This window comes from Myxocyprinus asiaticus, chromosome 16 (genome assembly GCF_019703515.2).
Source record: "Myxocyprinus asiaticus isolate MX2 ecotype Aquarium Trade chromosome 16, UBuf_Myxa_2, whole genome shotgun sequence".
Taxonomy (NCBI): Eukaryota; Metazoa; Chordata; class Actinopteri; order Cypriniformes; family Catostomidae; genus Myxocyprinus; species Myxocyprinus asiaticus.
The window spans coordinates 39521020-39665198 of record NC_059359.1 but is presented as its reverse complement, the minus strand read 5'-3'; the positions used below and the strand labels follow the sequence as shown (position 1 = coordinate 39665198).

The 144179-nt window shown below is 37.8% G+C and overlaps 1 protein-coding gene across 1 annotated transcript; it reads left to right on the top strand.

Moving 5' to 3' along the window:
• The first annotated feature begins 51116 nt into the window (after positions 1-51116).
• LOC127454389 (lysophosphatidylcholine acyltransferase 1-like) lies at positions 51117-132873 on the top strand. The gene is made up of 14 exons (XM_051721569.1): positions 51117-51426; positions 73967-74106; positions 77818-78032; positions 100989-101101; positions 101446-101506; positions 101963-102021; positions 105631-105665; positions 106186-106240; positions 109998-110080; positions 117628-117753; positions 122093-122246; positions 122936-123034; positions 123248-123389; positions 127730-132873. Exons 1-14 carry the CDS (start codon positions 51313-51315, stop codon positions 127906-127908), a joined length of 1575 nt encoding a protein of 524 aa, XP_051577529.1. The 5' UTR covers positions 51117-51312; the 3' UTR covers positions 127909-132873.
• The last annotated feature ends 11306 nt before the right edge of the window (positions 132874-144179 follow it).

Here is a 144179-nt window from a genome sequence, read left to right as displayed (position 1 = left end):
TACAATAGCTCAACTGATAAGGGTGTTGCACTTGTGATATAAAGGATCGGGGTATGAGTCCTGAAGAGCACATGATTTGACATGTGAGCCAAAAGTGTCATAGAATCATCAAAAATGAAGTGGTTGTTTCAGCAATTGCATTTTTTCATCTCACATTTGCTTGTTATGACACTATTAAAAAAAATTGTTTTATAGTTAAGGTTTAGGGTAGGGAGGTAGGTTTTCCGGATTTAAAACTCGATAGAGCATTACCCTTAAAAACCTCATCTGTTTGGGAGAAAATTTAACTCGCTTATAGTGCCACACAGTGGACATTTCACCTTGGTACTGCTACAACACTCATATTGAACCACGTAATATCATTCTGCAAAAATGACACCACAGTCATGTAACTTTCATGAGCTCAGGCTGGAAATTTCACCTTTGGGTGAACCATTCCTTTGAAACTAACCCTAAAATCTGATTGGTTGATAGGAATGTTGTTCCAGAATCAACAAGGATGTTAATCCTGGAACATTTCCTGCTTGGTGAAATCCCGGTAACTGTGTCAGCAGTAGCTGAGTCCAACTATTTTAATCCACATTTTGAAATTGCACACAAGAAATCCTGAATGGAAATGCTTGGCATGCGAATAAACTCAAAATTAGTTTCAAATGTAATGCGCTAGGAGGAGGTGTATTTTAATTCATGCATTAGTTCAAATGCATATTAAGGTGACGGAAACATTTTATCTGCAAAGCGATGACGTGTTTTGACCATTCGTGCACGTGTTATGAGTGTGTGATGGCTTGATGTGATTGGCCCAGTGAAAGTTCTGACCTTGGTGCAGATTCATCGAAACATAGCCCTTGACATTCGGAAGTGTTTAACCCACAGATGGTCATTAAAGTGGATCCTCACAATCCACCAGAACAGTTTTGAGCACGGGCGCTCCTGGGTTTGCGGAGGCTGGTGGCGTGTGGGCATCGCAGCAGTTTCAGATAATAGTTTTGTTCTGTCCCCTTTGGTTGATTTATATTTATCATTTAGTTTTTTGTTTGGTTGTTTCTCTTTTTGGCGGGGTTGAGAGTGTAAATTGTACTTTCATGTTACGTTATCTGTCATTTGTGTCAGTGCTGCCTTCTTGGCTTGTAAAAGAGATTTGATCTCAATGAGTTATCCTTGTTAAACAAAGGTTACTACTACTATATCAGTGTGGCGGGGCAGGCAGGGCGGAGCGATGACAGCGTGGAGCGAAGCCGAGATGTACACCTGGGGTGAATTATCTCGCCCAGCTGTTAGTGATTGCGGCGATGGCGGGCGAGGGATAAAGCCGCAACCAGAGCTGCAGTCGAGAGAGAGACACTGGGAGAGAGAGAAACAACAATGCTATGTATGTGCGTCAATTTTTTATATCTGTGCTTTGTTTAATAAATGTCAAACTTTGGATGTGCACCCGACTCCCGCTTCTTTCTTACCCAGATGAACAGAGTTCCGTTACACTGGTGCCGAAACCCGGGAAGGAGGAAGAGCACACTGTCCTGGGATTACTCGCCGCTGCTGTCAACCTGGGGGCAGAAGAGCCCGCTGCCATCTGCCAGGAGATGGAGGAGCCGTTGCCGTCCGCCAGGGGAAGGAGGAGCCGCTGCCATCCACTGGGAGGCAGAGGAACCGCTGCCGTTCGCCAGGGGGTGGAGAAGCTGCTGCCAGCTGCCAGGAGGCGGAGAAGCCCACTGCCGTCCGCCAGGGGGCAGTGCAACGGCTGAGAACTGGGTGAGCAGCATGCCTGGGAGCCGAGGAGTGTTGTTTTGTCTCGCTTGAAACGCGCAACAATTCGTATTTGCAACAAATCAAATTTTTAGAAATGCGCTTAAAAAATGCAAAACATTTAGATGGAAAGCTAGCTAGTGTCTGCTCTTTGTTGTCTCCAGTTAGGCAGTTTGCTGGAAGAGACTCGTCAGTGTTTTTCACTAAACTGCATTCAGACTATAGCACTGGATTCAACTGGATTTTAAAAAGTGCTGCTCACTGAAAACATTCTTTCATAGTGTATTTGTGGGGAAACTATGGCCACTGGGGACAGTGTTTTGAATTTTGGTAAATTTTGTAGATACACTCCTGATGCAAAGACTGTTCCAAAAGGTAGGCAGCATGATTATATCGCCTTCTTAGATAAATTTTGGTCAAATTGCATAATCACGAATATTCTCTGCGAAGAAGGCAAGCTATATAAAAAAAAAAATACAAAATTAAGATGGCTGATGACTCGAGAGACATGTGAATTATATTGCTGCCTTCATGTGCCATCGGAATTATCATAAATACGAGTTTCACTTTAATGACAACAAAGCAAAGTACGTCACTTGAACGTGACGTACTCGTAATTACCACTTCAGAAGTGGGAAGTAGGATAATTCCGACAGCACATGAAGGCAGCATAAATATAGGCTACTTATAATTCATTAAATACTGAAAAGTATTGTTTGAATATTATTAAAACTGACTATTTTACACAATATATGTGTTTGCTATGTTTATGCTTATTAAAGTATTGTGTAATTAGCTTAGCAATATGCTTATGCCAAACTCTATTAGAATCAATTGTGAGTCAAGTCTCCTGTGCGCTTAATGTGAAGAGCTACTTTTATGATGACTGCCTATGTAGAGTGTTTAAAAACTTATGAAACTCAAGTATGAGGTTCATTAGGTTTTGGAGCAAAGGTTTGACATCAGTGATGAGACACATACAGTAAGAACTAGGGGTGTAACGATACACTCATCTCAAGATTCGGTTCAGTTCATGATACTGAACTCACGGTTCGGTTCATGATTCTTTAAACTAAGCTTACACATTTTCAATGATTACTGTCAGTGATTACACCTGTGGCTGCTAATATGCAATCGTATTTTAGAGATCCTTGTGTCCAATGATCTCTAAATGATTTCCATTTGTATGCTCATGTTACATAGGTGTAGGACGTCACGAGTATTGGATAGAACAGTTGCAAAAATAATTAAAAAAAAAATAATAAAAACTGTCCCATCAGCACATTTTTTAACACGATGTATCATGCCATGATAAACTGTTACACATCTAGTAAGAACCAAAGATTTTTTTTTTTATGTACTTGACATTCAGCCTTGCACAACATGTCTTGAAGCAACATATTTGAATATATATGCTAATGCGATTTGAGATTGAAAGTTACAGTTGAGGGGAGGATTTTCAGTAAATAACTATTAACATTGTTATTCTTGCACACCCCTATTGACAACATCCATCCCCATGAAATGAAATCATTTGGAAAAAGTAACCAACACATTTTTTAAAACATCTCTTTTTATGTTCCACACAATAATAAATAAAAAAGTCATATGGTGTTGAAATTACATGATCCTGCGTCCTCCACATTTTCAATAGTGTTTAAACTTCTACTCTGCACAAGTAAAAGTAAATTAGCCCCATTTGAGTTATAAAGGCTTGTTTCCTGACACTTTGTTTCAGGCCTCAGTGACACTCCCAAGTGAAATTTTTAAAGTTGTCCAAGTGGAAAATGTGTTTTGGTCCTTTATTTATTGTCTGGAGAGTGACTAATGTTGTCTCTAGAAATGCTAATGCATTAAAAAGCAAATGCACTGGTGCACACCCAATATATAGACTTGCATTCCTGAGTGTTGATGTGCATATGACATTTAAGCAAATTCTTACCTTATGAGACTATTATTGGTGATTATTTGCTAAGGCTTGCATCCAATTTACTATTGTGGATTTGAACAAACCCCTAGCTCTAAGTATTAAACTTCAGTGCGTACTGTAATTCATAAATGTACATGAATGACACCTCAAATCATATATGCTTATTGAGAAGAGGTGTGCTATCACTTTATAAGTAATTATTCTTAAGTTTTTTGTTAAAATGGGAGAACAAATTAAATATACTTATATTGAAGGGGGAACCCGATTCATATCTAGGAGACCAGAATATCATTGACTTGGGGAGAGCTCTTTTGTGGCAGTATCTACCGTCCAGAATACCTTCCAACCCCATAGAAATATGTTAAAACCTTTACAGAGTACCTAAGCAGCCACTAATGTTTCCATATAAAAGTGTGTTGGCCGTCTGTAAGCCTGTGGGATGATGTTTTCAACATGCTAATGATGTTGACTCCTCTGCTTCCAGTTCCCAGGTCTGATTTATTCACAGTATCAAAACTACATCAAAGAAACAGTATTGGAGAACAAGGATAGGAGTTGTCTGTGACCGGAGCAAAGGATCGATGCTGATTAAAAGATCAATAGTAGGTTCTGCCAAGTGCTTGTTGTTCAAACTTCCCGATCTATAGTGTCACTTCTCACGGCTACTGAGTGAGCCTGCATTTGTTGGAGCCAGTTTGAGGATATGGGGGACCTGAATCAAACATCTATGAGAATGAATGTCTCACTGGGACCGATATAGAAGTTTAAAGCTGAAGTATATAATTTTTAAGGCTGTTTATTTAACATGTAATTCAGTGCGATTAATTATATGAAAAAAATAATGCAATTAATCATGCCCCTGGGCTGTAGCAAGGAACTTTCTTACCATCAGAACAAGTACCACCTTTATGTTTTAACAAATCCCAGTCAGCAGGGGGCAGTTAGTGCAACTCCAGCTGTGCATGCAACAAACCACGCTTACTGATAGCAGACAGCACAAGATGTGTATTCCAACAGAGCTGTTTTTTCTAAGACTAAACACAGACATTAGACAACAGATAATTGGAAAAAGTGTTATGGATCTTAACCCCACTGAGCTTTTGTGGGATCAGCTAGACTGTAAGGTGCGTGAGAAGTGCCCGACAATACAGCCACAACTATGGCAAGTGCTGCAGGAAGCGTGGGATGAAATTTCACCTGTGTATTTGGACAAACTGACAGCTAGTATGCCAAGGATCTGCAAAGCTGTCATTGCTGCACGTGGAGGATGTTTTGATGAGAACTCTTTGAAGTAGTTTATGAAAAATTCAAATTGTAATAGTAATTTTTCACATTATTAATGTTCTGACTACTTTGCCGCCACTTTGGTGAATTTAAGTACCAATTTCTTTCCATAAGAGCAAAATCTGTAAATTATTACAAACTTTTGGCCGCCAGTGTGTATATATATATATATATATATATATGAGCCAAAACATTATGACCACTCGAATAATGTTGATCATCTCCTAACAATTCCATATGTCAAGGTCTGGGTAGATTAGATGGTAAGCAAACAATCAGTTCTCGTAGTCAACGTGTTGAATGCAGGAGAAATGGGCAAGAGTAAAACCCTGATTGACTTTGACAAGGGCCAAATGGTTATGGCCAGACGACTGGGTCAGATCATCTCTCAAACGGCAAGGCTTGTGGGGTGTTCCCGGTCAGCAGTGGTGAGTACCTACTGACAGTGGTCTGAGGAGGGACAAACCACAAACCGACGACAGGGTGCTGGGCGCCCAAGGATCATCGATGCATGAGAGCTACAAAGGCTATCCCGTCTGGTCCGAACCGACAGAAGGTCGACTGTGGCACAAGTCACAGAAAATTTGAATGATGGTTACGGGAGGAATGTGTCTCAACACACAGTGCATTGTACCCTGCTGAGTATGGGACTGCATAGCCACAGATCAGTCAGAGTGCCCATGATGACCCCTGTCCACCGTCAAAATTGCCAACAATGGGCATGTGAGTGTAGGAACTGGACCTTGGAGCAGTGGAAGAAGGTCACCAGGTCCGATGTGTCCCGTTTTCATTTACATCACATGGACGGTCGTGTACGTGTGCGCCTTTTACTTTGGGAAGTGATGGCACCATTGATGAACTGTGGGAAGACAACAAGCCGGTGGAGGGAGTGTTCTGCTGTGAAACCCTGGGTCCAGCTATTCATGTGGACATCAGTTTGACACATGCCACCTACCTAAACATCGTTGCAGACCAGGTACACCCCTTCATGGCAATGGTATTTCCTGATGGAAGTGGCCTCTTTCAGCAGGATAATGCGCACTGCCACACTGCACACATTGCTCGGGAATAGTTTGAGGAACATGATGAAGAGTTCAGGGTGTTGCCCTGGCCTCCAAATTCCCCAGATCTCAATCCGATTGAGCATCTGTGGGATGTTCTGGACCAACAAATCCGATCCACTGAGGATCCACCTCACAAATTACAGGACTTGAAGGATCTGCTGCTAATGTCTTGGTGCCAGATACCACAGGACACTTTCAGTGGTCTTGTAGATTTTACATTCCTTGCCGGATCTGCACTGTTTTGGCGGCATGCGGAGGACCAACAGCATATTAGGAAGGTGGTCATAATGTTTTGGCTCATCAGTGTATGTACAGTCACCTACCACTTTATTAGGTACACCTGTTCACCTACTTGTTCATGCAATTATCAAATCAGCCAATCATGTGGCAGCAGTGCATTGCATAAAATCATGCAGATATAGATCAGGAGCTTCAGTTAATGTTCACATCAACCATCAGAATGGGGAAAAAATGTGATCTCAGTGATTTTGACCGTGGCATGATTGTTGGTGCCAGATGGCTGGTTTGAGTATTTCTGTAACTGCTGATATCCTGGGGATTTTCACGTACAACAGTCTCTACAGTTTACTCAGAATGGTGCCAAAAAAACAAACAAACAAAAAAACATCCAGTGAGCGGGAGTTCTGTGGACGTAAAAAAAATTTTGATGAGAGAGGTCAACGGAGAATGACCAGACTGGTTCGAGCTGACAGAAAGGCTACGGTAACTCAGATAACCACTCTGTACAATTGAAGTGAGCAGCATAACATCTCAGAATGCACAACATGTCAAACCTTGAGGCGGATGGGCTACAACAGCAGAAGACCACGTTGGGTTTCACTTCTGTCAGCCATGAACAGAAAGCTGAGGCTGCAGTAGACAGAGGCTCACCAAAACTGGACAGCTAAAGACTGGAAAACATCGCCTGGTCTGATGAATTTTTATTTCTGCTGAGGTACACAGATTGTAGGCCCACTGAAGCCTCAGCTTTCTGTTCTTGGCTGACAGAAGTGGAACCCGATGTGGTCTTCTTTGCTGCAGCCCATCCGCCTCAAGGTTCGACAAGTTGACCATTCTGAGATGCTATTCTGCTCACTACAATTATACAGAGGGGACTATCTGTCTGTCCGAGTGCAATTCAGTTTGGTGAGGTTAATGGCATAGAAATTACATACCTTAGCTTTTAAATGTGATCAAAAGTGGCCTTTGAAATCATTTAAACCAATGGTTCCCTCAATTTTGTGACCCAAAAATGGGTCGCAGATCTAGGGTTGTGGACAGCAAGTAGGGTTGCCACCTGTCCTGGATTTTCCAGGATTGTCCCAGTTTTTGGCCATCTGTCCTGGAAAAATAAAATTCCATTCCGGGACGCAAAATGTCCAGGAATTTCAAGATTTTCCCTATGCGTGTAAAATGAATCTGACAAGCCCTTTGGCTCATGGCCATGAACACAGGGTAATGTTCCTTCTGCGCTGCATGCTACTCACAAAGCTGCACTCAAGAGCCGCAAACTTCAATTTGATGCTCTGTACACAAAAACAAGAGCAGCAGAAACTGAGTCGATCAAATAAAACACAAGATATTCTGTTTGGCTGCAAGTCTGTGAGTACTGTGTCTAGATGCTTGATTTAGAGAGAACGAATGTTGATTGGTGAGCTTTAAAACACTGAATTCAACATGTTTTAGAGAACTAGATGTGTTCCTAATAGGATATTCATATTAGTGGTGGACAGAAAAGGGGTTTCAGTGGTTTATTAAAATGGTTAGATTTATTGTATTAGTGTTTACTACAAAGCAAGAAAAAAAAAGTTTGTTTGAGTTTTAACAATGGCTATAATTTATCTTAACATGAATATTGATAGTAATAAAATAATGTCATTATATATAAAAATGTGTTATGGATATGGGATTGTTTATTTTGCACTCCCTTGTTTTGATTGCTTTACTTGTAAAACATTAAACAATTAAGAAAGGAAGTTTCAAAGTTTGTTAATTTGCTCAATGCTAAAGGTTAGTCTTGGTTGGATTTTTTTATTTTACACATTTCAATTTCATAACATAATTCCATCAAATTGAATGTAGTAATCCTTAACAATATATATATATATATATATATATATATATATATATATATATATATATATATATATATATATATATAATATTTTAAGTTTAATTAATTTAGTTAAAAATTACACAATTAATTTAGATGGAATTTTGTTATGTAATTCAAATCTGTATCTTAAAAATATGATAAAAATATAAGTGTATTGATGTTATTCTTTGATTGAAATAAATGCAATACATATGGTAGTTTCCATATCAAACAAGGAGTAAACAATCATAAATAATATGTTTTATTTCTTGTATGATGGCCAGCAATATGTTTTTCAGTCATTGGTCAACCCTACCAGCAACCCTAACAGCAAGGGAAAACAATGCTAAATGCAAAAAATAAAAAGCTAAATATACAATTGTGCATTGTTAAGATAACAAAATAAATAGGCTTATTAACTTTTAAAAGAGAGGAGAAATCGCTTCCCATATCTTTTGTTGTTGACTTCACAGGCTGTGCTTCCAAACTCCACAGTATTTTGTACTAAATTCATCTGTCATTTTGTAGAAGCTTGCCAGATTGGTAGAAGGTAGATGCCAACATGGACAGGTTGCGTGACATGCCCTGATCTTTGAACAAAACTATGTTATGTAAAAAAAACAACTCAAACTTCATTACATCCAGTTTCATTTGCAACAGAATAAATATGGTTTGTGACAACCACTATGTATTTTGCACATTGAATTACTGGCTGCTAAGAACATAAATCCATTGAAATTAAGTTATATTTACAAATTAAAGACCCATATTATAAACACCATAAACCACTTTTGCTGTCATTTATGCATTTACACAATTGTGAATTTTGCTGTTCAGCATCATGTTAATTATTTTGCATATTGTTTTGCCTATGCAACTCATGGTTATATTAATATATATTAACCCTGGGTCCAGCTATTCATGTGGACATCAGTTTGACACATGCCACCTACCTAAACATCGTTGCAGACCAGGTACACCCCTTCATGGCAATGGTATTTCCTGATGGAAGTGGCCTCTTTCAGCAGGATAATGCGCACTGCCACACTGCACACATTGCTCGGGAATAGTTTGAGGAACATGATGAAGAGTTCAGGGTGTTGCCAGATCTCAATCCAATTGAGCATTTTGTACAGTTTTGTTAACTGTACAAAAGTAAAAAAAAAAAAATATATATATATATATATATATATATATATTTTTTATTTTTTTTATTTTTACTTTTGTACAGTTAACAAGTCTGGTACACTGTTAAGTCAACACTTGATGTCCAACGTAAAATCTGGGACCTGAAGCAAAACCATTTAGAACCACTAATTTAAATCACCCGTCCTGCCCAAAACAACCCTTTCTCAGATCTATAAAAAAAAACTGTCCTATTCTGTTTTATCGTTTCATCACAGGAGTGTTCTACCCTCACAAAATAATTTTCTGTTAAAATAATGGATTAAATGATCTGTGACACAGGTTTTGTTAGACCAGTCCTAATCCCCATGTGGGACTGAAGTATTGGAGGAAAACACATTCAGACCCTGATAAGGAATGAGACCATTCTGTGTCATTCCATACAAAGAGAGCAAGCGATCTTTGGAGAGGCCCTATCAGCTTTTAAACAGAGACGTTATATGCACATGAGATTGATGATTAGCATTTGTGGCCTTGGGAAAGCAGGCCGCCTGCACCAGCGATAACCAGGAAAAGAGAGAGGAGAGCGGAGAAGAGATAGGCTCACCCTTACCAGCATGTAATTATTTTCTCCCTCCTTTTTGGCAAACAAATACATAGTAGAAGCTTGTATGCCATTGTCTTGCAGTCTGTGTAATCTGTAAAAAGTGGACAACAGGGAATCCCTTGAGTCACAGCCTTAGACTTGTATGAGCAAGATACAAGCTAGTTTAACACGTATCATGGAAAGGATAAATAAAGTGTTTAGTGTGTGTGCTATTAAGTTCAATAACACAAACATGATAAGCATGCATGGCATGTATGATTCATTTGTTTCATAAGTAGGGCATTCCAGTAGGTATGATGTTGATGATGATAATGATGCATATAATCTATGCACCCAATTACACACAGAAACACGAAAAGAAATGTATAATCAGTTGTCCATTCAGATAAATTATTCTAGTCGACATTTAAAACATTAAAAATGTCATGCATACAATGACATTAATATACATTTTCTATGAGGACAATTGTCCGGAGATTGTAATAAAGAAAAAAAAAATTTTTTTATTGAAATGTTGAATCTTTTTAAGTAGTTTGTCTTTGCCTTTTGTATTATTTTATTATTGTTCTAATATTATTTTATTTAATTTTTATTTCTATACAAATTGTCTTATTTAAAACTTACCATTTAAAATATTAATATTACATAGATTGGGTATAACCAACATACTCAGGAAAAACATTTTTGTCGTCACAAATAACAATAATAAAAATAATAATAATAATAATAATAATAATAATAAAAATAAATAAATAAAAATGGGAAATGGTATAACAGAAGTCTCTCTGTAATCATTTACAGATTTTTCTTTTTTTTTTTTATACAAATTAATCATATTAGTGATTAAAAAATTCTGGATATTTGTAAAAAAAAAAAAAAAAAAAAAAAAGTACCCTGAAAACCATGTTGATTAAAAATTTGTGCACACACATGTATTTAGTATGTAAGGACAATATGTTATTTTACTGGATTATTATATTAATGTGATATTTTAGAGCCATTAAATAAAAACTTTTGTTGAAAATTTTATAAAAAGTTATTTTTTAACATAAAAAATATCACACTTCTTATAACTTAGCACTTTTGTTTTAAACTAAATGTTTCGTTTTAATCATCTTGGACATGCCTTTTTTCCATTACAGGTGCTCCCTAAAACAAACAATAAGTATTTCCCTAAATAAGTATTAGCTAAATGTATGTATACAGTGCAAGAAAGTTAAAGTGACAGTTAACTCATTTCCCACCATAATATTGTTTCTTTCCTCAAAATACAGCAATTAGTTTAAACTAATCAAATGAGCTTCTTGTGATGAATGTTCTCCGATGAATGACAAAATATGGCAGACTACTACACTGCTTTGGTAATTAACGGGTTTTGAATTTCCTCAGAAGCCTAACTGCTGTCTCAACCATGAGGTGAAAAGGTTTGACGTGATGCCTGAATTATATCTTCTGTCTTTCGCTCTCTCCATCTGTGGCTTTCTTTCTCTCTTACCAACACGATAGAAAAAACATCACTAGAGCTCCTCCATTTGGTGTCTATCAGTACTGCAACAATTGGACATTTGGCTACTTTAGCTTCTGTCAACAGATATTCAGACCAGGAACATTTTGCTTATAAAATTGACTTGTTTCATCAGTATGCCTTCAAGACAAAGCTATGTGACGTTTTCAAGTTTTCTGACTAAATTTGTTCTTAATGTAACTGACAGGTCTTAAGCAGTATAGCTACAACCACCGCTAATACCTTACCAAAGACAAGCTACATCCTGTAACCACTATGTCAGTGGTTCTTTACTGGTAAGTAGCAACTTATAATTGGGCTACAAGTCTGGGCCCGTATTTACAAAGATTTTTATCTTACCACTTACCACTTCTCCAAAGAGTTCCTAGCTAGGAGTTTATGCTCAAACCCTATTCACAAAACTGCTAAGAGCAAGTTTTAGTAAAGAAATCTTATGATAAGAGTAAGGCGGAGTTGACCTCGTTGCTATGGATGACGTCATGTTTTATTAGCGTGCTCTTTTAAATCACCCACAGTGATTGGTATATACATACATTTGATAGACAGACAGATAGACAGATAGAGATAGATGGATAGATAGATAGATGAGGGCATATTATATATAGTTTGATAGATTATTCTGCTGATGGATGGCAGAAATTCGCAATTCATCCGTGCTTCATAATTTTATTTGATGTGGCCAGGGAGCGCAGAGTTGCCAAAACTTTTATCTCCGGTGTAATAAGGTTGTTTCGGTTTGTGGGAGAGGTAACTGCATCTTTATCTAAGTTTACAATAATAAAAAACACCCTCGCGATTCAGAAGATACCATTTTAAAGGTCAGTGTCAACATTTATAATATTACAATATTATATTATTAAAATACATCAACTCAATTGTGATTCAGGCGATGCCTTTTTAAATGGTCAATATCATAATAATATTCTAATATATTTTGTTTTTAATGTGGATTAAGGACAGCAGCCATGCTTTGGATTATTTGTGAGTAACTCTTAGGAAGTTAGAAGGCCTCAGGAGGACTTCTAAGCTGTCGTGGGTTTAGGAGCTACTTTTAGTGTTAAAATGCTTCATGAATTACTCTTAGATGAAAATTTTACGAGTCCTAAAATTAGGAGTGACAAGCCCCTAATTTGTAAGAGTTGCTCCTAAACATCTGCGTTAGGAGCTACTTTTAGCCTTTAGATTTTTTGTGAATATGGGCCCTGTTCTGATTGGGTCACAGACAGTAGGGAAAAACGATGCTAAATGTACTCAAATCCACCTAACCAACTAATCATACAAAGTTAGACTAGCAAAGTTTGCAACTTTCCAAAGAGTGGAGAAAAAACTTTCCATATCTTTTGTCACTTAGTAATATGGCTAATACTAATACAACATTTGTCCCAGTAGCCTGTTATGTTAACTGTCATCATATTGCATATTTAGGTTTGCACATTGTTGGGCCTTGCTGTTTGGAAAATCTTTTAACCTTTTTCATTATATTATGAAAATGTTGTTTACATTTTGTATGATAAACAAATCTGGTACTGTGTTGCTAATACCTTGAAAGATACATAAAAATACCCCTTTATTATTTACTGGTCATTTTGTTTATGTTTACAAGCATAAAGCAAATTTTGTGGTTTAGTATTTTTGAGTACAGCTGAGTACAATTCAAAGTAATACCCCCTTATATGAATGACCCTTGTATGTTTACCTTTCAGGAATCATTATCCAAATTACAAAAATGTTTGAGGTTTGGCCAACATTTGAAAAGCTTTTTGTGACTGATCTTTACCCAAACACACTGGTCTGAGGGGCTGAGAGAAGAAAGTGAACAGCCCTCGAGAGCCAAATAAAAGTTTTTTTTTTTCTTTTTTGAGATATTTGAGCCCGCAGGAGGAAATGCGGTAGGAATTTCATCACTTTGATACAGCACTCATCACGACAGATGCTTTCCGCATTAGACCAAACAGCATCTGCCTCTTGGCTGCATTCTTTGTGTGAGATAATTTCCGCCAGGGCACATTTGTCGCCATGTTGACGGACGAAGTGATGGTAAAGGGCACCTTTCCTCACTTCCTGGAAACATAAAAAGGAACAAATAGGGCAGTCAGGCCCACTCACCCAATCAAAGGCAGTCATTTTGTTGTTGCCGCTGTCTTTTTGATCTAGCTTGTCGAGCAAGCATTTGTGGTTGTTCCGACTTTTTTCTGCCTTGTTTGACATTGGGGTGTCTGTTGACAAATGAGGCCGTTAGCCTTTGATGCGGGGGTTTAATTATGGTAAAGCTGCCCGCACTGACTGATTCTGTTACTTGTGGTGTTGTTAATTGTGCTTGTAGTTGCAGGAGCTCTGTAGATTTGAGCTCTGGTAAATCACTGCATAACGTTCGTATCAAATCGTCCTGCAGCGAGCAATTGAAACAATTAGCCAAACACCACATTAAGATGATAACTTAATTAGAACTAGATTATTTCAAAAGCTTTGTTTCTGAACTGTTCTAATCTTTGAAAGCCAATTAAATACTTAAGTCACCATCATAAGATAAGGCACCATACAAAACAAGTGCTGTTTTGACCATTTCAAAAGGGTAGATGACTGCAGGATGTAGACAAACTCAAGCCATGGATGGTGAGAGATGAGGGGACGTGTTCTAGTCAAGGACTAAAACTCCTGATAACCTTAAAATAACAAATGCTGCTCGGGTCAATTGCCTAGACTCTTATCGGATTTTAGGATGAGGTGAAGATCTGTGCTCAATGTCAGCTAACACATGGCCCTGTCGATACCTTGTGAGTGTTAAACATTTGCACTAGATCATCCATTTGCATTCTGCATCCGTTAGCCAATGCACTCAAATCAGAGCTGCTCTATCGCAACATTTTAGAGCAGCTTTTTAAAGAATGACCACACAATGTATTTTTTTTTATGTTACAGCCATGGTTGTGATTTGCTACTTGCTACTGCTATTCAAAAGTAGGTGCTAGAGTACAACAGTCTGGTTACAGAAGTAAAAATCCCATTCATTTTCTCCATAGGCGAATTCATTTTTAACGATAACAAATAAACCTTTAAAGACAGCCCTACCGTGAGCTCTGAGGTTGTTAATTGATGGTATATGCTTCCCTTGAAGCCATCATTGTGTACAATTTCAGCTTTGTTTTAAAAATTGTGTTTAATAGCTGAATTTCTGGTGAAGAAATACACTACTATCAAAAACAAAAAACTCGCACACTTACAGGTTCTGAAGAAGACTCTTTACACGATTCGAAATTTTAACCACATGGTTTTGGATTAAAATTATTGTTGGAGCAGTAAGTGTGTGAGTTTTTTGTTTTGATAGTATCGTTTATTTTTTTTACTCGGCACCTTACAAAGTTTGTTTTTGGTGTGCGTGTGTCCTTACAAATGTTGAAGAAATACACTACCCATGATCCTGATGAGAAACGCTTCACCAATCAGAGAATCGTGACCATTAAAGTTTACCATTAAGCTCTGTAGCGAACAGCCATTCACATGACGTACTGTGAATTACGCCTTCAGTTTTAAAACTACTTATATATTTGCAAATACAGTGGCAAGAAAAAGTATATGAACCCTTTGAAATTAGCTGGTTTTCTGCATTAAATGGTCATAAAATGTGATCTCATCTTCATCAAAGTCACAAGTTTAGACAAACATGATGGTGCACTAACAACACACAAAAAATTATGAACTTTCATGTCTTTATCGGACATATCCCATTAAACATTCACAGTGCTGTGGAAAAATTGAGTGGACCCTCAGAGTTAATAACTGGTTGATCCTTCTTTGGCAGCAATAACCTCAACCAAGCGTTTCCGGTAGCAGTGGATTAGACCTGCACAACGTTCATAAGGAATTTCATCTATTGGGTTAAGATCTGAGCTCTGAATGGGCCATTCCAAAAGGAAGATTTTTTTTTTTTTGAAGTTATTCTGTAGTGAATTTACTTCAGTGTTTAGGGTCTTTGTCCTGCTGCATCACCCAACTTCTGCTGAGCTTCAGCTGGCACACAGCCACCCTGGCAGCATCCTGTAGGATATCTTGATAAACTTTCAAAATAAATTTCCCTCGATTATGGCAAGTGGTCCAGCAAAGCATCCAAAAATCATGATGCACCCTCCGCCGTATTTCACCATTGGGATGATGTTTTCATGTTGGTATGTGGTGCCCTTTTTACGGCACACGTAGTGCTGCGTGTTCTTCCCAAACAATTCAACCTTAGTTTCATCGGTCCACAAACAATTTTCCCAGTAGCGTTGTGGAGTGTCAAGGTGGTCTTTGGCAAACTTCAGGCGACCAGCAATGTTTTTGTTGGAAAGCAGTGACTTCCTTCGTGGTGTCCTGCCATGGACACCATGCCTGTTTAATGTTTTCCGTATAGTAGACTCATGAACAGAGATGTGGACCAGTTCCTATGATTCCTTCAAGTCTTTAGCTGTCACTCTAGGGTTCTTTTTTACCTCACTGAGCATTCTGCGGTGTGCCCTTTGAGTCATCTTGGCTGGACGGCCACTTCTAGGGAGAGTAGCCACAGTACTAAATCATCTCCATTTATAGACACTTTGTCTAACTGTGGACAGATGAATATCTAAGCTCTTCGAGATAACTTTTTAACCCTTTCCAGCTTTATGCAAAGCAACAATTCTTGATCGAAGGTCTTCTGAGATCTCTTTTTTTGTGAGGCATGGTCCATGCAGCAGATGCTTCCTGTGAATAGCAAACTCAAAATATTTGAGTTCTTTTTATAGGTCAAAGTAGCTCTAACCCACACCTCCAATCTCGTTTCATTAAGTGGATGCCAGGTTTTCTAACTAGCTTTTGTTGGTGTCAATAGCCTAGGGGTTCACATACTTTTTCCAACCTACGATGTGAATTTTTGAATTATGTATTCAACATGTAAAAGTTATTAGTTAAAATAGATTGTGTTTGTTCATTATTATAACTAAGATGAAGTTCAAACCAGATTTTAAGACTGATTTTATACATAAATTCAGGTAATTCCACATCCTTTTGCTTGCCACATGTTTTTGGTCCATTTCCCGGAGCAGAAACACTTACATTTTAAATGTGCAGTGTTGGGCAAGCTACTCAAAACATGTAGCTAGCTAAGATACCAACTACTCAACAGAAAAAATAGTTAAGCTGATCTAAAAGCTAAACTTCATAGAAAGTATCAAGTTATACTACAAGCTAAACGCCAAAAGTAGCTTTCTACATTTAAGCTACTTAATTTGTTTTTCAACCAGATGCATGGAGCATACTGTCATAGACAAAACATCTAAAAGACATATTCACATGATGTTTACCAAAGCTATGACCCCAGGGGCGGACTTGCCATCAGGAGAACCGAGACTTTTCCCGAAGGGCCGGCCACAAAACGGGGCCGAATGGGCCACGATAAGCTGAAATGGGCTGTCGCGTTATGCAGAACGGGCCACAAAATGGAGCCGCGATATGCCGAAAGGGGACAAAATGACATCTCAACTTTTGGGCCAGTTTCTATGTAAAATCCCAGGCTGATTTCTCTTCCCAGTCCACCCCTGCATGACACTCTATAGTACAGTATAGGCCTAGTACAATACAGTATACAAGTGTACAGTATGTTGCAATATAAAGTGTATGTGCAAAGAAACATGTAAATTCATATTTATGCTGCCTATACAAACCCATGTGTTCAATATGCAAAATCACGATTCTTACATTTTTATTTTTCATATTTATACTACTACCTGTACAAACCCATTTAAACATAATTTCCTTTGCACATTCCTGTATATAACAACTCTACATATACTGTTCATCTTATCCTGTAATTCTGTGTCTAGCTGTTGTATTTATGTATACTCTGGAAGCTTCTGTTCCGAGGCCAGATTCTTTCTGTGTGAGCACATCTGGTCAATAACACCCCAATATTTGATGATATCAGATGGTAATACCATGTTACTTTGATATACAACTGCCATATTTATGAACAATTCTTTATGGTTATTCAGAGTACTTCAAATAATACCATGGTACTACCATGGATCGTATATCGTATATAGGATCACGGCTCCTAACCACATCCTCCACAGTTTTAGAAATAAATGCATTGAGTTAATATGCGTTATTAATAAAAATTGTATATCCTTTCTTATATGCTAAAATGAGAACTTTCATGACCCATGACTTATAACAATACATAATTTATATGTTAACAATATATTTATTTTAATTTTTTTCGATTATTTGTCTTCTTTACCTTATTTATGTATACATTTTGGATGGTTTATACATATTTTAAAAATTTTCTTTTTTTCCTTCACCTGTACTTGTCTTTATGACTGTATTCATACATTGTTTGATCTTATTGAACATTTATATAGAAAAAACTCCACAGTTTACCACCATTTGTGGACTTTTCAGACGGTCCCTTACCACACCCTCCATAGTATTAGCACGTTTTAGCACAATGTGTGGAATTTTCAGACTGTCCCTTACCAACCATAGGCACATTTTCCAACTAATATCAACGTTAAATTGGCGATGTGGAACGATTTCACCGTGACGCCATCTGACCAGCTTAAATACGGGACAAAATATGATCCCGTATTTTATGGGATGATCCCATATTTTACGGAATGGGTGGCAACCCTATGAGTAACCGCTGAAAGTGATTCAGGAGCCATTCAGCAGATTTATTTGCGAATCGATTCAGAACGTTTTGCTATCACATGTGCCCAATTCATTGTAAAGAGCCGACTCAAATGAGCAATTCATTTGTGAATTGGACATATTTATTTCTGATTAAAAACTGGCCATAGTAAACACAGGGTACATGGCATGATGTAGTGGTGTAGCTTTTGACAGTGCTGAAAAGCTACTTGATTTAAAAACTAGCAAAGGTACAACCTCTCTACTGAGAAATGTAGTTTAGCCAAAAACTTTGTAGGGAAGCTACTGCCATCACTGCATATACAGTATATCTGCTAAAAGTTAATTTATTAATCTTTTAAGAGAACACTAGCATATAGACAGGGTTAGGAGGGTTACTTTTAAAATGTATTCCACTACAGATTACAGAATACATGTGTAAAATGTAATTTGTAACGTATTCTGTTCTTCTTTAGCACTGGTAGATTTTTTCACTTGTTTGAGTGACTATAAAAACTCTGCCAGAACATGGCACGTGTTAAAAATACATTCTCTGAAAAACCTAAATATCTTATACAGTGTTGTTTCTAAAACAAGATCAATCAAATTGATCTTGTTTTAGATATTTTACAGGTAAACAATACAAAAATTATTATCAGGAATACGATTTTTGCCCTAATATCAAAGGTCTTACTAGAAAAAAGAAATTATGATCCAATGTGTATTTAAATTTTTTTTTCTCTCTCTCCCCTTTTCTCCCCAATTTGGAATGCCCAATTCCCAATGCGCTCTAAATCCTTGTGGTGGCATAGTGACTCAATCCGGGTGGCGGAGGACGAATCTCAGTTGCCTCCGCGTCTGAGACTGTCAGTCTGCGCAACTTATCACGTGGCTTGTTGTGCGCGTTACCACTGAGACGTAGCGCATGTGGAGGCTTTACGCTATTCTCCGCGACATCCATGCACAACTCACCCCGTGCCCCATCGAGAGTGAGAACCACATTATCGCGACCACGAGGAGGTTACCCCTTGTGGCTCTACCCACCCTAGCAACTGGGCCAATTTGGTTGCTTAGGAGACATGGCTGGAGTCACTCAGCACACCCTGGATTCAAACTCACGACTCCAGGTGTGGTAGTCAGCATCTTTACTCGCTGAGCTACCCAGGCCCCCCAGCGTGAATTTACTTGATCAAAAAATATGATCGTGCCTGGTAACATGCATGTAAAATGGCTAGAAATAGCATTTTAGCTTAGCGTAAAGCTGACAATTTACTCAAGGATTATTTCTATTTCTTCTGCTCCAAACTTACTTCAAACTTACTTCTCTGTCTGCTCGTGTGAATGTAACACATCATAAGAAAATGTTTCACCGCTGTTCAAATGCTCTTTGGATCACATCATTTATATGTATAAATGTTTTCCATCTGAAAGGACTAAATATTAAATGAAACAAATGACAATAATATGCAAAGTAATCTCTTCAGTAATCAAAATACTTTTTGAATGTAACTGTATTCTAATTACCAATGATTTAAATTGTAACTGTAGTGGAATATAGTTACTTATATTTTGTATTTTAAGTACGTAATCCTGTTACATGTATTCCTTTACTCCCCAACCCTGCATAGAGATGACCTCAAAGCTAACAGACATTGACTAAAATCCCCAAAACTCCTATTTTTTTATTTCGTGGGACCGTTAAGAGCTATTAAATAAAATGTGAGTGGTGCTTGTTCATGCAAAACTCGCCACCATGATACATTGTTAGGTGGTTAGTAGGGTGTTCTGAGTGGTTTTTAGGGCAATGCTAGGTGGTTACTTACTGACCCAAGTCAGCAGATCTGTCACGAAAGTCACCATGATATTCTGCATTATAGACCCGTTTACTCCTGATATTAAGATGCATCTCGGGTAATGCGTCAACAAGTTTTGCGTTCCCTCACAATAGTTTGCGTTCCCTCACAATAAGTTTTGTGTGCCCTCACAATAGTTTTGCGTTCCATCGCAATAAATTTACCATGGTTTTACTACAATAACCATATTTTAACCATGAAATTCGTAGTGAAACCATAGTGATAATACAGGAAAACAAAAACTATGGTAAAAACAAAATGTGGGTATTATGGTTTTACTATGCAAATACCATAGTTTAACTATGGTTTTATTATAGTAATATCATGGTAACACTTTAAAATAAGGTTACATTTGTTAACATTAGTTACAAACAAATGAGTTATTAACAAAGATGAATAAATACTGTAAAATATTCTGTTCATTGTTAGTTTATGATACCTAATGCATTTACTAATGTTAACAAATTTAAACTTATAATAAAGTACTATCAATATTGTACACTGTAGTAACCATAGTCTTTGGCGGAAAACATGTTTTTTCTATAGTAATATTATAATAACCATGATTTTTGTAGCTAGCCATTTTTTTTTCTTTTTTTCTTTTTTTCTTTTTTTTTTTTTTACTCAAACAATGGTTTTACTATGGTAATATTATAGTAATATTGTAGTAACTAAGAAAAGATAAGCAATCATGTTTTTATTTTTTTTTTATTTTTTACAGAAACCTTGGTTTTAATACAGTATACTGTATCCATATAGTAACCATGGTTTTACTATATATCAGTGTTTCACAAACTGGGGTACGCGTACCCCTGGGGGTATATGAGCTGACAATGGGGGTATGCAAATAAAATTCTGAGATTTACCGTTCTTTTAATTTCATCACAGTCTAAAATAATATTCAAACCCAGTACATGTATTTCTCACTGGCAAAAATAATTTTGTGTGCCCCTTAGTGTAGAAACACCAAAATGGTTGTGTCATAAAGGTCAGATAAATATGCAATGAAATAACCCTATCTTTTGCGGTTAAAAAATGTATCTACTCATGCATTGTGCATCACACAAGTATCTTTTTTTGCCTGCCCAGCACACTGCTAGGCGACGTAGCTTAGTGATAGCAAGTAAAATTGATACTTCACTGATTTGCCAGACTCGCACATGTCAGTCATCCATGATTTTAGTTTGTCTGTTTGTTCGCAGTTTAAAACTTAATTTGTATTTAAGGTTAGATGCATAGGGAGTTTTGATTCTGATGGTACAAGTTCATAAGCTTTGATGACAGGTGTCAGACATCCGGTGCGGCCAAATAATTTTCCACATTCACACACAGTAATTTTCACTTACATTTGCTCGCACGCTAGAGACCTGTTTTTCCATTATTGCATGATTTTTTTTCAGCAAATGAGCTCAAACTTGCTAATAGTGTCAAATGTGACACAAATAAGCACCTTGAGCTGAACGCGCAATTGCACAGATACTTGCAATGCTCGAAGTTGGCCGGCAATGCCGTACCTGCAATGATGTGCAATTCCAGGCACAGAACCGAACGCTTATAGACACAGCACAGTCTCTGTGTGTGTGCGTAGCTCTCTCTGCTTTACTGGCATCTGGCTCGCTCCTACATCCGTCTCCAACTCTCACTGCAATGACAAACAGCTGTTAGAGACAATCATTGCCAGGTGATAATCCTAACCATTCTCATCTCCCGATCTTGCTCTCCATTCACAAGCTGGCGCTCAACCACGCTCCTACCACCACATACCCCCACTGCCCAACTCAGGCCAGGGAGCCATTCTGCCTGCCCAGTACTCCCACCCCTCCATTTCTGGAGAGGAAGCCCGCAACAGTCATCTGCACCATGGACCACCTTCAACTTAAAAGGATGAAGAGCCAGATAGCCAGACACTCCTTCTCAATGGTTCTGTACCTCGACTCTCTCACCGAAAGCTTCCGGCTGATGTACAGCACCCTCGACCACCTGGGACATCACAGTCTGTACAACAAAAGGGAGAGCAAAAACATGAGTATGTAACAATGGCCCGCCACAAAGCGCAGCTTTTATCTGCATAAAATTATGTTGGCACGGCTCTGACCACTGGGCCGGGACTGGGGCTACCTTTTTAGTGAGATCGGTCAGTGCTGAAACGTAGCTGTGGCCCCAAACAAACTGAATGGAAGGGTCACGAATTGGTGTAAGCCAAACGGTATGGAGAAGGCCATTTTCTCACGGGACATTGGTGCTAAGGGGATCTGCCAATAACCTTTTGTTAAATCCAATGTCAAATAAAAGCGATCAAGCACTGAAGCAAATTCTCCTGCAATAGTTGTCCCAATGTGTGGAGTTTTGCTCTCAGGTCAAGAACGTATTGAATTTAGTTTTTGCTGTTTGAAAGTCCCTCCTCCTAATTTTCCCTCCCAATGTCTAAGACACAGTGAGGCTTACGCCCATACAACAATTAAAATGGGGAGAACCCCGTGAAGGCTTGTGTGATCTCTCGAACTGCGAATAAGCAGGGGTTCAAGCCACTTATCCCAATTCAGAGCATCTTCGTGCACGAACTTACAAATCATGTTTTTCAGGGTTTGATTAAACTGTTTGTAACAACTTCACAGCAGAAGGGAAGGAGAACACAGGGAAGCAGGTTTTCCAGACACAGGTAAGACTTTTAATCGGCCACTTCAGTGCTTTACAACTTCACAAACTCATCAGCTTTACAGGCACGTAGTTACTTAAACAAATTAACTTTCATAGGCACGTGGTTACTTAAACACATCAGCTTCACAAATACAACAGAATGAACGTAACAGCTTCAGGAGCACCATGGCCTTCCTTGTGCCAAACTCTCTCTCCTCTGCTGGTGGCGTGGCTGCTTATATGCCGCTCTCCCCATGCTCACTGGAATTAGAGACAGGTCTTACACATAATCTAGCTCAGGTGCAAGCGCCCTTACCACTTTCTATCTCTCCAGACGGACGCTTGACCATGCCCCCGCTGCCACACCATTCAACCATGCCATCCGTTTGCGGGTGGTACACGCTTGTCCGAATCGATTTAATACTCAATCAATCATACAGCTCGCGTAGTGTATGTGACATGATGGTAATGCCTTGATCAGTGAGGATTGCTTTCGGAATCCGCACTCGGGAGATAATTCTGAAGATTGCCTCCGCAACACTACATGCTGAAATGTTGCGTAGAGGCACTGCTTCCAGATATCGCGTTGCGTAGTCCACCAGAACCAACACAAAGTCATGACCGTGTGCCGTCCACTCTAATGGCCCGACGAGGTCCATACCAATTTTTATGAAGGGGACCTCGATCAAAGGAAGTGGGCAAAAAGGCGCTCTTGGGGTGGCCGGCAGATTCACCAGCTGACATTCACGGCATGCTGCACACCATCTGTGAACATCCCTATGAATGCCCAGCCAATTGAAACGGGCCATTAGATGGTTCAGTGTCTTTTCCTACCCTAAGTGACCTATGGAATAACATTTCCTGGTGGCTCTTCGGTATCAACAACTGTGTTGTATCTTCTTTTGTCTGAGCATCCTGCATCACTCGATACAACCGGTCATTTATAATAGAAAAGTACGGATATGCGAGTGCAGTGTCTGGCTGAAGATGTTGACCATCATTCACTCTCACTTGGCATGCCTAAGAGTCTCATCTCACGTCTGCTTCAGAGGGAAATCCCTGGAGGGGAATCCTCTAAGGGCAGGGGAAGCCGAGACTTCCCCCTCCTTTACGTCATCCTGACGCGGAGCTGACGTTGATGGCCCCAGCTCTGCCTCCCCAGCCAGCGCATCACAAATCCCACACCGAGATGCTCTGTTACAGGACCCATCCACACAAATTTCCCTTAATAAAATGGAAAACGTCGGCCAATTCGTGCCCAAACTTAACGGATGGGTGAGGCGGGAACTAACCGCAGCCTCGACACTATGCTTTTGTCCCCGAAATTGAATCGTCACAGTCACTACAGGATAATCGTGGATAGCCCCATGCACATACCTTACCTTCACCTTGTGACTAGCACCCAAATCCTCGTCTTGAACCAGGCATTGATGGATGGAGGTTTGGCTGCAACCCGAATCCACCAAGCCCTGGTATGTACCCCCCTTAATACTCACGGGTATGCGGTATGTCCCAGCTTGATCGGGGGCGGCCTGTGGCACGTTGGGACCCGAACCAATGTCCCCACCTCCATCTCCTCGCAGCTCCAACAGACTGGCCCAGACTCCACGCCCGCACCCGTGGCAGTGGGTCCACCAACCTGGGAGTGAGAACAGAGAGGGGCAGGGGAAAATGGTGGGTAGTGCAGTCCCTGGAGCCGGTTTGGGAGGGGGCACTCCCTGTTTCAGGGGAGGATGAATAGGACGGAAAGAAGGGGAAGGAGGGGAGACGAGAGAGAGCGAGAAGGATCTCGGGGCTCGCTGGCTCCCGAATACACATGGCCATGTGGTCCTTTGCCAGCTGGATGGCCGTTTGGAGCGACACACCTGCCGGTCCTCCGCTTGGGTCTGGAGGAGCGCAATAAACCACTGCTCCTGTTCGGTGCGTAGCTCGAGGAGGGCCTGATGTTATGTCTGGTGGATGCTGGTGAGGGTCTTGAAAACGTCCTCCAGAGGTGAGGCATCCATGGCAATGTTCTTCCTCCCTTAAATCCCGGGTTATTACTAGTGTAAAAGGTCTCTTCTTAATGGAAAGGAGGAAGCGGGAGTTGGTGAATTCAACACAAACTATATTTATTTTTATAAACAAACAAACTTGCTTTTCAGTGTAATCTTAAAGGGGCTCATAGGCACAGCACAGTCTCCGGGTGTGTGCGTAGCTCTCTCTGCTTTACTGGCATCTGTCTCGCTCCTAAATCCGCCTCCAACTCTCACTGCAGTAACAAACAGCTGTTAGTGACAATCATTGCCAGGTGATGATCCTTACCAATCTCATCTCCTGATCTTGCTCTCCATTCACAAGCCGGCACTCAACACGCCCCTTCCACCGCAAACATGTGTAATATAAGGGAGTTTTTTTTTTTACAACGATAACTGTGTTAAATATACATATTTTCAAAATACATTGTGTGAATGTTATCTATGCGTTAGAGAGGGGGTACGCAAAAGGTTGTGGAATGTTTGGAGGGGTACGGCACTGTAAAAGGTTTGGGAACCACTGCTATATATTAACCATGGTTAATCTAGTGCTTACTGTAGTGTAGTAAAATCAAAATAACCACAAAATTATAATTTTTATTGCCTTAGCTTTTGTTTACCTGTATTATTGCCATAGTTTTACTATGAATATCAAGGAAAAAATATGCTTATTTTAGTAAAACAATAGTAAATTTATTGCGAGGACACACAAAGCTATTTCAGAAAAAAATAAAATCCCGCCCTGTCCTCTCAGGTGCTCCATACTTTTTAAATGCTTTTTGTGTGTAGATTTGACTGTTTTAGCCTTGTTCCAACACAGACTTTCAAAATTAAACTATGAGAATACAGTATAAAATACAAACTATTAAAGTATGATCATCTAAACAAAGTGTTAAATAAATATAAACCATTTCTATATTTATTATGAAAATAAATTATTTCTATCAATTTTTCTAAGATATATAGTTTTTTCTTTCCAAAAGTTTGTTAACCAAGTTAACAATAGTGTCAAACCCCAGGGATAACATATCATAAAATCTAACCATGAACCTATAGGGCCTCAAACACAACACACAGCTGACCTCAGAGGAGTTCTCCTGCTGTGATGTTCCTCAGTGACACCTGTGAGGACTAACAGAGAGACCTCTTGCCCCTTTTATCTGTCAGACTAGTTTTGCCATTTCTAAGCAGTTTAAAATTACACAGCACAGGTGTTTTTGAGGCAGGATTGGGCAGACAGACAGGTATGTCAGAGCACAGCCAACCACTTGTATTCACCACAAAGATCTTTCTTGTCTAACAACAACCTTTCCACTGTAACATCATGGCTTTGGTTACTGATCTGCCCCTCCATTACACACATCTGAGTGCCGCCGGGTGAGTTTCAAAGCGTGTAGCTTTTTAGGAGGTCCTGTTTGAAACACAGAGCACCTGTCATTGACAAGACCCAACACTTGGATTTCTGGCCAACAGCCTTAAAGGGGCTGCAGATAAATGTTTAAACAGTCCTATCCTCTGTAGCATCCTCAGAAGTTTTTCTATGAAATGGAGAGGGTGATTGTGATAGAATATCTTGTTTGTCCCTCCCACAGGAGTCAAAAAGAAGACAAGGTATTTCTTTGCATTGAACTGAAATATATTTCTTTTATTGCATTTTCTACAATGTAAGGGGTCAAATTTACTCAAACTGACATATAATTTCTAGAACAGGTACATTAATGCATTGATTCAGTCACATTTCTGAGTGCATGCCTTCCTTGTGGTAAAACAAAGGATTCAACTTCAAAAACATCTGCCAGCTGGATTTTGATTAGGTTTGAGAAACATATTCAAATAATCTGAATTTTGAAACTACAGTACTACTATTATTAATATTCTGTTATTATTATGCTAACACATACATTCACTGTTTGTTTTCATATTTTTCCAACATCAACATTACAGTGTGAGAAAATTTTTTTAAATGTGTTTTCTGTAAAAACACATGCCCTTCAAGCAAGCACCCTTGAGGCTTCATTTCATGCAGCTAATGCATGTTCATATTTGTGTTTGGATATGGTTGGAACATGGCCACGTTTGATTGACACCCAGCTGTGGTTGGTAAAACACATTCTACTGTGAAACAACCACAGTCAGTCTGTCAGTAGCCCTTCATTGTGACCTGGGTGTTCAGCATTATGCAGCTAAAGCATGAACTTCTACAGTGCAAAAATATATCTACAAATCCATCTAATATTCTCAAACATCCTGATAGTGTGGGAATTGCTGTTTTTAGGCATTTCTTTTATCAAAAGAGGAATTAGATAACTGTGTATAAAACCAACAAACTTAACAAAACAGTACCAAAGAGTACTATTGGCAATACCAAGTGTTTTTGGACATGTAGGGTGAAGTATGGTATTCTGGGATATTTTGTTGCAACTTTCGATTGCTATGATGCCATCACCACACTTAAGACCAACAAATGACTTAAATCTCTCAGGAATTATAAAGATTTTTCGCCATTTAAAAATCAATCGATCGATCAATAAACATAACTAAATAAATGACACTCATTTACAGAAGGCTGCATCACCCTAATTCATGCCGGCTGAGCAATTTTGACCAAATGTCAGAGCAAGTAAATGACTGAGTGAGAGAATAGTAGAGAGAGGCAGATGGAGGGAGATTTTAAATGTAAAATTACATATTAGTTTATTTGAGTTTAGTAATAGTAATGCTTGAACATTGCAATGATATAAACAAGAAATAATATAACAAATCTGCTGATAATTACATTCGCTGAGCACTGTAATAGGAACACCTGTACACCTACTTATTAATGCAATTATCTAATCAGCCAATCATGTGGCAGCATTATAATGCATAAAGTCAGGCAGATACAGGTGAGGAGTTTCAGTTAATGTTCACATCAGCCATCAGAAGGGGGGAAAAATGTGATCTCACATTTGTGAACAGCAGAGGACCACATAGGGCACTTTATTAGGACCATAGTGTTCCCAGTAAAGTGCTCAATGAGTGTATGAATCTTCAGTATTGAATTTTTAAATAGCAAAACCATACTGCTCCACTTTTAATAGGGAATGTGATCATGTGGGACAACTGACAAATATTAAATGTATTTTCAGAATGTTAATCTGTATTTTATTGCATGTGCAGTATATTTCACAAAAATTATTGAATAAAAGTTTGAAACATTGTTTTCTTTATTGCAATTTTTTTGTCCTTAAAGCTCATATGTGTAGCTTTTTTGATGTTAACTAAGCCATTTGTAGGTTGATTTCCCTGAAAAGTGTAAACACTGTGGCTCTGTGCCATCAAGCATCCAACCATGGGTATGTTTCTTGTACAACAACATGACTCACTGCTTAACTACCACAGTATGATGCATCATTGGAGAAATTAACTAGCATGTCACAACTTTTTCCCGAAACCGTAGTAACTATGTTGCACAGCCATCATTCGAACTATATAGGTTAAACAATATAGAGCTGTCGTTAATGACTTTACGTAAGGGTGGAGTAATAACTTCAGCAGAGATTGATTGTATGTAAAATTATAGCACGTTTACATGGAAATGAGCAAGCTGCTTGAGACATGAGCGTTCGTGTTTGTATGCACTTTGTAATCGCCGTTCTCTTTACCCCATATACAGTACATGCAGCTATAGGTAAGTTTCCCTTCTAACATCATACTCCGGGGTTCCCCCAGCGCATACGAACATGCGCACGCTTCAAAAACATATAAGAACACTGCTATCTGTTTACATGGCCACATAAGCCTCGTTTTCCGACAGAAATATAGGGGTTTTTAATTGCTTTCTCTGAATCCCTTTATTGGCATACGGAAACCGGCCGCGGATGACATTTTAGAACGCCGCTTTCTGCAAAAACCTCTGAATAAGACGTTTCCTTAAGTGCACTGTCATGAGGTCTTACGACTTACAGAATTATATATACAGTATACAGTATACACCATAAACAAATATGAAACTAAGCTTCTAACCACGGGTGGAGAACTGTAGTTTCAACCTCACAACTTTGTGACACTATTTGCAAATATTCATTGGAACTACTGTTTTGGGAAACACCAAATCATTGAACTATGTTGATAGCGAATGAACTTGCAACTATAGTTGGCTAACAATGCTTTTTGGAAAAACGCCCTTGCCCGACACAACAAACTTAGCTCAACCAAGCAAGGGCATAGATTTTGTTTGAACATTCATTTGAACAATGAAGTGTGAAGCATTTTAGGGGAGGTTCCTCTATGTACAGGTATATACATACAGTATATACCTATATATGTATATATATATATATATATATATATATATATATATATATATATATATATATATAATGAGAGAGAATTTACTGAAGACAAAGTTCTCCACATTTCCAATGGCGTGAGACAGAAACACAAAATGAGCTGAGTATCTAACTGAGTATCTAACCTAACCTTGTTTCTCAGATTAAAGAAACAACAGTAATTATAAGCATATACAAATGAACTGACATCATCTTTACAGTTGTACAGGCTTTTAGTGAACAGAACAGATCATTCTAGAAATGTCCAAACATGCTCTATGCAGATGTTATTTAGAGACATAACATTCATTATTCTGAAACACTAAGTCTCAGTTGGTCATCAAATAAGGGTCAGAGGTGAATCGTAGATTGAGAAGGCTCTTTTCCTTTTAGATACCCTTGGCATTCAGTTCCTCTGACTTAGTCACATGCCTCAAAACTCCAAACAATTCCTACAATGAAACCATTAGACAGAACAAAACATTGGCTATCTTCCCCCCCAAGGTTGAGTCAGGCCTCACTGGAACACAGGCCTTACACAGTTGGAACAAACATGACGAGAAAACAAACGTCCAAATGCAACAGAGCAAGGCATGCTAAGAATGCATTTGTGTCAGTAAATACATGTGGTACAATAATGAACTAAAACTTAAAGAGCACCTATTATGGTTTTTCAAATATTACCTTTCATGTAGTGTGTTATATAGCTGTTTGTGAATGTAAAAAAAAGTGCACGACAAATGGAGTTATTGACTCCCAAAAGAAAGAACCGATTTTGAACACCTGAAACGAGTCATTAGTAATTCCAGACTTACTTCCTGTACTAACCTACCTAATTTGGTAACAGAAAACCCACCTCTGGTCTTGATTGGCTGCTCGCGAACAGCTTTGACCCACCCTCAAACACTACGCTAAGCGGTAGACCAATCACAACAGACTGGGACATCTGACCAATCAGAGCAGAGTAGGCTCTCTGAAAGGAGGAGTTTAGAATGAACCCTTTAGGACGGATCATTGAACAAGTTGTTTTTGACACTGGGAAAATAAGGTATTGCTGCAATTTAAATTATGAGCAAATTAAAGTGTTTTTTGACCTTGGATGCATGTAAATCTATGTATGAGACCTTTAAAAAGAAAATTAGGCACGTTTAAAAACCATAATAGATGCTCTTTAAACACAATAAAACTCTTGCTTAATTTGATCAATGATCCATGAATTTATTACAGCTCACATGTATATTTGTTCTCCGGGAGCCAGGCTAAATAAGCAAACACAGTTACTGCATTCCTGACATGGGTCAGACCCTCAGACACACCTCAGAGGTCAAATACATGAATGATCTGAACCATTCATAATTATAACATAACCTGAATAAATGCACATTATTAAAAACACTTTGATTACCTTTTGATTATAACAATCAAAAGGTTACTTTGGAAGCCTGGCCGGTGTCACTCAGCACACCCTGGATTCAAACTCGTGATTCCAGGGGTGGTAGCCATTATCTAACAACTAATCATTTCTATGGACACCTTTAATATCTCCATTGAACACATCACCTGTTTTATGCATAGGCTACATCACAGCATGCTCAGATTCACAAACAAATATCAATGCAAGCTTAATTATCATGATGAATCATTACACTGAAATATTCAAAGAATTAATATAACCAAACAATGATGTAAATAATATGAATCTTACTTATTCTTTTACTCATACACTGTCCATATAAACTTGAGCAATCATGAACACAAGTTTATAGCATTAATGTAGTGCAAATGCACCACCGCTACACCTATTCACCAACTACTCAGTTTGCTCCACAACTCATATTGTGTACCACTCACTGCTGAGCTATTCTTATTCACGTTACTCTGCAATTGCGCTAAACTTAAAGAATTCTGAGAACTTAAAGTCGTTAACAAATACCAATTCATAACAAATTCAATTTAATTATACATATACAGGTGCATCTCAATAAATTAGAATGTCATGGAAAAGTTCATTTATTTCAGTAATTCAACTCAAATTGTGAAACTCATGTATTAAATAAATTCAATGCACATAGACTGAAGTAGTTTAAGTCTTTGGTTCTTTTAATTGTGATGATTTTGGCTCACATTTAATAAAAACCCACCAATTCACTATCTCAAAAAATTAGAATATGGTGACATGCCAATCAGCTAATCAACTCAAAACACCTGCAAAGGTTTCCTGAGCCTTCAAAATGGTCTCTCAGTTTGGTTCACTAGGCTACACAATCATGGGGAAGACTGCTGATCTGACAGTTGTCCAGAAGACAATCATTGACACCCTTCACAAGGAGGGTAAGCCACAAACATTCATTGCCAAAGAAGCTGGCTGTTCACAGAGTGCTGTATCCAAGCATGTTAACAGAAAGTTGAGTGGAAGGAAAAAGTGTGGAAGAAAAAGATGCACAACCAACCGAGAGAACCGCAGCCTTATGAGGATTGTCAAGCAAAATCGATTCAAGAATTTGGGTGAACTTCACAAGGAATGGACTGAGGCTGGGGTCAAGGCATCAAGAGCCACCACACACAGACGTGTCAAGGAATTTGGCTACAGTTGTCATATTCCTCTTGTTAAGCCACTCCTGAACCACAGACAACGTCAGAGGCATCTTACCTGGGCTAAGGAGAAGAAGAACTGGACTGTTGCCCAGTGGTCCAAAGTCCTCTTTTCAGATGAGAGCAAGTTTTGTATTTCATTTGGAAACCAAGGTCCTAGAGTCTGGAGGAAGGGTGGAGAAGCTCATAGCCCAAGTTGCTTGAAGTCCAGTGTTAAGTTTCCACAGTCTGTGATGATTTGAGGTGCAATGTCATCTGCTGGTGTTGGTCCATTGTGTTTTTTGAAAACCAAAGTCACTGCACCCATTTACCAAGAACTTTTGGAGCACTTCATGCTTCCTTCTGCTGACCAGCTTTTTAAAGATGCTGATTTCATTTTCCAGCAGGATTTGGCACCTGCCCACACTGCCAAAAGCACCAAAAGTTGGTTAAATGACCATGGTGTTGGTGTGCTTGACTGGCCAGCAAACTCACCAGACCTGAACCCCATAGAGAATCTATGGGGTATTGTCAAGAGGAAAATGAGAAACAAGAGACCAAAAAATGCAGATGAGCTGAAGGCCACTGTCAAAGAAACCTGGGCTTCCATACCACCTCAGCAGTGCCACAAACTGATCAACTCCATGCCACGCTGAATTGAGGCAGTAATTAAAGCAAAAGGAGCCCCTACCAAGTATTGAGTACATATACAGTAAATGAACATACTTTCCAGAAGGCCAACAATTCACTAAAAATGTTTTTTTTTATTGCTCTTATGATGTATTCTAATTTGTTGAGATAGTGAATTGGTGGGTTTTTGTTAAATGTGAGCCAAAATCATCACAATTAAAAGAACCAAAGACTTAAACTACTTCAGTCTGTGTGCATTGAATTTATTTAATACACGAGTTTCACAATTTGAGTTGAATTACTGAAATAAATGAACTTTTCCACGACATTCTAATTTATTGAGATGCACCTGTATTTCCATTTATCATGGTATCAATATTAGGGGGTTGTACTTGCTTGTTTTTATTATATTATATTTGTCAATATTTTGTCCATAATTCATGGAAGTTTCAACCCCTTTATTCTAAATTGTGCTTGCCCTTATGAAAGTTTACCATTGTTCTTCCATTATTTAACAGTGGCATTTGTAATGATAAGGCCATATCCACAAGTAAGACCATGGATGATGGCTCCTCATTACTGTGGTTAGGTTATGTTGATAGTCTTTTCTAAAAAAAAAAAAAACTAAATATAATATTTGTTATTAAAAATAATAACAATAATAGCCTAAAACACATTTAGAACTCTTGAGTTACAACTTTCACTGTTGTAATAAAAATAAAGTCTAATAAATTCACTCTATACAAGTTACTAGTTTGTGCTACTGCAGAAGTAAAATATATATTTTAATATGGATGATGATGTGTATTTAAAAAACGTTCATGTATATTATATGTTTTCATCTTTACCTCATCAGTGCTGTTTACACTGAAGGGGCTGTCTAGCAGTTTGAGTTCTATTCCTCCATACATAACTTTATACTAGAATGTTCTCTGTAGAATTCAAATGGGTCACATAAGCTCATGGTCTCCGCAGGCCGCCCTGATATGGAGCTAAGCTGACTGAATCACGCAAGTTTCGCTCTGCGCTGTCCCAGAGCTCTGGCAATCTTATCCCTAGAGCATGCTGACCATTCATGTCCACTGGAGTGCCCACTGTTTTCAATTCACTCTGATAAAATCCACCTCGCGAGAGTGGCGCTCAGCTCCCATTGGAATTAATTAAAAACCCTCACTTTGCATCGCTTACCACGTGCCAGTGGACACCCAGCATAATGTGCGCTGTGGTGGCTCACGCGATAGCTTGCTTCTTTCTCCCACACAGATGCGTCTGTAAGTTATGAGAGGCATGAATACCATTAAATTTGCTTTGGCAGTGGCTCTGAGTCACCTGTCATTCTTAGAATTTTCAGTGCAGGAAAACCCTGAAAAGGTAATTCGCCAAAGTGTTCCCGCCACTGCCGATTTTTATCCTCATTTGGAGGGTTGGTGGGTGTTAATTTCAAACTCTGAATGTAAGAAATTACTTTTAAAAGTAGCGTTTCCCAACTCTGTGAATTATCAAATAGAACTTACCTGTTTTGCCAGACTCGCAAATTATTACAAATATGATTTTTAATAACTGAAAATGTTGGATATATCGAGATAGCGAAATTACACATACAATTATAAAATTTAAATACCAATAGCTACACATTATGCTGAGACTTTTATATCAGGATATGTGTTTTATTTATTTTTATTTTAACAGACAAGTCTAATAACAATAATAATAATAATTATTATTATTATTATTATTATTATTATTATTATACTGTAATTATAATAATAATGAAATGCATAAAATATATAGTCTAAATGGATGAATAGATTAATTAGTAAGCAAATAAAGTTATTTGTGTGGACTAGTTGGACATGTTGGTAACAACAAAGTTGTGGCATGATTGATGCAGACAACTGTATAAATTAATATTAGAAAGAGAAGAAAAAAGTCATTAACTTGCTGCTGTGCATGAAAACCATCTGTATATATCGGCTTATCATCCTATATTTACATTTATTTATTTGGCAGATGCTTTTATCCTCACCTCCTCTTCCTCTCTGACACCCAAGGGCTCTCTCGCCAGCAATACAAGTTGTGTAGCACCACACATGCAGAATTACTGTCACCGACTCACTGTTATCACTTTAGGGAGTAAAGAGCAGACCTCCGCTTTATTGGTTAATGTCCCTAAAGCCTATCTTCTAAACGTCTCCTTATTTTGCGCTCCGTGATAACACAGAATAATATTCAATGAATGCTTGTGATTAGCAGGATCATACACAGGGACTCCACTGTCTTCACTAATCCTGAAAGCTTTTAAATCGAGAGGAATTTGTAAAAACTAAGTATTACAAATGCACACCAGATTATGGAAGCAGATTGTGTAAAAGAAAAAGATTGTTCTGCACAAAATTGTTGTAAAAAAAAAATATATATGTAAATATGCAGTAAATTAAGTAGCACTTAAAGCACATCCTCGCACGTTCGTGTGAAGTGCAGTTACAAAAAAAAATAACAAACATTCGTAAAATTGCTTGTAGAAAACGCTCTTAACGCTAAGATCGATCGTTATTTGGAAACACAGCCCAGGTCTATTAATCGGATGATATTTAGTGACATTGAGACTATTAGCATCGGCCAGTTCTTGTTTGATTACCTGAAGTGTTGTTAGCCAGAAATTATTTAGCAAAGATGGGCCACTTCTATTAAAATGAATGGGAGAAATTGGAACGCCTAACGGCAGACAACAGTCAACGGATGTAGAACAGAAGTCCTGCCTTACTGGTAAAAGAGCCAATCTCCTTTTAGATTCAGATATCGCCTGTCAATCAACTCGACAATGTGCCTGCGCATTAGCTATACAAGCCAAGATTTTCTTTTTTTTTTTTTTGCATAATCTGAGGTAAAGAAGCACAATTTATGATACCGGTGTTATCAGATTTTACTGATGATTTGAAATATGTCCTTTGATCGTAATTTTGACCAACCGTTTAGGAGATTTCTGTCTTTTCTCATTCAAGTAGACAGGAGCTGCACTGGCATGACTGGAAATAGCCTCCCGAGAGCATTTCAAAGATGGCTGACAGTGGACTGACTTGCTAGAAAGACTTTCTGTTTGCTCCCATTGGAGCTGTTCCAAATTGTACCAACAGCCTTGTCAATTGATAAGGTACACTTTCTGTTATAAATACTTTTCAAATACTTTTTTGTGTGATTTTTTTGACATTTTTTGCAAACAAATATTTTTTCTTACAATTTTTAAAACATTCAGTCTCTCGAAGGACCTCTCGGCAGCCTCAAAGGTGGTAAAATGAACAAATCCATACACTCTGCAGGACAGAATGTCCCTGAAGACAGAATAAGTTATAAAGGGCTTCGCTGTCAATGTCATCTGCCAGTCCCCTGAAGTGGAATCGTGGTGGGTCAACAGCAGTGTCATGGGCTTGCCCAAGAGGGGCTCAAACATCATCCTAGCCAGTGCACGCTCAGCATTTGGCATTGTGTACAAAGTTGACAAACCTGTACCCCAAAGATCAGTTGGTCACTCCGTCTCTGCACAGCCGCACAGAGCAGATGAGACCAAACGAGATGAAGGTGTACAGAAGCTCTTCCATCATCTCTGGGTGGAGGTCTCCCATAAACAAAGATCCTGTCTGGTCATTGGTCAACCAGAACTACCTCTAGAACACTCCTCACAGGCCATTGTTGCTGTTAGTGTACAAAGATGCTAAACTGATGCGGTTGATAAGGCCAGTACATGGTCAGATGAAGCAAATGACTGAAGGTCACTGAACGGTTCTGCTCCTTTTAAAGGCCACAAACATTTTTAAGTCAACATTCTACATTGTGATCAGGGTATGAAATTAGAACCTGCTACACGCCAAAGGCGGGATGCCAACAATGAAGGGGGAGGGTGGGGGACAGGTGCTTTAACTGTGATCCAAAAGATCCAAGATACGCTGGCATGCAGTATACCACAAATATTACATATTTAATATAACGCTTCTTGTGTTTAACACGTTTTATTTGCGAGTGCATGAAAATACCACGTGTTACACACAAGCTTTTTTTTCTTTTTTTTTTGCAGACAATACATTTTACTTTAAAAGAGAGACTTTAGGACATTCTTTCTTAAAGGGAAATAGAAGCGCAGCAGTATATGAAAAACTGCGTTTCATTCTCTGAAATGTCATAGGGATTGATTCTCTTCCTGCATTACCATTCTAATCAGTGGTGTAGAACCACGTGTACAAGAAACACACCGAGCCCTGGGCTATGAAGAAATTGGACAAGGTCTGGGAAATTGTGTCTGTGCTTGAAACAAGTGTTATGTGATTGTTTACTTCATGTCTTTAAATTGCATTTCTTCCGTTTTAATTCCTACGGCATTGGGGGGAGGTGGGAGGTCTTTTTTTCACAGCAGTCCACTCACGACATTAACGTAGCCTCTCCAATGCTTACCAAATGCAAATGTCATGACCCAGTACAGGCAGCCCAAGGGTGGGGTTGACAGCACTGTCACCATGAAATTCAAGGCAAAGTTGAGGGACACCACATAGCAGGTGACTGCTTTTGACACCTGCAATTACAAACATGGGCTCTGGAACATGAAGGCAGAGCTCTGAGAAAATGAGTTGTGTGCGAGCGGGCGAGAACATTTTGTAGTATGACATTATAACCCAATATACTATCGTGTTTTCCAGTTCAGCAACAGAGAACATGGGTTTAGCAAGGCTGTCCGATCAGCTCCTCATTTACAAGAGTTAAGAAAAATGTTTCGCAGTAATATTTTCATTGTTCAAAGACGTGCCCATCACCGCAATCACTGCGGCACTTTCACAAAATTCCCAGCTTCAGGAGTAAATGTCTAAAGTTGAGATTGCTCATTGTATTAAGTTGTCTGAATTAAGTCCTCAAATAGTTATATAGTTGTTTTATCATTACTCCACTCAACAGTTCAAGTTGAAAAATAACAGCTTATAGTTTCTCCAAAGTCGTGATGTAACATAACAAGGAGCACTGAGGTACCACAGTGACCATGCAAGGAACCAAAGTAAACAAATGCTATAGGGAATACTAATTGTAAAATAAAATAAATATAGAGGAATCCATTACATGGGTAGTTGCTAAGTGTTCACTTCGGCAGTATGAGAACATATATTAGCTGCAGAGGAACAAAGAACAAGGATATTGTCAGCAGGTAAACAAATACTCAACTTTTGTTTTGAAATATCAAAAATATGAAAGATTTAGGGACTTCATAAATGTAACTACTACAGCTCAAAACCAAATATGAAGGGGATTTGGGCAGGGGTGTAGCAAGCATATTAAAAGTGGGAGGCACAGCGGTCAATGTGCATGCATGGCTCTCAAAGACCCAGCACTTCATGCCTTGGTATACCTGTTTTTTCTGCATTCGACACATGCACGCGACAACTGCTTTGTGATACTCTTAGTAGTCAACGGCTGGCATGTGCACCAATGATGTGCACAGATGGGGACTGTGCGCATGTCAAGAAAATCTGGCCTACAGTCCAACAGTCTGTTCTGATGAAATTTGCACCACGCATACTGTGCTCGGAGCGATCAGCAACGCAGACAACCGAAGTATGCTTTGGGCTTCACAGTACAGCATTAACTTTTTTTGCACGAGTTTCTCCTGTACTGACGGATTCCGTGAGTTCTTTAATGCTAGCTGTAATTTAGAAAAAAAAAAAACCTTACCATACACTTCACAGCAGATGCACTGGATGACAGATCACTGAAGATCAGATTATATATTATTGAAGGATACTGTATTAGTTGAGCCAAATTTAAGGGTGCAGAATAAGGTGAACAGGCTGGTCATGATTAAGTTACTAGGATAGATAGATCATACGGAGGCTGGTTGACTTTCCAATTACCCTTCAAAGGGCCTTTTACTTCCCACAAAGCAGGGGCATCGTGTGTGCTAAAGAAAAAACCAACCAACATGGTATAGCAATTATCCATAAGGTGTAAATTATAAACAATAAATGTCAAATATAAACAGGAATTTATTTCACGAAAGTGCAATACAAATTAATAAATTAATTTGTAATGGCGATCACCACATCACACCATCTGAACTAACAAATTCGATCACAATGGCCATTATTTAGGTAAACAAATCAATCCAATAACAACTATCACCAAGAAATACTACAATTGCGATAAGTCACGACATCAAACAATGAATGAAATCAAAGCAGGAATCACACCCAATAAAATGGGCAATTCACACATTAGCATGCTATCGCTATAACTAGGAAACCCAACACTACAAGTGAACAAATACATCTGTGACGAGGCAGGCGAGGAATGAGGATCTAAATGCAGCTTTAATGAAAACAAAAGATGAACAAAGTAACTCAGAATAAAACTAAACAAAACCACGGGAAACCAGGCACAGAACATGACAACACAGGAAAACTGACAAAGAAAACAGGGAAAACAAGGGCTTAAATACACAGGGTCAAACAAGGGAATGAGCAACACCTGAAACTACAAAGGACTACAAAACTAACAGGAAACAGGAACTAAACAAGAATTTCAATACAAAAGTCTAAGCAAAAAAACAGGGAATACATGACAACATCAACGCAGTGCATGTCATAAAGATCAAGTGTATTTCTCAATTAATGAATTAATAGAGAAATATATCCTTCATGGACTATCGGAAAAAAAAAACATGGAAAGACAAAACAAATTTCGCAAAAGACGCACACAAAGGAAAAGGAAGAAATGGCTTCCACGCTGTGCAGCGAATTCCATTAAAATGAGCTTGCCCGTGAACAGGTGCGCTCCCCTCTACTATGTCTGTAAAGCACCAAGCCCAGAGAATGCGCACATAATCACACGACCCGTAGTATGACTGAATCTACTTGACATATACTTTAGAATAAAACTTAATGTGTTAAATCACACATCGTCTTTTATAAACCCAAAATATATTTATAGAATTTAAAGTGTCTTTTGGCAATTATCAAACATATAATGTGGTTTTTAGGTGTTTATAATGATTGATTATAATAGATAAGATGCAAATGCGCTTGCTGGCTATGCGCGCCGCCATATTGTTTACATTGCAATGCAGCATGGGATTCTGAGTTCGTCATAGAAGCATAGAAGTTTCTAAAAAACTAGCCCTTCCGCTTTCCCAGCACCAGAAGTTGTTTAGAATGAATGATGTACGGAATGGGAGAAGGCTCGAGTGGACTGACTAGTTTGTATATTCTTTTTTGACGTCAGAAAACATGGCCGCATCGCTGCATCAAAACAGTGCGCTCCGATGGTAATGACTAAACTTTTATTTAGTGATAGTTTGAATGTTTGTAACATATAAAATAAAGATATTGTGATGTTGAAAAGACTAATTGAGCAGCTGGTTCATTATGATAGCCGCTTTAGTTCCTCTTTTGCTGGTAAACAGCAGCATGAATGCAGATTGCATGGGTTTGATCATACACCTCTAAGCCCAGCTTATTGTAATCACACCAGTTTGATCTAATGTGCGAAACTGTTAATACTTATTGTATTTTTTGGACAAAGTTTAATAAGTTAGCCATTTACAGAGTCTAAAGAAACATGGAGAGCTTTCTTGAAAAATCTTCAAAACATCATAACTTTTAAAAATCATAATTTTTAAGGACTTTTGAAACATTTTTAGCTTAAACTTACTAAATATTTTTATGAAAACACAGGGATGAATTGCAAACTCATAGAGGGCATAAAAAGGTGAGACAATCACAGGTATATGAGCATGTTATTGCAGGATATGTTTTCAAAAGAATAATCTAAAAGCACCCATTTTAAGCGATTTTAAATATTCAAGTACAGCAAATTCATTGCACAGTTTGCATAATTAGCTGCAAATATAAAAATCCAGCCTTTTACAATCGGTGTGGATTTCACTTAAAATCATGGCAAAGTACCAGAAAAAGTGTGGGGGACATGTCACCCTTGGAATTGGGCAAATTTATGTCATTACTTCGACAGCACTGAACCACAGCATGAGCAGATCTCTGCACCCTTAAGCCCAAAATATACTTCGATTTTGATGCGAACGCTTAGCATCTACGTACAGTCGAACACTAGCCTTTCAAAATCTACTTCACTTGACTGTGTGCACATACACAGACGGTTGGCGCATGTGAGCTACGACTGCTATGAGATACTGGACTATTTATCTTCAAGAGTTTTGACACATAAATTTGTCTTTATATTCCATCAGACTGGAAATACAGGTACTGTATCTCCAGACCTCCTCACACATGCACTCTAGACGTGCACATCCACTGTTGTTTCCACATTCGCCTCCTGTTGTTTACCGGCGATAACATCTTCTTCTAGCACTTCTTTGTGAAAGCAACTGCTCCATTGTGAGTGTTGCCACCTTGTGGATCCATTTATTAGTGCAAATAACTCCAGGCGCATGCACATACTGCACGTTCAGAGTATGCACAGATAGAAAAATTGGGCCACACGCGTTTAGTGTTCGAGCACTCTGTTGATGACGAATTTGCATTACCCATCCTGTACGCAGTCACCTAGTGTTCGCGTCTGACCGAAGTGTACTTTGGGACACTTTTTTTTTTACTGCAAGTTACTTCAAAGAATACTATGGATTTACCATGTCCAAAATATTAGAACATGTTAGAAAATGTTATCAGTAGACCAGTCATGCTGTCTAATGATTTGCTGATCCATGTATTTATCCACTGACTAACAAAATTCCTGGAGGACCAACAATGTAGGGATGAAGTTATCAAATTATTTTTGTGAAATATTTATTTGAGCTGGTCATAAATAATGACTTTTTATCAAAACAGTAAAATAACCTAATCCTTAACCTAATAATTGTATTCATTTTTTCCACTTTGTGACTTCACAACAAGGACATCTGTGCAGTGCACCCCCACTACCCGAAACTGTCCTCAACAAAGTGACGGCTGTACTGCCACCCAATTCCATTACAACATTTGTTAGTCCTCTGTTAGCATTAGGCTTATTTGTTTCCTATTATTGTGAGAGAATTTAGACACATTCATGAACATTTTTAACTTAAAATTTATAATAAATGTCTCTCAACATGTATGGTCACATATCCGTCTGTTTAAATGTACATTATGAGGACTCTGGAGGCCTGTGTGCAGAGTTGGTAAATGTGTTCCTACTAAATGACTTCCCTGCCTTTTGATTTTATCACTGAATAATTATTTTCTTTTTCACAGTGCTGAAAATAAGAAATTGACCTGAATTGAAAGAGTATCAACTAATTAAAAAGCATGCACAGTTTAGCACTCACACAGCACAAGAAGCAAATTGGCGCCCTCTTGCGGCTGATATTATTGCAATATGTTATTGTTATTGCTTATAATCTGCCACCAGAGGGCGCCAAAGCCTATAAAAACAACATCACTTGTACCGTAGCTCTCGTAGCTCAAAGGTTTCTATTATCCTCGCAGGCTGCCAAGCAAAAATTAACTTGATCAGCTGATCATCGTATTCTAACTTGTTATGGATCTTGTGATGGACCGTCAATGATTGACGTGCACTGTCATATTGTGTGTGTGTGTGTGTGTGTGTGTGTGTGTGTGCGCGTGCGTGTGAGTGCGTGTATATTGTCCAATGGTGCAGACTCGGCTAAATGATCAAGATAGAGGGATACTGCACCCAAAAATTAACATTTTGTCATCATTTACTCACACTCATGTTATTCTAAACCCATATGACGTTCTTTTTTCCCCCGTGGAACACAAAAGGAGATGTTAAGAAGAATATTAGCCTCAGCCACCATTCACTTTGTTGGTTGGTTTGAAACCCTATTAAGTACGCCTAAATAATAAATACAACAGTAGAAAATGAGTAACGGCAAGATCTATTCTCAAGAACAGTAACTATTTTGCAGTGATATAAACATCATCAAGTAGTACTGTTGAATATAAATAAAGGGCATTCTAATCCACTATAAAGAGGCAAACTAATCAGAGTAGATACTAAACATCACTGAATAACAAGGTTAAACATTTGTTTAATAAGAGGCTGTATTTGTATTTAGAGTACAGTCTAATAAATTTCTCTTCGTTCAAGACACCAGCAGCACTCGACTGCCTCAGAAAGTTCAAGCATGGTTGGACCTTCAGATAACTAATGTGAGGTCAACATGAGGTCTCTTCCACTTTAACACATGCTTTCATTATTATAAGACAGTGATTCATATCAATAACAGATTCTGCTGCAGACAGAAATGTAACTTTACCAAGGAACGCCCACAGAGACCTGAGGTGCTTTACAAATCTTCCCCCTATGTCTGAAAATAACACTCATAACAACCCTCAACTCCCACCACCACAAAGCAAGATATGAGCTAAACATAGGGCCTGCCCATTCCTGTCAAGTTAAAGTTTCCACAACAGACAACTGCTGCAAACAGAAAGAGAGAGACGTCTTTAGGTATGATGAGAACAGCTTCAAAGAAGACTACTGTATGCTGTTTGTCACAAACTAATAGGTATCTACAGTACCAGTAGATTTTGTGTTACATGGTGCCTTAAGCATGAAGTTGTTAAAGGTTGCAAAAGCCCAAGTGAACTTAAAGATTTTGTGGAGAAGTAAATATAGCAGAAACGATTAAGTACTTTCTACATTGAATTAGTTGGTTTAAGCATGAACTTATAATTATTAAATAAATTCTCCATTTTTACTTAATTCAAACATGTAAAAATTTATGCTCTAGCTTATAAGTAAATATTATTTATAGGATTGTTTGTTATTTTTACAATGTGTCATCATGTATCAATCCTAAAATAGAAAACCTTGTCATATTTATTCGCTAATTTGAGTAAATTTTACTGGTGAATGAAAAAAGTTAAATTTATTCAGCTTTTCGAAGCTGGTGTCCCAGCATGCACCGTGCGTGCACAGGTTTTGATGTTAATTCTGTTTCCAGTAATGCAAGATGACACTGTCTAATAGATTACATAACATGCTTGAAGCTTCCCTGTGGAAGGCTTCTGTATGTCAAGTGGTACATGATTGAACTTGTGTTTATAAGTAATGTTCAAAATGTGAAATGTTCCAGTAAAATTTAAATGTTACTATTGTTTTTAAGTATCATGTACATCAGTTTTGTAAGTGAAAGTTACTGTTTTAACAAAATTAAGTTACATTTTCTCACTTTAATCAATATTATGTCGTGAAGTTAATTCGATTTTACTTAATTTGATACCATTGAAAGTTACTAAAAATGTGAGCAAAACCTATCCATCCATCCATTCACCCATCTACTGTATCTGTACTGCTGCATTCCAATTTGCATTGTCCCTACGCAGTGCTTACTGCTGCCTACTTACTAAGCATGATACATCTGTTGAAGTTCACTTCACTTAAGAAAGTGCGTGCCAATCAGCCAATAGTGTCTTGCAAAATGGACTTCACACAGTATTCAGCCATTTTATGTGAGATTCCAGTCCGAAGGGAGCGTACATGTTCAGTTGGAGGGGCACTCCAAATAGCATAAGGAATAAGTGTAGACTGATATATCACTTCATAGGATGTGAAGAGGGAATATTAACCACCAATCATTGCGAACCATCAGAGTACTGACATAGTTTGAGACGCTGGCATTTTTACTTAGCTTAATTGACCTCTATGCAGTTGTGCGTGAATGTAAAGCATACGAGATGTGACCATTACATACATTTTCATGACAATAGGTCCTATAACGGATAAGAAGACACACATATTATAAATAACCAAACACATTTATTTTCCCCGTCTGTATTAATTGAACAAACAGAGTGTCCCGCCCACAACTCATGGCATTGGTTGAGTCAATGTTATTGTCTAGAGCAAGATGGGTCACAAACAGAGGAATTTTCATAGCGCCACAGAGACAGTGTTTACAGTTTTTGAGAAAATTAACCTACAAATGGCTTACTTATATTTGTCATTGCATATTACGCTGGGATAAGAGAAAGTAATTTGACACAGAAACAGTTATACTCTTAGAAGAAAATGTTCCATATAGAACCCTAAATGGTTCTATCGCTCACTTCATATTTGGAACCCCTAAAAAGTTCTACAGTATACAGAACACTTTTAATGGTTCTATCAAAAGAATGTCCCATTGCTCGTCACAGCTGCTTAACGTAGAAAACATAACTTTTATTGCATGTCGTTTGCTGTCTAAGTAAGACACAGTGTGACTGTAGCTACCTTCTGCTCCATCTCTCTGTTTGATGGAGGACTCCACTGAAATGCATCGATTCTTCCACTACAAACTCTTCAGACATGTTTGTAAGTTCTGTTCTCTGTGTGCAGCTATGTACTGGTTTTTGTTGTTAATATCGCTGATGGTCCTGTTGAAGCGAAACAAAATGAGTTTTCGCTTGAACGCCTCATCTCACGTGCTGTGTAACTACTGTTGATCTTGTGAAAAGAGCTCTAAAGCTCGCGTGCAGACTCATGAACATGCACAGGAGAATAACGCTCAGTGAACATTTTCACTAAATAATACATTAGATTTTTCGCACCAAACCTTATGGTAAACTTTCTTAACAATCATGAGTCTCATGGAATAATTTATTAGACTTCTGTATTATAATTTTGTGTCCAGTTGAAGCTTGAAGAGGTGGTCACAATAAACTGCCATTGTATGACATCACTGAGCACAAATTTTTTTCACAATTCCTCCCTTTGTGTTACGAAAAAGAAAGAATGTCATATAGGGTAATAACATCACAGAGGTGAGTAAATAATTACTGAATTTTCATTTTTGGGTGAACTAATCCTTTAAAATTTGAAATAGGATGCTTGCGTGTTTTGATCACTCGCTCGAGTTAAGGTGGATTTACAAGGGACGCGGTGGGCGGCAGGCTTTGCTTATGATCTTGCCGTATTTTGCGTTTTCTATTCGCATGAGAAGCGGTGCGAAACACGCCAGTAGAAGTGCAATAATGGCACACACTGCTTCAGCTCAGTTACTGCGTCTATGAGGCGATTACTGTAAATATTGTATAAGTTTTCATGTAAGTGATTGCACTTAAATAAAATGGCATTTATTTTTTCATAAAATGTTTTATAACTATAAATATTGTAATAAGCTATTTTTTATATTAAACGTGCAATATGTAACAATGTTCATATAATATTCGCCTTTTTCTTTGCCAGTGTTTGTAAAGCAACTTAAAAAAATGAGCCCTTCCTGGACTTCCTAGGTTGCCTATTAAAGCCTGTAGACTGATTTTCATGCGAAGGGAGCGGGTTGCTTTTGCTGGGAAAATCCAAAGGATGTGACGTTTATGCGCGCTCCCGATAGCCTTGCCTCATTGCATCTCTTCTGCTATTCAACAACAACAACAAACCGCAACACTAAGTAAGGTTATCTTAGAGATGGAATCCAGCAAACATCCGGCTCCCAGCACAACACCGACTCCTACACAAACTCAGAGTAAGCCAAAAAAAAATAAAAAAATTATCTACTGAATCCCGTCTGGCTAAGCGGAAACGTGATAGTGGTCAAGCGAAAACTAGAGTGAACATCAGCAGGGCATTTGATTCCTGGAGAGACCTTCGTTCGGTTTTGGGGATCAAAACCGACCCTGGATTGGTATTCTTCTTATTGGACAGGTAAGCTTACATAAATGCAAGCATGTGAAATATAGTGCCTTAAGGACTGATCTGTGTAATTTTAGCTAACTTGATCTTGCCTGCACAGTAACTGTCATAAACAATGTTAATCTGTAATTATTCAGCAAGGTAAACTACAATAACACATGAAATGAATGCTAGACAATGTTCAAGATAATGCAAAAAGACCTATTCATTAGTGTAACGTAACTTGGTTATACAGAAAATATATACATTCTATTGTTATAAAACAATAGCGCATCGATATATCAAAATGACAGTTGTGATGGAATCACATCAATACTGAATTGTGTCAACATATTTATAATGTACAGTCTATTTTATAAACAGTCATTATCCACCAAATTTAGTTAAGCTATTAATAAAGCTGGCTAGCTAGCTAATGCTGACATAGGCTATCGTATAAATGCAGTCAATGTATCATGCAAAGAAAAGTGATTACTTCAAACTACAGTCTCGTCAGACCTATATACACACTTTGTTTTAGCCCTGTCCCAGCACTGGAAAGTCAAATATAATATACAGTCTCAAAGTTTGTAGTAAAACAATCATAACTGTGTAATTTTAATTATGCTACCTCATCTGTCAGTGTGTGCATGAGAGCGAGCACGAGCTACAGGTAGCTGGCTGCAGTTCACTTAACGGCCACAGGTGTCATTAATAAAAAGGGTTTCTGAAACTTACACACTGCAACTTTAAGGCAAAATTATAATATCAAGGCTAAACAATGTACAGTAATTATAAATATTGATGGCATCTTGCCACCTTCTCCACATTTGATGAGTTCCGCATTTTTTTTAATGACTAAAGAAACAGACTGTATGTTACTTCATATTTTTATTAGCAAATTGGTATAGCATAAATAACATCACATCAATAATTAAAATGGGAGGGCTACAAATGAACATTCAAAATCCACAAAACACCCTGCCAATAACCCGCCTGGGCAATTGTATTTTCTGTTTATCTAAAGTTGATGTTTCAGACACCTGCTGCAGAAGAGAAAATTAAGGTAGGCCTATACGGTCCATGGCTCATTTGTATAGGCCTACATTGCACAGTCGTCTGTTTTCCAAATATAAGCTATACATGTTTCCATAGTCTAATTTCACCTGGTACACCGACTAGTCCACTCACAGCTTATTTTTTGGCTGGGGGAGAGCGTGCTCTACATTGGGGCCCAAGCTGTTGAGATGCTGAAGCAGTAAGTCTCTGTACTGGCATAACAGAGCCTCTGATTGTGCCAGTAATAGCCAATCATCGAGGTAGTTCATGATGCATACGCCGCTCAGTCTCAGAGGGGCGAGAACCGCATCGATGCACTTCGTGAATGTGCGAGGAGCCAGAGACATTCCGGAGGGCAGGACTTTGAATTGATACGCTGTTCCCTCGAACGTGAATCTCAAAAACATCCTGTGATGTCGTACAATTTGGATATGAAAGCACACATCCTTCAGATCTATCGACGCAAACCAATCGTGTGGGCATACATGCGATAAGATCAATTTCTGAGTAATCACTTTGAATGGGCGCTTTATAAGTGCGCGATTTAAATGTCTCAGATCCAGGATTGGCTGAAGTCCGCCGTCTTTCTTTGGGACAAGAAAATAACGGCTGTAAAACCCCTTTTGCGCTTGACAATTTGGCACAATCTCTATCGCGATTTTCACGATGAGATTGTGTATTTCGGCTCGTAACACAGGCACATCTTCGGACGAAACTGTGGAAGACAGAACGCTGTTGAAACAGGGTGGCCGGCATTCAAATTTGATTTTTTTTTCGCTTTAGCGTTGCGCCTGTCAGGATCGCTTCCGCTGCGCAGGGGGGTTCCTCCCTTCGGCGCGAGGTGGGCACTGGTATGGCTGCTTCCTTCTGTGCCACAGCTTGCGTGGCCTCACTGGTGGCTCGGCGGGGGCAGGTGCTGGCGCTGAGTTATCGGGCATGGGTCTTTTAGCTGGGCGCTGGCTTGAGACAGAGTGGGGGCGAGCCGTCTGCGCTATGCTCTGTTTGGGCATAAAATGTTTTATAGCTTGCGACTGCTGCTGAGTCACGATGTAATGCTCAGCAAACTTACTGCGCCGCCAAAGAGACCGGCTGGAGACACTGGTGCATTCAACAGAGATGCTTTCTCTCTGTCACTCATCTCCATGAGGGTCAGCCATATATGCCACTCCAGAATGACCAGGTTGCCCATGAACTTACCGATGGCCTGCGCCGTGACTTTCGTGGCGTGCAGCGCTAAGTCTGTAGAGGCCTGTAGCTCTTTGAAAGTCTCCCGATCAATACGGAATAACTGGAGCACTGCCACTGTGTGGAGTGCTGATCCAGCTTGTCCTGCTGCCAAGTAGGCTTTTCCCGCCAGTGTGGATGCCATCTACACGGCATAGAAGAATGTATGGTGCGTGATTTCCACACCCTGTTACTCATAGTGCACAGATGTGCCGCTACTGCCTCCTCCACAGGGGGTAGTTGGGCATAGTCGTTCTTTTCCGCATGGTCCACTTTCGTGAGAACGGCGTTACTGCGCATGCACGCTGAGAAGGGCACGTACCAGGACTTAGATAGTTCGCTTTGCACTTCGGGGAAAAACGGGGCAGATCTGTGGGACGTGGCCGCTTGATGCCGTCCGGGCTGCAAGAACCACTCATCAAGGCGAGACTGCCCAGATTCCTCTGGGGGAGACCACTCGAGGTTGAGTTGTTCTACCGCCCTTGCAAGGACGCGAAGCATCTCCCTGTCAGTGGCGCATACACGGTCCTCGCCCTCCCTGGGGGGAGGGGCGGTAGCATCATCCACTGACCACTCGCCTGATGCAGCAAGAGACATGACATAGTCATTATCATCCTTACCATCCTGAGCGTCAGATCCACCAAACAAGACAAGGCCGTATGCTCCTTCAGAGGGCCGGAGCTCGTCTCGCACATAGCGTATTGGGAAACATGCGCTTCGTGGAAATTGAGGGGCTCATGGGGCTTGTGCTGGCACGAAATCCACCTCAAATTCATCCTGCTCGACCTCGCGGCCCCACCGTGCCTCCTCGTGTGAATACTTGGATATCACAGAAGAGGCGGGTGAGAGGGCGCGAGAGGCTGAATCGTTCCTCAGAACGAGGGCGATTCGTGAGCGAAGCGACTTGAGACTCATGTCCTCACAGTGAGGACAGTCTGTCTCTATAAGAGCTGACTCTGCGAAGGCGCGGCCCAGACAGAAAACGCAGCTCTCATGCTTGTCTGATGACAGGAAGTGGCTCTTTTAGATATATATAAATATATAAATATATTTATATTTATATAATTTATATTTATATCACACAAAGTACAATTGTTTTTAAAAGGATACTCTACACCTACCGACGTGCTGCGGAGAATCAGGATGCTGAGGCCCGTTCACCAGCGAAGCGTCAAGCGGCAAGGCGGAGAGATGTTTGCCGGAGCACTGCAGGGGAGCGGAGAGTCTTCTCGCTGCCGTGAAGATTCCTTCTGCTGACTCGTGTGTATCGACGGTGAAGGGTAGAGGGCTTCGAGACAAGAGATGATCGCTGTCTTGAAGGAAGAAATTCTGAGGAAATGGTGTCTGTGCACCTGTTTTTATAGCGGTCAGTTTCGTGCCAAAACAGGCGGGGTTCAAACACCATAGCCAATATTAGAATATTGGCATTATTGTAGAGAGGTTTCAAATAGGTTGTGTATGAAGGCACTCCCCATATGCATAACTAAGCAATGTCTAGTGTACTGAGTCGTAAGGGAACAGCGCTACATGCTCAAGTTGTTTGCTGTTTATGATAAACACATTTTTTGCATCTTTTGTTGAATTATGAGTCAAGAATAGACTATACCACATACTTTATATTAATACTAAGATAAACCATGTCGTCTAAAAGAGAAAGAACATTGGATCTGATCATCTGTCATGTAGCCTTTACTAATCAAACCCAAAGCTGTAGAAGTACATTGTAAAAGTTTTATTTTTCTGCAGTATGAAATGCAAATGCAAAAATAATGTAGTGTGTTCAAAACTATTTATAAATAAAACTTTCAATAGTTTAATTTATGCATAAATATACATACATACATACATTAAGCAATTGTCAACCTGAAGAACCATTTAGTGCAAAAAGGGTTATTTTACCTGCAAATCTTTGTAAATAGAACCTTTTTGGCATAAAGGGATCTGTGGAGCTGAGTAAAGAACACTAGAGTTCTATATAGAACCCCAAAGAACCTTTTTTTAAGAAGTGTACACTTCAGCTTTAAACAGCACATAAAGTAGACAGTATTTTCATGTGAATCATTGTTCTTTTCTCATCGTTGGTCGGGATGGAACAATCACAGTCACCTCGACCTAAAATCACAAAAATATTAACATAAGTTTAAAAAGATTGCTGGTGTGAATTTCCATGGCAGGTACCAATTCTTGGAATTAATACTCTTTAGTGTCCAAATGTATCCAGTAAGACAAAAACATCTTGTGATTTGAATGTGTCTCAATAGATGACTCAGCTTTCTGAGCCTTGTACCCCTTTTAGGAAGACTTTTTTTTTTCTCTCTCTCTTAGGGAATTGTAAACTAGCAAAATGAAAGCAAGTGACAACATATCAACAATTCTTTCACAGCATACTTACAAATATTTTCTAGGAGGTTATGTTTGATTGGCTGGAGACAAAGTTTCTCTCATTACCTGTCATTTAGGTTATAAGAAGTCAGTTTTTTTTTTGTTCATGTAATATTGCTTATTTTATTAATTTGATTCTTTTTTAATTTTAAATATAAATATGTGAAGAAAAAAATAAATGTAGTTTTAATTTCAGCATTATGAGATTAAAAGTCATAATTATTAGATTTAAAGTCATATTTATACTAAATTATTTTATGGCATATAAAGTCAAAATTATAAGACTAAAGGCAATATTTATTAGATACTAAATCATAATTATGACATAAATAATCAAAGTATGACATAGTAAGTCATAATTGAAATTAAAATATATGTATTTGATAAAAAAATCACAATTTTAAGATACTAATCTAATAATTGTGAATTTGTATTTCATAATTATGATTTACTATCTCATAATTTTTATGTTTAATCTCATAATTATGACTGTCTACAAATATTTGGGGGAAAATGAACTTTTTTAATCTCATATATATGACTTAGTATCTCATAATTATGATTTACCAAAGCACATTTTTATGAGGTGGAAAAGGGCTTCCATAGATTGCTATTATACATGTACAATATTTGTTATAAAGAAGAAGAAAAAAGAAAAAAAAGAAAAGAAAAGACAACGTTTGTCGCCCAATGTAGCGGATGAGGAGCATCTGCGCATGTGCATTCCTCACACAGCGGAGCATTTTATGGCGTGAGCGGATGGAGGAGCGGGGCTGCGCATGCGCACTGCGGGCAAGATTCAGCCCACTCCATGACATCCAGCGGGACTGACTGCTTCTGTTGCGCACACGGACAGAGGAGCGATCGTCAAATACATGATCCGCTTAATCCCTCAACCCTCCCCAACAGCCAGGACTGCAAGATAATTGCGTGTTAAAGTGGAATCAACAGGCCGAACGGACGCAGAGACGGATATATCGGTGATTTTGTGTCTTTAACGATCGGAATTTGTCGAGGATGAGGTTGATCAAGAGCACACATGCGGATGGAGGCGAGAAGCACGAGCTGGCTCCTCCTTTCAGAAACCCGTTCGTGCATGATTTAAGATTCACAACACTTCAAAAGCTGCAGGTACAGTATGCGTTGCGTGTTTGTGTCATGCATGATGTGGATGCATGATGTAGGCCATGATCAGTGAGTGATGCTGCCTTGCCTGTGTGCTATCAGTTCCTCTTTGGCCTGGTCAAATGAGAGTTTGCTTCCTGTGATACATGTTGCTCACAGTTTCAAACAGCCTAACAGGACTTCGCAATGGTAAATATTTAGCGATTGCGCTATTATAGCAGCTGTAGGGTCATCAACACATGCTTGTATGTGAAACTACAACGTGGCTTTTGTCTTTTGTGCAGATCTGCACCATGAGCTGCTGTTTGAAACATGCCAATGTGTTGCATACCAAACATGTGTGAGATAACATGGGTGGCCTGGTAAATGGTGTTTGAATGTACGTTAGGTTGGTTTCTGCAGAGAGATGGCAGGTGCTGGTCAGATAATCAGCTTTAAAGGGTGAGGATGAACACATGTCTGTGCCTTCATGGAGGTCCATATCAGTAAACATTCTAGTTTTTTCTTTACAAAACCGGTGCTGTTTCAAGAAATGATTCTTCTTCTTTTTTTTTTTTTTTATCTTACTAATTAACAACACCCTGCCAGAATATGGCCAATGTAATGCAAAAGGTATTTGGACCCCAAATGTCTGATACCACTGGTGAAAATGTTTGTTTTGTATTTTTCTAATTTAATACATACGTTTTCATTTTATAATTTAATAATTTGGCGCACGAGCTAGCAAGCATACCATAACTTGGTGAAAACTTGTTGAAACGGATAGTCCCGTCCAAATTTTACACTTTTGGTTGAGGCAATGTTGCCTTATCAGGCTGGACAGGTTTTTTGATAGTGCCACAGAGACACTTTGTCACACTTGTGGATAGTGTTGTCACAATACCAAAATCTCAGTTGTCGGTACCAGTACCATTAAAATTTGCAGAGCATCACAGTATAAATGAAAACATTAAAAAATCTTTTATTCAATACAACAGCACTCTTATTTTAGATCCTTAAACATTAGTATTATTATTATTGTGAATATTACATTTTACTATACAGTATTAACTTATTTCTGTTGCAAGTTGAATCAAGCTTTTATTTTGACATGAAGGCTTTTCAGTATTTTTGATGCTAGCTTCACACCTCTGGATAAGGAGTTGTTTAAATGGCCCGGTGTGATTATTCAAGGTATAGTTCACCCAAAAATGAAAATTATCTCATCATTTACTTACCCTCATACCATCCCAGATGTGTATGACTTTCTTTCTTCTGCAGAACACAAAGATTTTTAGAAAAAGAACTCCGCTCTGTAGGTCCATACAATGCAAGTGAACATGGACTGAAACTATGAAGCTCAAATAGCATATAAAGGCAGCATAAAAGTAATCCATATGACTCCAGTGGTTAAATCCATATCTTCAGAAGTGAAATAAGTGTGGGTAAGAAACAGATCAATATTTAAGTCACTTTTTGCTGTAAATCTCCAGTTTCACTTTCACTTTCAAAATGTGGAAGAATGTCAAAGTGAAAGTGGTGATTTATTGTAAAAAGTGACTTAAATAGTGATCTGTTTCTCACCCACACCTATAATATCACTTCTGAAGATATGGATTTAACCACTGGAGTCTTATGGATTATGTTTATGCTGCCTTTATGTGCTTTTTGGAGCTTTAAAGTGCTGGTCACCATTCATTGCATTGTAACCACTAACAGAGCAGAGACATTATTCTACAAAATCTTTGTTTGTGTTCAGCAGAAGAAAGAAAGTCATAAACATCTGGGATGGCATGAGTGTGAGTAAATGATGAGAGAATTTTCATTTTTGGGTGAACTATTCCTTTAAAGGTGCACTCAGTAAATGTTTTTTTTTTTTTTTTTTTGTTAGTTTCAGTTTGACTTGACACCTAGCGGCTTGGATGCAGCATCATTCAAAATCAATAGTTTTCAGTTTCAGATGCCATTGTAGAAATTCACAATTCACAGTCATCCATGATTACTTTAATCCATGAGTGAAAGTGTCCAATAACTGGACGATTACTGAGATTAAGCGAGTAGTATTTGGCTGGTCATGTGATCATAACATGGCAGCCCCCATTAGGGGACTCTCTCCATGTAGATTTAAACAGGTTTTATCAGGTTACTGATATGACTACAGTCCTCATCTCTTGCAAGTATTCATGATTTTATACATATGTTTCAAATTAATAATTATTTTTTTATTTTTTTTGAGTAAACGTTTAATGAGGTAAAATGACTGAGTGTGCCTTTAAAGCAAAAAATTGCTGCGATTTAATTATCACTACGTGCTTCACAGTGAATAAGCCTTCTGTTCTGTCATCTATTACAACACACACAGCGTTATGCTCTAATGTGGTGATTTTAGCATATGAGTGGGTTCACACATTCACTGTGTTCACTTTGGGTGAACAACAAAATATAAACTCCAGCAACATTCCTTGTGTCCAGCTCCCATCTTGGTCCGTCCCATTCAGCGGCAGATGTGCTGAATAGTTGTAGGAAGAGGGTGGGTTCTCTTTCTAGAAAGCATTTGATTGGACAAGGTTTCTCAACCTCTGTAACATCATTGATTTTTCTGAATCTTTTTAGCTGAAAGAGAGAGACTGCAGATTTTAAAATGTTATATCTTCTGTAAACATAATGTGTCAACATTTAGAAGTACCCTAGCATATACAGGTGCATCTCAATAAATTAGAATGTCGTGGAAAAGTTCATTTATTTCAGTAATTCAACTCAAATTGTGAAACTCGTGTATTAAATAAATTCAATGCACACAGACTGAAGTAGTTTAAGTCTTTGGTTCTTTTAATTGTGATGATTTTGGCTCACATTTAACAAAAACCCACCAATTCTCTATCTCAACAAATTAGAATATGGTGACATGCCAATCAGCTAATCAACTCAAAACACCTGCAAAGGTTTCCTGAGCCTTCAAAATGGTCTCTCAGTTTGGTTCACTAGGCTACACAATCATGGAGAAGACTGCTGATCTGACAGTTGTCCAGAAGACAAACATTGACACCCTTCACAAGGAGGGTAAGCCACAAACATTCATTGCCAAAGAAGCTGGCTGTTCACAGAGTGCTGTATCCAAGCATGTTAACAGAAAGTTGAGTGGAAGGAAAAAGTGTGGAAGAAAAAGATGCACAACCAACCGAGAGAACCGCAGCCTTATGAGGATTGTCAAGCAAAATCGATTCAAGAATTTGGGTGAACTTCACAAGGAATGGACTGAGGCTGGGGTCAAGGCATCAAGAGCCACCACACACAGACGTGTCAAGGAATTTGGCTACAGTTGTCATATTCCTCTTGTTAAGCCACTCCTGAACCACAGACAACGTCAGAGGCATCTTACCTGGGCTAAGGAGAAGAAGAACTGGACTGTTGCCCAGTGGTCCAAAGTCCTCTTTTCAGATGAGAGCAAGTTTTGTATTTCATTTGGAAACCAAGGTCCTAGAGTCTGGAGGAAGGGTGGAGAAGCTCATAGCCCAAGTTGCTTGAAGTCCAGTGTTAAGTTTCCACAGTCTGTGATGATTTGGGGTGCAGTGTCATCTGCTGGTGTTGGTCCATTGTGTTTTTTGAAAACCAAAGTCACTGCACCTGTTTACCAAGAAATTTTGGAGCACTTCATGCTTCCTTCTGCTGACCAGCTTTTTAAAGATGCTGATTTCATTTTCCAGCAGGATTTGGCACCTGCCCACACTGCCAAAAGCACCAAAAGTTGGTTAAATGACCATGGTGTTGGTGTGCTTGACTGGCCAGCAAACTCACCAGACCTGAACCCCATAGAGAATCTATGGGGTATTGTCAAGAGGAAAATGAGAAACAAGAGACCAAAAAATGCAGATGAGCTGAAGGCCACTGTCAAAGAAACCTGGGCTTCCATACCACCTCAGCAGTACCACAAACTGATCACCTCCATGCCACGCCGAATTGAGGCAGTAATTAAAGCAAAAGGAGCCCCTACCAAGTACTGAGTACATATACAGTAAATGAACATACTTTCCAGAAGGCCAACAATTCACTAAAAATGTTTTTTTTTATTGGTCTTATGATGTATTCTAATTTTTTGAGATAGTGAACTGGTGGGTTTTTGTTAAATGTGAGCCAAAATCATCACAATTAAAAGAACCAAAGACTTAAACTACTTCAGTCTGTGTGCATTGAATTTATTTAATACATGAGTTTCACAATTTGAGTTGAATTACTGAAATAAATGAACTTTTCCACAACATTCTAATTTATTGAGATGCACCTGTAGATGACTTTAAAGCTAATAGATGTGGGCTAAAAACAGCAAAACTTACATTTTGATTTCACATGGCCTTTAACAGACAAAATTACATACGTCAGCTTTAACATGGTCAGGGGCACAAGTTTGCTTACATTTGAGAAACAACCTGAAAATAGTGCAATATATATATATATATATATATATATATATATATATATATATATATATATATATATATATATATTTTTATTATTATTTTTTTTAAAATCTGATAACTATTTATTTCCAAGTATAAACAACAACAAAATCCCAGATTTTAAGTTTGGTCTCACACTTTTTGGACCCCACGGTCTGTATACAGTATATACAATAGTTATACATGTGATATAGCCTATCCAGACCCAAATGGGAAATCTGCAGAATTCTGCGGAAGGGATTTAAACATAGTAAAATGTGTTAGATGTAGCTGAGAATAGTACACTATTATTGGTAGCTGGAAGCATCATGAAATTAGCCAAAATATGCAAGGGGTGGAGAATGCATAAAACTTATGAATGACAGATGTCGCAATTCTTCAGAAATCTGCAGAGTTTTCTGTGGAGTTCAGTGCATAACGATTCCATCTGGGCCTGGATATATCTAATGATGACAAATTAGAAATTAACAAAATGTACACAATCTATTCACTTAAAATTAGGCCTGGGAAATGTTAATTGCTGCAATTAATAGTTGACTATTAACACTTTCAAAAAAGTAATTATTTTTTATTTCCTGGAACTTTCATTAATGTTTTTCCCCACTTCCTGTGGCTGAAATTGGCATACATACATTTTCAGAAGGTATGCGCCCAACTCAACTGCACATCCTTGCGCAAAATCTGATTGTTTCAAGCAGTGCATGGTAGGGCTGTCAAATTAAAATTTTAATATTCTTTGAATTTAAGAACAAAATGCACATTCAAATGCTAAAACTGTGCATTCAAATTTTTGATGTGTGCTAAGCACTGACGATGACTTCAGATCGATCGCATTCTTGCGCTATAAAAGGCTAGACACAGCACAACAAATACAGTTTAACAGAAATCAGGTGTCTTGAGATGCTTTTTAAAGTTCTTTTTAATTAGACACATCATCTAAATAAACAGCGCTCCTGCACAAGATGCTGATTAAACAAAAAGCGAAACAAAGACTTTCGTCTAGCGAGCTTTTACATAGAAAAACAAATGGATGATTGCAAAAGCGTCCGGTGTGAACAGCCCCTTACAGTATGTGTAGGTCTTTGGCCGTTGTGTCTTGCTCTCTTATAAGTTTTTCTCAGATTAAAAAGATGTTCAACTTGGAAATTTGTGTCTCAAGATCCTCACATTCGGTTCCTGTCTGTTATGTTCTGTCTGTTTGAACAGCACCTGGCCTGGGCTCATAGTCTGAGCCGCTGCACCACCGAGTTCAGCCGAATACCACTGCTATCTGGGAATATTGCTACTCTACATACAATTGTAATGAATAATGCATTTTCCAAAATGCATCAGGCTTGTTTAGATGTTCATTTGCAAACTTCTGATGCTGAAATTTGTGGTGAGGATGCAGGAAAGGTTTTCTTCTCATGACCCTTCCATGAAGGTCATATCTGTGCAGGTGTCGCTGCACAGTTGAACAGTGCACCACTACTCCAGAGTCTGCTAAATCTTCCTTAAGGTCTTTTGCAGTCAAACAGGGGTTTTGATTTGCCTTTCTAGCAAACCTATGAGGAGTTCTTTCTGAAAGTTTTCTTGGTCTTCCAGACTCAACTTGAACTCCACCATTCCTGTTAACTGCCATTTCTTAATTACATTACGAACTGAGGAAACAGCTACCTGAAAACGCTTTGCTATCTTTTTATAGCCTTCTGCTTTGTGGGCATCAATTATTTTATCAATATATTTTCAGAGTGCTAGGCAGCTGCTTAGAGGAGCCCATGGCTGCTGATTGTTGGGACAAGATTTGAGAAGTCAGAGTATGTATAAAGCTTTGAAATTTGCATCACCTGGCCTTTCCAAATGATGATTGTGAACAAGCCATAGCCCTAACAAGCTAATTAAGGTCTGAGACCTTGGTAAAAGTCATCTGAGAGCTGAGAGAATGTTTCATCTTTAACTTTATGCATTTTGGAGATTAGTTCATCATCTACTCACTTAACTATTCACAGCAACAGAAATTATGACCAGGGGTGCCCAAACTCTTGCATGCCACTGTAGAGTGACCCTGCAGAATTGCATTCACAATGAACTGCTCTGTGGAAATGAAGCGAACCGAACTCAAAGCACCTCATGAGCTGAAATGGTCATTTGCAGCATTCTCATAGATGATACTATTCTTGCAAATAAATTTCAGAAGACTGAAACAACAAAAGAGTGAGAACCCTTTACATACGCGTGTTCCACGAGACTGCACGCCTCCGAACAAACAGTGCGTCAGACATGCGCATAGATGGCTTTTCTGTCATCTGTTCTTAAAAATATAATGAAGTGTGTTTCTTCGAGCGCGTGTCTGTGTGTCTAACAGCATTTCTTGTGTCATTCTGAATCCGAGACATCTTGCAGTGACCCACCATGCACATTATTTTCGCTACCTGCAATTAAACGTCTTCTGTCAGTGTGCGTACTCTGCCTGTGTAATTTGATATGTTGGTAAAGAACATCTGGCTTTCATTGCGTTATTTAGGTTCATTTATCATGGGTCGCAAACTCTTCATCAGGCAACTATTCTTTATTTAAGGCTATTCTAATCGTTAGGCTATTGTATTGATATATTCGAAGTTCCATTCATAATGTGTCCACCGGTATAAAATTTTACACCGAGTATTGTACAGAGTCAAACCGGTAACACCGTACACCGTGGCAACCCTAGCGTATACCAGAGATTTATACCTTTAAAACTAAATAACTCTGAACTAAAACAAAAAACATTTTAACATGTAAATATTTAAATAAATATTAAAAAAAATAAATAATAAATAACCAATTACTTGCAAGTTCTTTGAGAAAAAGTGTAAGCTAAATATATTTGACTATATTTTAATGCTTGTTTAAAATTATTGATCGCGATTAATCACATAAAACTTTGCGATTAATTAGTTAAAAATTGTTAAGCAATTCACAGCCATATATATATATATATATATATATATATATATATATATATATATATATATATATATATATACACACTATATTGCCAAAAGTATTCGCTCACCCATCCAAATAATTGAATTCAGGTGTTCCAATCACTTCCATGGCCACTGGTGTACAAAATGAAGCACCTAGGCATGCAGACTACTTCTACAAACATTTGTGAAAGAATGGGCCGCTCTCAGGAGCTCAATGAATTCCAGCGTAGTACTGTGATAGGATGCCACCTGTGCAACAAGTCCAGTCGTGAAATTTCCTCGCTACTAAATATTCCACAGTCAACTGTCAGTGGTATTATAACAAAGTGGAAGCGATTGGGAATGACAGCAACTCAGCCACGAAGTGGTAGGCCACGTAAAATGACAGAGCGGGGTCAGCGGATGCTGAGGCGCATAGTGCGCAGAGGTCGCCAACTTTCTGCAGAGTCAATCGCTACAGACATCCAAAGTTCATGTGGCCTTCAGATTAGCTCAAGAACAGTGCGTAGAGAGCTTCATGGAATGGGTTTCCATGGCCGAGCAGCTGCATCCAAGCCATACATCACCAAGTGCAATGCAAAGCGTCGGATGCAGTGGTGTAAAGCACGCCGCCACTGGACTCTAGAGCAGTGGAGATGCGTTCTCTGGAGTGACGAATCACACTTCTCCATCTGGCAATCTGATGGACGAGTCTGGGTTTGGCGGTTGCCAGGAGAACGGTACTTGTCTGACTGCATTGTGCCAACTGTGAAGTTTGGTGGAGGGGGGGATTATGGTGTGGGGTTGTTTTTCAGGAGCTGGGCTTGGCCCCTTAGTTCCAGTGAAAGGAACTCGAACTTGAATGCTTCAGCATACCAAGAGATTTTGGACAATTCCATGCTCCCAACTTTGTGGGAACAGTTTGGGGATGGCCCCTTCCTGTTCCAACATGACTGCGCACCAGTGCACAAAGCAAGGTCCATAAAGACATGGATGAGCTAGTTTGGTGTGGAAGAACTTGACTGGCCTGCACAGAGTCCTGACCTCAACCCGATAGAGCACCTTTGGGATGAATTAGAGCAAAGACTGCGAGCCAGGCCTTCTCGTCCAACATCAGTGTCTGACCTCACAAATGCGCTTCTGGAAGAATGGTCAAAAATTCCCATAAACACACTCCTAAACCTTGTGGAAAGCCTTCCCAGAAGAGTTGAAGCTGTTATAGCTGCAAAGGGTGGGCTGACGTCATATTAAACCCTATGGATTAAGAATGGGATGTCACTTAAGTTCATATGCGTCTAAAGGCAGATGAGCGAATACTTTTGGCAATATAGTGTATACACTATCCATCGACAAGGGTGTTGGTAGATTTTGGAACTAACATAGAGGAATGACCAAATATTGGCAGATACCGAAAGTTGGCCAAATTTACATTTACATTTATGCATTTGGCAGATGCTTTTATCCAAAGCGAAGTCCGTTCAAGGTATTCATTTTTATCCTTTGTTTTTTTTTTTTTTTTGGGTGTGTTTGATTGTGTGTGTACCCTGGGAATCGAACCCATGACCTTGGCATTGTTAACGCCATACTCTACCAGTTCAGCTACAGGAAAAACAAATATAGTCTGTTTAATCCTCCTGGCTAATATGTATTGTATGTCTAAGTTTTCTTATGAAATCAGGTAAAAATGTAGCTAAATACACAATGTTTTTACCCATCTTGCCACAATACAATGAATAGGACCTATTTTTTTATAATATGAGCATTTTTGCAATTATACGGCAAAAAAAGATGTTATCTACTGTATGTAAATTTCATGAACCCTATGTCTCACTAACTTCTCATATTCACATGTAAATCTGTGAGTTAAATTGCCCTGTTTGCATTATTTCAGTGCATAAGTTAGGTGTGTGACCAGCAGTCTTTTCAAGGACTGCCAAACAATTAGCATAGACTCAATTGACCTCAGGGAACCTTTAGCATCACAATGTCAAAGGCTTCGGTTCTCGGTACCATGCCTCTGGAATCTCCCAGCTCTCTAATTAAAAGATAGATCATAAAGCCTCAGGTAATGACCCATTGAAAACAAAATGTGCTTGTTTGCCAGACACCTAGACATGACCTCTTGGCTAGTCTGCTGTTTTGTTTTTTGTCACACCGCATTTGGACAATGTCCTAACATGACCCTGTTAATCATTCCAAGGTTTCCCTGTCTTGTAATGTGTCATGCCCACTTGTAACCACAGATTAATGTGCTTTCAGACCCATTTGACTCTTAAAAGCTATTTTATGATTAAAAAGAAGATATCCTCTGGGTCTTATGTTTTATGCATAAATATAAAAGTAATCAACACAACATCTCAAGTTGCCAAGTATAGGACTACAGTTATTGCTTTATGGAATGATAATTTTGTAAGGACAATAAGTTCAAAAGGTGTGATCACAGTGTTTTCTCAAAAGGATTTAAAATGAACTGTTTTTGGGGCCATTAGTAGCACAAACACAGCAGTTTTGTCCAAGCTGGGACTAATTATTTGCATTTGTACACTGTAAGAAAAAAAAGAAATCCGTAGAAAAACGGACAGTGTCCTGGCAGAAAATTACCAGTAATCACCATTTCAAATCAAATACTCTAGACATTTTCAGCAATGCACTAAAAATTGTGTCCCAAATTATCAAATTGTCTTAGCAGCAAAACTAAAAAGTTAGCTGGGGTTAGAAAATATGTTAATATGATACAACAGACTACAAACTCATGATAAGAATGCAGGGGGTTCTTGGGATGCTCAGTCCAGCAGCAGTTGAGTCCTGTTGTTGGAAAAGAAAACATCAAAGAAACACTATGAATGTCATGAACTTTGTTTCCAATGTAAACTGTGTTTCCCATACACATACTTGCATCATAAATGACTAGTAAGAATTAAATTTGTTACTAGTAACTACAATAAGCCTAAACATTGCAAGCTCAATTTGCACAACAAGATATTAGTCTGGAGAGGATCCACTGAGAATCGATTGTGCCCAGCAGATATTCAGTCAGAACACTCAGCAAACTAATGGGGAGGAAGCAGGTAAAGAAAGGACCAGAGGTAGCAGCTAGGCATCAGCCTGATCTCACATAAAAATCGGCCGATGTTTGCCGATTTCTCTTTAACTGAAATCGGTATACGTTGACCGAATTTGAAAACACTGCCTCCAGAGGCTAAAGCTGTAAGTGTTTCAGAGCATATAAACAAGTGTGACATCCATCTATATCTAGGAGAGGATGCCAGAAGCCAGTTGTAGAAAAAAAAAAAAAAGTATATATATATAATTTTTTTTTTTTTTCAGCTGAACAGAGTGTATAACAGTGAAGAGAAATGCTTATTTGATTTCATCTACCCCAAAAACCAAAATCTAACCCTAGCCATTAGTAGAGACAAAATGCAATGTTAGGGACAAAAATGCAGCAACCTTATCATGCTCGTGATTGTTTATACAAATGTGACTACCTCCTGGTTTGACAGTGGATTGAACTGAGGTCTCCCATGCAACTGACGCAACGCGCTACCAGTCGAGCCACGAGGGAAAGTAATTGTTGTTGAGCCGTTCCAAATATGTCCAATGGGAGATAGGGCATGTCAGTGAGTCGGCATATTGTTGCCGATCCTAGGGTACTGGAACTTTTCGGAAACAGCATGCCAACTTCCTGTGTGATCTTGTTGTAAGCATAGATCATAGTGGTAATGTTAAAAGTAAGGAAACTGTCCTGGTCAGGAAACAAACAAAAGAAGTGGGATTTTACTGATTTCTTTGATTCTTGGTTTCAGGGAGAGATGGGTTAACAAGGTGAAAGAGACCGTAGAGAGCACCAGCAGTGCAAAGTGGATCAAATATGAAAATGTGACAAATATTAGCCAAAAGGTAGCCAGTAGCCCATACATAAAGTTTATTTTTTTATTTTTCAGTTAATGGAAATGAATCAAGTTTTACTTTCTTCCCATGTGTGAATAGAGCAGGTCATTGTTCGGAGAATTCACAGCGAGCGAGTGGGTGTTTTAATGATGTTAATGACGTTGTGTAGCTGCTTCGTACTCCTTTCTGCTTGCCTGTATATTGCTTTCCATCTCCTGTCCAAGATCCAAGAGAATTAGCCACCTCAAAAGCGTCTTGGAAAAAGCATCACCTTTAAAGAATCTGGGTCTGACGCAAACATGGCATTAGATCTAATGACATGCCCATTAGTGAAATCACAGAGTGTACCATATTCAACAAGAAGAGTGTTAAAATTTTGCTGAGCTGCACTGCCCTCTTTTAGCATTGCTCTGAGGCTTTCCAGTACTGGAATGCAATGATAGTGCCTCTTATGCCCTCTGTCATTGTACCCGAGTGTGACTTCAACAGGCTGAATATAGTTATAATGCGTCTTGTAATATTGCTTTCGATGGTGCGTAGTTAAAGGACCATTTGCATGTAATGCCTCATGCATAGGTCTCTGCTCATATGCACTCTTCCCAAGACATCTTAATGTCTCTGTTGGAACACCATACTGTTCAAGTTCTCGAGATAGCTCATCTATCGTATACTCCTGTTTAATATCCTGAAGAGTTTATTTCATTTGCTATATCTGTAGTTGTGGAGGCTGGGACTAAATACTTTGCCTGCAAACCCAAGTAAAACAGAGCTAGATTCTCTGTTTTGGCATCTTGCCCTTTATCACTCCTAAAGTTTGCATACCCTGGCAGAAATTGTGAAATTTTGGCATTGATTTTGAAAATATGACTGAACATGCAAAAAAAAAAAAAAAAAAACTGTCTTTTATTTAAGGATAGTGATCATATGAAGCCATTTATTATCACATAGTTGTTTGGCTCCTTTTTAAATAATAATGATAACAGAAATCACCCAAATGGCCCTGATCAAAAGTTTACATACCCTTGAATGTTTGGCCTTGTTACAGACACACAAGGTGACACACACAGGTTTAAATGGAAATTAAAGGTTAATTTCCCACACCTGTGGCTTTTTAAATTGCAATTAGTGTCTGTGTATAAATAGTCTATGAGTTTGTTAGCTCTCACGTGGATGCACTGAGCAGGCTAGATACTGAGCCATGAGGAGCAGAAAAGAACTGTCAAAAGACCTGTGTAACAAGGTAATGGAACTTTATAAAGATGGAAAAGGATATAAAAAGATATCCAAAGCCTTGAAAATGCCAGTCAGTACTGTTCAATCACTTATTAAGAAGTGGAAAATTCGGGGATCTCTTGATACCAAGCCAAGGTCAGGTAGACCAAGAAAGATTTCAGCCACAACTGCCAGAAGAATTGTTCGGGATACAAAGAAAAACCCAGAGGTAACCTCAGGAGAAATACAGGCTGCTCTGGAAAAAGACGGTGTGGTTGTTTCAAGGAGCACAATACTTGTTGACCCCTCTCCAAACATAGAGCTTATAGTTGTGACCATAAAGCTCTATTTTGGTCTCGTCACTCCAAATTACAGTGTGCCAGAAGCTGTGAGGCATGTCAAGGTGTTGTCGGGCATATTGTAACCAGGCTTTTTTGTGGCATTGTCTTCTTTCTGGCAAGTCGACCATGCAGCAGAGCATTACATCACCGTTTTAATTGATGAAAAGTTCTATTCAGTACAACAGTATATTGTGAGATATTGCTTAAATTTAATTATTATTATTTTTATTGTTATTTGTTACAACATTCTAGTCAAATTGAGCTTTTATTTTGGCAGAAAGCCAAATTAAGTCAATTGAGTTTGAATGTTTTTGACGACAGCTTCACATCTCCGGATAAGCAGTTCGCTATATGACTTAAATGTTCTTATTAAACCACAAAAGGCTGCAATTTAATTACATAAATATGTAGTCTGCATGTGCTGCACGCTTCAAGCTTAATGTGTGCTCTGCTGTCTGTAATCTATTACAAACAGAGCGCACATGATTATGATACGATGTTATCAGTGTATGAGTGGCTGGCTTCACACATTCCCATTGAAGCACGCAGCACACATGGACTGTATATTTAAAGGTGCACTCAGTATTTTTTCCTCATTAAAAAAGTTTAACTCAAAGACATGAATTGTAATTTTGCAGTATATGTAGGAAATCATGACCACTCACATCAAAATGAAGACTGCAGTCATATCAGTAACCTTATAAAAGCTGTTTTATTCTACATGGAGAGGGTCCGCACATGGGGGCTGCCATGTTAGAATCACATGACCAGCCGAATACTACTCGCTTAATCTCAGTAACCGTCCTGTAATTTGACACCTTCACTCACTGATTAAAGTAATCATGGCTGACTGTGAATACTACATTTCTACAATGGCATCTGAAACTGAAAACTATTGATTTTAAATGGTGCTGCATCCAAGGCGCTAGGTGTCAGTGTAAGTCCAATATGAAACGTAGACAAAAGTTACTGAGTGCACCTTTAATTAAATCTCAGCCTTTTGTGATTTAATCATCACATGAGGACATATCACAGTTTTAATGTGATTAAGCATTAATACTTGAATTTTATCCCAAAAAGGTGAAATTCTGTGATATTATGCGTTTAATAGTTAATTCCATGTTTATGACTGGATTCCGCCATTCTGTCCTTGTTTTACACATTGCCAAATTCATAGGACCCTTCAGTACCAGTAAAATTTCATGATTCTCGATACCAATTTCAGTAACACCAAAAAATAGGTATTATGCCATTGAACACTCCTTTTAGCTTATTAAACAGGGTTAAATGTATCAATGTAAATAATACATTTACATCAGTTGCATGTTTCCTTAAAATGTTTCTCAGTTAAGGAAACTGTGCTTCAAGTTTTTTTTTTCTTTCTAAATTTCTCTTTATATGTTATTGCTTGGTTCTGTGATTCGAAAATACAACATATATTTCCATTGCTATGCAGATGACCTACAGTTCTATTTGTCGTTGAATCCCAATGATCTGACTAATTTAAATGTTCTTCTAGATTGTATTGCAGAAAAAAGAAATGGATGGCATATAATTCTCTTCAGTTAAATATTGATAAAACAGAGGTTGTTATAATTTGTTCATGGTTTTAAAAGTCAGATTGAGACAACACTTAATCAGGTGGTCCCAAATATTTAGCAGGTGGTGAGAAATGTGGGTGTCTATTTTGACTCAATATTTTTTTTTTGAATATCACGTCAGGAAATTAGTTCAGTCTTGTTTTATCAGTTAAAGAACATTTCCAAGGTGAGACATGTTTTAAGTTTCAAGGAAATGGAGAAGCCAATACATGTTTTTATTTCGTCTCACCTTGATTGTTAATGCCGTGTTTTCTACTTTAACACACTTTAGCATGGCTGCAATCAGTGCAAAATGCTGCAGATAGACTTTTGACACAAACTCTGTCTTCTAATCATAATACTCCAGTTTTAGTTTCCTTACATTGGCTGCCAATTCATTTTAGGGTTGATTTTATTAATTACATATATTGCACTACTTGGATTGACGGCAGAATATTTAGCAAAACTTTTGAGAACTTATGAAACAGTTAGACCTCTTAGATCTTCTTGTCGTGAACTGTTGGCTGTTCCAAGATTCAGATGCACAACAAAAGGTGATAGAGCTTTTGTAGTGAAGGCCCCACGACTATGGAACAGCCTGCCCTAGGAGATTAGATCTGCTGAATCTAAGTCTTGTTTAAAAACTCATTTGTACAGACTTGTTTTTACTACTTTGTGAATTTTAGTTTTTACCTTGTGTTTTACTGAGTATGCTTTGAGTTTATATTTTTTGAAGCACTTTGTGCTAAATTGCTAAAAGAGAGTTTTAAAATAAAGTTATTATTGAAAGCTATTGTTACAGTGAGTAGTTTCACACCTCCAGATAAGACGTTGGCCAAGTGCGATTATTAAATCTTAAATTTGGTGTATGCAGTAGTGTTGTCACGACACCAAAATTTCAGTAGTCGGTACCAATACCAATACAATTTCACAATTATCGATACCAATTTCGATACCACAGAACACATAGATAATGCTATTGAACACACTCCTTTAGCCTATTAAATTGTAAAATGTAAATAAACAATAAACAAGAACATTTTTCTCAGTTGAGTAAACATTGTTTTAAGATTTAAGTAGGACCCTGTGAAATGAGTAAAAAAAAAAAAAAAAAAAAAATTCTATTGATTTTTCCCCAAAGTCCATGTTTTCACATTTTTAGTTTTTCTAAATTCCATGTTTTAAAGTTTAATTAAATTTCCTCATCAAAATGTGTCTAGTAAAATTAATCTAAACTTGAAGTGTAAAGTATGAAAACTTTTCAACAGAATTTTTTTTTACAATTTTTTTTTTATATGAAGCGCTTTATTAAAGATCCTCACAACATAATCTAAACCAACATTGGTCTTGTTTTATGTCAGATAAAGTGCTGCACAACAAAGCATCACATTATAAATGGAAACATTGATGAAAACTTGCTAGTGTGATATAGATTAAACAAAACAACCATAATAATCATACATTTTACTAAACACCAGTTATACTGTTTTTCTGTTGCAATTTCTCAGATTTTGCTCATCAAGCTTTTATTTTGAATCAAACTTTTATTTTGAAGTGAAGTCAGTAGTTTCACACACATAAGACGTTGGTTATATGACCCAGTGTGATTATTGAAGCGCAAAATCCTGTGATTTAATTACATAAATGTATATAGTCTGCAGGTGCTCCGCTCATCACAGTAAATGAGCGCACTCTTCTGTCATCTATTACAGTAAGCTTAGTGTGCGCTGCTCATAAAATGTGGAGTTTTCAGCATATGAGCAGCTTCACACATTCATTTTGCAGCAGCTTCACATGCAGACTGTATGTTTATGTAATTAATAACTAATTAACAATCTAATAACTTGGCTTAGACAAAACTATTAAGACCTAGGCTATATCAGATGTAAAAAAAAAAATAAATAAAAAAATAATAATAATCATAGACCCACATTTTGAATTTCATGGGTATTATTGTCAATTCGTTTAATTTTTTTCCCCCTGAGCCCCCCTTAAATTCTGATCGTGTAGCAGACCTATAGTTACTGTAGTTTTGTGATTACTATGGTTTTACTACAGATAACATGGTAACTAGTAAAACCATGGTTATTTTTATTTAGGGATGGATAAAGCAGTTGCGAGGGAACACAAAACCTATTGTTAAGGAGCGCAAAACTATTTCAGGAAATAAATTATCTTCCTGTCCTCTAAGGTGTGCCGTGGAATCGTCAAACACTTTTGTTGTATGAAAAAGGGCTTCACAACTCCATCTTGTGCGCAGAGTAACAGATGTGCTCCGAGTTCGGTTTTGTTTGCTTGCGGTGAGCGCATTTTATTAAAAGAGCTCCACATTCACTTTAATTTCACTTTTGCGGAATTCTGAAAATGTTTGGCCGCTACAAGTTAATATACAAATACAATAATAAACCACATGGCACTGGGTATTTGTGGACAGAGGAGATGTTAAAATGAGGAGCAAACAGCTGTTGTAAATGTGAACTCAACTAAGTAAACGCTGACTCTTTCTGCATATGTTGCCAAAATATAATCTTGACCATTTAGAACTCTTTGGTTTAAGTGGACCGCATGGCAATGCCCTGTGCAAGTTAAGATTTCATTACAGAAATGCATTACTATTGTATAATAATCAATATAAAATTAAATAAAATAATATTCAAGTTGACTGGGTTCCAAAAAGATAATGATGATGAATACTGGGCTGACATCCAATCTCAAAGTGGACAAAAACAGGTTCTCAGTGGAATACGAAGACAGTTGTTTATTTATTTATTTATTTATTCTCCTCGTTTTACTAATTTATTTTTTTATTTGCTTGTTTGTGGCTAAAAAGTTCCGATTTTGGTTATTTTTTAAGAGGACTCAAGTGTGAACCCTCAAAGAGTAACCTAACCTAAAACACTACCAAAGTTTGGTCAAAAGGGACTTTTTTTTTTTTTTTGTCATATTGCAGTTTAAATCGCAATATTTTTTCAAAATAATAGCAATATAACTTTTTTTTGTTTTTTGCCTGAATCTCCTTTTGTGTCCCATGGAGAAAAAAGTCATATGGGTTTGAAACAACATGAGAATTTGTAAATGATAAATCTTCATTTTTTTAAAGGACTTTAATGACCTTTAATTAGCATTATTTTGGCTAAATTAATGATTTTTTTTTAATTATTTGTTGTAATGTTTTCCTGCACGAACCTGGTAAAAGCAGCAGAATCAATCGTCCTCCTGGCCCTTGACTCCTGTACTCTTAGATGGAGAGCAATTGTATTTTTAGAGCGCGCTCATCCCATGCCTCTGCGCATTGAAATGGGATTTGGCATTCTGTTGGTCTGCGATCGACTCCATTCGATCGGCTCAGTGAAAACCATTAGGCATCTTGAGCTCTTCCAAGCCACACTTTGCCAGTGTTGTTAATTGGTCACTTTGAAAGCTATCAGTGCGCAAATATGGCCTAGTGCTGATAAGAGCAAGACAAATATTGACATTAGATATCCTCCATGCCCGTAACAGCAGTCTGCAGATAAGATTTGCTTCTGTTTAAGCATGCTTTTTGAATCAAAGGATGGAATTTTTAAATGATGCTTTGGGGTAAGGAAAGCTAATATTTTGGGGTGCACCGATCGAAATCGGCCGATATTCATCTTAAATGCATGTTCAGCTGATCGTGCCTAGAATCAGGGCTGATCTTTTTTGCAGCACGCAGGGAATCACACATACACTGCTACTCTAATGAATGAGCACTTGCTCAGCCCTTGAAGCATGACAGAGTGGCCTTTGGAGGTGAATTGGTGGCAATTCTAAGCATTCACGACTTAAAACTTTCAGACATGATGTAATTTACATGAATATGCTGTTTTGTTTTAAAAATGTTTAAGAATTAAATGTGTATGAATATTAAGTTGCCCATTTTCTAGAGTCATTACGGCTCATTGCACAGTGAGCATGAAGAGGATAAAGAGGCTGCTAATGGGTATAAAAATGAATTAAACATGCAAATACAAATCCGAGTACATGTGATGTAACGCGAGTCGTGACAATCAGACGGTGTGTGGAGCAATAGAGACTGTTTGAGTGAACATGAGTGCTCTTAGCTTTAACATGAGCACTCTGCAGGTGCTCTCAATATCTCATCATCAGTCACTCATCTCAGTGCTATTCTGTGAGGATCCCAATTTAAATCAGATTAATGTTGGTCACAATACCACTAATAACAGATGTGACTGTTTAACCTTCAGTAACGGCACAGCGTCTTCACGCATTTGCTTAATAAATAGTGATTTGTGTTACAACAAGACGCCAAAGACTGTAAACAAGTCATAGATATTAATGATTTCTCACTGGAGCAGTTTTACAGCTTGTAATGGATATATTTTTCTTAGTTTTGAAAGTATCTCTGCTGTGTGTGATGCTCTCATGGACTTTTTGATATTGGCAACAAAACTATTCATTACTGTTTTCAATACAATTAAATGTTAGCAATTCACAATTAATGTAATTTTAATGTAATTCTGGTAACACTTCATAAAAAGGTTTCATTTCTTTAACATTAATTAATGAATTAGGTATCATGAACAAACGATGAACAATATATTTTTACAGCATTTATTAATCATTGTTAGTTAATAAAAATACAATTGTTCATTGTTAGTTCATAGTGCATTAATGTGCATTAACTAATAACTTTTGATTTAAAAAATGTTGTAACTAACATTTAAGTTCATTAGTTCATGTTAACTACAGTAATGTTGTTAAATAATGTTAATAAATGCAACCTTTTTGTAAAATGTTCCCGTAAATTTACTGTGTGGGGCATAAACATATAACTGCAGCATATAACTTACAAAAATTTGCAGAGGGCTCTTTAAGAAAAAATCTGTATCCGTATCGGCCGATCTTAGTGTTAAAAAATCGGAGATTGATATCAGCCTCAAATTTCCTGATGGGTGCACCACTACTAATATTTACATGGTTTTATTGCGTTCTAAGCTGTTGACGTGCTTCCCATGTCACACCTGCCATTTTCAAGAGCCCCAGCTCAGGTTACTGATATTTCACTCAAATGCACAGCCTTTTCTAGACTTGTTTTATTCAAGTTATCTAGTTATAGTGAGTTTTATGTTTCATAAATCGAGTAAATAGTTGTACTGTGGTTGGGGATCAACAACTACATCGTTATACAGTTCACATCATGATGCATATATGGCACTTATCTCAACATCACTATCCTTCACTTTTAGGGATGCACGATATATCGGCGGCTGATATATTATTGGCCGACAACCTGGAAAATCCAAATATTATTATTGCGACATTAATGAAATGACCACCGATATTTTGCAGATAATTTGTTTTGGTTTATTTGCATGCGGCGTCTTTCCTTCAGGCAGAGACTCGGACAGCAGCATAAAAGCCGAGCTCATGTCGCTCTGTGTGTATTATTTCAACATCTCTGCACCTTGTTACGTTGTTTTGGGTCTGGTTTTAATTTGGGATCATCTGCTGTAATTAATGACATGGCATTTCCCATATTCTGTTTATGTATCATGAGGCATTAATAATGCTATCATAAATATTACACCATGTATACAGAGATTAGGGTTTGCATTGTGTGTTTTGTTTAATTTTCGTTACATTATGTTTATCACCACATTTTGGTTTAAAGCATTATCACAGCTGTTTGAAGTTCATTATTCTCTCTCTGTGAGTGAATTATCAGGATCACCATAAACACTTATAGAAATGGGCACCATATAATTTATGCAACTGTTTTTTCATTTATTTGTCATTCAAATCAGCATTCGTGTGTAATAAAGGCACATTTCTGGTTCATGTTACATCTGGCAAACGTTAAATAGCAGCGAGTACAAATTTCAAGCTTTTAAATGACACATATTTTTCAAATGAGAAGCTTTTAATGAATTAGCTAACAATTCCAGTTTAAAGGATTAAAAATTTAAATTTTTTTTTTTTTTTAAATATCGGGTATCAGTATCGGCCGCAATGAGCTGTGAATTATCAGTATCGGACCAGAAATTCCATATCGGTGCATCCCTAATCACTTTATCTAGGCTATTAGTACTGACTCTGAAATTACGTCCCGATGCGGAGAGAGCTCTGTCTTTTTTGTGAGAGTGAGTCTTTGGGATTGGTGTTAATCCATCTTTCACTTTTGTCCTGTACAGTGCCTCGAGCATTATGATCATTATTGCTTATTCTTTGAGTTGGTGGTTCTCTAAACCCCTAACCCTAAGTGTTTCGGAAACCCACAGTGTTTGTGCTATAGACAAGAATGAAATCATGTTGTTTGTTGAAGAGAGGTTTTATATTACTTTTTAAAGTGACTTATGATGTTCTATCGATCTATCTATCTATCTATCTATATGTATATGTGTGTGTACAGGGACCAAGCCATATACAGGTGCATCTCAATAAATTAGAATGTCGTGGAAAAGTTCATTTATTTCAGTAATTCAACTCAAATTGTGAAACTCGTGTATTAAATAAATTCAATGCACACAGACTGAAGTAGTTTAAGTCTTTGGTTCTTTTAATTGTGATGATTTTGGCTCACATTTAACAAAAACCCACCAATTCACTATCTCAACAAATTAGAATATGGTGACATGCCAATCAGCTAATCAACTCAAAACACCTGCAAAGGTTTCCTGAGCCTTCAAAATGGTCTCTCAGTTTGGTTCACTAGGCTACACAATCATGGGGAAGACTGCTGATCTGACAGTTGTCCAGAAGACAATCATTGACACCCTTCACAAGGAGTGTAAGCCACAAACATTCATTGCCAAAGAAGCTGGCTGTTCACAGAGTGCTGTATCCAAGCATGTTAACAGAAAGTTGAGTGGAAGGAAAAAGTGTGGAAGAAAAAGATGCACAACCAACCGAGAGAACCGCAGCCTTATGAGGATTGTCAAGCAAAATCGATTCAAGAATTTGGGTGAACTTCACAAGGAATGGACTGAGGCTGGGGTCAAGGCCACCACACACAGACGTGTCAAGGAATTTGGCTACAGTTGTCGTATTCCTCTTGTTAAGCCACTCCTGAACCACAGACAACGTCAGAGGCGTCTTACCTGGGCTAAGGAGAAGAAGAACTGGACTGTTGCCCAGTGTTCCAAAGTCCTCTTTTCAGATGAGAGCAAGTTTTGTAGTTCATTTTGAAACCAAGGTCCTAGAGTCTGGAGGAAGGGTGGAGAAGCTCATAGCCCAAGTTGCTTGAAGTCCAGTGTTACGTTTCCACAGTCTGTAATGATTTGGGGTGCAATGTCATCTGCTGGTGTTGGTCCATTGTTTACCAAGAAATTTTGGAGCACTTCATGCTTCCTTCTGCTGACCAGCTTTTTAAAGATGCTGATTTCATTTTCCAGCAGGATTTGGCACCTGCCCACACTGCCAAAAGCACCAAAAGTTGGTTAAATGACCATGGTGTTGGTGTGCTTGACTGGCCAGCAAACTCACCAGACCTGAACCCCATAGAGAATCTATGGGGTATTTGTCAAGAGGAAAATGAGAAACAAGAGACCAAAAAATGCAGATGAGCTGAAGACCGTTGTCAAAGAAACCTGGGCTTCCATCCCACCTCAGCAGTGCCACAAACTGATCACCTCCATGCCACACCGAATTGAGGCAGTAATTAAAGCAAAAGGAGCCCCTACCAAGTATTGAGTACATATACAGTAAATGAACGTACTTTCCAGAAGGCCAACAATTCACTAAAAATGTTTTTTTTATTGGTCTTATGATGTATTCTAATTTGTTGAGATAGTGAATTGGTGGGTTTTTGTTAAATGTGAGCCAAAATCATCACAATTAAAAGAACCAAAGACTTAAACTACTTCAGTCTGTGTGCATTGAATTTATTTAATACACGAGTTTCACAATTTGAGTTGAATTACTGAAATAAATGAACTTTTCCACGACATTCTAATTTATTGAGATGCACCTGTATATAGGGACCAGAATATCATAAAAACTGGGGCTAAGCTTTTTTTTACTTGGGTCAGTGAGTAACCAAGTGAAACAAAAATCTAGATTTGTACTTGTCATTTTCTGTGATTTTAGGTTATTGTTTTGACATGTAGCTTGCTGAAGTCTTATTATCATAATCTAAATATGATATCATAATAATTGTTTTCCCCATGTCATTTCTTCTTTAGATTGGCTTGATGACGTTGACGCTCTTCCCCATCCGCCTCTTCATCGCTGCGTTCATGATGCTGTTGGCCTGGCCATTTGCCTTCATCGCTACCATTGGCCGCTCAGAGTCGGCAGTGGAGCATCAGTGCTTATGGAGAAAGTAATCCCTCTTTGAATATACACTAAATAGATAAAATGCATGAATGGGCATTAGGGCTGAACGATATGGAGAAAAAATCGAATTGTGATTATTTTTGAAAAATATTGTAATTGTGATTTTATATATTAACATAAAATGAAAAATAGTAAGTGGTCCTGTTTGACCAAAACCAAGTCATGGGCAAACATGCGCAACTGCCAATAGAAATATTGTAGGAGGGTGCTCACACTTGAGACATCTTAGAAAGAACCAAACTACATATATTAAAAGTGAAACACAGAAGACAAATTCACTTCAGATTCACATTGTACCTCTACACTGTGTACCACTTTATTATAAGATCTCTTAATGATTAGTGGTCGACCGAAAAGGGTTTTTCAATGGCCGATACCGGTATCTAGAGAGCAGGATGGTCGATATAAATGAAAAAACAAAACAAACATAAGTTTAACAGCAAATCAGCAGCACGTACAGACTGTTTATCTGTTTATACTTAATTAAAACGCAATAAACATACAAGGTCATATCGCAATATAAGTTTTATTTCAATTAATCGTTCAGCCCTATATTACATGACTTTAATCTAATTAACACTATTGGAAAAAGACATTGCATAGACTTTCAATCTTCTTTCAAAACGTCTCTTTTTCTAAACATGCTACAATGTTTATGGTTTGTTTGTGGTTGTATTTCAGTTCACATCCGCTATTTCTTAAATGAGGAAGTTGATGGGTAGAATTCATTTGCAACATATGGGTGATATTTGCACATTTGTAAACATCACAGTGCTTGCTGTAGGCATGTGAGAAATTACATCTTTTTTAATTCTAAACATGCATATCTTTTGGGTGGCCTGAATAACTGGTCGACATATTGGTCTTAGTGAATCATTAAATAATTAGGCTCCTTTCAGTTTTACCTGACCCGGGGATGTTTTACATAAGACATAAGACATTTTTGCATTTGAAAACAAGACGAAGCACAAAGCAATGGAACAAAATACAGATGTCTAAATCTAAAGATGCAACATTTCCAAGGGGGTTTTGGAAACTGTCTAACAGCTAAAGCACAGCTCGCTGTCAGCACGTTAATTAAAGGAATGGTTCACCCAAAAATTATAGTTGTCTCATATACTCCCCATTATGCCGTCTCTTTTCTTTCTTCTGCGGAACACAGACGAAGATATTCTGAAGGAGGAATGAGTTGTTTTTTTTCCATACAATGGTTGGGGTCCAACCAACCTATATACTGTGTGTGTGTGTGTGTGTGTGTGTGTGTGTATATATATATATATATATATATATATATAAACTGAGTATAGTAGAATATAACATATATATAGACTATATATTTATAAAAGCATATAATACAATAATACTATAATAATCATAAAGGAAAATTGCAACACACACATACAGTGCTGTGCAAACATTTTAGGCACTTGTGAAAAATGTTGCATAGTGAGGATGTCTTCCAAAAATAATGAAATAAATATTTTTCATTTATTAGTTAATGTCATACAAAGTCCAGTAAACATAAAAAAGCTAAATCAATATTTGGTGTGACCACCTTTGCCTTTAAAACAGCCCCAATTCTCCTAGATACACCTGCACACAGTTTTTCTTGGTTGTTGGCAGATAGGATGTTCCAAGCTTCTTGGAGAATTCACAACAGTTCTTCTATCTATTTAGGCTGTCTCAATTGCTTCTGTCTCTTTATGTAATCTCAGATTGACACGATGTTCAGTGGGGGGCTTTGTGGGGGCCATGACATCTGTTGCAGGGCTCCCTGTTCTTCTATTCTAATCTTTTCTATTTGCAAAAGTAATGTTTGGGAGTCTAACATTTATATTTCCTATTGACACACTAAAGCTGAAGATATAAATAACCATCTTAAGACAAATGCTTTTGTGAAACATCTTGTACTTTTAAGACTTGTAAGACTTTTGCACAGTACTGTAGATGCTAGAGTAAAGACAAACACAGAAGAGGGACTTCATGTTCAAGCACCATTTCTGAGGCTGTACTGAATTAATATGAGTACACGATAATTCACCTGAAGTCCCAGTGTTCGCTGCATGCCCTTTGCTTTGTACAGTAAAATATACAGCTACAAATACCTAGAATTATTGGAATGATAATGTCAAAATACAGTGAACCTGAGAGTTGCGTTCATGATGCATCTAAAACATGAACTGTTCTGTGGAAATAAAGCATACTAAACTCAGAGCACCTCCGGAGATGGTTGGAGATAATTTGCTTCGACAGCTTTTATTTAGTCTGTTCTTAAATACAATCAGGTGTGTTTCTTCAAGCGCGATTCTATGTGTCTGAAGGCATTTCTTGTCATATGTCACTCCGAGACCTCTTACAGTTCATCCTACACACTGGAGGGCAGATGACTAAATTATTATTTATTTATTTTTTACATATTATATTCAGATTATTGCTAAACAGCTAATTTCATACTCTGGGTTCAGACTCCAATGGATCAATCCATGTCTTATGAAACAATACGATCTGTTTTGGGTGAGAAACAAACCAAAATGTAGCCTAACTTCTTTTTTCACTTTAAATCTTGATATCTGCAGTCTCATTGGCTCAGTTATGATTTGAAGCTCGATTACACTTCCTCGTGCTTGATCCAAACGGATCACATCATTAAACATGGATTTAACCACTCAAGTCATATGGATTACCTTTTTGTTGCCTTCTTTTTTGGAGCTTGAAAGTGTTGGACCCCATTGACTTGCATTGTAAAGACAAAAACACCTCAGAACTCTATCAAAATATCTTCAGTTGAACTATTCCTTTAAAGCACCACTGCTAAAAATATGCAAGGAAAAAAAAAACAGCCAACCTCACTGTTTGACTAGTTGGTTAATGGACAACAAGTCATCTATGTTGACCCATCACTTTCTTTAAGCAAAGCATTTTTACCTGTTAATATGTTAAAAGCAATTAAAACTACTCTCATTATTTTTTATAGCATTTGTTAGAGGTGAGTTGGGTGATTCAGCCGGCTGTCAATGATTACAGTATGTAGTGAAATGTGACTCACGCTAGAGAGATGACAGTCACACTAATCTGACAACACATGAGTCTTAATGACGCACACTCATGCTGTTGTCTTTGTGATGACTATTTCAAGATCCCCACTAGGAAACTGTCTGTATTTCCAGCCTCAAATTAAACACTTTACAAAGACGCAAATTAAGCCCAGTAATGTTAATAACTAGTAATAACCTTGCATGACCCCTAATTAATGCAGTAATTGCCTTCTTTTCAGATGTAAAATTGGAAAGCCACTTTCCAGTTTGCCCAACTTCCCAGTCAGAACTCTAGCAAAGAACCCGATACCAAGTGGAAAAACACCATGTGATCCTGACTATTTCCGAAAATTATCGGGACACGTGTGATTACATCTCATTTGTAGTGTAAACACATGCATTCTGATGTGTGTGCACAAGACTTCACAGAACATTTTCGGCATGTCTGACATCAACATGCAGTGACACAATGACATACTAAGCGATTTAACTACAAACCATACTATTGTTCACATGAACTGAATGGGCACAAGTGTGGCACCTCTGTGCATGTGAGGTTAGAAGACAACTTTCACACTGAACAAACTAAGGTCTACACTAAAACTGTCTGAAAGATACCCAAGAATGTAAGTCGATCTCTCTAACTCAAGCTTCTTCTGTAGGGTAGTGGACCTGGTGCTAAAGACCATCATGCGGGTCATGTGGTTTGCAGGCGGGTTTCACTGGATCAGCATTAAAGGCAGACAGGCTCTGCCAGCGGAGGCGCCCATCCTCACCCTCGCCCCACACTCGTCATACTTTGACGCCATGCCTGTCACCATGACGATGGCATCCATAGTGATGAAAGCTGAGAGCAAGGACATCCCTGTCTGGGGAAGTAAGTATTCCTTTCTTGGCTTGATTTGTTTGTTTTTTTCATTAGTCATATCATGTATCATATCATATATCATTTCATATCATAAGGAATCCCATTTCCCTTGGTCTTTTGAGATTAAAGAGTTCATTGTACTACGAAAGCATACTATAACCTCCCCGAAAAAGACATTTGAAACTAAGCTGCAAAAAGGTCTCAACTTCCATAACTTACTGACACAAGTCAGATGAGTACTTGTACACGTGACCGCCTGTGTCAGAAATGAATTTTCCCATTAAGGGGCAATATTTGCCACCTGGATTTGATTTTCAGGGGCATTATTTACATTTATGAGGGCTAGAGCTGGGTATTGATACAGATTTCCTGATTCAATTCCGATTCACAAGCTCTCGGATTTGATTGCGATTTTGATTCAATATCGATTCATGTGGGTATATGTCCCTTTTGCATATATAAAATACATTTTCTCCCAGCAAATGCTGTTAATTATACAGGGGGCCACATGGTGACATGGTGTAATATTTATGATTGCAGCCAGACTGCATGTGCATGCATGGTTTGTGTTGTATGTGTGCTTATACACGTCTCTTTCATAGATGCTTACTACATCTGTGACAGTTCCACTGTATAACTTATGAAATGTGAACACAACAATCATAATGGAATAGGTAATATCATACAGATCGAATAGTAATGAGCAGTGATTAATTTGTAAATGAAGAATTGCCGGATCAAAAACAATGATTAACATGCTGAACAAACGACCTCAGCTTTCCCGGATCACACAATGATGTCACTAAACAATGACCTATGGACTGCTTAGGGATGCCGTAGTGTGAGTTTTTGACTGTTAGATTACTGGTTGAGAAAACAAATCACAGTTAAATGGTTTACGATTATCATTCTTATTATGCAACAGAACAATTAATTTCATATCACAATTAAACGTGTTAGTGGACACATTTCTAAGGGATATATGGACTCTTAAGTGCAGCCATACAATAGGAAAACTGATAAATACACAATATAAATAGGAGGTATGCAATTATTAATAATAGTCTCTCCAATATTGGGCACAACATTGCTTATCTGCATCCCGGGCAAGCTTGAACTTTACAAGTTGCATCTCTCAGTTCATCCCTTTTAAAGCACCACAGCAAAAAAAAAAAAAAAAAATTAAACTCACTAGTTTGTTGTTGGACGACTTGTGAATCATCCTGTCCCATTGTTGTAACTTTATATGAATTCAGTCCTCTCACTTCTTGACATCCGCTGTCTTCAATAACCCTTGGTCATTCAGATGCTCCCAAACAGATGATTAAAGTCGCTTTTTTGGTGAATGAGTCTGGTAGATCAAATTAATTTGTCATATTTTTAAAGTTTGTGTGTTTAAACCCCAGTTTCATGTGAATTGAAAGTTTCTCCTGATTAGCATTATTAGCAGCATTGTCCAGGGGTGCAGTTTCATTTTCTCGTGAACTCTTTTGATCAGGATCACTATCAGCTTTATTTGTGGTTTTAAATAATGATTATAAGCTTGATTGTTTTTTTTTTGACATTTTCGCTGACATAAGAAAATATCGCCAGTTAGACTGGCGATATTTGTGCTCAGAGCACATGCAACTACAAGCATCAACCAATGAGACAGATTTTGCTCTAATAAAGAAAGCAGGCACACCTGCAGTCTCTCTCTCTCTCTCTCTCTCAAACACACATACACACACAGACACAGACTGTTGCAATTTGACAATGCTATGGTTAATGCCGGATTGTCTAAAACAACTACCAGGATGCAAATATCCCAAATCTTACATTTTCCGGAACAGAATCTGGCAGGATCTGGCTCAAATCAAGCACTGGTCATGAGTCATAATGTTAGAAAAGTCGTAAAATACAACAAGCAGATTCATTTCACTCAAAAACTATTGTTTTTAGCCATCTTGAGTTACTCTGTGAAAATTTTTCTATGAACCGTGTTAGGTTATTTTGGGGATTGTTTTAATCGCAGTGCTCTGCTGCAAGCAATGATGTGCAATTTCCCACATTCTGTTTATGTTTCATGAAGTAATAAGCGAAAATGATCGCCCCAAAGTTGGTCAGTTAGGATCACTACTTTATTTTAAGAATGTGAAATGTCAAAATAATAGTAGAGGGAATGATTTGTTTCAATTTGTTTCATCACATTCCTAGTGGGTCAGAAGTTTACATACACTTTGGGGCAGCTGTGGCTCAGGTGGTAGAGCAGGTTGTCCACTAATCGCAGGGTTGGTGGTTCAATTCCCGGCCTACATGACTCCCATGCCAAAGTGTCATGGGCAAGACACTGAACCCCAAGTTGCTCCCAACGGCAGGCTAGCACCTTGCATGGCAGCTCTGCCATCATTGGTGTGTGTGTGTGAATGAGTCACAGGGTAAAGTGCTTTGAAAACCTATATAAGTGCAGACCATTTACCATTACACTGTTAGTATTTAGTAGCATTGCCTTTAAATTGTTTAACTTGGGTCAAACATTTTGGGTCATTTGTCCCCATGTGCAGTTGCAAACTGTAGTCTGGCTTTTTTTTTATGGTGGTGGTGGTATGGTGGTATGACAAAGCAGTGGCTTCTTCCTTGCTAAGCAGCCTTTTTATTTAAATATAGGACTCGTTTTACTGTGGATATGGATACTTGTCTACCTGTTTCCTCCAGATTTTCACAAGCTCCCTGTTGTTCTGGGATTGATATGCACTGTTCGTACTAAACTACGTTCATCTCTAGGAGACCGAATGCATCTCCTTCCTGAGTGGTAAGATGGCTGCCTGGTCCCATGGTGTATATACTTGCATACTATTGTTTGTACAGATGAATGTGGTACCTTCAGGAATTTGAAAATTGCTCCCAAGGATGAACCAGACTTGTGGAGGTCCAAAAAAAAAAATAATTCTTAGGTCTTGGCTGATTTCTTTTGATTTTCCCATGATGTCAAGCAAAGAGGCACTGAGTTTGAAGGTAGGTGGAATGGTAATATTAGTCAATTAAAAGCAAAACATTCTGTCTGTAAAGAATTGTTGGAAAAATTACTTGTCATGCACAAAGTAGATGTCCTAAAAGACTTGCCAAAACCATAGTTTGCTAATATTAAATCTGTGGAGTGGTTACAAATTTTTTTTAATGACTTCAACTTAAGTGTATGTAAACTTCTGACTTCAACTGTACATACATGTTTTTGTCACGTTTTCATTTATTGCCTCATGAAACATAACTGGAATGTGGGAAATGGCATGTCGTTACAGCAGATAATCCCAAATTAAAACCAGACCCAAAAACAATGTAACAAGGTGCAGAGATGTTGAAATAATCCACACAGAGCAACATGAGCTTGGCTTTCATTCATACAGACACGTTTTGTGTGCGCTCACGCACTGTCGTTTGCAGCTGTCCGAGTCTCTGCCTGAAGGAAAAACGCTGCACGCAGTCAAAGATTCTCAGCCGCAAGCAAATAAACCAAAACAAATTATCTGCAAAAATATTGGAGGTAATTCCATTATCGGCACGACAATAATATTTTGATTTTACAGGTTAACGCGCCGATATATCTTGCATCCCTATTTACAAGTATGTACATTGATTTGTTGATTTGCTAAGACCGGTACTGTCTCTTTAGCAAACCCAGCATTTCTGTAAAGAGCATCGGTAAATGAGCACATGTTAATGAGAGAAGACTCTAATGGCTTTATCTTATTTGTGCCATGCATGATTAGAATTAAATATATTTTTATTTTATTTTTTTATTTATAACAACTGACTGTAGAGAACAGAAAATGTATTAAGAGACATTATTCAATGACAAATGGCTTGCGTGGATCTTGTCTTTGGGCACGCATTACACAGAACAACTTTTATTTTCAACACGCAGTGAAAGGATCTTGCTGCTGAATTCTCCACCACTATACTACAAATTACTATTGAGAGAAATGTAAACATTTACCAGCCAGCCACAGTGAGGTAATGAAGAGGAAATTGGAGAGAGACTATTATTCAACTTTCATACTATTATAATGTCTCGGTTACGTAGACATTATAATAACGTAGACAAGACATTGCGTCAGGAAGCTGACACTATGGGGAGTTTCCTTCTATATGACCTAGTTGAAACCTTTCAACAATAACGTTAATTTTAAAATTGGCTATGATGTGCCCCGCCCTTTTAGGCGAAGCTGTCTGGTATAAAAGCGGGTGCACAAACACCGTTCCTTCGAATTTTCTGACTGAGGGACCAGAGTGCAACAATTGTTTACAGACAGATTGTTCACTTTTAATTAACTATATCACAATTCCAGTGTGTCAGAAGTTTACATACACTAAGTTAACTGTGCCTTTAAGCAGCTTGGAAAATTTTAGAAAATGATGTCAAGCCTTTAGGCAATTAGCCAATTAGCTTCTGATAGGAGGTGTACTGAATTGGAGGTGTACCTGTGGATGTATTTTAAGGCCTACCTTCAAACTCAGTGCCTCTTTGCTTGACATCATGAGAAAATCAAAGGAAATCAGCCAAGACCTCAGAAAAACAAATTCTGGTTCATCCTTGGGAGCAATTTCCAAACATCTGAAGGTACCTCGTTCATCTGTACAAGCAATAGTGTGCAAGTATAAACACCATGGTACCACGTAGCCATCATACCGCTCAGGAAGGAGACGCATTCTGTCTCCTAGAGATGTAGGGCAGTAGGTTGGTGTGAAAAGTGCAAATCAATCCCAGAACAACAGCAAAGGACCTTGTAAAGATGCTGGAGGAAACAGGTAGACAAGTATCTATATCCACAGTAAAACAAGTCCTATATCAACATAACCTGAGCCACTGCTCCAAAACCACCATAAAAAGCCAGACTACAGTTTGCAAGTGCACATGAGGACAATTATCTCACTTTTTGGAGAAATGTCCTCTAGTCTAATGAAACAAAAATTGAACTGTTTGGCCATAATGACCATTATTATGTCCGGAGGAAAAAGGCTGAGGCTTGCAAGCCGAAAAACACCATCCCAACTGTGAAGCATGGGGGTGGCAGCATGTTGTGGGGTTGCTTTGATGCAGGAGGGACTGGTGCACTTCACAAAATAGTTTGCATCATGAAGAAAATTATGTGGATATATTGAAGCAACATCTCTAGACATCAGCCAGGAAGTTAAAGCTTGGTCACAATTGGGTCTTCTAAATGGACAATGACCCCAAGCATACCTCCAAAGTTGTGGCAAAATGGGTTAAGGACAACAAAGTCAAGGTATTGGAGTGACCATCACAAAGCCCTGACCTCAATCCAATAGAAAATTTTTGGGCAGAACTGAAAAGGTGTGTGTGAGCAAGGGGGCCTACAAACGTGACTCAGTTAAACCAGTTCTGTCTGGAGGAATGGGCCAAACTCCCAGCAACTTATTGTGAGAAGCTTGTGAAAGGCTACCCAAATCATTTGACCCAAGTTAAACAATTTAAAGGCAATGCTACCAAATACTAACGAAGTGTATGTAAACTTCGGACCCACTGGGAATGTGATGAAAGAAATAAAAGCTGAAATAAATCATTCTCTCTACTATTATTCTGACATTACACATTCTTAAAATAAATTAGTGATCCTAACTGACCTAAGACAAGGTATGTTTTCTACGATTAATTGTCAGGAATTTTGAAAAACTGAGTTTAAATGTATTTGACTAAGGTGTATGTTAATGTCTGACTTCAACTGTACGTAACCGAGATGTTCCCTTACGACTCGGTACACTTGACATTGCGTCAAGAAGCTTACACTATGGGGAACAGATTCCCATTACGTCGCACTACATGACATAACCTTCCGAGAGAGGAAACATGAGGCTGCAGTCGGCCACCTACATGAGTATGCCGCAAGTGAATGACCCCTCAGAATGTGTGTGTGTGTGAACCACCTGCGCTCTGAAGGGTGTGGTTAGAACCTTAGACACATAGCCTTTTCTGGGTTTGACAGTTGTTTTTTTTAAAGACACAGACTTTAAAAAAAACTCCAAACTCCAGACATGAATTGTCAACTGACAGTGCTTACAAATCACCGACCGGTTTTACTGAGGCCAAAGCCAGCAGTAATGCGGTCTTAACAGAAAGTGCATGCAATTCAACATATTCCCGAGGCTCGAAGGGAGGCCACACGAGCAAGTTAGGTCCCAAGTTGGGACTGTAGCCGGGCGAGGGGGATTTAGCCGCCCCACCCCCTTAAAGAATTATGATTAAATCATGTTTGCCTATAGAGGTGCCGGCTTCAGGTGTGAGATACGCAGATATAGTCGCCACATACACTTTGAGCGTTGATGGAGTGAGCCCTGTGTCCAATCGCTCTTAAAGAAATGTACGAATTTCAGGTATGGGGCAGTTTGCTGGGTCTTTGCCATGTGAAAAGCACCAATTATTGAACACATTCCATTTCAGTGTGTAAAGGCGTCTCGTGGACTGTGCTCTAGACTGTAAAATGGTGTTCATCCACTGTGCTCCGTTCAAAGGCCACATGTATAGGCTTTACAGCTCTGGCTTGGGATGCCAAATCGTGCCTTGTGTTTGAGAGTGAAGGTCTCTCTTCAGCTGTATTTCCCATGGAGGCCCGTCCAGTATTTCTACCATCTTCTGAAACCAGGACTGATTGGGCCATTTCGGCGCAATTAAAAGAAATGTTTCCAAGTCCACTTGGACTTTGCTGATGACAGAATGGAGGCGCACCGGGAGAAACGCATACTTGCGTATCCTGGCGACTAATATACGCCACTACTGTTGTGTTGTCTGAACGAATCAGAATGGGGTGATTCACGATGTCAGAATGAAAAGCTCTCAAAGCGAGAAAGACAGCCAGTAGCTCAAGGCAGTTGACATGCCACGCCCATTTTGCACCTGTCCAGGTGTTGAAAGTCGGGCTTCCGTCACACACTGCGCCCCAACCTGTGTTGGATGCATCTGTGGTCAGCACTCTCCTTCTGAAAATTTGTCCCAGCATAACACCCTGTCGGTAGAAGGCTGGCGCTGTCCATTGTGCTAAAGCAGCCAGACAGTGGCGATTCACCATGATGCGCTTGCACCCGAGGCTCCAGGCACAACGTGGAACATCGCTTGAGTCAGTACTGGAGAGGTATCGTGTAACAGACCTAATGGTATGACGGCAGACGCTGCAGCCATAAAACCCAGCATTCTCTGAAATGACTTCAGTGGTAATGTTTTTCCAGTTTGAACTGAGACCAAAGAATGGTCTGTACGCGCTCATTCGTGAGGTTTGCACACATGCTCACGGAGTCGAGACAAACTCCTTATAAGGAGATTACTGGCTGGGGAAAAGTGTGCATTTCGCCACATTAGACCAGATTTCCTATATGGCAAAGCAGCAAGTCTCTGTTTTCGCTCAGTAGTGCCTCTGATTGGCTAGTAAAAACTGAGGTAATTCAAAACACGCACACACTGTTCATTTTCAGTGGGGCGAGCGCCATATCGATACATTTCGTGAATCTGTGGGGAGTCAGAGACAGACTGAAATGAAGGACTTGGATTGAAACGTTGTTCCCTTGAAGGTGAATCTAAAAAGCCGCCTGTAAGGCGGTGCAATTGGTACATGAAGTACTTGTCCTTCAGATCTATTGACGCAAACCAGTCCTGAGGATGGATGTGCAATAAGAACTGTTTCTGAGTTAACATTTTGAATGGGTGTGTCGCGAGTGCATGATTGAAGCGTCTCAGAACTAAAATGGGCCGAAGCCCGCCGTCCTTCTCCAGAATGAGGAAATAATGGCTGTAAGTTCCTCTGTGTGTGTCGTAGTCTGGGGCAGTCTCTATTGCGTTTTTTTTGCGAGGAGACTGTGAAACTCTGCGCACAACGCTAGCACATCCTGTGGTTGGACCACAGATTACAAAGCGCCGGTGAAGCGAGGTGGCTGGCGTACAAACTGAATCGTATGACTGTGCTCAATTTGTTTTAAACAACCAGTTCTGACACAACCGTGAGGAACACGAAGCGGGACAGCAGGCTTATTAATTCATCTGAAACAACTTCTATCGTGTTCTTTGTGAAAAGATTGTGTATTTCGGCTCTTAATACTGTCTCGTCTACGGACAGAACCTTGGAATATAGAATACCATTGAAATAGGGTGGCCAATGTGCAAATTGGATCGTATCACCATATGCTATCATTTTGAGCACCCAGTCGGAAATGCCCATAAGGGCTCCCCCCTCGTCCGCATAACGGGACAGAGGGCTGGTTTGTTCATTGTATGATATAATGTACTGCTCACCATTGGGAAGCGGTTGTGCATAATGTGTAGGATTTGAAGTGGGAAAGATCTTTATTTGAAAAAGTGTGAGCATCAGCCAGAGCATCGGTGGCTTTTTCCGTGTCACACATTTCCGTGAGAGTCAGCCAGATGTGATGATCCAAAACCACCACGTTGCTCATTGACTTGTCAATAGCCTGTGCAGTGACTTTTGTTTCTCGCAGCGCAAAGTCCGTAGCGGTGCGGAGCTCTTTGAACGTCTCTGGATCATAGCCTTGCTCGTCCATTTGCTTGAGGAGCTTAGCTTGGAAAACTTGGAGCACTGCCATCATGTGGAGTGCTGAACCAGCTTGGCCTGCTGCTGAGTATGCTTTTCCAGCCAGTGTGGATGTCAGTCGACATGGCTTGGAAGGATGAATGGGGTGTGATTTCCACGCCCTGCTACTTGCCAGGCAGAGATGTGCCACTACACCTCTTCCACAGGGGGTAGTTGTGCATAACCTCTTCCCTGTGGTCCACTTTAGTGAGAAGAATGGAATCACTGTTTGAGCGAGCTGAATAGGGTGCGTGCCAGGAATTTGTCAGTTCTTTATGAACACTCCGGGAAGAACAGGACAGATCTGCGGAACACAGTCGCTTGACAGCGTCCAGACTGCAAGAACCATTCATCAAGGTGAGATTTTTCAGGTTCCTCTGGAGGAGACCACTCGAGACCAAGCTCTTCGACTGCCCTAGAAAGGACGCGAAGCATCTCCTTGTCAGTGTACGCTCGTCGTCCTCGCTGGGGGAAGGGGCGGCAACGTCCTACACTGACCATTCGCCAGATACTGGGAGAGACATATCATCTCCAGCGACAGAACCGCCGAACGTGACGAGGCAATGCGCTTCTGCAGAGGGCCGAAGCTCGTGATGCACATACTGTATCGGCAAAGAGGCAATATATGGAGATTGAAGTGCTCGTGGGGCGTGTGCCGGCACAAAGTCCACCTCAAATTCATCCTGCTCGACCTCGCGGCCCTACCATGCCTCCTCGTGATCCCTCGGGAGTCACAGAAGAGGCGGGTGGGAGGAAGCAGGAGGCTGAATTGTCCCTCAGAACGAGAGCAAAGCATCTGCAGAGTCATGCCCTCACAGTGAGGGCAGTCTGTCTCAATGGGAGCTGTCTCTTCGTGGGCGCGACCCAGACAGTGAATGCAGCTCTCATGCTAATCTGATGGCGGGATGTGTCCCTCGCATAAGAAACACTTACGGAACGACATCTTTAAAAAGACTTTTCTAGTTTTATATAGTATAGTCAGGATTTACTGATGTAAAAAACAGCACCTATTTGAAATAAAGGCTTTTTTTTTATTTTATTTTTTTTATTGATTGACAATTTTTTGATTCATATGTTAACCACAGTAAAACAAAACATACAGTACTGTGCTAAAGTCTTAGGCACATAAGATGTTTCACAAAAGCATTTGTCTTAAGATGGTTATTTATATTTTCAGCTTTAGTGTGTCAATAGGAAATATAAATGTTAGACTCCCAAATATTGCTTTGCAAATAGAAAACATTAGAATAGAAGAACAGGGAGCCCTGCAACAGATGTCATGGCATCCACAAAGCCCCCCCACTGAACATCGTGTCTGTCTGAGATTACATATAGAGATTATAGAGCAATTAAGACAGCCTAAATAGATAGAAGAACTGTGGCAAATTCTCCAAGAAGCTTGGAACATCCTATCTGCCAACAACAAAGAAAAACTGTGTCCAGGTGTATCTAGGAGAATTGGTGCTGTTTTAAAGGCAAAGGTGGTCACACCGAATATTGATTTAGCTTTCTTATGTTTACTGGACTTTGTATGACATTAAGTGATAAATGAAAACTATTTATGTCATTATTTTTGAAGACATCCTCACTATGCAACATTTTTCACAAGTGCCTAAAACTTTGCACAGTACTGTATATACACTTATACCACGGGTGTGTTGAATGCTTGATTCTGATTGGTTGATGGACGTTCTAAAGTGTGCAATTATTTTTCAAGGAAACGCACAGCTAAGAAGTAGTTCCAGGTCTTGACCGTATAACGGTTCCATATCACTCCGCCAAGTTAACTGAAATAACGGAAAAGTTATAGGCTAGCCTACAGTCCACCACAGCATACAGATCAAACAATAAACAAAAAGATAAAACATCAAACAAAATGACAGACAATTTCGATTTTGCAGAAATAACTTTTAATATTTATGGAAAGCATGAGAATTTCAACAACTGGGCGGCAGCTGAATTGGACAGTCCAGATGAAAAACGTTACAAACGAAAGAGAACATCAGAGGGAACCGGCAACAGCAAACGACATAAAACAATCAGTGATGAAAAGCTAGACAGGCTTGAGGGTGAAAAACACGAAGTAAACACCAAAACAATCAACAGCTTGGTCAGTAAATGTTTTTAATGATTGGCTTAAAGCCAAAAATACTTCTGTGGAAGAGGTAGAGAGAGAGGGGGCAAATGCCCTAAATACCCAGCTGCGAGCTTTCTATGCCACAGTCAGAAGCGCAGCGGGCACAGAGTATTCAGTGTCAAGTTTTCTTTCCCTAAGAGCTGGACTGAACTGTTATATTTCTAAATATAACATAATTGGGCAAACAGAATTCAGATAATCTAACAATGTATTCAGGGCCGTCCTCAAATTTTTTTGCAAGGCTGGAAAAACGTCAGCTCTCATCATCCTCCAATCTCCACTGCTGAAATAGAGCGCATTCGTAACTCTCCATATATGTCACCAGACACACACCGCAACTGGGCTGGTGCGCAAAGTCTTGTTTGACATTCAGCTGAACCTGGCGAGGAGGGGACGTGAAGGAAATCGAGAGTTAAGAAAACATTCATTCACCATTTAAAAAGACAAAGATAGTGTTGAATATGTTTGCTTGTCTCATAATGCAGAAATGAAAAACCACAAAAAGCCTAGTGATCCCAACAAAGACAGCTACCGAGGATTCAGGTTTTCTAATCCAGGTGACCCTCTTTGTCCAGTTAAAAGTTTCAAAAGGTACATCACAAAATGTCCACCTGATGTCAAACTTTACAATTAATGGAAACGTGCAGTTTAAATAAACCATTGCCAAATCAAATAAAGAAATATATAAATTAAATAGAATGAACAGAATAATTAAATAGAAATGGTAATAAATAAATAAACCCTAAAAGCCTACTTGTTCTTGAATGAATAAATAAATATTGTCTTGCCTACTTGTTCACGGGCTTTTTCGTTATTTATAACTGCAGATAATAGAAAAATAAAACAAATAAATACTGATACTTGCTCACAGACTTTTCTGTTTCATTTATTATTGTAGATAACAGGAAAATAGACACACACACACACACAATATAGCTTGTTTCTCCAATAAGTGCTTAAAAGCAGCACATCCTCCGTTGCTAGTTCTAAAGTGACGTTTTCGAATTAGAAATGAAGGCTTGAGCTGTATCAAAGCAGATACACTTGACCAATACAACAGTTCCTATTATTATCTGAAATATCTGTGTGAAAAACCCTCACGTTCCTCTCTCTCTCTCTCACACACACACACACACACACACACACACACACACACACACACTCGTGGACACACAGACATTATATGCATAACGCACACACTTAAGGCCCAAACATACTCGTGAGAGAACAACAGAGTCATCATGTCAGCGCACTCCTGCATCTCAGTGGGGTTGAAAAAAAGTTGTTAAGGTTTATAAAGGGAATATGGCGACACGCATCTTGGCGATTTTGAAATGTTACTTCTGATGAGAGCTGCAACAAAAAAGGTAATCCCAGAAGCGATCTCTCTCATTTTCTGAGTTTCTCTCTTTCAATCCCTCAAAAACAAACTCACACACCCATGCACAAACGCACTACCTTATTACTCCAGTACGTCCTCGAGTAAAGCAGCGCATCCTTCATTGCTAGTTCTAACGTGACGTTTTCGAATTAGCAACAAAGGCTCTGACTGTATTAAAGCAAGACACTGAATCCATGGTGGAAGAAAGTAGTTCCACTCACAGGAGCGTTTTAGGGACAAAAACCAGAAAATGTCTTGAGATAAAACCCTGAACGATGTCTTAAGGTGTGGTAACCGTGGTATAAGCAGAATAATTGACTCCAGCCTGTTGAATTGTTTAAAAATAATGCACACCCTCCACTGCACGTCATGACCGCATTACCACCTCGGGTTTTTAAACAATTCAACGGTCCATCGTCAATTATTCCTTACAGAATCAATATTTATCTCCCCCCCAATCCACCAACCCCACCCTCACCCTGGCCCTCAACAACATCCCAGTGGTCGTACATGATTATGGACATGCACAAAAAACAAAAAACTATATATATATATATATATATATATATATATATGCTGGAATGAAAACACGTTTTCTATGTGGATTGTGCACTGATTTTGTACCATATGACTATGCAAAGTTACTCAGAAGGCTGCTTTCTTAAACAAATATTTTTTTATCAAAGAACATTTGACATTATTATTATACATTGTCAACAAATTCTAGAAATGAATTTAGAATTTAGAATCTAGAAATTTCTGAGAAAATAAATAAAAATACAATAAATAGCTACATAAAAATCAGTACTGTATGTTTAGTATCAGTCAATTGCTGACCATTAAAATAAAGAATAAATTCAAATAAAATAAATAGCTTAACATCAGTACTGTTTAGTATCAGTCAGTGGCTGACCATTTAATTAAATAATAAATTAAAATGAAATAAAGAGCTAAATAAACATCAGCGGCCAGTTGCACCAGCTATATGTACGTTACAACTTAGCCTAGTTGTGGAGTAAATGGGCACTAAATCACAATTTGTGCTCTAATAAATATTTGAGCATTGCACCATTAAATTTATGTAGGACGTAACCCTACATATAAACTAAATATGTACGGCAGCATCCGACCAGGAGTAACTGATGGAATAAAAAAGCAGACTCATTTTATGACATCAATGAGCTCATGTTTTGGTTGACAGGCTTCAGTCCTTTCGACATATATGATGGTGTTGGCATTTACACTCATTTACATTTACGAGAGAGAGAAAAAAAAACGTACTTTTAAGCGACTCTTCAGTATGAAACCGATCTAACGGTGCCGTTTTTAGGGTGCGTCGCCCGGTGTCAAGTTTCAACATATTCAAAATATATATATAGGTATGTATATAGATGTATATATGTATGTATGTATGTATATATCTATATCTATATCTATATCTATATCTATATATATATATATATATATATATATATATATATATATATATATATATAGATGTACAACTAAACAAGAGGATAAGTACATCAGAGTCTCTAGTTTGAGAAATAGACACCTCGCATGTCCTCAGCTGACAGCTTCATTGAATTCTACCCGCTCAACACCAGTTTCATGTACAGCAGTAAAGAGAAGACTCAGGGGTGCAGGCCTTATGGGAAGAATCACAAAGAAATAGCCACTTTTGAAACAGAAAAACATAAAGAAAATGTTAGAGTGGGCAAAGAAACAGACATTGGTCAACAGATAATTGGAAAAGAGTGTTATGGATCTTAACCCCATTGAGCTTTTGTGGGATCAGCTAGACTGTAAGGTGCGTGAGAAGTGCCCGACAGGTCAGCCACATCTATGGCAAGTGCTACAGGAACTGTGGGGTGAAATGTCACCTGAGTATCTGGACAAACTGACAGCTAGAATGCCAAGGATCTGCAAAGCTGTCAATGCTGCACGTGGAGGATTTTTTGATGAGAGCTCTGGAGTAGTTTAAGAAGTTCTGAATTTTTTTTTTCAATTTGTAATAGTAATTTTTCACGTTATTAATGTCCTGACTATAAATTGTGATCAGCTGAATGCCACTTTGGTGAATAAAAGTACCAATTTCTTAACAAGAGCACAATCTGTATATTATTCCAAACTTTTGGCTGTGTGTGTGTGTTGTGTGTGTGTATACACACACTACCGGTCAACTTTTGAAACGCTTGACTGAAATGTTTCTCATGATCTTAAAAATCTTTTGATCTGAAGGTGTATGCTTAAATGTTTGAAATTAGTTTTGTAGACAAAAATATAACTGTGCCACCATATTAATTTATTTCTTTATAAAACAAAAATTTAATAATAAAAAAAAGGTTTTTGAAATTGATGACTTGGACCAAATAATAAAGAAAAGCAGCCAATAAGTGCCCAACATAGATGGGAACTCCTTCAATACTGTTTAAAAGCATCCCAGGGTGATACCTCAAGAAGTTGGTTGAGAAAATGTCAAGAGTACATGTCTGCAAATTCTAGGCAAAGGGTGACTACTATGAAGATGCTAAAATATAACACAGTTTTGATTTATTTTGGATTTTGTTTAGTCACAACATAATTCCCATAGTTCCATTTATGTTATTCCAGAGTTTTAATGACTTTACTATTATTCTAAAATGTGAAAAAAAATTATGATAAAGAATAAGTGTTTCAAAACTTTTGACTGGTAGTGTGTGTGTGTGTGTGTACACACTACCAGTCAAAAGTTTTGAAACACTTATTCTTTATCATAATTTTTTTTCACATTTTAGAATAATATAAGGACTTATAAGGATACAAAACTCCTGCTGAAGCGCTGCGGTGAATCAGGATGCTGAAGTGGCCCGTTCATCAGTGAAGTGTCAAGGCGGAGTAAATGTTTGGCTATTATTTATTGTAGTTATTGTAGAAAGGTTTCAACTAGGTTGTATAGAAGGACAGTCCCCATAGCATCAGCCCCTGACGCAATGTCAAGTGTACCGAGTCGTAAGAGAACACTAGAAATAGGTATTTATTTAGGATTTATTTCTGCTGGTCTTGTCGGGCCAGTATTTCAGATTTTACTATCAGTGCTATATTTTTTTGTTATTTATGTTATTTAATGACGGATATAATTTCATTAATGCACTTGCTGAATAACTATAGCATAAGATGAGAACATTACCTCATCTATGTCAAGTCAACTAGGAAATATTACCATGGTGACAAGTTTACATTTATTGGTCTCAAAATTCACAACAACAATGTCCAAACTATTGCAAAAATCAATTGTTTACAGGGTGTAAAAACACATGAGCAGGATCAAAAAAGCTAAGACATGGTGACAACGCAGCAATAGCCCAATAGGTCAAGTGACAGTTCCGTCAGCAGCCCATCCTTATTGTTGAGCCCCTGTAATAGTTTTTTTTCATGCATGCAGACACCTTTGTTAAAGCCTGCATTATTATCACTATGTTATCATCATGGGCATTTAAGTTTATTGACTTGTCTGTTTTCTCCTTGTGACAGTGCTACCATTTTTAAAACCGCTGTTGTAAAAAGAATCAACGCTGACCTGTGCTCCACTTATTCCTATATTGCGATCATCTCATCTGTTTGGATTTTAAATCAATAGTTAGTCGGCAGGCCAGCTGTCTAATGACATTCAAGGCCCGTGTTGAGGACCCTGTGGAGCTCAGCAGACAAATAGAGAAAGAATTGAGCCAACTGTGATGGATTGCATCAGTAATGCACCAGTGCAGGCTGCACAATCACTGCTACACAGGTGTCTTTCTCTTCTAAAATGGATCCAGTTATGCCACAAATGATCGCAAATATACTCACTCACTGCTAGGTACTATGGGGAAAGAGGCATATAGGAAGGCAATTCTATTTTTCTTTTTTGAATTTAAAAAAGCTGTGCTAAATACAGAGTGTATTAGTCTGGTTGACAAGCAGCATGTGTTTACATGACGGCCTAGGACTAGAGGAGCAATTGATGAAGTGCTAGTTTAACTTTGTGGCACTCTTACCATTTTGAAGTACTGTATGTTGACCGCTATATACAGCTTACAGGGAGGTGCTGAGCTTATGCTAGTCTCAACCTCAGATGGCACTCTGGACTGTCTGATGCACAGTGTGTTTAAGCTGGCTAAAATTGGCAGGTCCCGTCTGATTGACTGGCCTCTGAGTAACTTCCAGGATTTCACTGCGCACAGGTTAATATCCGTCCACAAGAATACAAAGTTGCAAAAGTTCCCAGCCTGCTGCAGTGAACAAGGAACAAGTTGTTGGAATCATTGGCCATAGTTCGTGAAGTTTGCATTGAATCTTTAAAAGATATGCAATATTATTGTTTTAGGCAGCACAACAGTATATTCCACTTTGTTTTCCAAGTTAAAGCTGTGAAACAATCAATGCTAATTACTCTAATGTAAATAAATTAAAAAAGCACAGTCCACATTTTCTACCACATTTTCAAATCATTTTTAGTGGTTGATAAAAGTTTTTCCAATGACATACAGATAACGCCATTATTTGAATGAGCTACAGAAATTAACACCTGCCAAACCTCAAATATGGTTACAAGTCTATTTAGCAAGTGAATTTCACAATGTCACTCTGGCGGGTGCAAAAAACAGTTAAACATTGTCAGGTTTCAGTTTTGTCCTCAAGGGGGCTCTGTTGGTCTACAGTCAAAGTTGCAGGTGTTTAGGTAGAACAACTCTTAGCTAGTTTCCTGCTGTTCATCAATGGCCTCAGTTATGTCTAGTGTATATCTCAACTCAAGCTCATCTCCTTTGATTTTTTTGAGTTGGCGACTGGTCTGCGACGAGAAGTCTCAGATCTCAGGTGTGTGCACTGTCCCAACGAGTGGGAGACCGACAATGAACCAAAGCCATTGAAATATAGAAGGAGTGCAAGACAAGAGCAAGGTATTGGGAAGCAGGAGATAAAAATGATTAGAATATACATATTAACATCACCCTGTATCTCCTTACCTGCTGCCTTTTTTGCCATTTTTCTTTTTTCCTTTGCAAACCCTAAGTGCGAAAAGCGAGGCATTCTTTCATGTTTTTTGACATGTTATCAATAAACTGTGCGAGTTTGTGAATACAATTTGGTATCGTAATTTTAAGATGCATTTAGGGGATCAGTTTGAAAAGTGACGATGCTGAAGAAAGCTATAACGGCTATTTACTTTTTTGCCTATGTGTGGATTTAAAGGGATCTTTTTCTTTTACTATTTTGTGCTTTATTCATTAATACACAGACTTAATGATTGATGTATGTCTTTATGAAATCATAGACTGTCCCCTCAAATTCCAAACACAAGTGGTCAAAAGAGCCGAACAGGTGTAACAGTGATGTGTCTCGCTTGTACACTTGTAATTGGATCACATAAAATGCATTAATACCAAGTGTACACGGGCCTCATTCGGGGACGAATGGTCGTTTAGTTGATACACCCAATCTGTGATCAGTCTTGTAGTGTGCGCGCACCAGCACAATGGAAAACAAGACTGTGAGTCGCAGGGCGCCGACTGCAAGTCCCGTAGTGTGCATTTGGCTTTAGCTGTAATTCTAGAAGCATGAATATAGCTGCAAGCAGCGATGATGGGCCCAAGCACCATGGGTCCATTTCCACCCGTTGGCTTTCGGAAACAATGCAAGGTGGACACATGCATTTGGCGTTTTAAATTATTCTAAACAATTTTGAAGCAATTTGGGTAAATAAAAACCGTCTGTCTCTTGGTAGAGCCACACTTCCTGCTGCCAGGTGGTGGCGCTATGACCTTGACCCAAAATAGTCACATCCATGTAATTTAGCCCATACATTTCAATTTTGATTTAAATCACAAATTGCACACAGAAGATATGAGACACTTCCTGTTTCCCATTTTTCACCATTAATTTAATGCCTCGCCATGGCAACACCATTCGATATGTCAAAAATCTGTTCACAATTTAGCATATTCAATGTCTTTGCATAATGTTGTCTAAATGTGGTGACGGTCTCATTAATCCCCTTGGAGGAGCATTTAAACATTTAGAGACTGCAATATTAAAAAAAAAAATCCAAAATGGCTGACTTCCTGTTGGGCAGAGCTAATAATTATGACAGTTGTCTTGCTTGAAGAGAACAATATATGTACCAATTTTGGTGACTGTGAGTGAAAATGGGGGTGCTACAGAGGCCGTCTTACACAATCATTTTAAAGGGGACACTACAGAGCTCCCCTACATGCCCATGTGTGAACTTTTGCCTAACCCTAATGGCCAACGACTCTGATGTGTGTGCAAAATTTCATGAAATTAAGCATGCCAAGTGCTTCAAAAACACCCAAATATAGGAAGAAAGGAATAACAATGTGTTGCCATGCCAAAACTATTTAAGATATCAAATATCCCTTGATTGTTTTATATCAGCAGTGTCTTGACATTATTTTAAAGAATTTTGAAGCAATTAATGTAAACACAAGAGGGCTATTTAAAAGTCTGTTTAAAGTGCCATACTTTCTGCTGCCAGTTGGTGGCGCTATGGCCGTGACCTATAATAGCCACATCAATGTGATCAGCCCCCATTACCAAAATACAGCTGAATTTTCTTCAAAATCACACAATGCACACAGAAGATATAAGACACTTCCTGTTTCCCATTTTTGCCATAAATTTTATGCTTCGCCTTGGCGACACCATTCAAAATATCAAAAATCCATTCGCAATTTAGTATCTACAATGTCTTGGCATGATGTTGCACAAATTTGGTCCAAGCCACATGAATCCCTTAGGAGTTCAGAGCTTGCGATTTTGCAGAAAATCCTAAATATCTGACTTCCTGTTGGGCGGAGCAAATGACTGTGAGTATGAAAGTTGGGTAGTGTCTAGAAGGGAACCCTCTTTCCTCAATCTTGCGAGATTCTACAATTCTACAGATAATACACGGCATTTTAAGTCACACAGGAACGATGAGCGCTAGTAAAATATTATTTTAATCTGACAATTTATCAAAACAGACATTCTTGATGATCAGTTCAAGCTCTAAAATAAATATTTCACATAATAAATTTGATAACATTATCTCTGTGTGCTACTGTCGGTCATGAGATATTGTAAATCAGTGGAGAAGTATATCAATCAGTGCCAGTAGTAGGAGTCTGACTAGGTGGTCTAGTGGTAACTAATTCGCCCCATGCATAAGAGGTTTAGGGTTCTGATCCACCCATATGCAACTTGATATTTTAATTAACAAAGATTGCATCAGCACCTCAGTGGATGTATATCTTGAGTGGGAACACATTTGTTTGCATTTTTCTATGGGATTCGACTGGAAAAGAGCACAAGCTGCAGAACTCGCAGCAACAAGGAGTGCTCGCCGCCCATTCTCGATTCCTCAAGTGCATCACTGTGGCATGTATGTTGCTATTTTCTTAATACAATATAATTAATGCTTATATTGTTTATGAGCATGCTGTTGCTATTTTGCTAGCCATCTTTAACTGATCTTTAACTTTATATGTCGTTCTTTTGATAAACATAGTTAACTGATGAACGTAGTTACACAAACTTAGACTATACATAACAGACTGCACGTGTGCGAGAAGTTGACGAAAGAGGGATCCCTTCTAGACACGACCCCAATGTTCGGCTTGATGAGAAAAACATATGTACCAATTTTGGTAACTGTTAGTGAAAATGGGGGTGCTACAGAGCCCCACTTACATGCCCATTTTCAAGGGGGCACTACAGACTATTTAAAATGGAGCAGACGAAATGCAAGAAGACGTCCTGTTAGAACAGGACAGATTGAAAAATCTGAATTGGAAAATGGATTGCTGTCTGCTGTAGGCTTTCTATCATGTCCGTCAAATCAATTTGTGAAATGTAAAAGAAAAAAAGGTAATTTGACTGCTTGGATTTTTTTGTTTGTTTTTTTTTTCCTTTCAACTTCAGCTGGTTGGCTAAAAATATAATTTCACACCCTGATGCTAGTGTATTTTTGTGGTACCATTGATTTCAAATAATTGCATGCTCATACTTGCATTCAGAGTATGCGCGGTAAAAAAAAAACAAATTCGAAAATCGAGCTGTACACATTTAGTGCTCGAGCACTCTTCTGATGACGAAATTTGCGCCATGTGTCCTGAAATTTGCACTATGCGTTTACTTGCCATAGTCCAAAATATCCCTATTTTTAGATGAAGCACATACTAACCATGAAGTTCCCAAGCACTTTGGCCAAAGCAAACCGGAGCATTGGATCTGTACTCAGGCAATTACACCAAGCACAAGCTAGTTAGTGCATGCTAATTTTGGTGAAGCTTCTCCAGAGAAGGTGTTAAGTCCCTGATCAGTCAGGGTAGCATTGAGCTGCACACTGCAGTTTAATCCCTGCACAGTGGACAACTACATCTATCTCCACTCTCCCACTCAGCAGTGACCTGTCTTCATCTAAATCATCAGCCCCTCCTCCATACACCACCAGAGCATTGAGGGCTGTGCTGATGGATCATACCCCAGGGACAGTGACTCATTCCAGCCTGCAGTACATGCTCTCGTTCCCTATGGCTCTGGTGCACAGTGATTGGATGTTCAGTACAGCATGGTTTGAAGGACAGGTGGAACTGAAGGATGCACAGAGCCTGAAGTGTGATGAGTTTCAGCAGTAACTGTAGGGAAGCGAAAGAGGAAGTTTCTTTATTGTGACACTATGAAGTGTCAAATTAACTGATTAGTAGAGAGAGAAAGCTTGAATTTGTTTTCCATAGTAGCTTTTAATTTCACACTATCCTCAAGTGTCATTGAATCAGCTCCTGCAATCAAGCAGCTCATTAAGGTCTTGATACTAAGAATAACTCGCCTTTAGTAAACCTCGTTTGCATAACCATGACAGCAGAGCACATGGATGTTCACAACTTTGTGTACTGTGCTTCAAATTACTCATGTCTTAAGGGAGTCCTTATGCACTCACATCCCACATAATAAAATCCAATTAATAATTAAGTAAATTAAAAAGAAAACTTACATTACAATAAGGTTCCATTAATTAACAACATTAGTTAACATGAACTAACAATGAACAATATTTTTACAGCATTTATTAATCTTGGTTAATCTTCATTTCAACATCTACTAATACATTTTTAATTTATACAAGTTGTATATGTTAACATTAGTTAATGGACTGTGAACTGACATGAACTAACAATAAACAATTGTATTTTTATTAACTGAGATTAACAAAGATGAATAAAAAATTTAAAAAAATATATTGTTCATTGTTAGTTCATGATAGCTAATGCATTAACTAATGTTAACGAATGGAACCTTTTTGTAAAGTGTTACCAAACATACATATGAATTGTATTGCACAATCATTTAAAAGTCAATAATACTTTCCTACTTTTAACAATAATAACAAATGGCTATGGGGTTCGTTAACAACTTCCTTTCTATAGAGCTGTTCATAACACTTTGTTTCTGATGTTTTTAAAGAGAAACAACAAGTAGCCTGTAAACAAGTTAAAACACAGATTTCTGTACATATTTAAACAGTTTGTCAAAAAATGAAAATTCTGTCATTTACTCATCTCCATGATTTTCCAAACCCTTATGACTTCCGAGAAACACAAAAAAAGGTTAATTTTCAAAAAGTCTTCACTTATGCTGGGCATTGATACAGATTTCTCAGATCCAAATTTAGTTCGGATTCACAAGCTCTTATGCTCTTGATTTGTTTTGATTAAGATTTTGATATGATTTGATTCAACTCTGATTCTTTTGGGTACATTTTAATTATAATGTCTGTTTACCATAGCCTATGTAGCTTTACATATGAAAGAAATATTGTTAAAATGTCAAATATTTGCCCAAACTATGCCATTCAGTTGCTGTTTATTTTACAGACATAGTAATCAGCACAAAAGTAAACTTTAAAGTAAAAGTAAAAGATTGATCTTGGGATTTTAAAGGTGCACTCAGTAGTTTCTTTGTTTTTTTTTTACCATTAAAAAAAGTTTAACTCCTAAATACATTTTAAATCGATGCTGCATCCAAGCCGCTAGGTGTCAGTGTAAGTCCAAGATGACTCAAAGACAAAAGTTACTGAGTGCACCTTTAAGAATCAGTATTGGGAGAGTTCAAATGAAGATCGTGATTAATCAGAAAATCAATATTTTTGCCCAGTCCTGGTCTTTCACAGGGTTTATTTGCCATATAATGAAAGTAAATACTCTGTCTGTCATTCTTGAAAAAACAAAAAAACAAAAAAAAAACACATAAAACCACAGTAAAAGTAATCCGTATGACTCATGCACTGTATTCCAAGTCTTCTGAAGCGATATGATCACTTTGTGCAATGAACAGAATCAAATGTAAGTTATTCATTCTCAAATCAAATCATTAATCAAGTGCTGGAATCAAATATGGCGGCTATGTCGATGACATCAGACCTTGTTTTTCATCGTATCTGGTGTGTAAATGAGGTTGGACTTTATTGACCATATTTGATTCCAGTACATTTTAATGATTTGTTGCTTTATTAAGGAGTAATTTTGATTACTTTTACTGCTTTATTTATTTATTTTAAGAGCTTGATAGACCACTATTCACTTTCATTATATGGCAAATAAACCCTGTGAAGACTTTTTACAATTTCTTATTTTGTGTTCCATGGAATAGTCATATGTGTTTGGAACAACATGAGGGTGAGTAAATAATGACAGAACTATTCCTTTAATTCGTGAAATTTATCATCTTTCTGACTGCTTAAAGCAAGTTGACTTTGTTATTATTATCTTCATTACAAAAATATCTCTGCCAACATTTTTGAGCACTAATTGTGTGAGCTTGTAAAGCAGCACATGTGATGGTAATATCTTCATATCCTCCAGCTCTGATCAAATACATCCGACCAGTGTTTGTGTCACGGTCGGACCAGGACTCCAGACGGAAGACCGTGGAGGAGATCAAGAGAAGAGCTCATTCAGGAGGGGAGTGGCCTCAGGTACAGTACAGTCACACATACAGTCTATAAAACAGCCTGTGACTGAATGATTTGAATGTGTCTTTGTACACGCATCACGTTTATCAATATTCCCATAGTTTCATGGAGTCAGCAGTCTTAACTGTAAAGCAAGCACTTTTTCTTAGAACTCAGAGTATATTCTCATTCCTTTCTAAACGATTCCTCATGTGGACCTGTGTTTTTTCTTTTTTTTTTTTTTCTCTCCGTTTCTCCTTCCCTAGGGTGATTTGTCACGTCAGTCCTTTGTTTAACAGCATTATTTAAAGATTTTACACTCTGTGAACAGATTAAACTCATTAGCCTGATATCTCTCTGCTTTCTAGATAATGATATTCCCAGAGGGGACGTGCACCAATAGATCCTGTCTGATCACGTTCAAACCAGGTTTGTATGTCTTTATACACTTGCTGCTTAATGTGCCAAAGTACATGTTTTCAAAATTGTCTAGTCGGTCTTAAGGAAGCCCTGTATAATTAGGCTAGTTTAGGGTCACAGATGAGATGAGTTTTTAAGGAATACATGGATGCTAAGGACTATACCACTTTTATTGTACAAAGCTATCATAGTTTTCACAAACATATGGGAGACCTGCAGATATGCATAATAATGGGAACATTGCACACAGCAGGTAATCTGAAGTCTGACTGTAATTGACTTGAAATTTATTGGTGAAGGCAGTAAATTTGTTATAAAAGTGTATATTTATTTATTTTTAATAATATCACATTGAAAAAAAAACCCGTAATGGTCGAAAACAAAATAATTTGTGCATTAATGAAAAAAAATGAAATGTGTGTTTAAAATGTTTTAAATTAATATTTTTTTAATTATTTTTTTAAGGAGCATTCATTCCTGCTGTACCTGTACAGCCTGTAGTAATTCGCTACCCCAACCAACTGGTGAGACATTTGCATTCTTGTCAAATCTGAGTCTCTTTTTTTATTTTTTTATAGAAATGTAGTTGTGATTTAAAGCAATATCACCGGCAGTTATCTACTTTTTTTAATTTTATTGTATTTTAATTTTAATTAAGAAAATGTTCAAGGGATAGTTCACATAAAAATAAAAATTCTGACAACATTAACTCACTGTTATATTGTTCCAAACCCACATTTTGGGACACAAAATGAGTTTCGTTTGCTGGTTATTGTACAATGGCAGTGGGTAGTGTCTTACTTTTAAAGCTTTAAAAAGTTTCAGAAGTATTCAATGTGAATCGTACATCATATTCTAAGTCTTCTGAAGGCATACAAAAGTTTTTGGTGAGAAACAACATGGAATTTGTTATTTTTCAGTAAAAATCTTGACTTCTGCCATTGACACAAGAAGCAGCTATAACAGAAGGCAAGATTTTATGACACTTTTTTTTTTTTTTTGCTTTAAAGTGGGTCACTATAAACTGCCATTTGATTTGAAATCAGGGAACAGGACACCCTTAAAAGTTCTCCTATTGTGTTCCACTGAAGAATGTACAGTGGCGGCCAAAAGTTTGGAATAATGTTCAGATTTTGCTCTTATGGAAAGAAATTGGTACTTTTATTCACCAGAGTGGCATTCAGCTGATCACAATGTATAGTCAGGACTAGGGCTGCAACAACTAATCGATAATTATTGATAATGGAAATCATCGACAACGAATTTCATTATCGATTAAAGTTGGATATTTGCAGTAAGCACGGAGAAGCCGTCACTTCATAGCCAAGTGAAAAATGTGTTGCATGATAACTCGTTTGAAAAACAGCGGAGACAAGTTGGAGCGGAAAAAATAGAACCCAAGTTGTCCAGCGCACGAGAGCACTTTATAAACACCTTAAAGAGGATCATAATAATCATACTGATTAATGTGGAGCAGTTGCTGCATCAGGTGCGTTTACAGAGTGCTTGTGCTGTTTGATGTGCGAGAGTTGTTTCTCTCCAGCGCATCACGTACATTTTACTTTTATTTTCTATGTTTTATAATGTAAAAATGTTATGAGTTCAAAATCAGCTGCGAGTCTCCGTTAAACTTTAATGAGCAAGCGAGTGCGTGCATCCGCGTCAATCAAACCGATCGCAATGGAGAAAGGGAGCGCAATCATTTTGATTGAACTCGTGCAACATCATACCACGATTTCAGTTTCAATGTAATCAGTTGTGCAGCTTTCATGGATATCAGACTGAAGTCTCAGCAGTCAAGGTGTGCCGGTTTTTAAAGTGTTTTCTCCTGCCCATGTAAGCGCATGTAATACAGTGTAATACAGATGAGTCTTTTCAAGCACGAGAGTAATTTTGCGCAGGGTTTACAGATGATTGTACTATGTTAAACTGTATGTAATGCTGAATATAATGTATAATAATTCAAAAGTTTCTGATATTTGAAAGTCCTCCTGATAATGCCACATCTTGTAATGTCTGATTTCACTAGTACATTTATACTATGGCAAACATTATTTTACTGGATAAGCCATACACATTTTTTTTTTTTTTTTTTAAAGTATAGTTTAGAAACATGTAATCAGTGAAAATACTATTTTAAAAACTATAATATTAAAATACTTGTATGTAATCAGTGTGTACAAGCATATGTATCTAACATAATTATGTATTTTTCAGCTGGGGAGAATTATTAATATTTCTATTCTGGTGTCACTATTGACCTCTGCTGGGCTGATTTTTTTTGTACCACTCCATGCCCTATGGATCATTTTATTCTTTAATGATGAGCACTTTTTGTTAATTTTTACAAGTAAAGGAACTGTTTCCAATAATAATACAGAATCCAAACTTAACTTTTCATGATTCAGGCTTTGTTCAAAGTTTTGTGAGTGTATAGAATCATGAATTAATTAATGTAAATCAAACCAAATCCTTAAGTCCTTTATCATATCAGTTTCTTGAAAAATCACATTTTAATAAAATATAGGAAATAAAATGTCAGTTTCTATCAGATGAATCGAATAATCGAAGATTAATCGGTTATCAAAATAATCGTTAGTTGCAGCCCTAGTCAGGACATTAATAACATGAAAAATTACTATTACAATTTGAATTTTTTTAACTACTTCAAAGAGAAATCCTCCACGTGCAGCAATGACAGCTTTGCAGATCCTTGGCATTCTAGCTGTCAGTTTGTCCAGATACTCAGGTGACATTTCACCCCACACTTCCTGTAGCACTTGCCATAGATGTGACTGTCTTGTCGGGCACTTCTCACGCACCTTACAGTCTAGCTGATCCCACAAAAGCTCAATGAGGTTAAGATCCATAACACTCTTTTCCAATTATCTGTTGTCCAATGTCTGTGTTTCTTTGCCCACTCTAACCTTTTCTTTTTGATTTTCTGTTTCAAAAGTGGCTTTTTCTTTGCAATTCTTCCCATAAGGCCTGAACCCCTGAGTCTTCTCTTTACTGTTGTACATGAAACTGGTGTTGAGTGGGTAGAATTCAATGAAGCTGTCAGCTGAGGACATGTGAGGCATCTATTTCTCAAACTAGAGACTCTGATGAACTTATCCTCTTGTTTAGTTGTACATCTGGCCTTCCACATCTCTTTCTGTCCTTGTTAGAGCCAGTTGTCCTTTGTCTTTGAAGACTGTTTAAAGTTGTTCACCTTTGTATGAAATCTTCCGTTTTTTTTGTTTTTTGTTTTTTTTTGGCAGTTTCAAGCATTGCATAGCCTTCATTCCTCAAAACAATGATTGACTGATGAGTTTCTAGAGGATGCTGTTTCTTTTTTGCCATTTTTGACCTAATATTGACCTTAAGACATGCCAGTCTATTGCATACTGTGGCAGCTCAAAAACAAACGCAAAGACCATGTTAAGCTTCATTTAACAAACCAAATTTCTTTCAACTGTGTTTGATATAATGGCAAGTGATTTTCTAGTACCAAATGATCAATTTAGCATGATGACTCAAGGATAAGGTGTTGGAGTGATGGCTGCTGGAAATGGGGCCTGTCTAGATTTTATAAAAAAAACAAAATTCAAATAGTGATGTTGCTGTTTTGTTTACATCAGTAATGTCCTGACTATACTTTGTGATCAGTTGAATGCCACTTTGGTGAATTAAAGTACCAATTTCCTTCTGAAACCACAAAATCTGTACATTATTCCAAACTTTTGGCCGTCATATATATATATATATATATATATATATATGCTGTATATAAAGGTATGCTGTAAGTAAAGTGGCAAAAACAATGTCTTATAAATAAACATTCCTAAAAACAAACCACATATTTTTTTAAGTGGTTAAAAGACATTACAAGTCAAGCTTGTAGAACGGAAGTTTATTCAAATGCATGGAATACAATGGAAATTCAAACAAATTTTGATTGTGTTATAAGGCTTTATCCACTTTACGGTATAACTATGAATAGATTAAGTATTTTAACTGTAGTTACAATTATGGGCTTCATAGAAAGTGTTACCTTTTCATTTTTTGGTGATCTATTTTTTGGTGATCTATCCCTTTAAAATCAGAGTTTCGAGTGCTAATGGATTAATGACTTTATTGCCTTGTGATAGGACACCATCACCTGGACGTGGCAGGGACCTGGGGCGTGAGTACCATATTTCACATAGGCTTTTTTTTTTTTTATAGCTTGAAGGCTTTGTTTTATTGCTTGAAAGAAATCTTTTTGTGTTACTTTTAATCAATTTAAGGTGTATATTTATGGGTCACACTTCATATTAGGTGGCCTTAACTACTATGTACTAACATTAAATACATACAAGACTATGTATTCACTGTGTAACTACATGTTGTTCTGCAAAATATCCACATTTGCTGCTAGTGAGGTTGAGGTTTGGGTAGGTTTAGGAGTAAAGGTAGGGTTAGGGTTGGGTTTTGGGGTAAGCGTTGGGTTAGGGGTAAATTAATTGTGTAACTTCAAGTACTTTAAATGTAATTACAATGCAACAACATGTATGTACATAATAAGTACATTGTATCAAATGGTTAAGTACATAGTTATGGCCACATAGTATAAAGTTGGTCCTTTTTTGTCAAAGAGCAAAGCCAGACTGAAAATTCAGAAATCCAAAATTTGAACACTGACTGTAATTTTTTATTTTTTGCAGCTTTAAGATCCTGTGGTTGACTTTGTGCCAGCTTCACAATGAATTTGTGATTGAGGTGAGTCTCTCTGTCACAAAAACATCAAAACCCATCTTGGTTTTGTTCCTTTTATTTTGAGTTGGCCTAGTGCCTGGAATGTCACCTGGATTTATGACAATAAGACTATTTTTTTTATTTTTTATTTATTTATTTTTTTCTGAAGAAAATGTGTTGTGTTTGCCTGTGTATACATTGAGTAGTCTGACCTTTGACTAATTTGCAACAGGTCTGGTCCATATTGCAGCTTATTCTGGTTAAAAACCACCTTTGTGTAGTCAATAGGCATTCGACTGTGTGGATCACAACCAATTATGTGTAGCATTAGTACATAGACCAAGAGGTAGTCTTTCGAACAGAACAAGGGGGTACTGCATGGTTCAAAATTGTAAAAGGTGTGCGGCAGTGTTGTATCATTTTACCTTACTTATTCAGTCTGTATGCTGAACAAATAATCCCAAAAGCTGGATGGTATGAAGACGAACACTGAATCAGGTTTGGAGGAAGATTCATTTACATCCTGCGATATTCAGATGACAACCTTGTTTACCAAAAATGAAGATGACTTTAAGCCTTTACTGATGAAGATAAAAGACTACAGCCTCAAGAATGGACTACACCTGAATGTTAATATGACAAAAATACTCATATACTCATACTCAATACAACTGGACTAATAAATAACATCACGATAAAAGAAGAAAAAATCGTTAAGTTGTCAACGATTTCATTTTACTTGGATCAACAATTAATGTCCACGGAAGCAGCAGTCAAGAAATCAAATGACGTATTGTATTAAGGACACGATATACTTCCGGAGAAGTTCTTCTGCGTTCTTTGTACAAGAGTAAAAAAGAAGTAAAATGGTGTACTGTTTGCGAACATTCAGACACCCGCCACACCGCTGTGGGAGGCGTTTAGAAGTACATTTAAATATGAGAACGCTACATGTAAAACCTTAAAAATGTGTTATTAATGACTTTTTGCCTCATTCTTTGAGTAGAATTCACATGAGGTTAGTAAAAGATGCTGTTTAAACCACTTGATGATTTAATATATATACACTAGAAAATGTTTAATTTGGCTTGTCTACATTATGAATGCTAATGTGCTAACACACTATACGCTATAACGTGCACCGATTACACTCTGTTAATGTAATTTAAGATGACATTGATACTACTGCAAAGATGGGTATATAAAGAGTAAAAGTGTGCAGAATACAGACAAAAGATACGGTTGCATAAAGCACCTTAAGTGTAATTTTCCCTTGAGATCACCCTAATGTTTCCCTTAAACTTAAGGGTGTTGCAGGAAATAACCCTTAAGTGTTAATTAAGGGTTGTTATGGGTAAAACATCACAATCTCTTACGATTTTCCTAAAGTATTTATTTTTTACTTACTTGCCCATAAAAAACGTTAAGTGTTGCATAAAGCCCCTTAACTGCCATTTCCCTAATATTTCCTAAGGTAAGGAAAACTTCACTTTAAGTATAGGTTAAAAGTTTCAAGGTTTATAAAAATGAATAAATAGCTACGTTTATACAACCAATTGAAGAGTATAGTGTGCCAAGGCAGATTTTTCACGATAGGGAGAACCCAGTTTAGACCATTTAAGCGATGAAAATCTGTTGCAGTTGTTGCAGGAGTACAGATTTGACGGTCACGCAATATGAGAAATCGCTAACAAGCTGGAGGGCAATCTAATAGGAACACACACAAACCAGAAGTGTACCCAGTATTATCTGCTCTCTGTATCTTTATAACTGTACAAATGGATGAATTAAAGTCATACCACAAGTTCATTTGCGATATATCGCACATTTTTATATATATCGTACACCCCTACTGACCACCACTAATATTCTTAATTTGGGATGGCAGTCAGTTCTCTGTACAGTTATAAACGAATCTTAACATCTTGCACCTCTAATCCAACTCTTACCGGGCAGTCTTTCAAAGGTGTCTTTCTCAAAAGGCCGTAAAAGCAGAATCCTCCATTAATTGGTCTGCATATGAAAATCAGAACATTAACACAGGAAAATGTGTACACAAAAAGTGTTTGAATTGATTACATTCGAGAATTGTATCTCGGATACAAATGGAAATCTACCTATGTATCCTCCAGAAAATGAGTTTGAAAAAATATTTATGCAGTAATCGTAAACTACTGTGATTGGTGCATACTGATAAGTATTGTGAAAGCTAACAGGTGACATGCGACAATGCCGTTTACCTGCTGCTTCAGAAGAGGTCGGACAAAAATGTACACATGAATTATGATACAGAGAAACTTTAATAGTCATTAATATTAAAATAAAATCATAGTGTGAAGTTAAAGTATTTTCAATGTGGTAAAATTGCCCAAGTGTTGGTCGAGACATTTCCGATCTTCTGAAAGTTTGCAGAGACATGCTGTGTCCATGGTAACAGTACAGTTTTATTACGGTAAAACCTTGCTCACCTGTAGTAAATCCCCTAACGGTACCCCTTACCCAAGAGAAGTGTATAAGGGATCAAATGCAACACCCTCAAGTCATTTCCTCAGGTAAGGGGAAATCACGCTTTAAGTGTTATACTTAGGGAAAAGCTTGAGATGTTTTATGCAACCGGGCTCTGGGCCTTTAGGCAAATCTGATGCAAAAGACCTCTTCAAAGCTTTCAAAAGCAAAGATGTTACCTTGAAGATGAAGGTGCGTTTGACCCAAGTCATGGTCTTTTCAATCTCCTCATATGCTTGCGAAATTTGGACATTGAAACAGGAAGACAGAAGAAGAATTTATGCATTTTAACTGTGGTGTTGGCGAAAAATATTGAACATACCAATATACAAATCATTCTCAGAAGAAATAGGATCAGAATGATCCTTAGAAGCAAGAATGGCAAGACTTCAACTCTCAAACTTTGGACACGTCACCGATTGCTATAAAAGGACATCATGTTTGGTAAAGTCGAGGGTCAATGAAAACTTGGGATAACCTCAATGCAGTGGATTGACACAGTAACAGCAACAATGGACGCAAACATAACGACAAATACTAAGATGGTGCAGAACCAAGCACATTTTGTTGTTATACATTGGGTCGCCATGACTCGCAGACAACTTGACAGCAATTAACACCAACAAAAAGACAGGAAGAGCCATCTAACTGACAAATAAAGCGATCAATCACACTTCGAAAATATCTTTCAGAAATGTATTGTCACTAACCTGGCAAACTTGCTGAATCCACCCAATATATAGTTTTGCACATCCTTATTCTAATCCTCCTTCATTTTCATACACGTGTACTGCATTGGTAGTTGTTCGTATTCTGGAATGGTTTCTGAGCAGCTGGCTTTGGCTTTTCATGTCAGAATGCAAATGGTGAATTGAGTCTTGCAAATTCTCCAGACTCATACTTTTCATTAGGAATCCATTAACCGAGATGAATTATGAGCGGTAAAGAGGGACAAGGTGCTGCGTGTAGATCCTGCTGCTGTCATTATTAAAGTGAAGCGAACACTCAGCAGTGTCAGACTGTGACCTCATTTACCCACTCGCTGAAGATGAGCACAGTGGTCTTGGGGAGCTTCATTTGGCCTACATTTGCTAAAAGTAATGCGTGTAATGACAGTGAAGTATGAAAGTACTGTGGGTTTGTTTAGGCTGCGTTACTGTGTTTGGACTTTGCTTGAACTGGATTTACAAAGATGTATTTTCTAAAGATACTAGTGAGGCAGCCCGCTCAGAGTGTGAAGAGAACTGCTGACTGTTTCTCTGTCTCTTTGTCACAGTATCTGCCCATCTACACTCCCTCAGAGGAGGAGAAGAAGAATCCAGTGCTCTTCGCTCACAATGTGCGCCGTTTGATGGCAAAGTAAGTTCTGATGAAAACTAAACTCTCTGCACTGCCTGAATGTAATCTTTGTGTCTATTACTTTCAGATTCAGAAATATTTCTAGTCTGTAAACATACTGTGTATATAGTTTTGGTGTAAAAACTTAGTGAATTTGTTAGTTCTGTCAGACTTGATTCACCATAAAATGACTTTTACAGGGGAATCTAATGAAGCCTGTCAAGAACATGTTCAGATCACATTTCAACCTAAAATCAAAAGATAAAAATGAAATTATAGTTTGCAAATTAACCCTTTCATATGTACCGTCACACATATGTGACAGTTAATAACTGGGCCCCGCAGAGTAGCGTCACACATGTGTTTCTGCAACAGCCAGTTACGTTACAAGCTGCCAGTTTCAAATCGGCTTTCGCGCCGACACATGCTGCACTTGTCAAGCGTCTATAATTTATATTCGCTCAAACAGTTACTCATACAGTCTTTTAAACCACAGGACAAGTTTATTTTATATACACACATCCAGCTCGTCACCATAGTACCAAGATAAAAAGTTTACAGCTCTTATACGCACAGTCAATACATCAAATGCGATCATCCTCCGATGTATGCTGCCATTTATTTACATTAGTAGTGGTTGACATTAGTCAAACAAACAGATACTCAAAGAGTCTTTTCAAGCTCATAATATGTTTATTTTATGTAACAGCCTAATTGTCACTAAAGTACCACGATAAAAGTTCATAGCTTGTATATGCACAGCCATCATATCTAAACATGATCTTCCCATGCACACAGCCATGTCTACTTATTAGGTGCAGATGCGGTTTTCATTCACACAAACAGCAACTTGAGCAGTCTTTTTGGGCATATAATATTTTTGTTTTCTGAAATAGATCAAACTATCACAAAAGCACCACGGCAACAGTTTAAAACTCGTATACTCAAAGTGAAAAAATGCTGATTGAGCGTGATTATCCGATGCACACAGCCAAGTCTGTTTACATTAGCGCTTGTCACAAACACACACACACACACACACACACCACACACACACACACACACACACACACACACAATGTCTGAGATGTAGTGACGACAAACCGGCATACAGGCAAACCAGACTGCTGATATTTGTTCATTTGTTTTGTTTTTTCAACTATAAAAACTAAATAAATAAAACCAATAGAGTATAGCAGACATAACCCATTTGTTTACATGTTTATTATATACAGTATTTTTATTTTTATTTTTTTTATGACAAGAAAAAAAAAATACTCCTACACTCTGCTCACCTCTACCGGCTGTGCAGTGTCACATGCAAAAATACCTCACTCCAAGGTGCACTGCAGGGGAATTTAGACCCTACTCATGAAAAGGTTAAAGAAAATAAAGCATATTTTGAACTATTAAGCTTTTTTTTTTTTTTTTTCATGGTAGTTTAGGACAAAAATCTCATTCACATTGCTGTAATGTGGAAAAAACAAACAAACAAAAAAACAAAACATGGAAATACTTAAGTATAGATCTCTGCTGTACAATAATGGGCATTTCCCAATCTGTGGGCATTTTCAAACTGGGATGGGCATTTTTCAACTATCCAATGAAAGTAAGGAATCTCAATGTAGTAGGCAAAATGCGTAAAGTGGTTAAAAGCCCATCCCAGTTTGAAAATGCCCACTGATTGGGAAATGCCCACTTTTGATCAGGAGGCTTTATTTTATTTATGTAATCAAATGCGTCTTTCACTGTCAGGCAAAATGAGGCAGGCGATTTGAATTGTAATATGATAAACGTCATCTAATATTTCTGCGCTGCTCAGCTTGTGCCGTGCACACACGCTAGAGGGCACAACTCGATCACGCATAGCTGACTGAAGTGCTGAATTCAGACTGTGTGAGTCTTTTACAGTTTTGTAATCATGCAAGGCCATATGTAATAGTATCGCACTACTTAATCTGTGTTTCTGACATAGATAGGGCAGAAATCTAGGTCTAACGACTCGTGTTATAAGCGGGATAATCCACTGCTTCTTTGCCTCCACATCACCCATTAAAATTGTTTAACGCAAACCTAGCCATAGATCATCTCTTATATGAACAGTGGCAAGAAAAAGTAAGTGGACCCTTTGGTATTAGCTGGTTTTCTGCATTAATTGCTAATAAAATGTGATCTCATCTTCATTAAAGTCACAAGTATAGATAAAATACAATGTGCTTAAACTGACAAAAAATAAATATATATATATATATATATATATATATATATATATATATATATATATATATATATATATATATATATATATATATATATATAATCTTTCATGTCTTTAACAGTGCTGTGGAAAAAGTAAGTAAATGCTTAGGCTAAAGACAACAAAAAAATTAGAGACAGGAGTAGGCAAACCTGGCATCCAAGTAATGAAGCGTGGGTTAGAGCTACCTTTACTTATAAAAAGCACTCAAACATTTTGAGTTTGCTCAAAGAAGCATCTGCTGACGTGGAACATGCCTTGCAAAAAGAGATTTCAGAAGACCTGTGATCAAGAATTGTTGCTTTGCATAAAGCTGGAAAGGGTTACAAAGTTATCTTGAAGAGCTTATATATTCATCTGTCCACAGTTGGACAAATTTCCTATAAATGGAGATGATTTAGTACAGCCATGATGACTCAAAGGGCACACCGCAGAATGCTCAATGAGGTAAAAAAGAACCCTAGAGTGACTGACAGTTAAAGACTTGAAGGAATAATTGGAACTGGTTAACATCTCTGTTCATGATTCTACTATACGGAAAACATTAAACAGGCATGGTGTCCATTTCAGGACACCCCGAAGGAAGCTGCTGCTTTCCAACAAAAACATTGCTGCGCGTCTGAAGTTTGCCAAAGACCACTGTGACACTCCACGCTACTGAGAAAATATTTTGTGGACTGATGAAACTACGGTTGAATTGTTTGGGAAGAACACGCAACACTATGTATGGTGTAAAAAGGGTGCTGCATACCAACATCAGAACATCATCCCAACAGTAAAGTACAGTGGAGGGAGCATCATGATTTGGGGTTGCTTTGCTGCTTCGGGGCCTGGACCGCTTGCCATCATCGAGGGAAAAATTAATACCCAAGTTCATCAAGATATCCTACAGGATAATGCCAGGGTTGCTGTGTGCCAGCTAAAGCTCAGTAGAAGTTAGGTGATGCAGCAGGACAATGACCCTGAGCATTGAAGTAAATCCACTACAGAATGCTTTTGAAACAGAATTGGAACGTTTCCGGTGAGAGGACGCTGTGCACACCTAGCTGCCACTTCTCGCCGGTACTCGTGTTTGTGTTTGTTCTGCGTGTTTGAATGTTTGGACTCCCTCATTTGCTTGATCTGCACATCTTCTCTTACCTACCTTGGACTATACCCTGGATTATCTACGTACTTTATCCGCTGGATTCACCATCTGGATTTATGTGGCTCTTGCCATTAACTGTGCATCTCTCTGCCACCGGCCGCCAACCTCTGCAATTCTCTGCTGTACCTCCCCGCATAGTTGGTGAATGAGTCTTCATTTTTTTGTTTAACTGTTTTGGACAGTATTTGGGTGGTGGGCTACCTCCCGCTTCACGAATCACTGGTAAGGTCTCTGTGTTTTGCTGGTGTTGTACAAATGGCAACAGAGCGTATCGACGCCGGTGCACAGTAGCAATTACGTTGCGCAACCCTTAATGATGTCGTGCTTCCCCTGCTGTTCATTGTTGATCTAACTATGCACATCTTCAGACTCAAAACATTCGCCCCTGGCCTGCTTAGAGTAGCTGCTCTAGGCTTGTTATCAGCTGTGTCCTTGTCATTGTGCTTAGCTATTCACCGCAGCAACTGCTTCAGCTCTCGCCCCTGGCTTGATATGGCTTCATACTGCCTCTGTAAAGCACTTGGGATTACCCGACAGCTGCGCTACATCCATTGATCTCCTCGTCACTACCTCTCATCTTACTGCTATCCCCTCTATCTGGTCAAATCATATGGATACTTGTTACTCTATGCTGCCTGCTGCCCATCGTAGGAGAAATTATAGCTCCCTAACAGCTATTCCATGCGAACCGCCTCACCAACACTAATCTACGTGTCGTGACTGTTCACATCCTGCCATTGCTCTGTTTAACTGTCAGTTCCTTACAGAAAAGGCCACACTGCACCACAGTAACTGATAAAAACCTAGATATACTGCTGCTTACTGAAGCATGGCAAATTCCCACATGAACCTGCTAATTCCCCTTGGATACAACTACCTGGCTAAACCTCGCCTGACTTCCAGGGGTGGTGGTCTGGCTGCTGTCTATTGCAGCAGCTTACATACTAAAATCATAGTCTTCCATGAGATTAGTACCTTTGAATACCTGTTTTTTTTTAATTTTTTAATTTTTTATTTTTTATAAAAGTTATTGGTCCATCGCCACTGCTTGTGGTTCTTGTTTATCACCCATTAAAATCTTTGTCTAATTTCTTCAGTGATATGAATGAGCTGTTAACTTTAACTTGTGCCATGTGTTCATCTGTAATGTTACTTGGTGATTTCAACATACATGTAGATACTAATTGCGCTGCTGCGCATGAGCTCATGTCTGTGTTTGAGTGTTTCAATTTAGTTCATCACGTTGACTTCCCTACACACTCCTGTGGCCACACTCTAGACCTAGTCTGTACTGCTGGTATAAGTAATGTCTTTGTGCTCGGCTCTCAGATTGGACTGTCTGATCATTCACTTATTAAAATAAGTTGTGAAAACCCTTCTCCCCAGGTCATGTCTGAAATCCGTTATAACCTACCACAACTTAAATCTATTGATCCCGTATCCTTTTCTGCATCAGTACAACCATCATACCTTACAGATATTGACATCCTCACTAGATACAATACATCCATTTCTTATGCCCTTGATTTACTTGTCCCCTCCACTCACTCATCTCCCTGATTTACACCTGAACTTTGCACTCTGAAAGCTGCAGGACACCGCCTTGAGTGTCTCCTTAAGAAAACTGGTTGAACTGTTCACTCATCTACCTAAAATGGCCATTTGCAGACATACAGATCTGCATTAAATGCTGCACGCTCAGCATATTTTTCTTCCCTTATCAAAAATGCCTCTTCCAGACCCAAAACGCTCTTTTCCGCTGTTAACAAACTCACCAACCCACCCGTGTCTGTTTTTTCTGATTAGGCTGGGCTCTGGCAGTCATTTCTTCACTTCTTTCAAAATAAAATTAATTCACTATACAAACTTTTCCTCCTATCGTATGTACAGATGCACCACAGGATTTCCTCACTGACCTCTTGATTGGCACATTTTCTGACTTTGCCCCTACTAGCCCACCTGCAATTACTGAGATAATCAAGAAATCGAATTCTACTTCCTGTCAGTTAGACCCGGCCCCCACCACACCGCATTTTCAGTGCATATCTCCCTCCTCATCAACAGATTTCTTAGTACTGGAATTGTCCCTCTAGAACTAAAAACTGCAGCTGTCACCCCAGTTTTAAAAAAGCCTGATCTAGACCCTTCTGACCGTCCTATTTCAAATCTCCCTTTTCTGTCCAAATTGATGGAAAAAGTGGTTGCCTCTCAGCTACAATACTATCTAGCCTCACACAATCTCTTTAAATGTTTTCAATCTGGTTTCCATCCACTCCATAGCACAGAGACTGCACTCAGAGTTGTTAATGATCTTCTAATGGCCGCAGACTCTGGTGCCCTCACTATTCTTGTTCTCTTAGTTCTCAGTTCTGCATTTTACACTATCTCTCACTCTATACTCATTTGTCGTCTCTCTGCTATTGGCATTTCTGGTACTGTACTAACCTGGTTAAATTCTTTTGTCTTTGACTGTCAACACTACATCTGTATTCGTCAGTCAAAATCTACTACAGCTCCTGTTTCTCAGGGCGTCCCTCAGGATTCTCAACTTTCACTGTTATGCAACTTTCAAAACCCACTGCACCCTTACCCACGAGCTCCTTATCTGCATTTATCAATGACATCAATACCTGGATGACCAATAATTTTCCAATAATTAACTTAACTGACAAAACTTATGTACTTCTAGTTGGTTCCACAAATCTTACATCTCACCACTCTGATCAGTCTGTTGATATTGATGGTGTCCTGTTCAGGTCCTCCTCTACAGTCAGAAACCTCTGCATTATTTTTGATTCATCACTCTCCTTCCTTTCTCACATCTCTTCTCTTACAAAAACTGCTTTCTTTCTCCTCCGTAATATTGCCAGACTACGCCCCATTCTCAGTATAAAAGATGCAGAGACGCTTTCATCACTTCATGACTCGACTACTGTAAGGCCCTCTTTTCTGGTCTCCCCATTAAAACAATCAATAAACTGCAGTACATTCTGAATTCTGCAGCTCAGGTTCTCTTTTATTCCAAGAAATCATCTCACATCACCCCCATTTTAAGTAGATTGCACTGGCTACCTGTCTCTTACCGCATTCAGTATACATTACTCCTCACAACATCTAAAGGTGTACATGGTCTTTCCCTCGCTCACTCAGGTCTTCTGACTCCGGGTTACTACTCATCCCACATTATAAGCTAACATCACTCTGTGGCAGGGCTTTTAGCACTATTGCTCCAATATTATGGAACTCTATCCCACAATCCCTCCGTGACATACATGATTTCAAAACCCACCTCAAATCATATCTCTTTGCCCCATGTCATTCTGATTCTTAATTGATCTGCTCTTGTTTTTTTTTGTATATTTGTTTGCTACATGTAAAGCGACCTTGACTTAGTAGAAAGGTGCTATATAAAAGAAACATTATTATTATTATTTATTTAGTATGGCTTCAAAAAAAGAAAATCCACCTTTTGGAGTGGCCCAGTCAGAGCCCAGACCTTAACCCAATAGAGATGCTGTGGAGTGACCTCGAGAGCCATTCACACCAGACATCCTAAGAAAATGGCTGAGCTGAAGGAGTTCTGTAAGGAAGAATGGTCCAAATTCCTAAATGAAACGCTGTGCAGGTCTAATCCGCAGCTACCGGAAACACTTGGTTGAGGTTATTGCTGCCAAAGGAGGATCGACCAGTTATTAAATCCAAGGGTTCACTTTTTCCACAGCACTGTGAATGTTTAATGGAATGTGTTCAATAAAGACATGAAATATTATAATTGTTTGTGTCTTGTTAACTTAAACACATTGTTTTTGTCTATACTTGTGACTTTGATGAAGATGAGATCACATTTTATGACAAATTAATGCAGAAAACCAGCTAATTCCAAAGGATTCACATACTTTTTCTTGCCACTGTATTATATTGTGAAACATAAACTGGACATGTTCTTGACAGGTTTTATGACATTAATCTTTATTTGGGGGATTTATACAGTAACATGCAGAAACCTACTGTGACACAGTAGTTGTGAGTCTTTGAGTTCAAACAGTTTAAGAGGGTGAAATGCTACAGTAAATTAGAGGGGTGCAAGTTTCAGAATATCACCTCTGTGTCAATGAATGAAATGAGTGAGATAAGTGTATAATGTTGATATGTTGTTGTGTGAAGAGCCCTGCAGGTTCCTGTGACAGACTATTCATTTGAAGACTGTCAGTTAGCTATGGCTGAGGGTCAGATCAGGCTGCCAGTGGACACGTGTCTGCTGGAGTTTGCCAAACTTGTCCGCAGACTGGGGTGAGTCACATTACAGCGCATAATAATATGCAAACACACATATTTTTAGGGAGATGGGAGAAAAGCCTATGAAAATCAGTGTATCTTCCGTTCATTCAATTTCCGTTTTGAAATAATTAAAAAAAAAAAAGGATAACGAAAAAACTGGTGTTTTCTTTTATTTTTTCTGCAGAAGTAAAAAACAAACATACACAAATTGATTCATTTAAAAAAAAAAAAAAGTACAATTCTAGCATTTTTCAATTTTTGTTTTTGTTTCTCATTCTCCCTTCTCAAAACTGAAATTGAAGAGAAGCAAAAACAAAATTTTTTTTTTTTTTTTTTTAACATAACTTCTCATTAACACTTAAAGTCAGAGCATGTGACTATTCAGATGATAAATAATAGTATAGTAAATATGGCATTTTGTGGAAAAACTATTGTTATCATGGTGATTTTAAGGGATATAGAGTAAAGGGACTGGGGGATGGAAAGCCCTATTCGGATGGGATTAGTTTACCGGACGTCTGTATGTTATTACTGCAGATGTCTGTACTGTCGATTTGCATGGAACTTAAGTGATGTCTACAGGAGTAAGAGATGGGTATGTCTTATGCATTTAACTACTGTACAGGGTTTCCGCGGGTCTTTAAATGTACTTTTTAAAATTTAAGGCCATAAAAAGTCTTAAATATTTTAAATAAATTACAAGAAGTCTTACATTTTGTTTGCTGAGGTCTTACATTTTGGGGCGTCAATAGAGGAGACGCTTAAAACAGCAATAATCATCTCTCTCTCTCGTGCGTTTAGCAGCTGACGCTTGAGTTTAGTGTGAGCGTGCACAGGGAAGCACGTTTTTACTGAACTTACGATGTTACACATGTATAAATCTTCATAAAGCCGTTAATCAGAAATGCAAATGGCGTTATTCTGCGTCTCTGTAAGCGAGCGATGCGCTAACACTGTCGCTCCTGCTTATAATCGACAAAGCGGTCAACGATACAATTTGCAAGCGCTTCCTTATTTCACATCACCTTTGACAATAACTGTAAAGCTAACAGAACTACTCAGCTGCAGAGTTACACCTGTTATATCTCTCATCTCCTCCTCTCTTGAGCTCCATCTGACATATACAGGTATTTTCTCTGCCATTTGAATCAATTTAAATTTTTTTGTAATAATATACAAAACAATAATAATATAATTATATAAATTATAATATTAATAATATACATAATATGAAAATATATTATCTATATTTAATATTTAGTATACAATCTGTTTTCAATATACATCATAACTAATTATGCAGCACAGTTCTCTTTCATAATTTAATCCGTTAACATTTTCAGTACATATTGTCAACTTTAAACGTCCATTTTAAAGGTGACTGACGAGATATTTCACACAAAAATGAAAATTGTCATCACTTACCTTCATGCTGTTGCAAACCTGTATGACTTTCTTATTTCAGTGGATATCAAAAGGAGATATTAGGGAGTTTCAGTCACCATTCACTTTCATTGAATGAAAAACAAGATGCAGTGACAGTGAATGGTGACCAGTGATGACAGAAATGTAATTTTTAAATGAACTGCCCTTTAACTACCTGTTAAAGAATTCGGTAAAGGTATCTGCCAAGAAAAAATGTATAAATGTTATTCAGCACATGCTAGACCTTATTCACAGCAGCGCCATATAACATTTTTGACGAGAATGACAACAAATCTGTGAGGGATAGACGTACAGTCTCTTCGGTGGGCTGCACTGCAGTTTAAAGTGTTTTTGGATCATTCCGCAGACAAAACATTGGAAAAATATCTTTTCAAGGACAAAAAACTCCAGACAACATGAGTTGTGGAAAATCAGATGGGATATTGGAGCTTTTTACAGATTTATACCGTGCATGCCATTGAAGAGATAGTAAGTCTATCCTTCACAGCTTCATTTCCATTCCCATTAAAAATCAAACATAAGGTCTATAGACCAATCCTCTTGTTTACAAAAATGTCAGCGCGTGCGCAGTAAGTGGTGGCAGAATGCCCGCTGACTGCTGTGTTAGATTTGACAGATTAGCGGATTAAACGAAAGTATGATACAAAACCATAATAAATACAAATATATTCTTAGCGATACAATTACTATAATAAAATGAGTTAATAACAAACATGTAATCATGTTCACTATAAATTTATGCTGCAAAGTTGTGAGTTGAAATTATCTCAGTCCAGTCAGCTCTGTTGATGATCTTGAAGGCACAGCAGTCAACGAGAGCCCTCGGAATCATTTTTTCAACAACGCAATCTGATAAAAGTTTAATTTTTATGCGTGGTTTTTGCTACCACTTTTGTTTGACATAAGCAGTGACATTGCCAAAGCATTGGTCTATTGCGTCACGTCTTGCTGGAAAGCAAGTGACTAAAGAGAAGGGTCACAATATAGGCTACATACTTGAGGCTACGTGCATTCTTAATGAATTCATTTATAGTTTTAATGTTGTATTAACTTATTTAAAAAAAAAAGAAAACACATAAATGCACAATAAAATATAAAAAACATGTCCAGAGACATCCAAGTAGTCTCAATAAATTATTTAACGTGTTTTTAAAAAAAAATATTATTATTGCGAAAGTGGTCTTAAATTTTTCTTTTATTTGGCCTTAAAAAGTCTTAAGTCTTAAATTTCATTCCTTCGAACCTGCAGAAACCCTGACGTAACTGACCTATCAGAAAATGTATAGTAGTGCTGATTAATTATGCAGGAAATATATTAAACATGATCATATACAGTATCTAGGATTATTAGAATAAAATGTACAAACAATACATTCAATCATTAAGTCTCCTCACATTCATTCTCTCTCAGCGGAGTGGTCTTTGTCTCCTCAGGTGTGAATCACATCAATATTCATGATCATCCACGCCTCCTCGCATATGGCCTTTCTAACACTAAAAGTGTCTTACAAAAGTTAAATGACTATATTGTTTTGTATGAATGAGTGATCAGGATGGTTTTCACATCATTTTGTAGCAAAAACTCTAGGCTACAAGATCCAGTTATCAAAAGTCTTGTGAACAAATGTTTAGTATGTGTTGTATGGCCTTATTTCAGTGACTTGAAATTTTTGTTTTTTCAAAAACCATGCATGAACGTTATTTTCTCAAAAATACAAACATGTACATACATGTTGTTCACATATTATTCTAGCCCAGTTTGTGCTGAATACAGTGTTATCAGACTTTAGCCATTAATATGTTTATAAGCAACTGAAAAAAGCACAAATGTCAAGGCATGTCAAAACTTCTCCAGGGCCCAAAACACGTTAAGCTGGAATTGGAGAAAATATTTTAACTTGGAAGGAAATGAGACACAGTTGGCTTGTGTTTCTGCAACAGAGGATATTGCATTTCTGTCAGATGTTTGTGTGGACATGTTTGACTATTTAAAAGATGGCCAAACATCAGTTAAAAAACATTTTGTAATACAATTACAATTATGGCTCATTTTATCATTTTGAAAGTTTGTGAGATTTGTTTCATCCATGTGTGAAAGACCCGTTTACACCTGGTATTAAGATGTGTTTCGGGGTCTAAAACGACAATCCCCTGCAAACTGACATGCTGGTAAAACAAGATAATGAATCTGCACTGTCCAACCTGTGAACCATTTAACTTTTGTTGCTTCTCAAGTCACAAAAACAACATAGGAGGTAATCAAAAATGCATGTGACCTGTGCATTCCGGACAGCAGTGAAGCACCACCCCTCACCTGTCAGTCAACCACTATGCTAAAACAATTGTTTAAATTTGCTGGTTATAAGCAGCTTTAAAAGGAAATGTCCATCAGATCGGGAAAATTTGATAAAGCGAATACATATGCAAGCACGAAAACTTGACAGATCTTCTTCAGTGTGTTTGATATCAACATGCAGTGACACTGATGAGAAGCGCAAACATCTGAAGCTGAACTAATAGAGGGACTCCACTAAAACAACGAATGATTTTGCTCAAAATATTGCGTTTGTACTTAGATTAAACTGCATCTGGGAGAAACAGTGCTCCATTTATTTCTGTGCTTTTTTTTTATTTCCGTTCTTTTTTTCTTTTTTGACTTTTCGCAGCCCATTATCATGCAAAAACACGATGACATAGTGATTGTATGTCGTCATAAAATCAAAGACCCACCTCTCAAAATCCAAACACAAGTTGTCACAGGAGATGCATTTAAGTGACCAGGTGTAAACAGTGATGTGTCTCGCCTGACCACATGTGATCAGATCACCTGAGACTCATCTTAATACAAGGTGTAAAAGAAGTCTAAATGTATGTAAACTTTTTGTATTTGAATGTTTAATTTAAGATTAAAACGTGAGAATCCTGAGAGACGTCTACAGGAATATGGGAACAGAGCGCATAAACTCCAAGGAGAAAGACTGAGTCTGGAGGACTTTGCTCAGTTCCTGGACCTGCCAGTGTCAGACGTGCTCAGAGATATGTTTTCTCTCTTTGACGAAGTAAATCTGTGTTTCTTCTATTCACACATATATTTGGGTTGTAAATCCCAAAGTATACTTCGGTCAGATGTGAACGCTAGTCGTCTGCATGAGATGCAAGATGCAAATTTCGTCAACAGCAGAGTGCAACCTGATTTTTCTTACCGTGCATACTCTAAATGCACAGAATGTGCATGCGCCTGAAATTATTTTCAAAATTTAGTGGGTCCAGAAGCTGGCAACACTCACAATTGAGCTGTTGCTGTCATGAAGAAGCTCTAGATGTAATCGCCAGTAAATATCAGGAGACAAATGTAAAAACAACAACAGGAGGTCTGGAGATATCAGCATTTGTATGACTCGAGTCTGAAGGGATATGAAGACATATTTATGGGTTTAAACTCTTGAAGATAAATCTCCAATCTCTCATAGCAGTCGTAGAGCACATGCGCCAACCGCCTGTGTATGAGTGCACAGTCAAATTGAATGCAGACTCTAAGCATTCGCTTCAAAACCGGAGTATACTTTGGCTTAATACGTTACCAAATCCAGATGACTGTGTCATTATTTTAGGATTTACAACCTACTTTGTGTCTCTGAGTTGCATTAGTGAGGTCCATCATCTTTCTGGTTTTCTCCATTTTTCATACAGGAGTTGTTGCTCAGGCTCAGTGAAATGAAATGTCTCACTCTTTTCTCTCTCTGAGCAGAGTGAAGATGGGTCAATGGATATCCGAGAATTTGTGATCGCCTTCTCTGTTGTGTGCAGGCCCGCAAAAACACTGGAAACCATGAAGTTGGCTTTTAAGGTGTGTGTCAGAAAACGAGCGGAAAACCGTCTACAGAAATCACTGGACTACATTATTTTTCACAAGTTAAAAAGTAATAGATTAGGCAGGTTTAAGATGTTATATTAAAATAATTTTAATTGTGTTCATGATGCTCAACCTTGTTCTCATGGAGAATCATGTGGAGTTTTATTGGTTTGAGATGTTTATTTTTTGAAAATGTGTTTGTTTCAGATGTTTGAGGCAGAAGAAGATGGTGCGATCACAGAGAATGAGTTTATGTGTATCTTGAAGACTGCACTGGGGGTTGGAGAACTCGTAGTCAGTCGTCTGTTCAGAGCCATTGATGAAGAGGACACTGGCAAACTCAATTTTGGTAAGTATGTCGGGCTTTACTGGTTGTTTAGATCAGTGTTACTATCAGAAATAATTAATAATTATTTATTATAATTATTAATTATTTATTAATAATTAATAATTATTTCTGTAGTTATTAATCAATATTTTAATTAATTAATTGGATCTAATTCATTAAAACCTCATATGTGACTCCAGTAAATGTAGTGTGCTACGTTTAGGAGCAAGTTTGGTTATTAGCAATAATTAATAATTATCAAAGATAATTATTAATTATTAAAATCAATAGAACATTGATGAGAATCAATGTTAGCTTTTTTAATCCTTTAAATCAACAGTTATCAAAGATAATCGTTAATTGTTAACATCGATGAAACATTAATTAAAATTAACACTAGCTTGTTGATCATTCAAATTCAATCAAAGATAATTATCAATTATCAAAAATCAATAGAATATTAATAAGGATTAACACTGACGGGGCACCACCCTAGAATTAGGGACTAATAACCAAATAGTGTAACAGTCTCAATATTAGATTGTTTTCTTAGGAAAATCGGCATCCGAAGAATATCGATTTTCGGGAAAAAAACAAAGAATGAAGGTTTGAATCCGAGCACTGACATCCCGTCAGCATGACACAGGCGTATGCAAAACAAACCAAAACACTTCTCTTTGTAATATAAACAAAAGTTTATTTATGCAGTAATATCAATTAATAATTAATACAATGCAGTCAATAAACTTCCGACTTACAACTAAAGACTAAATAGTGATATGATTAGATATGGAAATAAAAATAATCCTATAACACATAAGGTGTGTGTGTGACTGTGTGTGTGTGTGTGTGTGTGTGTGTGTGTGTCAGTGTGGTTAGTGAGAGAGAGAGAGAGAGAGATTATCAAGTGACAGCCCGAAAGCTGATTTCGCAATAGCTGGAGAGAAAACAGCTGTGTTCATCACTCAGAGACGCGGTTTTACGAGCGGGGCTCGTAAAAGTCCTGCGTTATTTGACTCTAATGGATGAACTCAGTTGCTGTCTCACCCGCGATGGCGAAAATGCACAACAATCCAATTTGGTTGGACCACAATACAGCAAAACAAATTCGTGATAATTAATACCCTGAGTATTAATAATGAGCAGACATGGCGGTCCGCAGACTGTACAAGCAAAAACCTTGAAACACAAGAATAACACACTATAATATTCTATCTCTGCCCAGACGTAACCTCTTACTTGAATCGCATGAGGACACAGGTAGAATGTGTTTTCCTCCGTCCTTTAACCTTGACCCGGTTCCTTGAGGCTCGGGTGATGACGGGAGGCCGTTTCCTCACGCTGTCGGCGGGCGGTAAGGCTGTTGATTCTCGGCGGGCTGGCGGAGAACTCAGAAATGTCGACTTGATTGAAGATGGAAGAGAAATCTTTAATCTCTTCACTTCTGTAGGCCAACGGATGAAGATGCGAATTGCTCGGCGGTCTCCTTCGGATCCGTTAGAGTGTTTGGTTGAACCCAGAGTAATCTCAACTCGTCCAGCGAGATGGAGATTGTGTGGCTACAGTTTCAAGTCGGACATTACTTCCTTAAGCCACGATGTTGCACCGGAGAGCAGCAAAAAGCTACGTCCGTATTCGGTGAACTAAGTCGCTGGAAGCAACTCTGGAAACATTTCAGAATTATTTGAAGTCCTGATGATGTCATGTTTGAGGGACGTTCTGTGGTGTGCCTCATCCAATAGGAGTTGAGAGCTCGATCCTTTAGAGGGCAAGGCTTCATGGATCTGTAGTCTGTTTTGGACTCCCTTTGTTTGATTTTGGCGTGATTTTTATCAGTAAAATTTACGACTTAGAAGGTGGGGGCTTGAGTTATGTTTTTATGACTGTTAGGCCTGCCTTTGTCTTCTATCTGAACACATGAGGCCCAACAAGTATAAGGATTCTTCTTTTCATTTATATTAGGGCTGGGTAAAAATATAGATTTTTCGATGCATCGCAATCTTTGTTTGAATGATCTCGATATTGATTCTTCAATCCCAAGATCGATGGAGAAGATTAGTGGAGAATTTATCAGCACAGAGGTCCTTTCCCTGTGTGTTGAGAGTAAAAGTTTGGTTTAACTCGTTCTGTGTGTCCAAAGAACAGATCCACAGATCCATATGTCATTGAATAATGTCTCTTTTTAATCCAGTATTTTTTACAGTTAGTTTTTGATAAAAACAACAAAAAAAGAAACATTTAATTCTTATCATACATGGATGCGCTAAAGTAATAAAGTCTTCCCTTGTTAAATGTGCTTACTGGCTGATCTACAAAGTGGTTGGCACTTTGAAAATGGACCAATACTTGGACATCTTGCAGAACACAATGTTGCCGAGTATGGAGGATCTGTTTGGAGATCGAACGTGTATTTTCCAACATGATAGCAATCCCAAGCACACCATGCGCAACAAAGGCATTCCTTGCTGCCCAGCGTTTTGAAGTCCTCAAGTGGCCTCCTCAGTCCCCTGACCTTAATCCCATTGAAAAACTTTGGGAAATTCTAAACCTGAATTGTGATAAGTCATGCAGGTCTTCCAATGAAGCTCAGCTTTGGGAAGAATTTAAGGAGGCTTGGCAAACAATTATGCACAACACATGCGCAAAGCTTATTGAGTCAATGCCCAGGAGAATGGATGCTGTAATCAAAAACAAGGGAGGACCAACAAAATATTAAAAACTGATAGCATTGTAGTCAATGTATGCTTTTTTTCCTGTGAGCGTTTTGTTTTTCTATGCATTTTTTGCATATTAGAATAAAACCCATATTCCATGATACACTGTAGTTTGCCTTTGTTGCCAAATAATTTTGTCAATGAAATACCTTAACCAACTTTTAGTGTTTTCTTCTTCCCAATATACTCCTCATATTTTGATGGTTTAATCGAACCTGTATGGTCATTAAAAGCAAATAATGTGCAAATATCCCCTCCGGACATCACTTTTGGCCACTACTGTGTGTGTGTGTGTGTGTGTGTGTGTGTGTGTGTGTGTGTGTGTGTGTGTGTGTGTGTGTGTGTGTGTGTGTGTGTGTGTGTGTGTGTGTGTGTGTGTGTGTGTGTGTGTGTGTGTGTGTGTGTGTGTGTGTGTGTGTGTGTGTGTGTGTGTGTGTGTGTGTGTGTGTGTGTGTGTGTGTGTGTGTGTGTGTGTGTGTGGGTGTGTGTGTGTGTGTGTATATATATATATATACATATACACTGATGAGCCAAAACATGGCTAATATGCTAAGATCCCTGAAGGTGTCCTGTGGTATCTGGCACCAAGACATTAGCAGCAGATCCTTCAAGTCCTGTAAGGTGCGAGGTGGAGCTGCTGTGGATCAGACTTGTTGGTCCAGCACATCCCACAGATGCTCAATCGGATTGATGTCTGGGGAATTTGGAGTCCAGGGCAACACCTTGAACTCTTCATCATGTTCCTCAAATCATTCCCAAACAATGTGTTCAGTGTGGCAGGGTGCATTATTCTGCTGAAAGAGGCCACAGCCATCAGGGAATACCATTGCCATGAAGGGGTGTACCTGGTCTGTAATGATGTTTAGGTAGGTGGCACGTGTCAAATTGACATCCACATGAATGGCCGGACCCAGGGTTTCCCAGCAGAACATTGCCCAGAACATCACACTGCCTCCTTTTGCTTGGATAATTCCTAATGTTCTCTGTCATTTGACAAATAAAAAACAAGAATTGTGTTGAGGTTAAAACCTTTTAACCATCCTTGTGGTATATAGGTATATATGCCTTCAGTTGTTATATGTGGTCGGCTACTATTACCCTGCACGGTGGTCAAAATGCCTACAAAATAACATTTAATTTCCTAAAAATATAAACATGAATTTTTCTACAAGTAACAAGGGATAGTCCCCTCACCCCAGGTTATAATGGTTGCTATGCCCCTGGCTCATTAGTAAATTATTTAAAGTGTAGATTTTTGCAATATCATATCAAATGTGCAAACACAAATGGAATTGCGTAAGTTTATAAAATGATCAGGGAAATTAAAATAAAAATGATGAATAAAAATAGACAGTAATGGACATTTTACATATAAAAAAAAAAAAAAGTGCAAAGACATAAAATGAATTAGATTTTGAAAGGTTAACATTACTTAAAATATCAGTGGGACTTCAATTAAATAATTCAGGTCATAGAGGTTCAGCTGGTTTGGGAACCTATAACCTGATCTATAAAATGATAATCAACTATTAATTAGTTTTGTCATACTTAAGCTGAAGTTTGTGAAATATGTGAGGTGGTTTCATATTGTAAAGTTTTGTTTCATGATCTGACTGTTATTTTTTCTCTGACGCCACCTTGTGGCAGAGAGCTTTAGGAACTTTGCCGAACAACATCCAGACTTTGCTGTGGAGTACCTCTACTCAGACCATGCAGGATTCGGGGGCAGTTCCTCTTCTCACACCTCCAATCCCATGGCCAACGGTTTCTGTGCTGATTTCACCCCAAGCGATCACCACCACGCTCCTCAAAAGAAACTCGACTGAGTCCCTTCCTTGACGTTCAGTCCCTCGCCAGAGAAACAAAGGAAGGCAGTCAGAGTCACAACATTGCAAAGTTTGCTTCCTGGTATCCATAACATTTTGTGATTATTTTATGCCTGCTGGGTTTCTCCTCCACCTTTCAGCTTGTTTTGTTTTTTTTAAGGGGCAAATTAAAGGGATTTTTCTTAATTTTGTAAAACGTAAATACTTGAAGGCCAAGCACTTATTTCGTTTCTCATTGGGTGATTTATTTGTGTGATACTGACTGCATGTTCTTTTTTTTTTTCTTTTTTTTATGGGGTGAAAATTAGGCAAGCAAACAAAATATCCCATTCAGGAATGAATTGAGAAGTTTTATTTCTTTTAACTTGCACTCTGTTACTCTCACTGCCCAAATTTTCCACCCCGTAATGAGTGTAGATGCCTTTATGAAATAAGTAAGTAAGTATTGCATGGGCTCAGTGCTTGATAACAGTATTTCTCCGTATTTGGCGAAAAGATCATTTAGCACTAGTGAAAAATATCTGTACAAGAGTGTCAGATTTGAGGTGCAAAATGGTCCAATGAAGTGCTGGTCTGAATCCAAATGAGCCAGTTCAGTTATTTTATTATGTCTCCTTATTCTTTCATTTTTTGTCCATTAGCTCAGGGGTGCGGGAAAAGTGGCTAATGGTGTTTTTTGTTGTCCTTTTTTTTTTTTTTTTACTTTTTTTTTTTTTTTTTTATGTGAACTGGATTATTTTGGCAATAGGTGAGTCATCTTTTTGTACAGTCAATTACACATTCTTACATTCCCAATGTACAACAACCAATATATGACACAATCACTAGTCATCCCAGGTAGATTTAATTTTGTAATTTTGTTTTTACTTTTAGGTACTGAAATAAACTGCTAAAGTTGCTAAAATCTTGAATTTATATGGACCAAATACATGATAACGACTGTGTTGTAGTTAGTTTTGTGAATCAGGAATTCAAATTTTATTTTATTTTTTTCACCTAAAACAGAATAAACTAAATTAATAGAACGTTTACCTTTTTGATAAATACCATTTACCTGTATTTTTCTATTTTTCACTCATAAAGGCAATTAAAAAAAATCAAGCAGAACAATTTGGCTTTGAAATCTCAACTTTGTGCATAAATTTACTTCTTAACGAGCCCAGTTTCAGATATTTTTGAAAATAATTCCCAATTTCTTCCTACATTTTACATCAAGAAAATGTTTCCTTTTTTTTTTGAGCTTTGCTTTCTTCACACGATCAAATGTCCAAGTCAAATTTGTTTTGTTTTTGAACTAAAGGATGAACTTTTGAACGAAAAAAAAAAAAAAGTCTAAAGGATAATGTTTTGTATTTTAAAAATTTTAACAATAGGTTTTCATGTTCTACTTGCAAAAAAAGCTTAATGACTGATGATGAGGGAATACATAAACCTTTTCATTTGATTTTTGAAAACATTATGGCATGAATTGTTTTGGGTTTTTCTTTTTGACTATTTAATGTGGCCGAAGTGAAGCTATATTTCTAATACTGTTATTTTCTTACATTTGATTTACCACAAAGATTGCAGAAATTGCCAGAGTTTATTTTGCTATAAGATACTGTTAGATACTGACTTGTTTTGTATGGTCGATTAGCTATTGAGATGATATAGGTTTGCTTTCTTGATGAATACCATAAATAGACTATCAGTTTTTTATTTGAACTTTTGAAATCATCTTGCATTCCATTGTAAAGCATCAGATGTGGAAACTCTTTAATGTCACTGTGTTTACTGGTCTGTCCACAGCTGTATAGTTACATGAATCCAAGGCCCATATATGCGCTATTAAACACCTGTGACTAAATTTACAGGTCTAGGATCAGTGCCATCTATAAGAGTTCTGTTTATAAGTATATGAATAGCCTGATCCTAGATCTCCACTTATAATCTGAGAGATCTGATGCAAACCTGAAATCATGAAATCAGTTCACTTCACTAACCGTTCGGTTCTCGACTAAAATCAAGTCACGTTCTCAGTAAAGCAATATTTTATCAATGTCACCACCTCTGACTTTTTAAAAATAGATGATTTCTGATATGTATTTTGAATATTCCAAATGCGGGGCATTTTGTGAATTTTGATATACATAAAGGAATTTTTTTTTGAGTTTCACTGCCATGAAAGATCTGTGATCTAAAGTGTTATTTTCAAATTATAACAATGACTGAAATGATAAACTAGTATCTTTAGATCCTCGATCTTTTTAAATTTGTTGTGCTGTTTTCCTTGAATGACTATGCTGAATGACTATAATTACTGTTACAATCTTTTTTGTTTTGTTCTTTATATTTATGAAATAATTCCAATTTCATAATTATTGTTGGCCTTGAATTTCAATGTAGTTTTTCTTTTTGAAAAAAAAAATGTAGTTTTGCAAAGAAGAGAATGTATCGACAATCCATCACAATTGAGAGTAAAAACTGTATCATACTGAAGTAACATATACTCTGCTATCTGCGACACTATATCACGCCGCTCAAACAGCAAGTTGGGAGCAAAGACGCTTTGAACCTGATGTACAGTACGGTCTCTGTACACATGACGGTTCGAGTCATCAACTCGCCACAATGTTTTTCAATCCAGTTGTCTTGGTTCACACTACCCCACCTGTTTTCAAAGTTTAATGTATATTTACTTGTGCTGGCACTTTAGATTTTTAAACTTTCTTTTTGTTACTTCTTGGAAAAATGTGATGCCGTATGCTGGTGTGCATGTGATCGGCTAAGATGTTAAAGTGGTTTGTAATGCCATCATTATGGCTTTGTATCTATAAGTACCCATACAGACCACAGGGAGACTGTATCTGATTGAGCAGAAGGGAATCGCGGGTTTGTTCAGGGCTCTATTTTTCTTGGGACCAGTAGGAATTGCGGTTCTTACACATTTAATGGACACCCAAAAATGTAAACTCTGTTGTCATGGACTCACACGTTACAAACATGACTATTCATTGGATCATAAAAGGAGTTATTTATACATTATATCCACTTTCATTGTATGGCAAAGAGTCACACCCGTGTGTGTGTGTGTGTGTGTATGTGTATATATATATATATAAATAATCATCCACACAAGAATTTGAATTTTTTTTTTAGTGAACTATCCCTTTGAACTACATCTTTTTGCAGAGGATAAGCTCAGTGCAGTTGAGAAAAGCATTCTTTTTTTTATGGTTATTTCATTTGTTGCGAGATTGATTGATTTGACTTTGCTTCTGCTCAGATTCTTTGCTGAGCAAGTGCTAATTGAGTCTTGAGTATACAGATAATTATCACAAAACCTGACAAGATCATGTTATGTTTCAGCTGAATGGTCACATTCACTTAAAAGAGAGAAAATTAAGACCAAGTTTTTATGTGTATTTATTTTTTCATGAGAATGACATGACAAATTCTTGTTAAAATAATTAAGACAATATCGGATTCTCATTACTGTTATGTGAAAAAATAAAAAGATTTATATTGTATTATACATTTAAAAAAATACTTTTTAAAAATGTAAAATAGTTATATATATAATTTGTTGTATTGCTTTTCATTTATATGGAATTTGAATAAAATATGTTACAAAATTGCAGAATTGAGAATCTAGTCAGAATTCAAGCAACCCATTGCAAACATTGATGGTGGTAATATATATATATATATATATATATACACACACACACACACCAATCAGCAAACAATTAAAACCACCTGCCTAATATTGTGTAGGTCCCCCTTGTGCTGCCAAAACTGTGCCAACCTGCATTTCAGAATAGCATTCTGAGATGATATTCTTCTCAGCACAGTTGTACAGAGCGGTTATCTGAGTTACCGTAGACTTTGTCAGTTCGAACCAGCCTGGCCATTCTCTGTTGACCTCGCTCATCAACATGGCATTTCCATCTGCAGAACTGCCGCTCACTGGATGTTTTTTTTTTTTGTTTGTTTGTTTGTTTGTTTGTTTTTTTGGCACCATTATGAGTAAATTCTAGAGACCGTTGTGTGTGAAAATCCCAGGAGATCAGTAGTTACAGAAATACTCAGACCAGCCCGTCTGGCACCAACAATCATGCCACGGTCAAAATCACTGAGATCACATTTTTTTTTCCCCATTCTGGTGGTTGATGTGAACATTAACTGAAGCTCCTGACCAGTATCTGCATTATTTTATGCACTGCACTGCTGCCACATGATTGGCCGATTAGATAATCGCATGGATGATTGTTGGTGCCAGACGGGCTGGTTTGAGAATTTCTATAACTGCTGATCTTTGGCACGAGGGGGACCTACACAATATTAGGTAGGTGGTTTTAATTGTTGGCTGATCAGTTTGTGTGTGTTTGTGTGTGTGTGTATATATATATATATATATATATGAGAGAGAGAGAGATCTCATGATTTTAAAGGAAAATGTGACCTGCACATGTTTTGTGATATTTACACATTGGCATATTTAAAAATTATAAATTAAACGAGCAGAAATGTTTGATAAATGGAGACCTGAGCAAACCCTAGTCAGCCTATTTGCAGTTTGAAAAAAAAAGGACCCAGCTCTCGCTCGGGCGTGTAACCCCTTTTTTTTTTTTTTTTTCAGCGTAGTTTATTTAAAATACCTCACAGGAAGACCTGTTTTACTCTGTGTTTTCAAACTGTAAAATCATATTTATTTCTCTTCCTTCTGCCTCTGATGGTGTGTTCTACACAGAGCTAAAGAAGAGAGACTAAATTTGTCTTTTTAAGTAATGCGTCTTTCTGATGGCTCGTCACCCGTCTGGCTTGTCTAGGTGTTTAGGTTTGTTTTCTATTTTTTGCCCTAAATGTTATTTTGTAATGTATCAAAAGAGTCATTTTTACAAGATACCTGGGCTTGTCTGTTTTGAATGCTAAGAAATGACTTGTCATTCTGACTCTGTAATAAAAAAGGGACACTTGACGACACTCTTTTGGATCTGGTTGTGTTTTCAACTCTTTGTCTCCCCCTAGAAGTTTAAACATGGTATTTTCATCTATAAAATAACAGCATTAATGATGAGAGCATTTCAACAGAGCAGGGATGGGATTGGGATCAAATAGTATTAATTAAGATGATCATAAACATCTTCACATTAGATAAGGCTGAACCTGTGAATATTTCTCACTCAACTCTGCAATCTAAGATTTTAGATCCTTTAAGTAATCAAAGTTTATTTAGTAGCATTTGATCATAAATCTGTTGTCATCTTTAGTAGATAATTGGACCCTTTAACAGACTTATGCTACATTTATGCCTTAATTTAGCTCTATAAACCAAACAATTCTCTTATTTTAAAAAATGTTACTATTTTTTGTACATTTATAACTCTATTTAACAAATGCTGCTATATAACATAACACTATATTTGCGTTGGTTTCCTATGTACCTCGGTAACACTACAACAAGGTTCCATTTGTTAACAGTTAACAACATAAGTTAACATGAACTAACAATGAACAATACAGCATTTATTAATCTTAATGTTAATTTCAACATATACTAACATTTTTTTTTACAAAATTTGTATGTTTAACATTAAAGCACTATGAAATAACAATGAATAATTGTATTTGTATTAACTAACATTAACAATGATTAATAAATTCTGTAAAAAATATATTGCTCATTGTTGTTCCATGATACCTAATGCATTAACTAATGTTAACGAATGGAACTTTATTGTTAAGTGTTATAAATTTACCCTGTTACAGATTCATAGTTTTATTCAAAGTCATAACATGTCTATACAGCTCAACTTGCATGCAATGCATGCCAACTTGAGAGCTATTTTGCTGCATTTTGACAAATCATGAAATTGTGAATTAATATACATATGATTAAGGATGTTTATTAAGCATTAACTGCATAAACGTGAGTTTAAAAAGGCAATTTCTGGTATGGCATGAAAGTTGGCCTTTTTGTGCATGTTGTTTTGACTACAAGTAAATGATTAATGCCTTTTTAAATGAAATGTTAATTGTTAAAGATCCCCATTTTATACTCTTTACAAAGGGAACATTAATGCAAAATGTTAGCAGTTTACTTCCGTGCTCCAATCTCGGAAATGTGAAAAGAGTCCATATAGAGCATACGCAAGACTATAAAAGTCACGGTATCCTTTAGTGGTAAACTTGCACTGAGTAACTTTTTCCACATTAAAAACATTTTACACTTAAAGGAAAGACTGGTACTTTTGAACAATATGTTTAAAATGCTTTACACATGAAATCATGACTGATCTCTGTCTTAGAAAAGGCTTTTTGATTCTATAAAGAAAAGTTTTGGGTCACAACACCCTAGTTCCATTGCATTGCTCTTACCGCTCTACCACACAAGTTCTTTTGTGTCAACAGAACAAGGGATTTTCATTCATGGCAATAGAGCACAACATCTTTTCCTCAGTGTTTGGCAGACTGGCAGGACCGCTGATTTAATCACTAACCGCAACATTTCCTACTGATATTTCTTGAAGAGCATCTATCATCACATTAATGTGCTGGTGATTTGCACTAGTCATGAGCCCTGATCACATTACAGCCACATTACCTTTCCAAGAAAATAGTCAGGTGACAACATTCAAACATCAAAACAAGAGCACACAGCCAATCCATGCATATAACATCAGATTTATATTGGTATGTGCTGTGTATAAGTCAGCACTATGTTTCCAGGCTTGGGATAATGAATGTGAGCAATATTCAAGAAGTATTTTAGACTGAGTCGGGCCTTTAGTAAATCCAAATTAGGGAACTGAGCACATTCATATACACAATCTTACACAGATTATATTTAATAAGCCAACAACATGTAAGGTTGTACACAGTATTCCTTTATCAGAGAAGGTTAAACAGTTTAAGCAAAAACCGACTGATTGATACAGGTAGATTTTTGTCAATTACCCTGTTTTTGCATGTACTGTTAAAACCCTACTGGCGTTCTTACCATCTTATCCAATGTGAACAAGTGTGCATGCCTGTTTACATATTGACAGTAAAAGCAGAGTATAACCCGATGATTTCAAATCCCATGTAAATGTGGTTTTCTTGTGTTATCTGTTATCTGCTTTTTTTTTTTTTTTTTTTTTTTTTTTTTTTGTGGTAGGTAGCAACGTATTGGTGTTCATGTAACCGCACTCTGATTGATACAGTGTGTTTCTGAAAGATCTACTATAATTAAAGACTATGAAATGATTGAGTACAAAAATGAGGCTCTGGGGAATACCCATAATAATCCCTTGCGCTTGAATTATTTAATTAGATTTCCTTGGTCAAAGGGAACTTATGGATGCATTTAAATAGTTGTTATTAAGAATGCATAAAGGTTTAAGATCTTTTGTAGTATTATTTATGTTTTTTTTGGTGTTGTTGTAAACAGTTGTTTGGTGTGATGTCACCATTAAGGTGATCTGTGTCCAGGGGCGTTGCTAGACTTCAGTGACATCCGGGGCTTAGCCCACAGGGCATATTAAACTATAAAAATAAGAAGAATTCTTCCTTCCGTGACTTACAAAATGAGCACCCTACCTGTCAAATAACAATTGGGACCTATATTAAGCATACAACACTGACACCTGTTCAGAACTTTATATGAGCAAACGTCAGGCACACAATAAATGCATCAAACCACTGATATATATATATAGAACTGGATCGCTGATGCAACGGTAAACTGCCAGCAGGAGGTAAAGCCACCGGAAGTGTCTGAGTGGCCATCTTGGTATGCCCAAACTGCCATAGAGCATCAATGACTGACAAGCAAAAACACCCGTTTCACCGTCTTTGACCTGCAGATAAGACAGTTAAATTTTGCCCTCTAGTGACGATGTCAGAGCGTTCACCTGCCCCAGTGTTCAGTCTATCAGTGCAGCACAATGATCACCAAAGGAATTGTTATAATGTAAGGAGGAAAAGCTGTAATATCTGCTTGTTTTGGGTGACAGTACGTGCTTACCCTCGAACGGGACTTAAAAAAGTCAGATTGGGATTTCTAAATAGTTTTAAATGCCTGGGATTTGCTTGTTTCATTTTGAAGTGCTCTCTATAGTCACACATGGATACATATCATAAATTACATACTCGTTTGCAATTTAAGCGCAGTGTATCAGTTTAATTTTAACCAACTTCGCTTTGCGTGTCTCCCTCAGGCGCTGCACATGTGATGGAGGAAGAGAACACGTGCTCTTTTTCAAGTGACCGCAAGAAAAAAAGCACTTTTAGATGAAAGCATAAAACAAGTAACTCTGAATAAACACCTGGATATTCACATTAAATATGTCTGATAATATCTGCTTGTATCTTACCTCAGTTTCAGTGAACTTTACATTCAGCTGATCTGTTCCGTGATGAAGTTTGTTAGAGGTGGATACTTTTTATATACAGTATATATACATAACTTGCTCGGGCTTTCAAGAAACAGGAAAAATTCTCGACTTTAAATACATGTGTAGGACGTTTGCGTTGTATGGATGTACATGTAGATTTCAGATATAAAATCGGTGATTGAATGACTAATGTTTACTCGCTGAAATTATATGATTTTCAATTAAGTCAATAGGGACATTGGAATGTTTGGGCATAGCAATATGGCAGCACAGTGTCTTCACGGATATGACGTCATGAGCAATCCAGTTCTATATATACGTATATCAGTGGATCGAACACGTTATTAATTTAAATTGAGGATCAAAGCAAAAATTACAACTTGTCGGCACATTTGTTCATTGTGCAGAAACTAATGCTAACAATCAAATCCAAGTAATTAAAAAATTTAAATTTGCAATTGTCATTTATCATAATATTTTGAGAATAAATTAAAAATTATGAGAAGAAATTCGAAGCAGTATGACATTAAAGTCGTAATATTTTTAGAATAAATCAAAGGAAAGTGATGTGGTGGACAACAGCAAAGTGGAGCATCTGGGTCTTTACATACAACATCACAAACCAGGGAGATAATTTTGTGGGAAGTTTTTGCGAGCTCTCTGTTCATGAATGAGGTGTGCATTTGTATAGGAGTTTTCAACATGTGGGCGTCTGTCAAGGGAGGCACGAAATATAGGCTCACACTCAAATGAAGCGAAAAATAACTGGAACTGCTTTAAATTATATAAGTCCATATCAAGACATTGTATGTGGTAACATCCCCTCAGTTACAGTATTGTTTAGATAGGAAAACCCAATTAACAACGCCGAGCGGGACTGTGAGAATCTGTCTGGTTATTTTTCCTGAATAAATTAACTACATTCTCTACATCGATCTCTTGCATTAACGAAGCTGCTGGCTCGGTGTCCATTCTTTCTTTGTGATAATGACGGTCTGTTTAACCTAATATTGAGATTTTTTTCCTTCTAATATTTCTACTTTATTCACACAATATAGGCTACTACTTTATTCTCACAATGCAATGGCTTTATTCTAATACTTTTTACTTTATTCTCAAAATATTATGACTATAATCTCAAAATGCTACCTACGATTTTATTCTAATGATTTTGACTTTAAACTCATATGAAATTTAATATTATAATGCTATGATTATATTCTCAAACTATTACAACTTTAATCTCATAATGCTTCAACTTAATTCTCATAATTTTGTACTTTATTTGCAAAATATTACGAATTTATAATAGAAATCTTTTTTTCTTTTTTACGTGGCAATAAAACACCATTGTGGGATCACCGAGTAAAGTTAAAAATAACTTTTTTTAAAGCATTTCGAAACACCTGCGTTGGGTTTCATGATTCCAGGTTGTTTTTAACAAAGCAAAGTTCGACACTTGATAAACGGTAGGACAGTGTCAACCACCCCCCCCAGGCTTATAGCTCACTGTTCTACTATTTTGAGTTGTGTTTGAGGAAATGACATTGCAATAAACATTATTTATTCCCGCATACCGACTCCCAACTAAACCCGAATAACTGAACAAGATGACTGGCACATTCATTAAAATCTACTTTGTGTGGATTGTTAAAAACAAATGAAGATTAGAAATTAAGCTTATAGATTATATATTTAGAAATAAGGCTTGCGTAATAAAACCTCAGTGCCTCTGATACAGAAAAGTATCGGACAAATGGCATTCAAAGAGTGCTAATAATTTTGTATAACGACACTGTTTCATAGTTTGTATCAATTAGTGTGATATTGCTTTTATACCACAGTTCTATAAACAAAGTTTATATTGAGGAACTGACATTTTAGACACTAGACAGTCAGCTATTTTCTTTAATTTTGCACAGACAACAACAATAAAATGCTTCCTGCAGTGTGTAGCGAAGACGCCGGGGCAGTAATGTTTAATAAAAGTATAAACAGTACAACAAAGTAGCAAATCAAAGGGTTATCAAAAAGCAGGCAAGGGTTCGGTACACAGGAAGACAGTCCAAGAAAGCCAAACCAAGTAAATCCGAGAGACAGAGGGGTAATCCAGTAAACAGGCAATAGGTCCAAAAACACACAAGCAGGCTGGGAAATACGATGAACAGGCAGGAGTCAAAACACAGGGAAAACAATAATGGTAAATAATGCTCAGAACTGCACTTCACTGAATGCATGTAAACAGGGAACTTAAATAGACAGAGATAATATGAAACAGGTGGGTGAGTAATCAGTCTGAGCGAAGGTTTATGGGAAATGTAGTTCGTGAAAGAAGGGTAAGTACTCTGGAGATGGTGACCTCTGGCGGCGTTCAGGAGAGAAAGCAGGTGCTGCCGGTGTAACACAGTGTACCTCACTAACCTCTGCCTGCATCACCTTGGTCAAATGATGGACTACACTCTTAAAATGGAAAACATAGATATTAAATTAATTGCAGCCTTCATCAGCCAAATAACAAAAGACAATCCATCTGTTTGCACTTCCACAGTTAATTCAGGATGTAAATTCTAAGAATTTAATCATTAATTGTTTAAACATTGGCCCCTAACACTTACTTAGTTTACTCATTTTAAATCTTGACCTTTACTACACATAAATAAGTAATATTTGCATTATATTCATGCTGTTTAGCCATAGGTGAACTGGCCCCCACAGTGAGCCTGGTTTCCCCCAAGGTTATTTTTCTCCATTAACCAACATCTTATGGAGTTTTGTGTTCCTTACCACAGTCGCCTTAAGCTTGCTCACTGGGGGTCTAAATATAAATCTAATTATTATTTATTTTAAGGTGCAATTTACAATCATGTATTTTTTTTATTATTATTAAACCACACTATTATGACTTGAAGACATTACTACATTAAAGCTTTTTCCTGGTAAAGCTTAATTTTCTGTAAAGATGCTTTGAAATGATGTGTGCTGTGAAAAGCGCTATACAAATAAAAATGACGTCTTACAAACTGTAAAATTGCTGTTGAATAAAATATCAGCACTTTTGGATTCAGCTTCTCCAATCAGATTAGTGAACTGTAACTTACTTCACAATATCTACTTTTGTATGGTATGTATTTTTTAAGTTGTCTTCTCCCTTTTGTTTTGGTCTTTCCTTTAATAATTTTGCTCTTTTGCTCTGATGGAACTGCTCACTGCAAGAACTGTGCTAAAAGGAGATTATTAAACACCAATAAGATCCTCACTGTGTTTTCTAACACTGTATCTCTTAAATATGCAAGAGTAGTGACTCCAATGAATAGTAAAAGAATACACTGTTTGACAATGCAGTTTTTTTCTTCTTCTTGCTGCATCCTTGTTCTCATAGTCATCTGTGTGGTGATTTTCTGGTAATTATGAATGCAGTGCTGTATTAACTGGAGCCATCCAGGTGTGCACCGGAAAAAAAGCTCTATTGAGGATTGTTTAAAATCAGTGAGTCTTGCGATGACTGTATTTCTGTGGAATTTTCACATTGTGTGCCTCTATGACAGCGTGAAGTCTATGAAAGGCATGTGGGCCATGACTACACTGTCCTATAAACCCCCGATGCTCACAATAGATTCATACATTAGAATTTATTTACTTTGAGTATCTGTCAGGATTTAAACTATAAGGTCATTGCTTTCTGCCACAAACATGTATGATTTTGCAGTTTTTCATTTCTTTTTAATTTGATTCTGATTGTTTCTTCACCAGCACTGACAAGCAAAATAGAAACAAGCTTCAGTTTGGCTTTAAATGTGAATTTTTTTTATGCAAGCAAAGAGTTTCATATCCATGTCAGAAATTTCAATGAGCTTTATGATGTTAGCAGGTGGCATGTGCTGAAAATGAATATCCGAAAGGTGTCAATTATTTCATTAGCTCTGTCGGCCATTAACAATAATAATATTTGTGCAAAGGGCATCTGAATTACCTGATGCCGGTGTAGTTTATGTAATATCAAAATGTTTTCATGTTACTGCTGTTACAGACATTTTACATAATATTTTTTGTTAGGTACTAGCTTGCTATTACATGTTCACCTTTGCTTGTTGTGGTTAACTGTGCTTTGTCAGGGGTCTAAGAAACCCCAACAGTGTTTTAATAGCTCAAAAACATACTTTCATTCCAAAACATTTATGTTTTAGGTTGATACGTCAGCACTTTTCCTAATCATACTGAAATTAAGTTACATTTCAACTTGATAACACACTTCTAATGTTGTCCTCTATGAAAAAAAATTAAATAAAATAAAAAATTATAATAATTACATTCCTTATGCATTCCTTGGGTATTAGAGACCCCATAAAAAAATTATAAATGCAATGAATTTTAATGTTAATATTTTCTTATTGGTGTACATCAGTGCATCCCTGTAAGCGTTATGTTTTGTTTTGTTTTGTTGTATTTTCTCTTTATTATTATTATTATTATTATTATTATTATTATTTCAAACTGGCCCCAAATAGAAGCAACATTAATAACATTGTATTAACACTTGTGCGGTGTTCGTTTGTGAGTCACACTCATGTTGTTCACGGGTCAAAAATTACCCAAACATAAATGTGTAATATTTTAATTTGTTTTGTGAAGATATATAAACACAAATTTTTCTAAAGTAAAAACACTTAAGTTGTGCATTTTTAGGGGGGATTTTATGGTATTTATACCTTATTTAGCTCTAAATTACTAAATTACACCATTTATTTTCATATAAAATAAGCACATTTTATGTTAACTTCACTTCAATAAAAACCTTTATTTCAGTAAATTGAAAGAGTGTCAAAACATCACAGTTTGTCATGCATTGGGGGTCTCTGGTGATATCTGCTGGAATAAAAAAACAACAACTAGTATGTCCAGTAGATGGCTTCAGTGCTCTATGCATTGGTTGATCTCTATAAGCCAAAGTTGTAACAAACCTAATTTCTAGATATTATCACAAGACATTATAAAAAACTATTATTTGTCAATTTATAGCATTTTTTTCTACACCACTTATGTGGAAGTGTCAGATTTTGCAGTGATGCACCAATATGCTGTCAAACCTGACCATGCTGCCACAGTCAAATCTGATTGTGCTACAAGTAAAAGACAGAGTAATTATTGTGTTACCTGTCATTTATTTTAAACATCAAACATTACATTTTGCCACACAGGTGTCAGACTCAGACTTCAACCTGTGTGGTATGGTTGGTATATATAGACAGGTTTGTCTACACTTGTGAGGGCCAAATGTCCTCATCAGTAATAAAAATGGGTCAGATGATCTTCAAATCTAGTGACGTGCACATGTTTGTGTGATGTTCAGGATAAGGGGTAGAGTTTGGAAATAGAAAATATCATTAGCCTGATATGAAATCAATGATAGTCAATGAGCGATCACTAATATAATCAAACACACCTGTGTGGGTGTGTGCGTGTTTTCTGCATTGTGGATGTTTTATAGTCTCACCCCTTGATTTATGTGTGGTTGTTTTCTGCATTGTGTCTGATTTATTAATTTTAATTTGAAATGTAAAAAACAAAAATTAATTAAAAAAAAATCTCTGGGGCCTGGGTAGCTCAGCGATTATTAACGCTGACTACCACCCCTGGAGTCACGATTTCGAATCCAGGGCGTGCTGAGTGACTCCAGCCAGGTCTCCTAAGCAACCAAATTGGCCTGGTTGCTAGGGAGGGTAGAGTAACTATAATGTGGTTCTCGCTCTCGGTGTGGCGCGTGGTGAGTTGTGCGTGGATGCTGCGGAGAATAGCGTGAAGCCTCCATACAAGCTAGGTCTCCACGGTAACGCGCTCAACAAGCCACGTGATAAGATGCGCGGATTGACGGTCTCAGACGCGGAGACAGCTGAGATTCATCCTCCACAACCCGGATTGGGGCGAGTCACTATGCCACCACAAGGACTTAGAGCGAATTGGGAATTGGGCATTCCAAATTGGGGAGAAAAGGGGAGAAAAAAAAAATCTCTGTATTTTAGTATTTCCCATTCATTTCCTATGGCGGGTCAATTTTGACCTGAACACCACTTTTTGGTGACACTTTTCTTTTTTTACGACCACTTAGACTTATCGAATCAAGTCTAGATTTGTTGTGTGTGTTTAGATAGCTAGTAGAGGGAAAGTCACCATGTCTTGTACCACTCAGATAAAGGATACCATTTTTATTAAAGAAACAAAATCAAAATGGGTCACAAATGACCCGAACACAACAAGAGGGTTAATATATAGCATTGATATTTGACATGTACATAATTATGGTCTCTAGTAACCCAAACATAAAAGCAATAACAAAATATAAATTTACGCTGCCAGATTAAGGCAGAAATGTGTCATCACAGTCCATGAAAAGGGTCTGTTTTTACACTGTATGGCTTATCTTAACATTATATCTCTAATATGTTAACATAATCAAGCAAAAGTGCCCATAGGAAAGATAAATAAAAAATGAGATCTACTAAATATCTCAAATGTTTTTCCTTGAACAGCAATTGCACTAAAAAGAGAGCAAATTGAGACTTTATGTCAAACATTACGACAACATTGTCAAAAAAAAAACAAAAAAAAAAAAGAATGAGTATTCATTCTAACTGAATACTCAACAATTTTTTATGAAAAATTCAGTATTCAACGAGAAATCAAAGGGAAAATCATTACTGAATCAATTTCCTTCATTATTTTCTCTAGCACAGGTGTTTTCAGCCATTAAAGACTAACCCAGGGACCCCCAACTGGAGATTGATTGAGCAGGGAGGAGAATTTATAGTAAAAATTGACTTAAATATTGATCTGTTTCTCACCCACACCTATCAAATAGCTTCAAAATATATGGATGTAACCACTAGAGTCTTATGGATTACTTTTATGCTGTCCTATGTGATTTTTGGAGCTTCAAAATTTTGGTACCCATTCACTTGCATTGTATGGACCAAAAGAGCTGATAATTTCTTATAAAAATCTTAATTTGTGTTCTGCTGAAGAAAGAAAGTCATACACATCTGGGACTGCATGAAGGTGAGTAAATGATGAGAGAATTTTCATTTTTGGGTGAACCATTCCTTTTAAGTAATCTCAGCTTTTTGTTGGAATTTTTACAGTATTTCTCTTCTTAACACTATGAACTTACACTAAGATTTGTTTTGTTATCATTATAAACTCCAGAGTTACAAGCGCCTCTTATCAAGAGTTACCTTTAATTCCAACATGGCTTTGAGTGGAGATCATAATGGGTGGTGGATTTGTCATATCTGTGAAAAGGGTAAGATGATAACCCTCCTTTTGATCTGTTATTTGCTGTGCTTGAGCCAAACTGTTGTCTAATTTCAACAGACGTTGGCTTCAAATGATTCATTTCCAGCCCCAGGCCAAGATTAATGCAGATTCACCATGGAGCTCTGAAATATCAAATCCCCACAATTAAGCAATGGAAAATATGTTACATGTGATAGTTTTTGCATGTGCAGTTGTGCGCAAGGCTTTTATTTTGCATCCTTATGATAAATTAAAAAAAACAACAAAACATTTTTGTTTCATTTAAGTGAAAACTCTTGTGTGCTTCAATGGAAGCAAACGAATCTGACCTTGTCGATGACACGAATGCTTTTGATTAGTGACCTATTTGAGCCAAACGTTAAATATTTTGGACTCACTTTATATTAGTTGTCTTCAACTACTGTGTACTTACATATTTGATACATTGTACTTATAATGTACATATGTGTTGCTTATTTTACATAGATTTAAAGTACCTGCATTTAATTGCATCTGTAGTTACACTGTTAACCTTAACCCTAATCTAAACTAACCCTACCACTAAACCTACCCGTGCCTGAACCTCAGTAACATTAAATGTGAATCTTATAAGAATTTTGCAAA

Bases quoted from the DNA above. Each gene is read 5' to 3' on its own strand.
- LOC127454389 (XM_051721569.1), top strand. From the start codon at position 51,313: ATGAGGTTGATCAAGAGCACACATGCGGATGGAGGCGAGAAGCACGAG. The intron at 106,241-109,997 runs GTGAGTCTCTCT...TCTTTGTCACAG, and splicing joins ACAATGAATTTGTGATTGAG to TATCTGCCCATCTACACTCC. The intron at 117,754-122,092 runs GTGAGTCACATT...GTTTAATTTAAG, and splicing joins AAACTTGTCCGCAGACTGGG to ATTAAAACGTGAGAATCCTG.